Below are 121,896 nucleotides of genomic sequence, written 5' to 3' on the forward strand. Positions count from 1 at the left end.
CGGTGTGCGTAACAGGACCCGAAAGTTCGGAGCGTTAGACATTTGTGATTTGTGGGCCAGCATAAAAATCGAGTGTTACATATTTCATACTTAAATTTATATGAAACCTATTGAATGATGTATAATGCCGATACGCGTCATACTATAAGTCTAAAAATTTAATTGATTCATTTACCTGCATCTTTTTACATAGTTACACTTATTTATTACTTTGCATGTATTTCACCACAGCTAAATTCTCAAGCCTCAAGCTAAATTTTCTAAGTTCATATTTAAAGTTAAAATGCAGCCATTTTTATGAGACTTAATTTTTTGGAGAGGAGATCCATCCATCCAAATATTTCAGAGAGCCGTCGAATTAAGACAGAGCTTGAGATTACGTTAACTCTCTTATGCTATGATCATCTCCCCCTCCCTTCCCACTCTCCTTTCTCCACGCTCCTAACTACTCTTAGGAAGTTCACCAAACTGTTAGAATCTTCCCAAATGCATGCTACTTTTCTCTCCGTATTTTATAAAAAATGATGCCGCTTTTTCTATCAGAGTCTAAATTCCCATTAAAACGTTGACTTCTAATACGTGGGTTCTCGAAGAATTGATGTCGAAGCTGAGTGATGACGACGATGGGAATCGACACATATCTAAACCTTGTCACTTTTTCCCGCTCAATGGTTCACTAAAAATGACGGTTTGGCTGTTTATCATTTCACTAACTTGTTAGTCAAGAAGGAATAAGAATTCATTCCGTAGTCCAGTTATGGAGAAGCGACACCCATGAATGTTCCGAAAACGTGCAAAATTTTACAGATTGCGCATAAACCGTTCAGAAGTAAATCAATTTTTCTATACCCAGTTTTGGTTATTTTCCACCTCATGAGAAGTAATTACGAATGCTAGACAGTCCTAAATGTCTTAATTTTTGTCGCGTTATTACGAACGCTCTGTCAATTTCTTTTTCGGGCAGTGTCAGTTTTGACACTCCAGTGGATAATGATCACCACTGGCTTGTTATAAATCCACCCTTTACACAGGCATATAAAAGGAGTTAAACCCTTTTAGATGTAGCCAAAACGTCGGTGTGTTTAATACCACACCCTTCAACCTGATCAGTTGAAGCAAGGGGCGTGCTAAATTCAAATGTGTCGTTTACAACATTAAAAGTGTAAATATTCAGCACATTTGATAAATGCCGACAGATCGCAACGGCTTAACAATTGAGTAGAGCGTTTTTATCTATAAATTCAAAATAGTCTTATATGCTTTCACCTAGTTTTATTTAATCTCACTCAATTGCTACTGTGTAGAGGCACGATCCACTCCAAGCCCATGGAGTGCCCGGTGGTTACTCAAGTTTTTTTTAATTCGTGTTGATCTCTTTTCTTGTAAACGACAGAACTGCTCTACATTTATGTAGAGTGCAGGTGCGATCGTTATTCGCTTTGTTAAAGTTGAAGGTTTTTTTCCGTGGTTTTGATTTGAAGGTAGGTTTTTACTCCAAAATAGATGATTTATAAATGTAAATTATTTAGAATAAGTTTTATATTTATGAATAGTATATCTAGCTTGAATTTATAAAAAAAAAGAAAAAAAAATGAGTCATCAACCAAATCCTGAAGGTGCAGGAGGTAAATACATTTGTTAAAATGTGTTAACAATTTGTTAAATTTGCATTTATGTTTCCGTAGCGTCCAAGAGGGTAAGTTCTGCGTCGTCCGGGTTGACGCAAGAAGTGAAAAGAGTTAGAATCGGTAGGTTAGGTTCTGCTCCAGCAAAACAAGACATTGCTACAACTGTAAGTGTTATTTAATTGCTTCCATAAAATAAGATCGATGAATTTTTGTCGTAACCTTTTATTCATCATAATTACTCAAATATGGTTAACTTAATTCAATCATGAAAGGGACCAAAAATCGAGTTAGCTAAAACCAACGTTGAGCCGCATTGTTCAAAAAACAGTGGTTAGTGAAATTCATTTAACTCTTTCAAAATAAGACTTTTTTGGGTTGACATGAAGATTATAAATGAATCAGGTGACGATGCCGCTTCGGAAACACAAGACACATTGCCAACATCATTCATTGATAGTAAGGGTGTTCGACGTCAACTATGCGTAACATGCCATAAAACAAGGGTCTCCATTAAGGGGCAAGAATGCGCACAGTGCAAAAAAGGGATGTAAGTATTTTTGTTATTTTTATTCCACCAGTAGATTCTAATATCTCTTCTCGTACCCAGAATATTCAACGTCTTTCCTGAGGAAGCGTCTATTGGAGACATCTGCTTCCCACAACCTGGAAAAAAGTACCTTGCAGTGCCAGCTCCAAAGAAAAAGAAGGATCTTATGTGGTCTCCGATATGCATCGTGGATGGTTGTAAGTCCTTCATACACACAGCCCCTGGTGATATGTGTGGACAATGCATAAAGGGAAAGTATGTTTTCTTATTTTGGGCTAATAGAAATTTTAAATATTAGTATTTAATTTGCTTAAATTTTCAAAGACGTATTAAGCACTTCCCAGAGATTCGAAAAGCTGGCGATGTCTGGGAGGACGAAGATGGCGCATACATAGCAGTATCCACAAATGGAAAACTTCAATTTTTTCCTAAATGCTCATCACAGGATTGTTCAACAAGGGTTGAAAAGGAAGGAAACGCTTGCCGGTGGTGTAAAGGAGGATTGTATGTCGATCTACATTTTTCACATTCAATTTACATTTATAGATGAATTGCTTTTTTCAGGATAAGAATCCATTTCCCACTTGACCCTGTGATAGGACAAATTTATATTGATGAAGAGACACAGACAAGACACATCTACGAGCCCAGTAAACAATGGAATATTCTCTGCGCATTTTGCGATAAATACGGCGTGGTCCAAGGGTTCTGTAGAGGACATGCACACGAAAAGTAAAAGTTCTATTGTTTTTAGCCATCTGTAATTTGACATTAACTGTGTCAACTGAATGCACAGGATATTAGCTCTTAAATTGTATAAGTTCGTGTCAAAATAAATTTTCTATTTACATCTGCAGTGGAATTGGAGTTCTTGAAGATGATGGTGCGGGAGTTTGGATAATGAAATTAATTTCACCGAGAAAGCATGACATAGGTGTATATGGAGGATATTCACAATTGCTAAATGCAAAACAAGCTGCCAAAAATCAAATTTGGCTGGATAAATGCACATCTCGGTAGAGTATAAAATCCCTAGTTTTCTAATTAATACCAAAATAAACTATACTATAAAAAAAACCTTGTTTCTTCCTAATGTAGCCACCTAATTCGTCAAGGCTTTGAACCAGATTTAGATACTGCTTTCTACCTTCATTTTGGTCCCTCAGAAAAAAAGCATCATCGTAAGTTTTATGCAAGAGACAAACTTGGGGCAGTTTGCACTTTCCATCGTCCTTCAAATAACACACTAACCCAAGAGGAGATGGAGGAAATTCATCTTGCCATAGTAAAGCACATGGACAAGCTACCAGACATCACCCTATATGGAATGAAGAAGATGGAATTCTGGAGAAAACGGCAAGATGTAAGTTCATCAATAATGAGATGTGTATTTGTAATATTCAAAGTATGAGAAATGTATGTAAATGTTTTATGTTTTGTTTAAAGTTCAAGGATGCATACATCAAGCGAAATATTCAAATCACTGAGGCCGATTACCAAGCCATAATTAAAGAAGTCGATGACGCTATTCGCAAAGGGGCTTGGGAGGCTATGCTGGAGCACGATCGACATGATGAGGAATTTAATGAAGAATCCCAATAACTCTCCTATTTAAATTAAATTACGGTTTTAAAGCATATGCATCTAATCTATGCGAGGTTTGTAAAGAAAAATGAATTTGTATTTACACAGGTTTTTTATCTCTATATTTTTGTCTCTATTTTTTCTCAATATTTAGTTTTCCTTTGTCCAATATATTGGTCCGACCAGTCTCGTCTACAGGATTGAGTGTTTCAAAAAGAATGTAGTCCGATCACCTTTTTGTTGGTAGGGGTGATTTCAAAAACAATGCCAACAACCAATGGCCCTTTTAAGGGCCACCATATTTTTGGGGGCCTCGAAAGCCGGGTCCGGCAGTAAAAGTATACCATTAAAGTGGTTTGCCACCCAACCCCTGGGTAACGCTAAGAGCTTTCGTGAAACTTTCAGTGGAGGAAGTGAGGGAAGGAGCAGAATAAGTTGTAACGCCCCCAATCTTTTTGTGGGGTTGCGTGTCCCTGAGTCACACCCACTTTCGCGGATGCCCCTTATTTTCTGACTTTTATGCAATAAATCGTAGATTATTTAGTTTAATTTAAAGGAAACTATAGAAATATTTATTTACATCATTACCGACTGATAAATAATGATTTATCTAATGCCTATTTTAATAACTATGTGGGAGAGCTAAACTAATTATATTTATATTTCCTAAAAGATAGTAATGTTCAGAAACTTATCCTATTTCCTAATATCTATCGGGAACCTTGATGGCTGTGAATAAATCCTTACTCCTCGGTGTCTCAACTACTTCTCCTCACGTATTCTCTCTTACACTATTTTATATACTCATAACTAAAATGATGCAATGTAATCCTTATGATGGAGTTACTCCGTCATTCTTAAATACATGTACAATGTTATCCTTATGATGGAGTTACTCGGTCATTCTTAAATGCATGTACAATGTTATCCTTATGATGGAGTTACTCGGTCATTCTTAAATGCATGTACAATGTTATCCTTATGATGGAGTTACTCGGTCATTCTTAAATGCATGTACAATGTTATCCTTATGATGGAGTTACTCGGTCATTCTTAAATGCATGTACAATGTTATCCTTATGATGGAGTTACTCGGTCATTCTTAAATGCATGTACAATGTTATCCTTATGGATAATTAATCACTCATAATTAAATGTATGTAATATGGAAACTACATCTATGTATGAAATTCGAAAACCTTTGTAATATTGATGTACAGGCATCAATGTTACAAAAGGTTGCAAAGTAATATGCTCTGGCTGCATCCTGGCACACAGGGCGACAAGTTTAGACGATCGCCAGCAGAGATGAGGCTGTGTGTCACTTCAAAATGAGGCAGAGTGAGACTTTACGTTCTGCAAGGGCTGGCTGACCCTTCTTGTGACGTTTTTGAAGGGATAGCCGATCAGATGTAAATCATACTACGCATTTTAGTCCTCTATTTGAAGGGGTCACTCACGCTTTCCCTTGAAAGTTACGCAGTCACCTCCTCGTCACAAAGGCAGAATAGTTAACCCTTTTTCAAGCATGCATGCAAGTGTCCCTTCACTTCCTGATTGATCTTTCTTTATGCGATTATCCAGAGATTATCCGATTATCCGATTTTGTGAACGAGAAGATCTACGTCTTCCTCTGGTTCTGGTTTATCATTGTTGCTGCAATTTCTGGAGTGTCTCTCATATATCGGCTGCTGACCGTGTTTGGACCACAGGTACGAATGTATTTGCTCCGCGCAAAGTCTCGACTCTCAGAACCTCGTCAGATTGATGTCATTGCCCAGAAATGCCAGATTGGAGACTGGTTTGTACTTTACCAATTAGGGAAGAATATGGATCCCTTAATTTACCGTGAACTTATTCAAGACCTCGCCCAACGTCTACAAGGGCGTGACACGGTCTAAAAAGATAAAGTGCGTAGTGAGCAAACGTTTAAAGCAATCATCATCACCATCATGCATTCATTTCTCATGTGCCGCGTGCTTTTTCATCCCTGCCAAAAAACTTATTATCTATTCTCTCATGGACATCTTGACCATGGTTAAAATTTCATTCCAGACTAAACAAATTTTATAATTTTAAACTTTTCCCCTTCCCGACCTGTGGTTTTCCACAACAAAATAGCCAAGCCCCATTGATATCATGTTCCGCATTTTCTATTTATGTACACACAAAAGTTTTGTCTTTTCATGAGTCTCTCTCATGATGAAATTCGTCTCCTCTCCGCAGTCTTCTCGATTACAAACTGAGTCTGAGAACGTTTTGATAAGAACCACAGTGTGCAGTAGAATTGACTATTTACAGTGCCTTTAACGTAAATATTGGACTGGACAATGACAAATATTATCATCGACAGCTATGTAGCTACTACACACTTAACTACTTTTGGACATTGCAGCTCGATCGTGTTCAATAACTCGAATAATAATAATAAATATTAATTACTCCACATCACGCATATATTCCAAGCATGTAGTCGTATTTTTATAAAAGCGTCGCTTTTTATGTAAACGGCATTCGTAGAAGGGACCAATTAATAATAATTTAGTAAAATGCAAAAAAATGTGACAACTTGGACTGGGGAAATCTGAAACTTGTAGGTTTATTGTGCATTTATATTATGATGGCATTTGACATTTAACGATACGATAGATGGTAGTTTTAGTCAAGGAGATACTCCAAATCATATTGCTGTGTTTCATACAATAATAATAATTATTATAATTAGCTAAACCTTGTTACTTATTAAATATGTCGTCGTTGTTTGTTGAGTTATTATTTCATTTCTAGCGCATGCCTAGAAATAAGGTTAATCGTGAAGTTTTGTGTATTTAAGTGGTTTTCAAGTAGTGTAGCAGTCGGTGGCTTGGGCTTGGTGTGTGGTATGCAAATGAAACCATTATTTATGAGTAACCTGTTAAAGATATTACGAAAATTGCTGCCTGAATAGAAGTCTGGATTTAAATAGAGTGATTTTCCTTGTTGAAGTAAAAGATTCGATTATATTGAGTTTCAGCTACACATTATATAAATTACATCGTTGTTGCAATAGTTGTACATTATAAAGTATTTTGTTAAACATCATGTGAAAGGTGTTGAATACAATAAAATCAAAAAGTTACTTTCTACATACACCCAACTTTGTTCGACTTACTCAAATCTGTTTGCGTATTGCATCACGCCAAAATTCGGCATATCCATACACACTCATTCATTCAACCTAAATTCTTGGACGTAGACATCACTTGCCTTTCGGTAATTTCCACTTCTTCGCAACGGAATACATACACAAGTACAAATAATGTGAATCAGCAGAATGCTTGGTAATAACCAGTTAGTCACGTGTTGATTTCCACTTGTTGAGCCAGGAAGTGCATTTTTCCATCATTACCTGCATCGTCTACGTCACGTATATACATGATCATTAACTTCCTTTCATCCAGTCATGAAGCTCTTGACTCATATCATATCTCTCCGCAAAAAGGGTGCAGAATTTACTGGACAAAATATATTATCCTCATGACATAATTAAATGACGTCCATCATAAACTAGACAGGCACTCCAAATCTCATTTGCTTGGATGTCTAGTTTTTGCAATTTGTGATACATTTCAGCAGATAGTCACATTCTTACATCATATGCAGATGGCCAAAATGAAGGAGGTTTTGTCTATACATTTTTACATGCATTGCAAAATTCTCAAAAGCTATTTACATTTTCTTGTACAAATGTTGAGGAACAAACAATAAATGTCCTATATCCTGTTCAATAGACTGCATAAACTCTCCACAGTTGTTACACTGACAGCGACAATAATACTCCACAACGTTCGTTCTGTAAAAAATTTTGTTGCACAAAGAAAAACATATGGATACGGAAATATGAAGTATGATGCTTACATTTAGTGTAAAGAGAGATTAGGTTTGCATACTACATATGCTCATGTCATATATAATTCATACTTCTGCATAAATAATCCAACAAAATAACGACTCGAATTTCAAAATGAAAAATGCATACAAGGAAATTTCGGTGCAATAATAACAGTAATGATAGGTTTCAGGGAACACTAAAAGTTTTGCGTCACTGAAATTGAATACTTTTTACGATCTCTCTCTCTAGCTGGAATTAAATATTTATATATAGACAGTGGGGCTAACAATAGTTGGCTGCTTGCATTTATCACTGCCAGAGATTTTATCTCTGTTACACAAAACCTTCAAACTGATCAAGTAATTACAACAATAACCGCTAATTTTTTCACCGCATCCACCGAAATGTATTTATCACGAATCCACTTATTACTCCAACTCGATTTTAACAGCAGATTCATATATACGTTCATGTGACAATGATGTGCAAATTACGGTCGAATGACGAATTCATGTGTGTTTGTATGTAATAAGATGTAAAGTAATAGATAAGGAGGATCCTTTCGATGGCACACGTTGAAAAGATGCTAATGGAGAAGAGTTGGCATGCTCGCCCATTCTATTCTTTTGTAATAATCTAATAATAAATCTGCACGGCAAATTATAATTCAATAACTTGGTGGTTGGTATCCCTCTCTTCCATTTTTTGAAGCTCACTAGATTCTGTGAGCAATAAGTTTGGCTGAAATGGGATCTCGTCTTCTCAATAAAAGTATCTTCTTACATACGTTCAAACGGACTGTATCTCTTTTGCTTGTGTACCCAATTCGAGTAAAGTATTCTTTAAAATTAATATCTGCGCAGAGTGGATCGACTATAAACCAGTCGTAAATTTTTCTATATTCATTCTCTCGATCAATGTGCATACAAGAAAACTTGCTAGGATAATCAACACATCGTTTTATGACCATGCATTTAAATGCAAACCATCATAATTCGCAACTGTCTCGATGAAGTACATATCCTAATAATTATTGGTGCCCCTGTTTTTAAGGATGTTTGTACAGGCTCAAACAATTGGTGGGGTGGAACCATGTCTTTAAATGCTCATCTATCTTGATTATTAGAATGAATATATTATAAAAATGTTCAGTCCAACACTTGGCATTAGTGAACTTGAGTTGGAAAAGAAGATTGAAAAGAAAGGTTTGTGAGCAAAAAGGTTTTATTTTTATGTGTTAGCGAATCATCCTTGTTAATGAGTAGGTGGGGTTGTTCCAGGTCCCAGCCTATCTTCTCTGGCTGAAATGAAATAGTACGAGCGAATGCGTATATGCAAGTATATATATGTATGTATATTCGACTGATGTGTGACTGTCATGACCCGACGAGAGTAATTTATTTGCGTTCAGTTTCACTATTTAACAACGTGAGTGCATATTGCCACGTCTCAAGTCAAACAGAGGTTGACATTTGTCAACTTGACAATTATTAATTGCACTCTTTTCTACAACGTGGAGTTTACATGCATGATGATTGCTATCAACCGATGAGTTTTTTATATTTTGTTAAATTTATTACAAAGTGAAAAGTTATCTTGCCAATAAATACTTGTTGATTTTTAGTCTTTAAGCAGTGATGCAATGAAGGATGAGATAATGCATAATATGTAACTCCGTATATGGAATTAGGGCAGTTTACCACCGATGAAGGTTTAAGTGTATACCTGCGGCAATTGGCGATAATGATGACGAGGTGGTAAGTCTGGAGTATGGATAACTCATCATGAGGTTCATGATAAAGCGGGTAGACATTTTTTTATGCTGGTGGTCACATAATTATTGAGAGTGTGTTGCCGAATTTCACAGGAGACTCACGCACACATGCATTTAAAAAAAATCTTTGACAAACATTAAATCATCCTGCTTGCAATTCAGAACAAGGTAATGCAGCAGCCGAACTGATAAGTTGTGTATAAAGCTTATTGTCAATGCAGGAACTGGAGGATTGACCATCCTTCATCAGTATTCGTAGCATTTATCTGACGAAACTGGGTCCACATAAATCGCTTTGATGATACGTCAATCATGATAAGAACTCATCTAAAGATAATGATGCACCAGCGTACTGACATTTTATTCTTTTCACCCAGCTTCAATTGTGGCGTTTCGGTTGTGCGTGTGTAATACTACTGGCCAAATTCCCTTTTGCATCAGCTTCAAAGCTGTCCTTGCTTCAGAAATAGAAATAAGTGCAATTTTTTGCCGGATACATAATTTGTTAAATAATTCTTAAATCATGTCCACCACCACAGACTTTTTGAAAGTTTTTGACAAAGTCAAACAGTTTAAAATAGATCCAGACAAAATTTATATTGAAGACTCAATTTTTAGACTATTTTCGAAGCTTTCTGTGGCAATCCTTCTCATTGGTGCCAGTTTGGTAACGCTGTCCTCGGTTGTGGGTAAGCCATAAGAAATTAACAGGGTGATGTATGTATATATGCATGCATAACCTCAGACCAAGGGACACGTATCTAGAAATGTAAGTACGTCTAATGTAAAAACCGTTTATGGAAACAGGAGACAAGATTAAGTGCATTCTTCCACCCAAAGAAGATGTCACTTCAAATCCCTTGAATCAATATTGCTTCATCATGAGCACATACACGGTGCCAAGCTTGTGAGTAAAACGCTAATCTCAGGAATTTATTACCAAGTTAATTTGACGACTAACGACTTTCGAATTTATTGATCAATTTGATAGATTTAACGCAACAGTTGGAAAAGACGTTCCTCATTATGGAGGTAAATAAATGATTCCTCATATGCACGTTGTGAAAATATTGGCGACGTCTCATACTAACGTAAATTGTTAACTAAACCCAAAGTTGGACCAGCGAGTTCTGAAGAACCCAAGCACTTTCATCTGTATTACCAATGGGTCCCAATTGCATTGTTCTTCCAAGCATTGTCCTTCCTAATTCCCCATCTTTTGTGGAAAATGTTTGACGGCCAAAAAATTAAGACAATTTGTGACCTGAATGTTGCGTCCAACATCAAATTCAAGGTATTACAAACGACAGGAATTCATATGAAACAGTAAAGCACAGCCGTACGTGTTTTGAATTACAGCAAAGAGGACTCGTTGAGGAAAAGGATACTGATACGAAGCTGAAAGCAATCAATAAGGCTGCAGTTTATTTCGTTGGCCATATTTCATACAACAAATCTTATGCAATTTGGTTCATTGTGTGCGAAGTTCTCAACCTGGTTATGGTCCTTCTCAACTTTTGGTTCACAAATTTTTTTCTTTCCAATCAATTTTACAATTATGGACCCCGGGTGGTTAATTTTTTGAACGGAGATCCAGATTCCGAGCTTAATCCAATGAATCAAGTTTTCCCTAAAGTAGCAAAATGCGACTTTCACAAATACGGGCCTTCAGGAAACCTCATCAGGTATATATGTTTTGCATATGTCGTGAATTCCTAATTTGTGAAAATAAGTCTAAAACTGTGGCTTCCAGATACGACATAATGTGCGTCCTCGCCCTGAATATCATAGCAGAAAAGATTTACTTGTTCTTGTGGTAAGTAATTCTTTCATTTCAGCAATGATGACGATAATATGAATTTTTTATATGGTATCGGGACCTGGCAAACGAGAAGAACAATTCATTAAAATTAATGGAGGGTTGTGACTTGCTCTCGCAACCTTCGTGTGCAGGCGATAGAAATGTTTTAGAAACATTCCTAACTTTAATGTGTCTCACTTTTTGCAAGCATATAACATTCCGTCGTCGCAGTCGTAAGTTGTCGCGGCGGTGCTTGGTGGCATCTTCTTGATGTTCGCCACACTCGTGAACTTGTGTCTCATCGATACTTACCATAAACGTAAATAATTGAAACATAAAGAAGCCAAGAACGGTTCCAGCAGCAACAAAGTCAAACAAATGTTGACAGTTAAAAAAAGAGAATGAGTTGGATCCTCCCCCGCCACTAACATACCGACGACGGAACATATTTCTTCTTTCGGTGCGTACATACGACTTTCCCATTACGGCAAATGTCACCTTCTTCAGCATTTGAGTTCACCAATTCACGAGCACGTCTCAAGATTTCCATTAGCTAGCACAGTCAACACACCAATGTGCATCCCGTTACAGCTCAGATTAGATTGTGGCCACATGGGGATGTCTGATAATTAGAGTGAGAATCTCTAAAAGAAATGCTGCAAAAGTGACAAAATTGGCAGAATTAAAGGTGAAGAGCGCAAATAGACGTATGGAACAAAATGAGACATATTTATTCCTCAGAAACCGTTAAATGCCCTGTGCTAGAGAGACTTTTGTCAAAATGGTATTCTTCCACTCGCTCTGTAGAAATTGCATTAATGTTTTAGAGGATCAATGTAAAAATTAAATGACAAAGTTAAAGGTGATTTTTTAATTATTTCATACAGGTTTTGGTTTGTCATTTTGATCATCATCGGTGGACTGCAGCTTATCTACCGTTTAGTGCTTGTCCTTCTTCCAGGACTTCGAAACAACATTCTCAAGCACAAAGTGGCCAAAAAATATCAGCATTCAATGGTAGAAGTACTTGAACAAACTGGGTACGCAGAATGGTTCCTGCTCAAACTTTTGTCAGTAAACATTGACACTTGGAAATTTGGAGAATTGTGTGAGCACATAAAAACTGTCCTCTACGAGCGCACTCCGAATGGAAGAATTGCCTCTGTGAGTCCAGCCCCAAGCTACAAAAAAAGTGTAAATGGTTCAGATGACGATGAGCCATTCACTACGAAACCGTTGATTAATAGTTAAAAAATTACACTAGAAAACGACACTTACATATTTATCGTACTTAAATGACTACTTTGTACACCATGCTATTATCTACATAAGCTTACACATATGTATTCATTTTGTTCTAGTTATTTTGTCCGAAATAATTGAATTAAACCGTTACAGGAAAATGTGGAAAACCTCCAAAACCACTTTTTTTTACTATTCATGCATGTGCTTCTTCTTTTTTGTGTTAATACTATAGATTATGTACCCAATAAAGCCAATTTGAGTGGTAAACATATTTTAGTAGTTACGTATATACTTACTCGAAATTACATGAAATTTTCAGCTACGAATAAATACAGTTTAGTGCACATTATGAGAGTCCATTAAAATATATCCAACTCATTTGTTTATTTACCATACTGAGCAGATTTTAATGAAAGGCGTTGGAACAACATTAGAAACTAATTAAAACGTCATTATTCCTGGATGTGAAGTGGGCTTGCTTTAAAACTTCAGTAATAATAATACTACTAATCCTGATTAGTGGTGTCATGAGAATGAATTCAGAAGGCTACAAATCTGGACTTGTGTTTCGTATTCAAACCAAAATTGCCTTGAGATTACTTGAGCAAATAACATTCACTGCGTATCCCCGTGATGTGAAGCAAAGTTGAGTGAGGAGATTAATAAAAGAGAGAAATTCCACATGCTGCACATGGCGAAGAGATTCCTCGTCTCACTTTGCTCACTTGTTGCTTCTGTATAAAGTCCGTCTCATTCTCTCCGTGCGTCCTCCTATATCTCATGAGCCACACTTGCCGCACCACCACCACGACCAACTGCTGAATACTGCATCACGAGACGACGGGATTATTACTTCATCTCCAATCTGGGATCTACACTCACTTACACAAGCAATTTAACTACTACTTTATATCAACGTTTACTAGCTACCATTCATTTCATTAACCACATTTGGTTGGTGACTGGGTGAGTCGCTAATAATCTATTTGCACAGACTGAGGGAGACGAGGTCACATTATTATTCATTCTGACACATGGCTTGTTCGGAAAAGTTGTCGAGTTGGATTAAAAGAGGACTTGCATATTATCACTGAAATACTTAACTCGTCTTGTATATTTTTGAGAAATTAATCTTCATCATGCTACCACGCGTATAGTATGTAAGCAGGTACATGGATGAATATACGGTACATATTTACAAATCTATCCAAGATACACATATTCACATTTTTCATGCATTTTTCTCACTCTGGCCGTCTCGCCCTCCTCCCAAAGTATTTGCAATACTCGTCCTTGTTTCGAGAAAATGGAAAGAAAGTTGACAAACTTGATGTGAAGATACAAACAAGTTGTTTACTTAACCAACGTGAACCTTCTTCCAATGAAATATCCATCAGCTCCGTGTCCTAGTACTGCTTTATTTTATGTCGTTTTTACAGCGTTGTTAACCAAACTGCCAACTGCGTGCAATGTAACAGGCAAAATTCAGCAAAATATATTGTCATTATTCCCCCAGGATTTACATAGAGTGATATTTTTCGTAGGTGATAAAAAGGCACTCCAACTCCATGTAATTTAAATAGATGTCTGCAATTTGCACGTGAATATATTAAGCGCTTGCATGAAACAGTTCTTCAAGTTGCTGCCTAGACCAATAATCAATTTATTATCGTAATAATATGATTGAAAAGTGTTGGAAGATACCTTCTCGCCTTGCTCGCTATTCTCGAGACCTTTTGTTGGTAGACAGGGTGCAATTAAACACCTTCTTTAAAATGAAGGCAGTACATCGGGGACCGGCCTACCCATCCTTCTTTATTTAACGACACGATTAAAAAATCAAGCAAATCAGCCTTATCATCATCTTGGATGTGGGAATGACCTGTGCTAGAAGATGGACGAGATTAAAGGTATACCAAGTCCAACTAAATAGCTCCTGTTTGATTCTCATGGAGAGGATGTAGGTAGAGTCACATAGGACGACTCACACTGTAATCGAGACGAGAGGGGATATTTCATCCACACGCCCAACAGTTAACGTCAATGGGAAGAAAGCTCTTAGGATTAGTTTGGCTCTCACCTACGCCAACAATGGGCTTTTCTAACCTGTGGTATGCTTCGTCTACCTGTGCTGTCTCTCGCCGGGATTTAAACTCATGCAGGAAACAGGATTCACTTTATAGAGTGGTGTTAATACATTCAAGCCTTCGTTTTATTAATGTGCTCATCATCCTCATGTATATATTGATGCTCGGGACATTCATACTGCCATTTTACACTAAAATTAAAAATATTTTATGACTGCAATTAAATGGTTTATAAAAATAGCTTTGCAGCCTATTTTAACCACCTAACAGTGACAGGAAGCCAAAGGTTTTCAATCTGAAACGGCTCATATTTGGACCCCCGTGACGTCGTGACATCCAATTTCGTTCCCTCCCTTTCCAGTCACACCAGGATTTCCAGGAAACTGTGCAAGCGTTTCTTAAAGGATGCAGTTATTGTAACGACGAATTGCATTATTCCCATTACCGTCTCCTCAAATACCAGTTTCATAGGTTTCTTGGATTCTCCTGACTCGTCACTTTTCGTACCAAGTAAACTTGGAATACTTTTCCCACACGGTGATACTGCATGTAATCCCGAGTACTACAACGTCTGCGAAGATGCCCGGAGGAGAATTCCATCACCCATGCAAAGGTCTCCCTCACTCCCGGTGCAGAACAACTCTACCCTTCGCACCTCCTACTTATCTTCCCTTCAAAATACCTTCCAAGATGCATTTTGTCCTAGGGGTTGCAACCCTCTCTCATTTCTCCTCCAAAGTCTGGCTACAGCTTGGCTGTGTCGCCTATTTGACAACGTCGGCAACCAACCAACCCTCTCCCACCCCACCAGCAGCAGCCGCATGAAGAGGACCTCCACAGTATACGGATGACATATGCAGCTGCTCTTATATTGCGTCAACCAGCAAAGCTAAATCGCCTGCATTGTAGCTAAAGCACTATAATAATAATAATATGAAACACTCTAGTTAAACATAATGCATAGCAGCATGTTGTGCTTACAGGGGTTGGTTGTCTTTTCCTCTTTCCTTGGTTAAAAGTCTGGCTTGGTGGGTGGAATATAATAGTCGACTACCAGAATTACAGAATTACATGGCAGTACAATATCAAGTTAAGTGCTGGTCCGTCCAATAATATCTCCTTATTACATTTCCACAAGATTCCATCACCACAAACCAGTGCAGTGTCTCTGAGGGAAGGATCGTAGCTCTTAGGCTACATACGTACAGAAGAAGAAGACGTCTCGAGCGAGAGGAGAGAATTTTAATTATTTCTTCTGCTGACAGACGACGACGAATAAAAAGAACAGCGAGGACAATATTGGAGAAAGTGTTTGGTTGGTGAAAGGACGTGGGGTGCGTCGAGACGTTCTTGTTGTGGTCGCGGAGCGGGTGTGAGTGAGAGGAAGGCTCACTTAAAAAAATCATTAATTTTGGGGGACTGATTAAAGTCGCTCTTGCGTTTTTGTGTGTTTATTGTGTTAATTGTTCCCACGTGATCAGTCACCACCGTCAAGATGTATAATTTACTCTCTGGGTTGAAGGACTACTTCAAGCGACAGGAGATTATTATTGACAATCCGATTTTTCGGATTCATTGTACCTTCACCACCGTTTTGCTAATTACATTTTCAATGATCATCACATGGACACAATTTGTTGGACAGCCGATTCGATGCATTGTGGAAGGAGTACCGACTCATGTGGTCAACACATATTGCTGGATTATGACCACGTTCACCATGCCAGGTAAGTTCAGAGCTAGTTTCTTGGAGTGTGTGACAAGAGGGTTGATTTCGGAGTGAGTTTTGTACCCGGATTTTCCTCGGTTCGGTATTTTGCATGAGCATGAAGACAAAGTCTTGAGAATCCGAAAAAAGTACTATAGCTGGCAGGTTATTATGCACTACGTTATTTTCTTGTGCTATTGTAGAATTGGTCCACTTTATTGTTGTCCAAATATTTTTTTTTTGAGAGGGCCTACACAGCCCAATATAAAATGCAATTATACAGCAATAAAAGGGTGAATTTCGTACAGTTAAAAATAAATTGTAATCTTATTTTAGATGCTTTCCAACGACCATTACACAGCGTTGCTCATCCTGGTGTGGCCCAAAACTTTGAAGATGACGAGGGGAAGCAGAAGCACTACACATATTATCAGTGGGTATGTGTGGTGGATAGATTAGGTTTCAAGGGCTAAAACAACAATTAATTGTATTAACAAATACTTAATGTATAGGTGTGTTTCGTCCTGTTTTTCCAAGCGTTACTCTGTTATTTTCCAAAGTGGTTGGTAAGTTTGCCAATACATAACATATTTTGGTTGGGAAGTTTGGGTCAATATAACACAAAATACTGCTTTGGAAACTTGGGAACATCAATTATTTAATTATCAATTAATCCCATTATTTAAATTAGTGGGAAACTTGGGAACATCAATTAATGAGGTGATGTTTTGTTTTGATTAAAATAAGAATTAGTTCAATTTTATTTACTAATTTTTATAACTTACACAGCACGATCGTGTGTGGACTCAACATTGGTCTCCGTTCTGAAGATGAGAAAACTCAAAAGAAATCCATCTTGATCGATTATCTAATCCGTCATTTGAATGTAAGCCAATTTTTAGATAATGGTCCAGTTGATTGTAAATATGTAGTTGTTTTGCTAACATTTCCGTTTATCTTGATTTACAGCAACACAACATGTATGCCTTCCGGTACTGGTTTTGTGAAGTTTTGTGCTTTGTTAATGTAAGTTATCTCAGTTTTCTTTTTTATAATCATTATCATGTAGTAATTAAATTTGTGGATATAGTTATAATATAATTGTGTTATTTATCAGGTCATTTTCCAAATGTTCGTAATGGATTGGTAAGAAAAGATCCTTGATTTGAATCAGACAAGAATATCGTCGTTTGCATATTTACTAGTAAGTAATAACTTGGGTTTCCATAGGTTCTTCAAAGGAGATTTCATGTCGTATGGGTTAAATGTTCTCACATTTGACGATATTGACCAGGATCAACGATATGACCACATGGTGTTCGTGTTTCCACGTGTGACAAAGTGTACCTTCAGAAAGTGAGTTGATTTTGCTTACCTAGCTTGATAACTGTAATATCATATTTTTAATCATTCCTTAAATAGGTACGGTCCTTCTGCAACAATAGAGAAACATGGTAAGTTGTACATTTAAGTGTGTGTAATTGCATATTTACAACACACTAATCATATTTTTTTGTATAGATGCCATCTGTATTTTGCCGCTTAATATTGTCAATGAGAAGACTTACATATTCCTTTGGTTCTGGTTCATAATTCTTGCCATCCTGTGTGCCATCGTCCTTGTGTTCCGATTCATCATGATCATTACTCCGTCACTTCGTCCAAAGCTGATGCACGCACGTAATCGAATGGTACCACAAGAGGCAGTTGAGTCAGTTTCACGCAAAGTGAGCATCGGAGATTGGTGGGTCTTGTACATGTTGGGCCGCAACATTGATCCTCAAATCTATCGCGACGTGATTGTCGAATTTTCAAAAAAGAATGAGACAGCGCACTCCAACAACCCTAAAATACATTAACGGATTGTAGCTTTAGTTCAGTGGTTATCATCATCATCACTGGAACTGATACTCGCTCGTACATGGATACATGGAAAGAAACATCGAGTTTGCATTTCAAGTAGAGTTTGCATTTTTTTGCATCTGAGTTGATGATGTTTTGTTTTTTGTTATATCGTTTGTTGTTAGTAGTAGATTTCTCTCGTGTGTTTATGTTAAAATTGGTTTAATCTTATGCCTCGTAGCGCGTACACCACCACCACTATTATTACTGCATTGTTTAAAGAGTTGTTCATGTTAGTTTATTTTGTTATCTTCTAATTTGTTTGGAAATTTCAATCGCAAGTTCCAGCATAGTGTTCCAGCAAAGGAGTTGTCTGGTCTCCAATGTTCATAAACATAAGTTCTAGTTTAGTTTACTTATTTAAGGTGTGATGGTTTTCCTTGCGTAATATTTATACTCGATAAGTTGTATTTGATACATATTCATTATCTGCATTGTTAGTACATAATAATGAAGTCTGCATTTATGCTGCCACTAAACTGTCAAATATATTATGTATACATATATGTATATATCAGTCTACTTTACAGATTCGAGGTTAAACTGTGTTAATACGTTTTGTTATTATTCGTTACAAAAAAATGGACTAATAGTTAAGTTTAATGATACCGAAAATGCAATATATTTATAAATAATATCAGCGAATGAAATTGTGACTTATTACTCGAAAGATGATAATTTTACGTACATAAGTTTTAAAGGAACATTTTACTAAGGAGAGCAAGCATGTTGCAGACGAATCTGTCTTCCCATAAAAATATCGATATTTTGGGAGTGAATTTCATTACCAAGAAATCTAACTTAATCAACATCTACATATTTGTGTATGCAGCTGATAGTTTTTGTAAAAAGATGTACTAATCAGTAGGATGTTATATATTTAATATACAATCTGAAAACCATTAAAGCTATTTTAAGAAAAAAAAACTACAGTTTCAGTCAATCTATTGAATTTATTCGATTTATCTACAGTAGAAGAACATACGTACAATCTTGCGTTCATTTAGAATTTTAAAAACGTGTCAGAAGATTTCATTTAAACTTTGTCCAAACATTATTTCACAGATAATGAAAAAGAACTGGCTTCTCGTAGACTGAGACGGTGGAATTAGAGTGACAACAACAGTGAAATGCTTGGTGGTAGTTGGATGCACGAACCACGTATTTTTAGACTTTGACGATTTTCACTTGTAAAAATAGGCAAGTCTATACTTCTTTTATAACTCTAGCTACATCAGACACAAAAAAAGATTTACTCTCTCCATCGCACTATATATATTGTTTAACGATCAAAAACAGAAGACAATAAAAATCTTTAATTACATTCACTCTTGAATCTCACTTTGACCTGCCTGTAGCATTTTTTATTTAGACTGGTATTAAAAATCAGACACAATAAGAGACGATAAATGACGAGAAATCCATCAAGTATAGTCAGACTATACATATGTACATCGATATGCACACATTTCCAGCAAATGACTGATTTATTTGCCTGTAATCCCGAAGAGAGTCAATAACAGCTTGTAAAATTTTAGGTTAATTGTTTCCACTTTTGTAATACATTTTTGTTTGTGTAACAAAACCTATTCAACAAGCCATTATACTTCATCTACTGGGCATGGATTTCGCATTTAAGTGTTCTTCTGATTTAAGCAAAATATGCGTATGCATATAGGTGCTCTTCATTCGCTTATTCCTTAGTTCAACTTCACAAGAATCAAGCGTGTATGATAAAATTATAGTTACATGAAATATGACCAAACAATTTTAATACATTTACACACACAAAGTAAGCAGTTAAAATTCACTCTAATCCTAGACCAATTTTCTCTTACGACAAGCAATTAATTATGATACGAACCTCAACTTCCGGTTGTCTCTTCAGATCAGGAAAAGGAATAAAGGTAAATTGTTCCAAGTTGTACTCTGATCTGATCGTCATCTCCTCCAGCTATCACCAGTTGTTTTAAAAGCCGCAAATTATGATGAATGAGTGCACATTTAACAGCTCATGGAGAGATACTTTCCATCACTCCCTTCCACACACCGTGATTCCACCACAACGTGCACATGCAATTTAAATGTACGAATCTCAATCTCTGACAACAATCCCGACAACTCGCTGCGAGAGAGAGTCATGCGAGATTACAGAGATTTGATAACACTTTTACTCTCGTTCGTGTCGCAAGTGATGATGATATTAAATTTGTGTGAGCGGCTGATGAAGTGGATGACTGGTTTGCATTCCTACGATTTAGAAAAATAATTGGACAGAATGGGTTGCTCTGATTTAACAAGGAGAAAAGCCGGAAGAGCTAAAAGGTGAATTAATGAGAGGAAGATCGCTTGACGTTAAAAATGATGAAATATAGCCACACTTGCCTCCTGTTATATTTTATGATGATCTCCTTAAGAAATCAAAGACAAATGTGTGTGTGCATCACAGACTCAATACATCAAGGAATGAAAACATGCACCCATTTCTCATCCTTTGCTTGAAAGGAGAGATTCAGACGATGAGTACAAACATGAGATTTAATAACTCTTATAAAGTTGCATCATTGTTCATATTTAAAAATTTTAGTCGCCTCAAAGACTCAAAGACTATGGGCATTAAAATTAACCAATACAGTAAAATATTAAAAATTAACTCCAACAAATTTAGTTTTAGGAAGCCTAAATTTCACTAATGAACTTTAGCTTTGGATCAACTCGTTTTTTTCGAGGTGATTTTCTATCGAGGCAATTTCCTGTTTGCCAGAGAAATGCAATGAAATCCTAGCTTGCATGGGTTGCATGGCTGATGGTGGTGAAGGTGGCGTGAAGTGGACTAAAACGAAGAAGGATAATGATTGAGCTTGGGAAGTTATATGCGGAAAGATAAACGGTCATAAGAGGAAAGTACGGATAATTTAAGACTATGTGATCTCGTTTTGTTTGCAACAATTTCTGCTGTGTTGGGAATTTACTTTGGCTAATTTGGGATGACAAGAAGCGCATGGATGGTGGTGTGTATAGTTAGTGTGTAGGTTGGCGTGGCGGATAAGTTTCTCTGAACGACGTAACCTCGTTGTGTAGTTTGAAATAGGAGTAGGAGAAACTTGAAAGCTCTTATCACTTTCGTTAAATAATACCCCAAGAATTAGTCGTTGTGCTGGTGGCTCGGAAGGAAGGAGCAGAAGAACGCAACCCAGGGTGAGACCAGATCCCGGGTATCCATCCACTGCTGACTGACTCCGAGAAATGGGCACGCTGCGGATGATCATGAGTCTCTGAGACCAGTCGTCTTCCCAAGCTGGTGGGATTCAAATCCTGTGAAGGAAAAGTGCATCCGCTCAATCTCAGAAGCCGCTTGCTTGCACATAACTCTTTCCGAGCAATAATGCTCTTTTGCTCCTGTTGCATGTGGATCTCAAGTCGCATGGCTAAATAATAAGTCCAAGGAGAAAAGGGGAGACGTCTTTGTTCACATTACACCACTGCCTTTTATCTTGTCACTACTATAAGACTGCTGCCATGTGTTCAACACTTATCGTGACCATTATGTGCCCCTGCACGCTTTCCCCAGAGTTCCACCACTTCCAGTGCCTCTAAACTCCATCCTGATTCATTCATAATGGATGCAAACTGCTCCTGTTTTCTCAAGAAAATTAAAACGCTCTTTACAAAAACTCATGACTCTGTAATCTTTATCATCCCAAAATCCTCTGCTTGGGACCAATTCCATTTTGCAGAAGCAAGGACTCCTGATTGCCTTACTTTCAATCAGACTGATTTAAAAGTTTTGGATTGTGTTCATAAATCCCATGTGTGTTCACCAGATTTAATATCACACTTTCTAAGTTCTCTCAGAAATTCAGATTTTAGTCCGAAGCAAGTTCTTGAGGTGGCAATTCCTATTTTCCAACGGCTACAAGTATTATCGTCGTCTGTATGCATAGCTGTCTCCTATTGTATTTAAATAATTTGAGTGATTAATTTGACGCCGTTTTATATTTCTCATTGAAAAAGTTCTCATTATACATGTGTCGTGACAAAAATAAAATACAAATCAATTAAAATTAGGATAATGGAGGCTGGTGAAAGCACTGGTGCTGTGTCTTTGGTGCGATGATGCGACAGTGCAACACTACTTGCGAGAGCAATTGTTTGACATAGGTCGCTAATATGTGAAAGTGGTAAAATGTTGGATATATTTAGGGGGCTCAAGAACTTGGTGAAGGTAAGAATTTGTCAGCTTTTTTATTAGCTAACTGACGGTTATAATTGAATTCGGCCGTGTCATAGGGCTTGAGATGATTTGATGTCTATGTCAGAATTTTACAGAGCTGCACATTAAAACCTTTATCAATAGAGGTGAAGTCAGTCAAGCCACTTCTATTGATTCTCAGTGCTACTGAACTTTTTTTACCTAATTCTGGGCTTAATACCAGTTGTGATGAAGAATACTTTATACATTATTATATTAATATAGCTTTTCGTGGACTGAATTGAAAGCCAATTTTATTTATTGATGGAAAGATAATTTCGTCTTTCTTCATCACTTGTGATCCGAAGTTATTTTTGAAATTTAAATTAGGTTTAAAACTGGCTAAGTCACACTGCGGTAATGGCCCAATGATTGCTTTAGTGGAACTTTCACCAATAGTACACAAAAAATATTGCAAGTGTTTTTGTGTGGTTTAAAATCTCATTTGAAGAACTGTGACCATTATGGTCGAGGAATTATAATTAAAGACATTTTTGCATAAGAAATGCATGTAAAAATGTTTTTAATTTTAATGCCTCGACCATAATTTAATCCGATCGCACGGTCCTCCACGTACAAGTAGTTTTTTTGTTAAGACATCCCTTTGACAAACCTAGTCTTCATGCATCGGTACGAGTGGTGACGTAATCCCTCACGTCTCAGTCTTTAACTTTATTGGTCGTTTTAGAATAATGCAGTCGTGTGGTGCATATGATTAGATCAGAAATTTTAAATTTCTCTAAACACTTTATGCTTATAAATATTTGCAGGTGAGCCATGTTCGAATTGATTCCTCGATTTTTCGGCTTCATTACAGGTAATGTATAATAATATTGTTTGAAAACGCAAAAATTGACTCTGAGCTAATAACTTTTATTAATTTTTACAGCCTCACTGTGATGATCCTTCTTGCTTTCTCCCTCATTGTCACCACACGACAGTATGTTGGGAACCCAATTGATTGTATCCATACCAAGGTATATCTAATTCTACGGATTTATGTAACTTTATATTTGCATACTTAAGTATATATTTATTCTTTATCCATCCCAAGGATATTCCGGAAGGTAAGTGGAGAAATGTCACATTACGAATACTACGAAAGCTCTTCATCTACATTTATCATCCTAATATATTTCAGATGTTCTCAATACTTACTGCTGGATTATGCATACGTACGTTGCCCAATGATTCTGTTCTTACTTGGCAGAAGCAAGCTTTCAATTTGTTGCATTGGCTTTTGCAGATATCTGGTTAAAAGTGCCTTCCTGAAGAGAGTGGGGAAGGAAGTCATGCACTTTGGCATAGACCAGTCACCTACAGACGAGTCAGATATGAAAGTATACAAATATTATCAGTGGTACGTGTGAGCGTCGTACAAGTACAGTCTACTCTTCTTGTAGGGTTAAACTTATAATTGTATGTCGTGTACTTTTTCAGGGTCTGCTTCTGCTTGTTTTTTCAGGTGAGAATTAATTTCCGTCCTGTAATATCACATCAAAATTTGGCTATGTCGAGCTAAAAATTAACGCTTAATGCCGCATCCAAAAAAATCTTGTGCAAACATTGAATCTTTTAAATCAATTTAAAAATGTGAGGTACATACATACATTGAATTTCTCAGCACCACGCATTCTCATGCACTCTCTTTCGACAACCGACTTCCTGGCGGTGACAAGTCGGAATTTTAATCGAGTGAATTTGAGTGAAAGTTTTTGACCGGCCCCCAACAACGAAATCCAACATCCGGCTGAACTAGTAAAACCAATCTCACTGAGTTATTTTAATTCAGTGATAAAAAACCAGTTGTGAAAACAAAGTCGACGCCATCGTACACTTTGGTTAAACATCAAATTTCACGTAAATGTTACGATTATAACATAATTACAACATCACAAGCCATAAGAACCTCCACATTATTAGATCAGCAATGTCGGTTATTTAGCGTTTTAGTTCAAAGCCAGAGTTCTCATATTCTGCCTCATAGTCTGTGTCAATTGTACATATCAGCATGAGCACGATGAGGTTGTTTATGTGTGTGCAGATTCTGGGAACATTACCAAAACCCATTTAATTCAATGCAGATTGCAACAGCTATAGTGCTATGCAACTCGTGCATTCTCACTCGATTTTGATACTGGATTTTTTAAAGCTTCTGTGCAAAATCCTTGAGCGTATAAAGAATTGAGCAAGATTGATATTACAAAGTTCATATTCCTGTCAATTTAGACTAAAATATATTATAAAAATAAAATACAACTTCCTACAATGAGCGAGTTAGATGCGTTGTGATTGCGACATTCATTTGTGTCGCACATTGGCTAGGTAAAATAAAGTCGTGATATAAAGAGCATCCCTTAGATTTGCCCACTCGTCCCATTCCGTCATGGTTGCATGGGAAATTGGCTGCCGACAGCGGTTTAAATGAACCCAAATAACTTATTAGCAGCAAGATAATGAACTGATTAGGGTTTACAAGAGCTTTTTAGCGAGATGGTTCTTGCATATTTTTTCTGAATGTTCATATTTAGTTTGTATCACTTTTATTTGGGTTTGGCTTTGGCCCCCTTACGTACCACCACCACGCGGACGGAGAGAAAGTCGGCCGAATGGTGATGATGATAAATAAACCTTTTCTTTTAATGACGCACACTCACTCAGTCAGTCAGCCAGTTAGTCAGTGGTGTTATTTTTTCCAGGCCTACTATGTACCAGCCGAATATGTGAACATTGCATAAGTAAAGGAATATCCATACGTTCGAAACCTTGTAGGTCGAGCGGACGAAAGCAGCGACTCATGAGTCTAGCGTTACAGCAGGTTCGCAACTGTTGGTGCTGAGGGGGTGCTTGCTGTTGCTAATTCTAATGTTAAATCGTCCTCTGTATGTGTTTGTGTGTGTAATGATGAGGTATTATAGTTAACGGAGTGAATCAACAGGGCCAAGAACCGGGCATTTGCAGTTTTGCATGTGAGTATAGTTTCTTGGTAACTAATACTCACCCACCACCGGGATAGATTCATAAAACAACGTGCCATGTGGCTGGTCTGAGATGGAAAATAATACAGTGGATTACACGGCGACGACTGCTGGTGTGGCAGTGTATACATTGCAGTCGGTTATTAGGTTAGGTGGATGGAAATGTTTATTCGAAAGGAAAGCTCCTTGAGGTTTCTTTCTCGGTCTGCAAACGAACTCGGCCCAGTAGAATTTATGCATTCACACACATATAGGTCACAAGAGTTGGCTAACCTTAAGTTGGCAACAATCCATTCATATCTCATCTCCCCAGTGCTCACAATGTTGGGGAAAAAGTCTTGTTTTAAACGAGAGGGTATTATCTGTTCTTGAATCTTCGAAGTAAGTGGAACTTTTCAATGCTCAGAAGGATTTATATACCTTGTCGCTTCTTCCTCCTCCAGATATAACGTAACATGTAACACAATAACACAAACACACACACGTACTGATCCTTATGCAGTTAGAGTAATATAATGGCATGAAAATCTTGTTTCTCTCATGGATCCCATGTGTCGCCATCGGAATCTGGGTAAATCTATCGTCCTCTCAACTACTTTTGCTAATAGAATCGAAATCAGTACATAAATTATAATAGGTATGCTATCTGGCCCTCCAACAATTCTGCCATGCACGCCCAACAACAACAAAATCGAACGTTTTAACAATCCGTAGCCTTCTTGTCATTCTGACCAAGATTTTATTTTCATTGCTACAAGTACAATGTATGCATATGTACACATTTACATGCAGGCATGGAAAAGCAGACAAATAAAAATGGAGCTGAGAATACCAGGCTAGAATTACTGGGAAGGAAAGTCAGACTTAAACTTGACACTGCTTGAAACGAGGAAAGAATGTTTCAAGAAAACCATTATGTCTTTCGAAATTCTTTGGGCATCGCCTTATCACCGATTTCGCAAATAATTCAACCGAAACAAGAAATGCCATTTCTTTAATTCTTAACCAAACTACTACGATCGCTGAGTGATGCACATCCATTATTTTCTTTTGTAACCCATCCCAGCAGACTTTACGCTGAACACACCAAAATAATTATAACCAGCAGCAAAACGGAAGGACATGCGACTAACACGTAACACACAAATGTAGTAACCAGAATAAAGGAAGAGGTACGAACGTAGGACAATCCAGCCACCGTGGACAGGGAAGAAAAAGAGATAAATTTTCTCGCTTATCCGTAGCTACATACATAGTGTCATGCAGAGTAAAACTCTGCTTTTAACACGGCTATTAATAAATCAAGTAATTAAAGGGATTTCATGACATTTGCAAAGATACATACATGCACACTAGTGTTTTCTGACAGCGATTTTGCCATATAATCGCACGAAACATCAAAAAACATTGTTTATTCATCCTACAATGGATTACTTACAAAAATGAGCCATCATAAAATGAGCAGTTAGTATGAATGAACACCATTCGTTTAGTTCTGGTGGATCTTTGACGTTCAGGATAATTAAGTTATATCCATCCATCCATCCATCCCTTCATCAATTAATACTAAAGAAGTATGTAGAAGAGATCCAATTCTAGCCAAACTTGATTTATGATTATGCAACCTGCTTCCACACCCACCCCCACCATAAAAATAACATAAGGCGCACACTGTGTATTCACAAAATTCTTGTACCGAATTAACTCTTCAACTATAAATAAATTAACAATGTGTCGAGTGTTAGAAAGGAAACTGCATCGGAACCCAGTTATGATAAAAACATGAGACAAATACCTCGATGGAATTAGAGAGATCACCACGAAGAATGTTTACTTTTTTGTGCATACCTATGTACATACATACGTATATTATGTGTATCTATGTATGTATGTGCATGTATTTTTTCATGGGGGAACACTAGATCTGCGAAATTCTCTACTATTCATTCGCACATGGCAGTCAGACGTGCAGATGGGGTGGAAAAGGTACATGCACATTCACACATGCCGTTTCTTCCTAGTTCCTCCTCTCGACTTTCGGAAATGTAGGATACACGCTGAGACATCAGTCAGACCCAGAGCTTAATGCGGCTTAGTTGTTGTAAGAACCAGACTCAGGAAACTGTGAATATTTCGAACGTTTAAAAGTAAAACAAATGCCAGAACTTGACTGGATTGGATGATTTTCTCTCAGAGTATTAATCTCTTCCTCTTTGACTCAGCAGCAGCAGCTTCATGAATGGCTGCCTCTCATTTTCGATGATGATGATCATCTACTTCTTGACTCAACATTTCTCAGAAATAAATTAACAACTGCATAGCAAATTTGGGCTCTTCTTTCTCTCCCTCTCCTCGCCGATTTTCCGGATTACTTTATGCACGGCACTCTTAAATTTAGAGTGAATGCTGTGAAATCTATATTATATTATGAGGGGGTAATTTGGACTGATGATAATAAGCTTGCAATCATACCTACTTGGGATCACCGGTTGTTATTCTTTTCATTGGTTTGACTATAAGAACCAGTGATGAGTCTATTTTATGCATGTAAATATGTGCAAATATAAGAGACACAACTAAAAATGCGGACTAATTTTGCAGGCGATTCTGTTTTACGTGCCTCGGTGGTTATGGAAGAACTGGGAAGGAGGAAAAATACAAAGCTTAATGATGGATCTGGATATTGGTATGATTACTTTCGGATTATGGGATGATTAACAATAATCAAATCATAAATTACTAATTGATTCCAGGAATAATTCCAGAGATGGAGAAGAAACAAAAGAAAAAACTTCTCGTCGATTATTTATACGACAATCTCAAACAACACAATTGGTGAGCAAATCGAAATTTGTCATTACTGACTACGTTCCATCAACTTTCACTAACTTTTACTTCCCATCGAATATACTACCTTAAAGAGTTAATTGCGCTTGCAAATTTACGTAGGTGGGCTTACAGATATTTTTTCTGTGAAATTCTTGCCTTGGGAAATGTTATCGGTGAGTGAATATGTACATTGCTTATGTAGCATCAGGCCATCGGCAAAAGTGACGTCTCATCTCATTATTAACTGCCACTTTATATCGGTTTATGCATTTGCGCCATTAAGTTAACTTATTACTCCTCTTAATTGTTTACTGTCCACCTAAAAATGTGGTGCATTCATATGCTAATCAAGGTTTCCATTGTTGGTTGAAAATGTTGATTGCCAAGTCATGATTTCGATTGATCCTTTTGTTCATGAGCTGTAATGAAACGAACTTACAGAGTTTTTTAGATGCAGTTTATAATAGTGGACGCTCAGAATGTTTAAGAAATGAGAAATGTGTCTAGCACCATGTATTGAGTAAATACAGAAGTACCTACAAAAATTTTGACTAAAACTAAACTACACACAGGTCAAGCGTTTCTCATGGACAAATTTTTTGACGGCGAATTTCTAACGTTTGGTCTGGAAGTGATGCGTCTTACAGAAGAGGATGAAGATCGGCGGATAGATCCCATGATTAGGATATTTCCTCGAATGACCAAGTGCACTTTCAGAAAAGGGGGGCCATCGTGGGGCTTGGAGACGCACGATGCTCTTTGTACGTTGGAAATTTGAGCAAAATTTAAAGATACCTATGCATGGACCCACTCAGTCAGCATTGCCTTTAAATTGCACATTACAAATCTATAGGTATCCTCCCGATCAATGCAATCAATGAGAAAACGTATATATTTCTATGGTTCTGGTTCGTCATTCTGGGAGTGTTGTCTACGCTTATGATTTTCTACAGAGTGGCCGTCGTGATTTCTCCAAGAATACGAGGATTCCTTCTCGGATCGAGATTTCGTCTCCTCAGCCAAGACGCGATTCAGACGCTTGTTAAAAAATCCAGACTTGGTGACTGGTTCCTTTTCTATTTGCTCGGACAAAATGTGGATTCCATAATTTTTAGGGTATAACTGAGCTTTCACTTTCCATGCACACTTTATATGTAATATACCAAATTGTGACATTTCAGGATATTATGCACGAATTAGCTAGACGATTGGGGCACCCCAAAGATTTTGGTGAACCGTGACATGGAGTAAGTAAAGGAAAATATCAAACTCACCGTTTTCGGCAAATTTCAGATCTCGAAAACATGCAATAAAAGACCTGTACCTATTAATTAACTCTTAAGAATTTTTTATTAAACAACATATGGATAAAAGTAAATATACATGCTCTTAATTGACAACTAGCCTTCACATACATGTTTAGGAGTCAAATAATATTGGTCAACAACATATTTGTTTGCCAGTTTGTCTACTTTACTTCAATTTTACGATAATTAACAAACTGGTTTACGTATGACAACATTTTATAAAATACTTAAAATTCAACGTTAATCTACCACAAATTAATAATCTAGGATAATAAAAAATGTATAGTTATTAAATTGAATATATTTCGTTTTTGTTTCGTCACAGCACCAGACTCAAATATCACTGGATGTACATATTTCGTAGATTGTAAAGAATCTTTCATATTTTGAATCATTTAAAAATAACGAAACAATATCCATTCTGGAAAATAAATAGTATTCGCATTTACAAACAGATCTTTTCAACTGTTTCATCGCATTGCAGTCGGTCGGATTATCAAACTACGTTGATTTTTCTTCAGCTCACATAAGATTCAGAATAAAATCGTAACGGAAACATGGGAGGATGTTAAGACGACATTGGTTATCTTATTTATTTAATTTTTTTAACTAGCAACATATTTTGGACTTGCAACCCTATTATTTCGAAAAATTTAAATTTTGCAATACCCCAAACAGAATTCTTGCAATACATCAAAAATATATAACTTAAAATATCAAATTGACTACTGACTATGAAATTGAATATAAATTAAAATATAAGATATCATATAAGAGATCATTAATGCAATTGTACAAATTGGTGTATATAGTAGAAATGGGAAGGTCAAATCTGTAGGAAAATATAATTATTAATAAAATTATTATTAATTAACAAAATTATTAATATGAAAATAACCGAGTAAAATTCGTGTTTTAGCTAGCTGTATGTACCTTTCATTTAGGGGTATTGACATTTCACTGGTGGGACCAGCGATTTTCTCATTCATCGGCATCTTTATCTTGCTCCATCATCGTTTCCCATGCACTCTCGCGGAGTTTGTCTTCAACTTCTTTCACGACTTTCTGGTATTCCTCCTCCGTGAGTGTAATACGTCGTTTACGATAATGGCCTTGAAACTTTGGAAATAAGCACGAAGTTTTTACTATAGGTTGCGTTGGATAATTTATACACATGTCATCATACCTTTGGTCTATTTTGCCAAAAATCCATTTTGTTCATACCAAACAAAGTGATGTCTGGAATGTTTTGGAGATTGTTCTCAATAGCGACATCAATCTCATCCATTTCTTGTGGAGACAGTACATTTTGTTTTTGGGGTCTGTGAAATGTACATATGGCTCCGAGCTTATCACGGGCATAGAATTTCCTTTGAAATCGGTTTTCTGAAGAACCAACATGGAGAACAAAGGCATTCTCAATGTCTGGTTTAAACCCTTGACGAGTTAAATGCCTTCATAGAAAAAGGGTAATATAAATAGTAGTAGTTTAATACTGAAACAAAAACTAGCGATTTTGAAGTCACCCACCTTGTCGTGCATCCATCTCTAGTAACTTGCTGTTGGGCTGCATGTTTTGGATTTGACAATTTGGAGAATCCTCCATACACGCCAACTTCATATCCACCAGGTGAAATTAAGTTCATAAGCCATACCCCGGTAGCATTCTTTTCGAACACACCGATCCCACTGCAAAGCACAATAGATTTATGAGAAATTTTAATTAATGAATTAAGATGATGTGTAGAATTGACATCGTGATTAAATTAAACATTGTACTTTTCGTGTGCATGTCCTCTACAATACCCTAGGAATACGCTAATGTTGTCACATACTGCACACAACGCATGCCATTGTTCGCCAGGGTCATATCTATATGTGACGCCAGTATCTTCGTCAATGAAGGTCATGCCTATGTACGGATTTTTCGGGTGGATGATTCGTTTCCTAGAAAATGAAATACTTTGTTATAAGATATATCATTAATTAAAACTGGAACGACATACATTCCGCATTTGCACCATCTGCACGCACTTCCTTCTTTAATGACCATTGTTACACAATCGGGGGTTGAACATTTTGGGCGCCATCTAAGTAATCTGTTGTACCAGAATGGAACCCAGAGGACATCATTATTGTCTCGGAAGATATCCCCAATCTCTGCAGTTTTGGGGAAAACTCTCCTACTCCTATAAAGCGAAAGTAAGTTGAATACATGCATGCAATTTTACAACCTAATGAACCCATTAAAATGACATACTTTCCAGAAATGCATGCACACATATCACCAGGGGTTTGAACATGAGTGGTACAATCTAGATTCATGCATATCGGACTCCAATGGATTCCATTACGATTTTTGGCGCTTTTGCATGCAATATATTTTTTTCCATTTTGTGGGATACTTATTGTTCCCACAGGCATTCCCTCAGGGAACACATTGATAATTCTGAAGAATGTGAAAAAATAACAATATAAGTACCTGTTACTAAAGATTTGGTAAAAAAAAATGTACAACTACTTACACGTTTTTCGTACACTGAGCGCAAGTTAATCCTTTAACAGAAACCCTTGTTTTACAGTTTTCTGTAATGCATAACTGACGCCTGCGTCCTTTATCATCAAACTCGAATCTGGATTTCTTTGGGTTATTACAATTGTCGCCTATTTTGTAATAACGATTATCATGTTGGACTAATATCTTATGGTTTAACTAAAAATAATTATGAAAAAGTACGATAATTAGCTGCAACCGGATTACTATCGTTGAAGGCTTCATCGACAACGATATCGTCCACCAACGTATTCTCGTTCGAACTGGATAACGTGATTGTGGCCTTATAATAATAATGGGTTATACCAAAACTCGCATCATAACTTATCATATTAGTGACACAATACTTACAGATTCAGAAGACATATTTGATTTTTTGGTAGTCTGCACATCGAAAAATTCATTGACTTGAACTCTCTTCACCGACTGAGTCAGCCCCGACGAAGACCCCACATCCGAAGACGAACAATTCCTAAGATGTATTTCATTTATATACTTCTACCACTCAAGCAGATTCTTGGATACTTACGAAAGCAAATGTTGAGGAACATAGTAGCTCCCGGGGGGCAATTCTAAACTGTTGTTCCATGGAATATCTTTGTTGTCCTCCTTAGCCCTCGCATAGATGGTTCGGCGGAGTAAAAGTTCTAAAATTTGGTTGGTGGGTAAAGTGGATTTCAAAACTCTTCCATTTACATCAGTTGCCATAAGGTACTCGGCTATTCTGGGCCTCTCATCTGCAATGCTCAACGGGTCGATATCGCGTATGCTCCCACCAGACAATAATTTTTGGAGAACAGCTAATGTGAAATCTCCACATTCAAATCCTTTGTCCTGTTGGGGCAAGGACGTGTCGGGTGAATGGAATGTCCATTTGCCAATTTTCGAGATGATGCTCGGAAACATTCTTCTCAGGATTGCCAGCAAGTGGTTCTGATGGGATTTAATCTCTTCTTGTGTATCTCTTCTTCTCAAACTATCGTAGACGTACATCGATTTATCATTAAGGTCAATATGATGAAGGATCCAATGATTAGTTTCATGTTGAACAGTATATAATTGGCCGTTGCTGGTGTCAAAGTCCACAGGGAGATTAGGTAGGTTGGCTCTGTTCTGCTTAAAGAGAGTGACCGTGTACGTTGGAATCCACGCATGACGTGTCGGCTGATGGCCGGGTGAATTCCGAACAATGTGACTTCCCATAGTGTTCAACACAGCGTCCGTCAAATATTGATTAGGGGCAAGGGAAGCTAGGTCCTTCTCGTAACCATTTTCAAAAACCCGTCCCAGGATTAATGTTTGGCGGGAAGTAAGAGGAAGCCCCGCAATGGACGTCATGGTGTATAAAAATTTTCTACTGAACTCGTCTCGATCAATTGTAGGAGGCAATAAGGAAGGGGAATAAGTATAACCTCCTCACACGCAGTACCAATTAAAAATACTCGTGCCCCTGGTCGGTTTATAGCTTCGACAGTACGACGACACTCAGGGTTAAACTCTACGCAACAAACGAAGACATGAAAGAGAAAAAAAGCAAAAAATAACGGAAACACACGCCACATCCTTGGGCATGGATGCGGACTGTTCCTCTACACAGTTACGGCCGTTGCAGTCTCTCGGCGTTTATTACATTGCTATGAAATTTAGAAATATCTGATCCTTAAGCAAATGCAAACTTAGCACGTCCCTTCTTCCACTGATCAAGTGAAAGGGTGTGATTGAGACGGGCAGGTCAAACAAGTTGAATCAATCAAAGCACACCGACGATTTTGGCCACTCCAAACATACATCTTAAATGCAGTAGGAGCCTGTGTAAAGGTGTGAATTATACCGCGCCCGAATGGTGATCAGCTCCATTCCGATTCCAACAGCATTTGGAATGGCCCATGGCAATTTTTAATGTCGAAAGTATTACTGGTAGAGATTTCAAGGAGGTTAACGGGGAATTGGATTGACGTCATCAATGGGGTTCCCACCATTTCTCCTTTTGCCCCGCTCCATATACTAGCAAAGTTAAATTTCAAAACCAAAGATCTCCGTCAGTTTTTGATGGAATGGAACGTTTTTGGGTTCAATGGATCTCTAAATTCAAATTAAGCTCAGGTTTTATAAACCCCGAATTTAGAGATCCATTGAACCCAAAAACGTTCCATTCCATCAAAAACTGACGGAGATCTTTGGTTTTGAAATTTAACTTTGCTAGTATATGGAGCGGGGCAAAAGGAGAAATGGTGGGAACCCCATTGATGACGTCATCCAATTCCCGCTTAAACTCTAGAATTTTTGAACCAGTAGTTTGATGGAGTTTATAGTCAAGAAGTCGATGAAAATTTTGGAATAGAAGAATCAGGAACCCATGTTGAACTTGTAACTATAGTCGATGGTCAGCGGATGAATTTTTTGGAACAAAAATATTACGCAATGCCACCACTAACCTCAGAATTTAGTGTTTAATGACGAATCATATACTTCCAGATTGACCAAAATACACATAGACGGTGGAACTCGACACAAATTTCATTATTTCACCTGTGCGAAATCATCCTTCCACCGCCATTTCGCCATCCCACCAACTTAAACTCATTCATCTTCCCACCAACTTAAACTCATTCCGCCATTCCACAAACTCAAAATTATCCAACCACTTCCACTCCGCCATTCCACCACTTCGCCCCGTACGTCTGGATCAAAACAAAATATTTACTACCCAACCGAATTCCAATTGTCTCCCCCTTGGCCCCCCTGATGGAAGTTTTTTTCATTTTCACTTCGGAATATTTCATTACAAGCCTTCAGATACATGTGTGCCAAATTTCAGTTTTCTAACCCTATTTTGAAATTTTGGTGCATAATACCCCACCCAGCTAAATAACCCCCACTGGTCAACCACTGGACCGATTTTGCCCATCTTCGAACATAACCCGTAACTTTATCTCATATGCATGTGTGCAAAATTTGAACTCAATCGGTTCAGCCGTTTTGGCCCTATCGTGCCCAGACAGACAGACAGACAGACGGACAGACAGACCGGTTACATAAGCCCTGACTCGGGCTAAAAACCAGTTGTATTAAAATAAAGATATTGCACTTTTTCACAAACAATGTGTTTCCTACGTACAAAATTTCTGCAAAATCGTTACCCAGAAATAAGAGCGTAGAGTACTTCCGCGGGAGATGATCACTTAGTTATTTAGAGTGTAGGAGTACACACGCTCCAAGAAAATAATGAAAAAATCCAACCGTTATAAAATTTAAGAAAAAACGAAGCATTCTATTCGCCAAAACGTATGACGATTCACTAAGAAAATTGGAAAGGTTCAAGCAGGATGTTGGTTGTTGACTAGATTCAATAAAATAAATCAACACCCTACGGAACCCTAGGAGTAGGACTACGATCAATTCCGTATTAAGCCGATGACATGTAAAATTTGTCACAAATTTGTCACAAATGCATTATGACATGGCTGCCATACACACATCCCACCATATGTAGGTATGACTGAATTCCCTGAAAAAAATCAAAACAAAAACATTATTGCATATATCAGATAGTTAAGGTTGTATATAGGATGCAACATAACACAAAATAAACCAAATGTCAATAATTATGCCGGCCCACAAAACACATGTGGCTAACGCACCGAACTCACGGATCTTGTTACGCCCACCGGTTTGTAAGCCTGTTAGTATCAGAGATGAATTAGATGCATACCAAAAAATACACTACACTCACAAATTGTAAAATATTGATGCTGGCCCACAAAGCACAAATTGCCAACGCTCCGAAATTACGAAAACCTGTTGCGCCAACCGGTTTGTGAGCCGTCTATAGGAGATATAACCCATGCAATTCGGCGTTATATTGAAGCAGGGAAAAATTACTTTAAAAGTTTGAAAAGTTTGAAAATTGCCTAAATCGTGAACCCTAAATTCTCTGGGAGTGTCTGCCAGTAAAAGTCCGGTCATTCAGTAAATGACCAGTCGCTCAATCACTGTGTCCCAGGTTTAAAAACCATATTAGCTGTGGCTCAACGGGTAGACATCTAATGCTCTTGCCAACATTGCACAATCCGAAACTCTGCGAGTCGATCGAATTGAAACAACGTGTACTAAATCATTAGACACTTTGTTTCTACCCTAACCAGCAAGCCAAAACTCGACGCAACACAAGGACTATCCATTGGTTGCGGAACCCTCGAAGTCGTCCGCACCCGGTTGGGGAATCCACTGAAATGACAATTGCCCGTTAGCGCTCACCTGACCATGATCTACACATTGTAGGGCCGATGATGTCTTCAGCACCCGGTTGGGGAGGTCACCTGAAAAGACCCTCACCTGGTGACTGCGAAATGTTGGAGCAGTTGAGCAGCTATCCCCGTTGATTCCGTCGTTTATTTCTTCTTATCCAATCGATTCTTTGCGATGCAGGGCGGACTTCTGGTGAATCCCCGGAACTTAAGATTCCACGCCGGCAGGCATCATTTCTATCCAATCAGATGTTGGCACATCGCCCATTCCAGTCACGAGCTAAATTCCGAACTTAATAGATACGATATAGATATATATAGTTAATATATATTTAGATTTTTGGCGAAGGTTTAAATGCGGCTAGTTTAACACAGGCCATTGAATAAAACTCTCCTTCAATTTTTTTGGACTCACCGAGTATATCCAAAGGGCATTAAAATCAAAGATACCCTCAGTCATAAGCTGCCTTCCTTAGTACAACATTGAATAATTGAAATTGAATAAATAACTTACCTCAGCAACCTGATTAGGTCCACCAAGCCCATTAATCAGCTGGTCCAGCGAGTTCTTGGGCAACAAGTTTCCCAGTCCTTCAATCTTTTCTAAAAATTCTTTGCGATCCTGGGCTACTTGCAATAATGACGCCTCGCTTGGCATAAACGGCATATTTAGAGGAGAATGGTCTCAGGTATTCCTTCAAACTGGCTTCTTTCCTAATTTGCGCTTTCGTCCACCTTGGCATCAGGATAAATTACAAATTAAACCATTAAAAATCACGAGTGTTTTATAAGTTTATAAAGTTCATGGCGAGCATACCAACATTGTAGCTTCCAGTGCCCGAACTTGAGGAATCTGAATCATTTTCTGAAACATCTGCTGAAGTATGGAAGAAAACCAGAGCGTTACAGGAAGGTCCGGCCTCGTAATCAGAATCGTCTGAATCATCCAATCTTTCATTTTTTACGTGGTAATTTGTGTTCTCGGTTTTCAGTCGAGGATTGCTCCTGGTGGCTGGTGGAGAGCTGACTTTTCCATGTGGAAATTGTTTCTCCAAAAATTTTGAAGAACTTCCCTAAAAATATTATAAAACCTGAACTTAGTAAATTCATGGAAAACAAAATGTACGTGTACATACTTTGCGGTTGAAATAAAGTCTACCGGTTCTCCTTCCTTTTCGAATTGCTCAGCAGTTCTGGCTTCGCCCGTCGACTGTAGTCCAATTACAACACATTTTCCGTCAATCACGTCTTCCCTATAGGTCATAAACAAATAAATGTAAATAAATAATTTATATTTACATATGTAAATATACGCACAACTCATTCATGTAATTAGCAAAGAAGGCTAAATACTATTGTCATTACTTACTTTGCAATATAGATGGCACGACTAATTTTACCCGCGATACAGAGGTAGCGAAAGTAGCGTTGATGCGACCCCCAAAACTGTGACCAAATTATTTTTATTTCTTGCCCATCAAGTTGAAGCATGTCTATCGCGTCCATGAACTTCCCCATGGCGTGCACCCACTTGAATATATAATTAAAAGTAATTGATATTGACGTTGTTTATAAATTTAAATTTCATGATATAAATAATGAGACTTACCAGATCTACAGATTTATTGTACATGGTAACAAACTCAACTGTAAGCCCGACATCTTCAATTTTAAAGGTAACCCCCTTGAAACTTAGTTGAAGAGCAATATAGTCACCGCGCAGTTTCATATCCATTGCCACTAATTCCATCACCTTGATTCCTCTGCAGTAAGAAAAATAACCAATTTATTAATGAATCAAATGTTGAAATTGCAAATAATGTCAACAATTGTTACCCAGCCGGGAATCGAACCACGGCTCCCTTGATTACGCGTCAAGTGCTCTACCACTGAGCTACCAGGGTAATCTTTGACCTTATATGCAATTTTAACTTATTTAATTTTAATTTTAATAACCCATTTATTTAAAAACAGGTAAGTAACTCGAGTGCAAGTACTTTGACTTGAAAGTATTTAAATATCATAATTCTTATGACTAAATAGTTCTTTTTATTGTTACCTCTTTTCAATAGAATTTATAGAATCTCCAAATGTTTTGAACGGTGTCCCGATCCCCAAATTCCGAGACGCGTCATATAAGCCATATTCTTCGGTTCGCTAGCACCAGTTGCAGATATGCATAAACTATTCGAGCATTGGGAAGATCATTTTGCAGTTTTTCAACAGCAACTCCAGTCTTGGTTGGGTTCTTTGTCTTCACGGGACACAGATTTTTGGCTCGATGGCACTCGTCGAATACAATCTATTAATATTTATCCATTTATATATATAATGATACTCTTATATAAACAATTTATAATTTTATATGAAACTTTGAGGAGAAGAAACTTGCCGCTCCATCAAAATCTTTCCCAAGCCAGTCAATCATTTGAGCCAATCGTGTGTTAAATTTTACTCGCTTGCTGGTTTTGCCAATCAATCCACTATAAGTCATGAACAATACTCCATTCTTGAACTTGTCCTGTTTGATCCTTTCGTATTTGAACTCGTTCAACCCTTTGCCGTTAATTTCTCTCGCCCCGATATCTTTCAAATCTCGGATAGGGTCCTTCTTTAGGTCTGCCGACACGGAGATCCAAACAGCCCTTTTCCGTCCTTTGAGCCAATTCTCGTAAATTATACCAGCAACAGTTCGACCCTTTCCAACACCAGCACCGTCACCTGCAATCAGATATGAAATCATCAAATGTTAGATTGCACGTCATTAACTAGTCTGATTATTATAACTAAACCGCACGAAAAAAGGGTAATAAAACTATTCACGAGACATTTATCATTTAAAAAATCTTACCAATAAGATAACCTGCTCTGTCTCCACCAGCAAGGAAGAATTCATGTTGTTGACAAGCGTACACGATAGCCTCAAGTTGGGGGGCTGACAAAAGACCCTGGTTTATCACTGTTTTCGGAATATTCAAAGCATATCCGGCATCGACACCCCTGACAGGGATGCAGTTTCCACAATAGGGTCGGGGTGTGGTTTTCCTCCTTTCCCTGTTAACAATGAGAAAAATAGTATTTATAAAACACCAACACTAATGACTGAATAAACTAATAAATTCAACCAAAAGATCACACATTTCTGAGGGACATAATCCGCATAAGTCTCAGCCACATATCGAGAGTTTCGTCGTCTTCTTCAGGATCTTCCTCCTTATCCCCGGGTTCTTTACTGTCATTCTGATTCGCTTCCGCCTACTCACCCACAAAACAACAATTATTACGTATTGTCTGTCTACTTGTACGTGTCCCCTCATTTGCATAAATCTCACTATGCCCATTTTCGGCGACGGGGTTTGAATGTTGAGTAAACTCTATGTCTCTCGTGGATGCGTCAAAATATGCAAATGAGTAGACTCGGCTAGATAATTTGAGAATATGTATAATAATAATAATAAATAATTCAGCCAGAATCAAACTAAAATCCACCATCTCAACTCAATTTTAATCTACAACCTAACTAAGACTTTTAAAAATTTATCTCAACTCACCTTGACCTTAGTAGTAGCCCGTCGTTTATTGACCTTCGCCCTTTTACGTGGGGGTGTGAGTTGAACTTTGGAGGAGGAAGGACCAGCAGATGGGCGCGGCGGCGGCAACGGCTCATCATCACGAACGTCAAGAAAGGGGGCAATGTCGTTCTTATTATCCGCAACCTCCTCTCCAGTAAGGCTAAGGATAATAGTTTCCTCGTCGTCGTCGTCAAGAATTTCCTCCACCTCCGTCTTCACCTTGTGTGATGACGTCCAAAGTGGGGGTTGGCATCATGATGGAGCCTGTGGGAAGTGTACGAATAGGAGCGAGGGGGCGCGGAAGGAAACTTGAAAATTTTCAACAAAAATCGACAAGGACCTGAATAATGTTGAGAGTGGATAGTGAGAGATTGAGTGACTGAGAAATAAAAGTGAGCTGCTTCTCGAGCGAGCGACTTCTTCTCTTGGCAGAGACAGAGAAAAGACAAGACCAGGGAGCCGGCAGTAGAAGAAATCCTGACGAATCTTGTTTGCGCTTTCCAGCCCAAGCCCAAACCACCAGAAATAGAATCCCTCTCACTCGAGCAGGCAAGCCGAAGGACTTAGACCGCCACCACCGCACAATGCTAAACGAAATCCGCCGATTATTAATCTTTTCTTCCCGTTTAAATGTGATTAAATGTGACGTTTTTAAACTTCATCCAAACCATTTGAAATTTGGCACATAAATGCACCTATGTATGCTGCATCATATGGTAGCATCAATTCCCGTTAGGTCAACGAAAAAATCTATATATTCCTTTGGTTCTGGTTCGTCATTCTCGGAGTGTTATCTACGCTCACGATTTTCTACAGAGTGGCCGTCGTGATTTCTCCAAGAATACGAGGATTCATTCTCGGATCGAGATTTCGTCTCCTCAGCCAAGACGCGATTCAGACGCTTGTTAAAAAATCCAGACTTGGTGACTGGTTCCTTTTCTATTTGCTCGGACAAAATGTTGATTCCGTAATTTTTAGGGTATAACTGAGCTTTCACTACAGCTTTCTCTTTCCATATATACGTTTTATGCCTAATATACCAATTTGTGGCATTTCAGGAAGTTATGCACGAATTAGCTAGACGATTGGGACATCCCAAAGATTTTGGGGAACCTTGACAGGAGTCATGCAAGGAAAACATTGAAAATAAACGGTAAGAGGATATCAAACTCACCGTTTCCGGCAATTTCAGATCTCGAAAACATGCAATAAAAGACCTGTACCTATTAATTAACAGTTAAGAATTTAATTTGTTTCTTTGTTTCAAACACAAGCATGTCTTCATTCAGTTTAGAACGTATCAGAGAAAAAATTTCCATTTTGTATCTATTTTCACGACTCCCCAGTCTAATTTCCACAACGCATCCAACTATGTATGTTTCTCAGTTCTACTTAAAATATCGTATTTAAACTGCATGGCAATAAGTAAGCAGATTCGATCAAGATAAAACTGCCAGTGAAGTATCAGTTCTTTTTAGCAAATTAAAATATAATGCAAACTGTGACACCTGATATGAGAAGTGTGCCTTTCCCGTGCCATTAAGAAATGATGATTAATAAGTACTTAACGAGTGTCCCTCCGCGATTAAAAAATAATTAGATTATATTATTGTTATACATACATCGTCTTGTACCACTCATGTACCCGTACATACATACGCATCAAAGACACAAATAGTTTTAAAATATATTTAAGGTGACAAAAATATGTACGTCTTCCTATATTGTATTGCCGTGGTGTATGTACTTTGAAAAGCTCTTGTACAAATAAATTATTTTCTGGCATATGGAGATACGTTTTCTCTAAAGACAAACCATTATCCGGTTAAATAAATGACTTCCGCATCCATAATTATTTATTTTAGGAAAAACTTGGTTAATTGAGAAGTTGTATAAGTAACATTACTGCTTCTCAACTTTGTCATGCATCCATCGTTTCACACTTCACTAACAAGACCATCGACAGTTCGACAACCGTCTGACATAATTGAAACAGTAGTCAAAGCACTTTGGCTAAATTATTGGCAAACTTGTGCAACTGGGTCAACATCAAGATGATGATCCGGTATCGCTCATTATACTCACACCACATATTACGGATCACATAATTACTGTCACGAGAAACCCGAATCAAGAAATATTATGCGCCCATACGACCAACATTCCCACCACAGATGACGACGGTTATTGTTTGACAATACGTTATTTGCCACGTGATTTTTTATGTCGTAAGCTTCATGCAATTTTGCAGTTGTGCTGTTTAGAATTGTTTGGTCGTGGTCCCAGGGTCTTGTCTTCACAGCTCACTTGGACCCGACTTGAAAACATTTCGCTCTAATTGAAACCACTTATTTCAACTTTTGTGACACACAGATTCCTCAACTTGTCACATAGGCCCGTCCTCTTCTCTTGTCCATGAAGATGAACTAATTTATTTCGCTGTGTCCATGAGCTGTCATTTAAGATGTAGACGAATGTCTCACGTCTCATCAAAAGCCTCTAACTAATTAGACTTTTTTGCGCGGAATTCCGGCCAAGAATATAAAACTGACTTTGCAACTCGAATCGCTTTGTGTCTAATACACCAAACCGCTCTGCATTAAGAAAACGGGTAACTTAAACTTTCACTAGATCATCTACTACTGCAGAGGTGGCGATTGAGTATGCACAGTAAGGTCTAGTCTCAAGTACAAAATTTTGGGAACTCAGGAAAACTACTTTCCTTGCATTTTTCTTTTATTTAGAAAGTTAGTAGTTAGAAAATTTGAATTAAGATACGAGTAAATTTTCTGCAGATCTGGAAATATGCATGTACTACTTGGCATGAAAGATGTTCATAGCAGTTCCCCTAAATAGATTTATGCGTAGCCTAGGAGGAATTTTTTGTATCAAAACTCCTGATTGACGACGTGTCAATTTATGCCAACCCCAGACAGATTTACTATTATCTTCCCCTCCCATTTAATTAGAGTCATACATACAGGAAAAAATTAGTGACAAGATGCGTAATATCATATCTATACTTATTTATTTATACGTATTTATTTATACGTACTTATTTATACGTATGTAGTAATTTAGAACCATCATCGTACGCTACAATTGTTGATAAAGAAGGATGGATTTTTCAATTTTGCATAATATAGTCGAGATTCGCCAAGACATTAGATCAGATTTTGCACCACGTAAATGCACATTTAACACACTACATATTTTGAGCCTGCGGCTAGGGCTGGTCTCTTGGTAATAAACATGTACTCACATTTAATCTATGCTCTGGTAATACGCTGTCTCTGTGCGCTTGTTATACAGGTATCCAAAACGATTCTAAAGATCTTAGCTCATCCCATTTTCTGCGAGACATTTAATTTAGAAAAGATAAATGGCTGCATTTTCGTTCATGTTCAAGAAAATTTTCTATCGTTTATTCTTGCCAACCTGTAACAGAGAATCAGCGATAAACCCAAAGTCTTCGTATTCAACAATGGAGTATAAAGCAAGTAAGTTTTCCTTCATCCCAACATTTACCAAACTTCTCAACAATGGATTGTTGGGTTTGGAGAGTTCCTCCATCCCCACTATTGCATTATCATTATTGCATCACCACGATGTTACCACTGCTGCCATGTTCTTCTTTCTTATGAGCTCCCACACATGTCTTGTTGCCTTTAGCTCATCATCTGAAGGCAGGGTGCGTAGTCGTATACCAAGCTGTGCTGTTTGGCTAGGGAATGCATTGCACAGGTAAGTCAACGATCAGTAATAATGGCAGCAACCCCTCTGATCCTGTTAACTTCCCCCAACAACGACAAGAGCGGCATTGGACCAACCCTCGGAATTCTCAAAGTTTCAACCCTTCACTTCCCTGATGATAATATACACACGATCCTCATTTTGCACTGTTTGCAGTATTGTTCTTGCAGAGAGGAGAGTGTGGCAGAGTCGCTGCTTCGTTGAAATTCCCTTACAGCAATCTCAATCAGGTTGGTTTGTTATTATTATTATGTGATCAAAGCGTTGCAATTCCCACTGCGCGTCCTTCCCCATTTGTTTCTACATGCAGTAGAATGAATGGCCGATAAAGGCCTGTTGGTGATATTTTCATACTTTTCTGCCAACCAACTGTTGCATTTTTAGCAACAGTTTTCAGGTTTCTTTTTAAAATTTAAATGGTATGCCATTTAAGGGAGAGTATATCCTCCCCTCCGCTTACAGTACACAGTGTTATTAACCACGACTCTATGCAACGTGAAATTCAGAATCAAAAGTATCACCTTATTTCAGGTTTCACCAAATTTTATGTGAGTGTAAAATGTGATTGTGAAATGGAACTCGGAAACTTGGACTGAAGGATTATAAGAAACACCATTATGGCGAGGTAAGATTGTAATTAGTGTTTGTCTAGTGTAGCAGTAGTAGCTGGGCAATTTAACAATCTGTCCTTTCATTGTGCATGGTAGACATCACTCACTCACTTTGACTGGCAAATATGTGGGAAAATTACTTGGCGAGGCGTAATGTGTAAGGTGCATGAATAATCTGATACTTGGGTTAGATGAGACCTTGAGCAGAATTACTGCATGGTAGTTAGCTCTAGTCCTGTAAGAAAGAAATATGTAAGATACACAATATTGTGTAGTACTTTAAAAAATGAACAAGAATTTATACGATACGATGCATTCCTGCGAATTCAGTAGTCTTGATCTGTTTTACTCGCCTTGTTCACGTCGTCATCATAAAGGATGCGAAAAGTGAGATAATATCTTTCCACAATTACGTAAAATTATAAAGGATTCATGGAGTGTGATGCGATCCAAAACCTCGCCAGTCTGGGCATTTTTTGCAAACTTGTAATTTTTTAAACCATCAAGAAGGCAAAACGAAAATTGATACAATTAAGAAATCGTAATAATATAAACTTAGCATTTGTCCTAAAAAGGACAGAGACGGTTCAACGATACCACACACATAAATATACATAATTTCTATAACGAAAGCACACACGTTCCCCTCCTCCTCCTCCTCCTGTAAGCACTGTTCTGTGATGCAATAGGTGACACGATGATAAAAAGTGTTAATCTGTCTCCGCACATTATTCAATGGCTTCGATATGAAAGTAAAGGTATTATAGGCGAATATTTACTTTAATGATTGTGCAATCTTTGCTTCTCAATCATAAGTAGTTATTTACTTGGGTATCTTCCATGCATGCATATTTGTACATGTACCATTATGACAAATTGCAGGTAGTGGTGTTGTTGAAATATTTGCCATGTTCATAAAGGACATCCGTTCTCAAAAGCACCCGTTCAAAAATAAAATCAGGAAATCTGCAAGTTCTGCAATTTATTTATGTTAAAGCTCATTTTATGCTGGGATTAATTTCGCGCATGCATTCGTGACACAATACATTAAATTAAAATAATAGTGTTCGTTTTTTAAAGTATGTAATAAATCATAATTGAAAGATAACTTTTGTATTCATTATTTTATGCAAATCAACTGCATTCTTCTTCAACCTAAAAGCCGCTTGTTTAACTTCGTGTTTATGTACGAATTTTATGTGAGAACGAGTTCATTGAATTCAAAACAATCATGCAGTCCGTTGAAACACTTACATATACTGTTCCTCATTCCAAGAATGACAACAAGTAAATGAGCAAAAGTTCCATATTATTACATGGTTAAAATTTGCTGGATTGCAATTCTACTCCTCCTACACAATTACACGCAGCAAACTAACAATAAGAAGAACTAGAAGGATCAATCGTACAGGTAGAACTAGTCGAGTAACAACAATACAGAATCAACAATACAGGTTCACAGAATACTCATTTTCGCTGCTGATATTTACTGATAGTTGAGTACTACTAAAAAGTGATGGCATGTATACGTAATACCCTTGGTCTATCAATTGGATTTAGCATGGTGCTTACTTACTTATAAGTTATGCATAGTTCACTTTAGTTGGATTTTTTAGACTTGGTAGTATGTAGGCATAGTATATCATATTTGGGATCATGGGGTAGGAATCGTGGAGTCGTTATTAGGAAATCTTTCATGCCATTATGTTATGCTATTGAAACGGAACATTGGGCAAATGCTGTAAAAGGACGGATACCAATGCACTTTCACTTTCAATAAGTTTGAGAAGGAGAGCAGTTGGATTTTGTGGTGTTTTTTCCAATTCAGTCATATGAAATGTATATATGTAACTCGGTTTAGTTTCCAAACTCTACGCAACGCAAGGCAGGTGGGCTTAGCGTTTCCTCGTGTTATTATTCCTGCTCTGTAACTTGGCGAAAAAGCAGAGTCGAATTAGTAATCTTCATTTCATGCACCACGGGCACTTGAACCATTGCTTCAAGCAAGTTACACTGGTTAACATGCGTCTAATGTGGCGAAAAAAGTTTGTATACGTATACACACGATCTGGCTGGCTCGCCCACAAGCCATGGTCTCGCCATAAAGTTTATGGAATTGCATTATTACTCCCGTGCTCACGATCTTTCCTCATCCGATATGACATCATGTGGTCCATCCTGCGAGTTGAAATCTCATGTTCATCATACAGACATTTGAAATTAATATGTTTCACCCCGTCGTCCAATAAAGGCTCCACCATGGAGGCCTAATATTATTGCCTGCCCAGTAAAGATACACTTTTACCAAATGAGAAAATATTTTCACTTTGAAAAAAATACATTCATTTCGTGAGGAAAGGATAATGATGGAAATATCCGTATTCGTAAAATTGAAATCCGTGACAGGCACCCAAAATTTAAGTTTTATGCATGCATTCCAATATCCTTTAGAATCATGTCTCATCAGAAGTAAAGCACATCATTATAAAACTGTGCGCATTACGTGTTTCCATTTTTCAGCAGAAAAGTCTTGAATTTTGTGATACGTATCCTATGAAGCTGTATGTACGTACAGTTTGGGGTTTGAGTCAGACCCAGTAAATTATTTGTCTGGATCAAGTGACGTTGAACCGAAAGGCAGTATCATAAGTTGTCATTAGATTGACATCTCAAAGATCAATGGTTATGATGATGGTGAGATTTGTGAATTCGCGTTTTTAGACACTTGCGAGCTGCAAATGACGCGTTTATGTTAAGTTCATAACACCACGACGAAAGGATGAATGGAAAACTCTCACCCCCTGCAGTCTCATTTTTGTATACTATTTCTGGTTCTGGCTTTTTTGATGACACCTTCATTTTGAGTCGTCGTCGTCGTGAATGAAATAATAAATATCACATTATATTCCGCTATTATTTTGTGCCGACAGGAGACTGGAATTTACAATACGCTGTGAAAGTTTCACGCTATGCTCCCAGTAAACTAGTTTTTAAACAAAAGAGTTCAAATGACACTTCCTGTGATATGTGTCAGTAAGTAAATAACAATAAAGAACGGGTGACAAAGTGAGTGAACGACCGGCCTATCATCGAATATGGTTTCCAGGAAATTGAATTTTTAATCAGCGTCAGACACTCGTTAGTTAAACCGTTATATTTATGTTCGTATGAACATATCTGTACGAAGGGTGAAACGTACATGCGTCAATATTAACGCTAGCAGCAGGTCCAGACAAGTTTTTTAAGACGAATTATCTCGTATAATACTTGGATGAAAATCACATGTGGATTATGTATGCATGTATTGGAACGGAATGCATAAGAACAATAAATCGTGGATAATGCACCATTTGCTCATCTCTCATCTCTCTGAGTGTATGTTGAACTTGTTTGTCCAAGGAAGGTAAACAAGCTCACGGAGTGCAGTTAACTTGTCAAATGTTGCCTATTACCACTTATTTTATACCCAATTTCAGATGAACTCCAATAACCACAAACGAGTGTTCGAGTGAGTGAGCAATGATTTCCATGCACCATCAAATTTTACAACTCGACTCATCTTACTAAGAAAGTAAAAAATAATACGCATTCAAACGAGAGCTACATACAGATGTCCATATTGTACGTACGAGAGAGGTGCATATATGCTGACTGTACCCAATTTGAGGACCGTGGTGTTTTCAAAATATGAACGCATAAATATAAATTTATCTCAAAGTGGATGGCTGAGATTGTGGATGGCAGAGATCCAGAAAAATGTGTACTCGGTTTTTATGACAGATTTTAAGAAAAAAACTCCTATACACCTCTTAACCACGACGTACAATTCGTCTTATCTCTCATCAGTCATCAGTGTTTTGTGACAAGACTAGCGAAATTGTGGAAATAATAAATAGAGACCAGAAAAGTAGACAGTGCAGTGACTTGATTCATTTTGCAGCTATTCATTCCGTCGCGTAGTACACATTTTATGCATGATGAAGATTCAGGAAGTAACTTATCATCAAGCTGAAAAAAGTAACATCATGTTTTGGGTGATACACAAAAAGATAGCTAAACAGTTGTATCACTGAGCATAATAATGACCACTTATTTTCGCACAAAACCTATCGAGTTTTGTGTATGTTTTATGATTTTATTATCAAACTTTTAGTGGGTATATAAATCATAGACGTTGACATAATATTGCAAATGACAGTTTTGACCTGAATCTGGAACAGTTTTTGTCAAAGATAAACTCAGGTTTTTTGTTCTCTACGAAAAAATATTTATCACACCCACCTGCACAGTCTAAGAAATAATCGTAAATTAGACAGATAGAGGAGACTCTTTTCCTCCGATGCATAAAATTATAAGGAAACTGCGTTTCATATCCGATTGAAGAAATGTGAGGAGGACGAGTTCATACAAGAATACTAATATCCATTTAATTAACTTTACAGTTGCACCAATGCAACAATTCTCGCGATTTGTCAATGTGGTGGTGAGCTTTGTTGCGTTTGAGTTCCCTGAAACATATTTTTTTTACTTTGTCACGTCGCGACCAAGTTTCTCACGCATCTTGGTCTTTACAATCTCTTATGCATAAATAAGAGATGGAACCATTGTGCAGCATTACTTAGTACACTTTATCACTAGTTTAGGCATATGCATTTCGAATACTATTGGCAATAGTCTATAGCCAATGTTGCTAAATTGATAGAAAATTAATTAAGAAATTAATAATGAGATCCAGCAAAGTTAATTAGTTTCGTAAGCCTCCACATCCTGAGTCATGCAAATGTATTTCTGTATGCAAAATTATCTAGCTACTACGTACACACATATATGCATGCGTGCAAGTATGAAACAAGTGCAAATTTTCTTCATGGAAAAAATTGCAATCACAAAGGCGAGCTACATAATAGAACGTATTTTTTACCTCTCGAGAGGAGAGCGCTCTTGTCTCCTCGAAGGACTAAATTTTAATTACATCAGGGTAACAGTTATTCTTCCCACAAGCTTTGCCTTATTTCGACATCCATCGTTCGTAGCTTGCATTGTGTTGCATCCTAATCTCACTCACCTCACTCGCTCGAGCTCATAAATACCTCAGAAAACCCAAGTTGGGAGACACGCCACGAATAAAATACCGTCTTCGCACTTTTAACCGATGAACTAACGGATTATCTGTACGATTCAAACTTGACGAAATTTTTTCATTGATCCTGTGACAAAATTTCAGAGTATTATTTGCATCTCGACCTTTTCAAGGTAGTAAACTAATGTGCATAGTGACATTATAAGCAAAGGATAAAATGGAAACTGTATGAACGAGGAATACAGCTCATAGGAAACGAGTCAGTTGAATGCAATTGTCTCAAGTTTCTTGTCTCAAAATGTGTGGGCAGATGAGCAGAATGAATAGCAAGTAAGAGTATAAGGTTGAATTTATTTACGGCAAAGATATTGGCGGAGGCCTTCACTTTTATATTCATTTCACTCGCCCATCAGCCAACAAGAAAGACAGAGCAGAGATTTGAGATGAAGGATCAAAGTTGGCTCATCATTATTATCCATCACCAATTCTACCATGCAGGTGTACAAGGACTTTTCTTTGCCAACTACATTTACCACTATTACCACCACCACCCACCTACATACACATATTTAGATATGTTCATATAGCATGCATTTACTTACCACCTATTCAACATGCAATCTGATTAAATGCAATTTCGTTGATGTCATGGGCGCATACGAAAGCATCAACTTTTTTATTGATACATTATTATATAATTCTATATATTTTTGATTCAAGGAACGTATGTATGAAAGAGAAAAACACTTCTATAAACAAAGGATGGAACAATATAAATACATATGTGTCCTGAGTGTGACTGGAAAAATAGCCCTGGCAAATTCGTTATTACAATATTTGCATCACCTCACAGGTAGTTGGGTGGTGAGAAAAGTAGAGACTGAGATTTTTCCAATCTCACAAAGTCGCGTAATGGGGTGCTTATTATTATTGTTCATGTTTTTAATTGGCCCACAATTTGGAAAATTCATGCCAATGCCTAAGAATAAACAACCTGTATGTTGTATAACTGACAAAGTTTGTTAAGCTACGGATTGTGGACAATGTTTCTGTATTGAGAGAATTCATTTATGGCAAAATAATGTTGGTGTTTCTAGAGAGAGTAGATCAAGGCTAGGGGATTGTGTAAGCCAGTAAAAGTAATTGAATGATGTCGCCCATTTGCAAATATTTGTAACTCATTTTTGCAATTTCATACGACTTGAATGCTATATTGAGTCATATTTTAGTATGCAATTTTTGCACCCTGTTGTCATAAAAGGTGACAGGACAAATAATATAATGTTGCAAATATGACATTACATACAACGTAATTTTTATTGAATCTAGAAGGATGCTTGGGCTGAGCCTGGTTCTGCTGGCCCTGATATCAGCACATCCAACCTCTTCTCAGTCCAACTACGCCCTGCAGGCGATTGATGTGGAATATGGGAACGGGCTGCCCCCAACGGCAACGTTAGACGGAAAGGTGACCGAATTGGACTCCTTGAAACCACAGATCAGTCTCAACCGCACATCTGCAGATTTGAATTGTGCAGCCGGGTCGATGCATGTCCAGCTAAAGTTTAAGCAACCTTTTTACGGGATCGCGTACTCGGACTTTGACAGGTTCTCATACAGGATCATGATTAATTATAAATATTCATTAGCAGTAGCAGTGGCTGTTCGTTAAAATACATATAACAGTACTGTAGACAGGATTGTTATTTAGTAACCCGCTTTTTGCATACAATCCTAAGTACCTGCATTAAATAGAAAGTGGAATCAAGGAGGTCATGGAAAAAAATTGTCATTGACTTCATGGCGTTATGTACGTCATGGAATATAAAACTGTGTCATGTAAGTTTTAGCCTTCAGGGGACAAGCACTTAGTCAAGGTAAGAGAATGAAAGGGGCAGTGACATTATGGTATCTTAGGACAAAAACAATTTAATTCATTTATTCGCACTTCAACATCTCATTAGGAAAGACTATAAAAACAGTAAAACTAATACTCCTATAAAAATTGTCATTAACATAAGCAGCACTACTCATCGGACGCCTTGGGTCCTAGATAAACATCGACTAAAAACTTTTTAATTAAAATTCCATGAACAATTTTCCACGACTTTTTATCTACAAAACTTGCATTGATCTGCCTATTGATACAAAGAGGATGACTATTGTCAGATGAGAAATCGCCTGGGTTGATACAATTTTTTAATCGCAACAGAGATGCTATTAGGGCAGAAATTTGGAGGTGACATTCCCACTTGTACCGCTCCTCTTCAAGCACAAGTCCGACTGGGACCAACTTGTGATCAGGGTGGGTGGAGGGCTTTTTGTTTTTGTAGACGACTATAGGGTCTGCAGTACCTCCCTGTCTATGCACGCTCCTACTCAGTGCTTGTCCAGCATAAATAATGTAGGGATTTGATGCAAAGTATAGTGCAGCAACCTTCTCTTTTCTCTCCTTTCTTCCTCTTGTTAAAAATGCCCCAATATTTTCACCCTCCTCTGCATGTAGAAGAAATGGAATCTTCGCATCCTCCTCCAAATTAATTGCTGTTGCTGCTGCTAATGATAGCTTATCGTGAATCTTCAATTCCACACCATACAGATCCATTTCCTCCAACAACTCCTTATAAGCACCATTTGGAAGGTTAATATGTGAATTCAGGGAGATAATTTTGATTGTAGTATCGGGCCATAAGAGCAGTTGAAAGAGTGTCGTAGTCTAAAAATGGTTGGACAATTCATTGTAGGAGTAAAAGTTACATATTTCGCAGTATTATTATTATTAGTACCTGGCGTGCTGCATAAACTTTCATGAGTTCATCTTCGTCATCAAAGTATAGGCGACGCTCCTCGAGTTCAACTGCTTGAGCGGCTGGTGCTTTGGCAGCCTCACGTTCTTTGGAGTATAACTTAAAAGCCAGAGTGGGCTTATTTATATGCTGAAGCATGATGGCCCGTGTTGCGTTATGAGATTTCCCCTCATCATCCCCATAAATATATGTGAAAGATGCAATGACATGGAGGACGACGTCGTTCTTCTTATTGGCCCCATCTGTAAACTGAGCCAACACGAAACCAATTTGTTCTCCTTTGTGCAGGTAACATTTTGGGATCGGTTCCACAGTTGTTGACCTTGTTTTCACACAATCTGGAAACATGTCACACGTGGAATTAGAGCGTACTACATAATTCATCATATCTATAAAAAATTACTTACTAGGGATCACGGAACAAATATAAGTGTATTTCGTATTTGGGGCTACAATAACTACCAATTCATACTCCCGGTTATTATTTGGTGGTGAGAACGCCACTCTCGACATTGTCCCCGGAACCTCCAATCCTTTTTCTCCCGCTTGCCTAATCTTCGTCTCTGCAATGAATCTCTCTGCAGCAGTAAGAGGGGGATATTTTCCCGTAATTATTGGGGGAGTATTAGGGGTGAGATCAGAAGTGGTCGAAGTTTGTGATCCCATTTCATCGACCTCTCGAGCCAACTTGCAGAAAAACTCTCGCAGTTTATTATCCCCTTCATCTAAAAACAAATACAAACCATGTCATAAATTGTACAATCCCTAATAATATAAAATGTAAAATAAATTTGCTTACCATCAGACTTATCCGACATCTTCTTATTCGTATTCAGGGCTTTGGTGATTTGCCACCAAACAATGTCACGTTTGTCCTCTCGCGGATCAATTTTTCTATTTGCATAACCTCGTTCGGGGGGGCTGGTGGGTGGATCTCTCATGTATCTCGTTCTCCCTTCCACCATTCTCCACTCTTGTTTCGACAACAATTCCTCATCATCATCATCATCCGAGTCCAACGTTAGAAATCTGTTGAAATTATGCATAAAAAGAATCATCTCATATATAAACATGATTTTCATTAGTTGCAAAAGTACTTGAAACTTGGCAATTCTTCCTCCTCAGTGTCATTGTCGTCCCCTTTCTTCCTCTTCGTGGACGTTTCAGCTTTGCTGCTGGTGGGAGTGGCTGCTTTCCGTTTAGAAGACGATGATGACGGTGCTGGTTTTTGAGTATTTGGAAAAGAGGGAGGGTTGACGAAATCGTCATCGTTGGAATAATTGCTCATGATTTACCTACACATCAGTTAAATTTATACGATTAAAGTAAAAACCTTGTCACTCACGCACGAAAATTATCTCAATGAACTAATAACAATACTTATAATTTATGACATGGTAAGTACTTACGTTTAAGTAAGGATGTAGTGGCTGAAATTGTTGGAGAAAAATGGTAATTCACTGACTCAACAAGAAAGATTTCCCGCTATTGCAATTTTGAAGGGACAAAAACATATGACGTCGATGTACATAACTTTTATCATTTTTTTAGTTCAAACAAAGTCTACATAAATTTCTTTCTTTCTCTTTATTCCAGGTACAGTGCCTGCCACACACAAGGAACTGGGGATCTGACGGGAGTGCTTGAACTGCCCTTAAAAGGTTGTGGCACTAAACAGGTATGACGACAACCAGGAGATTTCAACATATTTTCGCATACGTTCGTATCCAGCTAATAAGTATGTAATTGGACACTGTCTCGCTTCACCCTGCTTTGCTCAGCGATGTGAGCTCACCTCGTCGCATTGTTCATCACGGATCAGTGTGAAATCTGCCTATAAATGATTATACAAATACCTGCATGCATACTAATTCCCCGTCACGTCAAACCTATTTGGCATTTGTATCAATTTTTCACTTATAGTCACCTAATTGCAAGACAATTATTTTGTATGCTGCCTGCCAGCTAGCTCCTTATTTGTTTTGCTTGCATGGGTTGATTACAACGAACGAACTGAAAATGGAAGGTTGTTGAAACAGTATATGTGTGCACGTATGTCTGTTTTGTTGGGTAGGGTAATAGAACTTGATGCTGTATTGCCAATTTTGGAGACAGAAAAAGTTGTTTTAAGGTGGCGAAATAAGGATCGACCTTATATGGACCTGTGGCATGACATTAATCTCAATCTAGTTTCTTGGTTCGCCTTCGTGTGTGTATTTTATGTGCATGCAGTATTTTGCTCTCCGGGTTAATTTGTCATTCTCACTTCCCTGTAAATTCTGATTCAACCTTTCTCACCCCAGGCATCCCACTACATGCTTTATATGTGAATCAACCTGAATTCTGATTCGTTTAGGTTTAGGTCAGGGTTTCCTTTCATGCAAAACAAAAATGAATTAGGGATTATACACTTATTGTTCTTCCGCAACATCCCACAACTGGTTGCAGGTTCAATGCTTCGTTTTTATGCATATTTTTCTATTGCAAATTACACCCACACTCTTTCAATCCACCCACCCACGCAAATTAAAATCATAAAATGCAATGTCAATATCTTGTTGATTGCTCTGTTCTTTTCGACTGATTTCCTCGTCGTTCGAGATAAGCTGGTCACTCTGATTAAAGAAATTCAACCAATAATGCTAATGACATGACCTTGTACAGAATTGTCTCACTAAACGACAGCATCATGGTCCTTTCTAAAGACATATACTCAATGTGAAAATATACGAAACATGAAAGGGGTATTGTGCGTGTAGCAAAATATACGTAATCGGACTGGACACTTTTATAAAGCGTTTAATGATGTACGTTTTCAGGATCCGGCCCGTGTTTTCACGAACAATGTTGTCGTACGGTTCCATCCAGGTGAGAACGTGATCACTTTATTCGTTATAGATCAATTAGCGGTCGTGTCAAAAGACCAATAAACAGATTTACTGATTGCGCAATATTCGAAAAACAGGTTTGGAAATGGAGGGAGATGAGGTTATCACTGTTGTATGCCGATATCCACCCCCAATTGTGCCAGCACCCCCAATTCCTCTCATAAAGTATGCGAATGATTGACGGATGTCATATTTACCGCTATGTATATATACAAGCAATTTCTGGAAATATTAAATTGTTTATTGCAGCCTACCCCCACCTGTCCCAACACTAGTACCCAAACCACTAAATGAGCTTGAAGTACTGATGATTATCTGCACTTTACTATTCCTTGGCCTGATGTTACTCGGTCTAGCATGGTACATTTTAAATTTTATTCTCACGAAAAATGATCCCTAATTGAAACAAAATTATCAACACTATTATTTCTGTCCATGAATTGTGTATACATTTCATTTGCAGCTCAACGTACTGCTTGAAACAACGAAACATTCAAGTCATCCGGAAGAGACCGTTCACGTTAGTGCAAGACAAAAATTAAGAAATTGCTTTTTCTGGATAATTAAAAATCATAATAATTTGTTAATTTTGTGAATACAGACCGATCGATGATGAGAGTGAGCAGGTGTCGACAATTGAATCCTTCCAACAGCTTAAAATTCCGAGGGTTCATCCTCCATCCACCAGTTCGTCGGAACCTCCCATGGAACAAAATCTAGCATCAGACTATCCTTCATCTCTGGATGAACCCATACCACGACCTGAAACAGCGTCCTCCGAGTACTCTGACACCCACGTTCAAATTGAGACGGAGACCATTCCAGCAGCAGTCATTTCCAAGCAAAAGTTTGAAGTCAACTTACGAGTAGCACAACAGCCAAGGGAACATATCGCGTACGAGAGGGAAGGGTACGACATTTTTACACATACTCAGATTTAATGGTCACATGAAAGCAGGACCAACCATCAATTATTTTATATTAATATTTCAGATCTATTACATCCATTGAGACGGGTACTACTGCTTCTGAGATCACAGTATCTGACCTCCATCCACCCGCACGGCGAGCTCCACCACCTCCTCCAGTCTTTAGAAAGGTACAAAAACAAAATTTAACATGCATACATTTTAAAGTGCGTATCAATGGGAATATCATTTAAATTTCCAGACTCAAGATATCCATTTGCCACAAAGACATGTGCAAAGCACCGAATACTTGGACCATTTGACAGTGGTGGACAGACAAGAAGTCGACACTGCCACGCACTACACCAAGCCTATTGTCATTGCCAAGAAGCCTGAGGTCTCTGTACACACAGTTGATGATGTCTATCTTCAGGTATAAATTTTCTTTCAGCTAAACTAAAGTTTTATAAAATTGAAACCTCACGTGTGCATATTATCGTTTTTGAACTTTAGACAATTGTTGAACGAAGATTAATTGAAGATGAAGAACGAAAAACAATAGAAGTCACTCAATTCTACAAGAAAGACCAGCCGAAATGGGACGTTGTCATTAAAACTCACCCCACAGATGACGATGACAATTGGGAAAGAGGTAGTACTAAAGTTCTTACAAAATTATTTATTTTGCAATAAGGCGATGCTAAAAAATAATAATTAAATGTATAATATAATGCAATACTATAAATATTTGCTATAGGATCTGAAACCACAGAAGTTTCATCAATTGGATGGTCGGCAGTGGAGGAACCAACGATCCACCCGAATTACACCACAATTAACAGAGACCATCTCATCCGTCGCAACGAAGTTCATCATGAAGAATCCGACCGTGTAACCGTTACCCGAGCTATGCAAAAACTTCGACAAGACGATACACAGATTTGGAACGAAAAGTGGAAAGTTTTACTTCGAGTCTTGGTAAATACAAATACATTTGTAATTCGAGTATTTCATTTTGTGTAGAAATATTATATTTCAAATATAACGATAGTCCGGATCCATTAATTTGTCAACAGTCTACATAATAACTTATAACTTGTGTTAATTTTTATACTCATGTTGTAGGACTCCTCACCCCCACCAGAATTTCGACCTGACACTGATGATGAGTCAGATGTTGCCTCTGTGTTAACCCAAGATGACAGAGATAAATGGCGTCAGATTATAAGCACCGAGTCCACTCTCAGAACTCTTTTAACTGAAGCCACGTACAGAGAGGATTATGAAAGAATCCGAAGGGACACTCGTTACGAGAGACTATTCGAGCCCGAAAAATGGGATGTAAGTCAGAAAATCTCTTACAAATGTCAAGATTCTATGATTTAATAAATTTTCCCACAGGTCATCATTCATGTGTTAGCCCCACCTCATACAACAACGGATACAGAGGACCGGTTTTATTCCGACTCCACGAGTGAAGTGTCGTCCTCTTCAGGCAGTCCCCTAAAGCCCAGTCGAATGTACAGGAAGAAATCTTCCGACACCAACATTACGGAATCCAGATCCATCACCGATGTTCGCTCAATGACCGAAATGACTGTAGACTTTGGCGTTGACGAAAGGATGGGTGACGACTCGTCTTCCGTATCATCCGTTCCAGGGGCTGCCAGGTTTGGTTAAAACAATGATTGTCCAATTTTTATGCCCATTAAACGAGACCTTGTCCTTTTGATAATAAATACTTTATTATACTCTATTCCAGGTCCATTGGCACAGAAATCGTGGAGTTTGCACCCATTGAGATGTCGCAAGGCGGAGGAGGGATGGAAAGCAGCAATACTTTCACCCGAAGAGAGACCCGAGTCACCCAGCAATCCGCAGGGACCTCTTCGTCCACGACCGGCTTTGTCCAACAACAATCGTCATCCAGCAGCACTCTGTACTCCACCCGAACGCAACGTCAATAACTTAAATAATAAAATAAATGAGTGAAGAAGAGGAGGAGAAAGTCGTTTTGTAATGTACGTAACCACGAGGTGCCTCCTTCTAAGATTTTTTTACCAAAAACCAAACATGGTCCACTAACACAGTAACAAATGTTCAAATTTACACGATAACATACAAATCGTAAAATAGTTTTTATCTTAGCTAAGCAAAAAATGAACTAACAGAGCTGCCATAATACATAATTTACCTGTTTCAGTAGCACACTTTTGTCTCTCGTCTTCTTACCGAAAGCTAACAAGGAATGGAGTAAACGCATTTTTAAAGTTCATCGAAAAGAGTCTTCTGGTCTGGTCCAATAACTAAAATACAGTATTCATAATATTTTAACGAGTAATCTGTAATATGAATATATTTAATGTAATAATAAAAGATATAATTTAGTTATTTTGTATCAAGTGGGAGAATTTAACCAACGAGTAAAACGTTTAATGTAGTAAAAAGTTGTGGGACTGCGATTTAACCCGATGCAAAAATAAATATTCAACATTTAAAAGCTGGAACCAAATCCAAATGATGCCTTCATTAAAATTTGCATCTTTTGTATTTTATACCCTTCATTGTACCGATTGAAACACACTTGCACGCATAACACGTGGTTATTTTCATGCACTTAAGGTAACGTGTCAACCAAGTATTTCTGACAAGTAGAAATGGCGAAAGATCGGAGCTTTCCCCATAACGAAGTGGAGAAAGTAAAATTGCATGGAGGGAACAAAGGCAGAACGGCTACGGGGCAGACTGAGCATGTGGTGGCGGATTCCATAATCCTCACGCAACACAACCACGCGAGAGACACGAGCATAATAATTCGCTGCTGTCTATTATTATAAGTTTGCAATTTGTAATTTCGTGTAGCAGGTGAATTTAATAGCATTTTAAAATTCTGCACAATGGGTAGAAAAATACTCGTTGCCAAGAGGGGGTTGGGCAAGAAAGGTCGTGGAGGTGAGGGAGAGGGTTCTAGAGGGTCAAATAACAAGAACAAGAACAGAAACAAAGGTGCAAGATGGGCAAAAGGACACAGTTGTGTTTCCAATCCAAAGGCTACCAAGTATAGGGAACAAGTGTCCTCCACATTCCTCCATCCAGTCAATACAGGTACACCCAGTCGTTTCTTATTCTTTGCGTGTTAGCGCTGAAGTTAATATGCAATTTGTGATATGAATATGTAAATTTCATTATAGGAAATTCCTTGCTCACGGTAAAAAATCTGAATAATCAGCGGCCGCCTAGTGTGGACGATATAGAAGACAACGATAACGACACGGTGTTGTCTTCAGATGTGGCTTCTCTGACTATTTCTGACAATGGGTTGAGCGCTTTAACAACGGCTTCTTCCATCAGAACAATTGCATCTGGGTGGTCGCAAGTTTCACATAATGCGTTTGAAAGGTAGCAAATTTAGTTTGTTGAAATTTTGTTTAAAACGTTATTCGCAATTTATCGCTTCTTTTCAGATTTCTGAGAAAGTTTAAAGGAGACATTGTTGCACACAAAGACATGCTGAGTATTCTTGGAGCAGCGTCTGAAGTAATTGGAGAAGCTGGAGGAAAGAAAAATGAAACTGAATTTTTTGCTACTTTTGTAAGTGTATGCATATATCTACTGCACTCCACAAAATAGTTTAAATTTTGTATATTATAAATTGTGTTTATTATTTAACAGATGAGCCTGCTTAGCAGTTGTCCTCCAGATCAATATCATCCAGTTATGTCGTTGGTTTGCATAATTATTGGAAAGGTCTCCCCTGCTGTTTTGAAGCTTAGGTTTGGAGACATTTATCCTAGAATCGGAACTATTCTTACATATGCGTTAGATAATGATGACGATCTTCTTATCAGAACGGTAAGACAAACTTATTATCTTTTATCTTAAATTTAAAAATAGTTATTCTTATTAGAATATTTGTCTTATTATTGACTGTAGACCCTTGACGCACTTACAAGATTATTTAAAGTTCAAGATACTCTTAACTTTGGAGAGGATACAGTACTTGAAGCTGCCCTTTACAATCTGCTGAAATGTTCACTTCATGATAAGCCCAAAGTTCGTCGGAAAGCTCGCCAGTCAATCAAGTCTCTAATTGCTTCTTTCAATGAGAAAAATTCCACAAATGCTATTCCCAAAATCGTAATGGGTTGGGCATTGGATCAAGTTGCGTGTTATCCCATGTGTGATTCTAAAGTTGTGGCAAATACATTAACATTAATCGCAACATGTTGGAGTGCAATGCAAAAAATTTCATTCGTGGGCGCCAAGAAACTCTTTGAAAATGGTAATTTTACAAAAAATAAATGTTTACTATTTCAGTTGTAAGTAGATTAAAATATAACCTATATAACAGTTTTACGGGTCATGTCCAGCGGTGATGCATCCATTATGAAAATTGGCCTTTCGTATTTCGTCATCGTGTTCCAGAATGATGTCTCCATATATTCAAACAATTTAGAAGATCATTCATTAACCACCAACTTGCTTAAAGCACTCTGGGAACTTGAACCAGATTGGAGAAATATTGATACTTTTGTGATATGGCTAACTTGTATTTTGCTCGGCATTATCAGATCAAACTCTAACGCTACCCATTCGTATCTGCCAATCTTATTTGAAAAGATGAACCCCGTATACCTGACAAACTATGGTAAAAGGACACTCCGCGTCATGCAAGAGTACATACCACACATCATCAATCCTGATATCGAAGAAATTATCATCGAAAAATGTTTTCAAACGTTGGCTAAAAGTTACCTTATTGTCCCACCGAATCCATTTGTCCTCAGTGTTACGGAAACTATGTTGGTACAACTATCAGCTGAAAATTTCACCAAGTCTGCCAAAGAAGTTTTCTTGCAACTGGTACCCCTATCCAAATCACATGGTGTAGCTCAGGTTCTTGGAAAATATGTCAAAGCATTTGGCGTGGAAAACCTTTGGGATGCTGCAAACTCTTTGGAAACTCGGTGGGATCTGATCGTACCATTGTTAAATGAACACTTGAGTGATGGGCACATTTTATTTTGGAAGAAAGAAATGTTGACTCAGATTAACAGGCAGTCTCCCAAAGCCATTTGGGTTGCATTGACTGGGTTCACTAGGAATCCAAAAGATCCGGAGAATTTCCCTGCCGAATTGATTGGAAAAGCAATTAGTGACAAGCCAGAGCTACGGTTACCAGCACTTACAGCCCTTAGACAATTTCTAGAGTGGCCACAATGTAAAGACGTGGCTCTCAAGTACAGCAAAAACTATCTCCCTTTGATATTCAATCTTTACGTTCAAGAAAAAAACAACAAATCTAACCCAGGACATGGCGACGCTATTGGAGTCACTATTCAAAAGTACTTGCCCATTTGCGACGAGCAATTTGTTAATCAACTTATGGAAAAGTAAGTAAAAAAAATGTAAATGTACTATTTTAATATTAGTTTTCGGTTTATAATTTTCATATTTCATGAAAAATTTATTCTTTAGGGCATTTACGAAACTGGAAGCTGCTGAAGAAAATGAAATCAGCCCTATTTGTGATCTAATAGCTTTTCTGAGCTTTAGCTGTACCGATATAAAAGTTCAGGAGAAAGTAATGAACTTAATTACAGCACGTTTCAAGAATGCAGATGAAAAGAAGCGACTGTACAGAATTATGACATTTTTGGCGAAGAATGATAATATCACATCCGATAATCTCAATATGGTGTATAAACAATTATGCGAAGGCAAGGGAGAGACTAAATCAAATGCAGCTGCAGTCAGACTGGAATGTATCATTGTTGCAACAAGCAAGGTAACTTTAATAACTTTTTAAGAAATTTAATAATTCGATAATTGTTTGAAACTCTAAAATTTGTGACCTACCATAATTTCAGAACCCAAGTTGGCAGAAATCTTTCATCTCTGAAATTATTTTGAATCTTTTAAGTGCTAATGCGAAGGCAAAAAAATGCGCTACCCAATACGTCGTCAATTACTGTTCATCTATGAAGGTAAAAAACAATATACTGGAATAATGTCTATTAAGTTATAAACTATTGAGAGTGTTGGCACAATTATCTCACTGGTGTTGTTACAGGAGGAAGGGAAATCAGTCGAAGAAGTTGTCGAAGCTGCAATGCCAGCACTTAGCTCGTCGTCGCCACTGCTGGTTTCATGCACTTCATATTTTTTCTTCCTAGTTTACAAGGAAATGAAACCACCTGCACCCAGCTTTGAAGTTTTAAATATTTTCTTTCATAACTTGAGAACGTCGGAAGATCCAATCGTTTGGAAATATAGTTTAGCTTTCATGAATTTAAATCTGTCATTATATAAGGGCCAGTTAGGACCTTTGGCGACTTCTATTGGCCAAATTGCTGGCAATTCTAAATACCCTCGAAAGGAAATCAATAAGGTATTAGCTCGAATGATCAGAGTTTTTGGTGGTGCTGGCCTTAGAGCTGTTCTCCCAAATGCTGACGAGCCAAAAATGAAAAGTCGGGTAAAGAACCTGTGCAGAAAACTGAAGAAATTGAAGGAAGAGAGAAAGAAAACTCTCAAGGACGAGGAAGCGTCTGATGATGATAATGAGGATGACGAGGACGAGTTTGGCCAACCTAAATCTGATTCTATACCGCTAGTAATTAAGGAAGGCCTTGTAGATTTCTTAAACCCCAGGGAAATTACACAGGCACTTGTCAGTAAGTTTTTTGATCTCATCAAATTTTTATTAAATTTTTATGTTGACGCATCACTGTTTGATTGACATTAACATCATTATGTTCTTATGAACAGACGAACAGCATCCTTCGCAAAAAGAAGAGGTCGAGTTCAAAGAGTCAAAAGATGGGAAGCTAATAATTGGAAACGTTGAGGGAGACTCTGAGGACGACGACGATGATGATGATGCTGACTCAGATGACATGGACACAGACGCAATTCGCTTGCCATTAAAACGGAAATCCTCCGCATCTGTTGCTTCAAGTAGAAGATCTACTCGTACGAGTAAAACCTCATTTTCCTCTAAATCCAACAAAATTCGTAAAACAGGAGCTGCAGGAAATAGTCGTCCTAACATTGCTTCAAAGAAAAAGCGAGGGGGCTCAAAAAGTAGCGTTAAATCTCGCTCTTCTATAGTAAGGTTTAAATAAATGTCTTTTCGTGTCTTATACATGAATATAAATTACACTTAATTGTATAAAGAGACACGTATATGTGTAGGTTTATTTAACGTTTAATGATACTAGTATGCTACACACTAGAGTAAAATTGAGTTTGTATGACAAGATTATCGTGATATGAAAAAATAAACTTACTTGTACAACAAAAGAAAAGTTTCACGTGCTCGGGCAAGTGAAGGTCTTGCTAACCCCTCCTGCCTTATACTTAATATTGAGCAAGGCAAGAAATGTAATTTGTTTTATTCATAAAGTTATAAGTAGGTTTTTTCTTAGTTTCTTCAAAGGAAAGGATAAGGAATTCGTTTATGTCGTGCAATAGCTCAATCGGAATTCCGGAAGTTGGTATACGTCATTCCCAGTAGTGCTGTAGAGCAGAATTGAATGGATAAGCAAGGTCAGTGAAAGTTGGTGTGTAGGTCTATAAAGTTTTTCCATGAAGCAGCAGAGTCCCACTTATGGACAAAAGAGCCTCACACTACAACTCTCTGCTAACGAAAGACACCCAATCACTCTCATTTATGCTTCCCTGTGGGCTCCTTACCATTACCTCCACATTTTTGGTCTAGTTCGTGTGGCTTTGCAAATCAATTATTTGCAGCCTTGGGTTTGTCAAAAAGGCCAAGTAATAATCGTCACATCGTGGAATATGAATGCAAATTGAGCGAGTGTGAAGTGAAGATTGACTGGAAAATTTACCAAATAAGCCATAGTTCGGGCTAAAAAGAGCTCTTTTTGTCATAGCTCATAAAACATATGTGGGTATGCACACGTATACATGTATAAATGTTGGAATCTTGTTGGTTACAATTGATTCCATTAAGACCATTGCGGTTTTCAATTAATTTTCTCCTAGCATTTTGACTGAATGCTGACTCAGGGGAACAGAGGGCGATGGGGCAATAGGTGCAAATGACAAAACACACCTACTGATACATACACCAAGATATTAATATATATTGTGGTGAAAATACCTATCGAGTTGAAATCAGCATGTTGACTCTCGAAACGATTGCATTGCTCAACATTTCTTTCCCCTGTCTGCTGTGCTGGTCTTTTCGCTTTTTGCATGTCACTCATATTTCATCCCAGTGTCTCATTTGCTCCATGAAAGTGATTCCCGTGGTGGTTGGGTGGTGGTGGTGGTGATATGGTGAGGAAGCGAGTAGTAGCGAGTAAGATATTTCTCACTTTCCCAGCATGACCTGGTACAAGCCAAAGCCAGCCTTTTGCTCTCCCCGTGTGCTTGACTGACTTCTTTTTCCTGGAGAGAAAGTTAATATTCCAAAAGGCTTCTGGAAGAGATAAACAGACACGACTAAAGTTCCCTTGCCTCCACTCCATGCACACACAACTTTTTAAATGTTTACATTCTCTCCTTCGCTAAGGTGGCGTATGTACATGGTTCTTGTGAGACAGAATTTGCGTCCCAAGTTTTGCAGACCTTAGCATGCTTTGGAGATGGGAGGGGTATATTTATTGATTTTCCGAGCGTAGGTTTACATTCGGGGGAACATTTTCCCAGGCAGACCAGTCGTGTGCATGGATATATAATGTTCTTCTCATCGCTGCTGCTCTGTGAGTCGTGTGTAGTTGGTTGTCGTTGATGGAGGTGCTACTACTGGTACAGGAGGCTGCCTGGTCATAGTGCGTTGCATTGCATTCCACCGAGCACACCGAGATAAGCATCTTCAAAAAGGTCACGTTTTACTTTGTAATAGCTTTCTCTCAGGCGAGTAGAGTCTCGTCATCGTTTCGCAATTTCTCCAAGTGCACTTGAACCATTTCGTTCCATTTACTCCACAAGAAGCAAGCAGCTCACTAACTCACTCGCTCATTCAATAAGAGGTAAGTAAGCCTGCAATTCATCTCTTAAAATCACGATTGTCATCACCTTGTTGAATGTTTTGTGCTACTTTTCTCCATCTCGTCATCTTGACTCAATTAGCTCATTTTTTTCTGCCTGGAGGTTATCTCACCTGACTCGAGAAAGTCGTACAATCGCTAAGAAAGAGATTCCTTTCGGTTTATTTACATTTTGTGTCATTCACTTTCTTTCCTCTTTTCTTGAGACCACTCTTGCCTCACGACTGGTAAACAAACACTAAACAGTCGGAAAAAACTAGGAGAGTATACACTGGAGGGGCAAGTTGGGAAGTTGAGAAATAAAAGTTTGTTTGCATATGCGAGAGACTGGAAATCATTGGATGTTAGTGGTGAAAGGGATTCCATGCTCCAGGATATTGTCAGAGGATAGACAAGTGTTGCATGTGTGGGTACCTATGCACCTTCATACGTTCACATATGTAATAAGTATGGACCAAGGGAAATAAAAAGTCTGGTATTTTGCGTTGGCGGAGGAAAGTTTGCAGGTCATATGTATGTAATTTATATTACTCGTTGGTATGTGCACACATATGAATTTCGATAAAGTGAATATAAATTCATCCACTGCATACTCACCCCACCAACGGGGTTATAAATATTAGCCCCAAAGTGCAAGGAACACGAATGTGTTTGGTGATATTATATATCTACGATGAAGATCGATTTTAAACAATAGTTCAGCCAACCCACTCGATTGATCTGCCATTTGCTAGATGTATGCATATTGTACTTTCATGCAAATATCAAAAAGCTAACTGTTGTTAAAATTTGACTTGTTTTCATACCAATTTAACTATAAAATGAGTCAATTCAGTCATTATATCGCAGTTAACCTGTTTTTCTCACAAGAGGAAAATTCGGTAGCATGATAAGAGGCAATTTGTCTATCGATTTGATGGGTGGCCATCGGATTTCTTAGATTTAGTCAATTTCATCCCCCCACTCTAATCGTGTCTAAGCGTGCCTACAAGTTTCCTGAATAAACAGAAATGTATAAAATATAGATACGCAGCAGTTTTCCTCCTCTCGAAGACTTTTCCTCCTGAGATTAAAAAAATGGAAGGAGACCCAGACGTCCCTGAAAATGTACTCACTCATTGTTATAATTATACATCTATGTATCCTTGTATGTGTATATGTCATGTCTCATTGTTCAAATTTCACCCATTGTTGAATTGAATTGTTGTTATCCTATAGGCCAAAGAGACGGATAACTTGGTTCCATCAGAGAAGGAAGACGATGAAGGTATTGACGAATTGACGGCCGAGATGACAACTCTTTTGTCAGAAATGCCTGGACACAGCGGAGTATCGTCGTCGTCGACCCGCGGCGACGAGGCTGACTCTCAACCCTCCGAGACCACCAGACCACATCCTCATCCATATCATTTTAAAAACAAATACACCTTCCGGTCCGACTCGGTTTACTCTGACGTTATCCCCATGTCTGCAGCATCCAACCACTCCAACTCCCACAAAACATCGGGTAATAATAATAAGCTCTGAATTTATTTATCATTCACATTGCATCAAATTGACGGTGGGTGTATAATCCGGCTGAGAGAAATAGCAAAGCTCAAATCCGTTTATGTTGATGACCACTTTCACCCTGAGCCCTAGCTTGGACTGATGGACGGAAGCAGAAAGAAAGCAGAGAGGATTGAGGGGATTCATGTGGTGGGTGGTGGGGAATGATGATATTCTTAATTCATAAAACTGCTACTGCGTAAAATCATCTATCTATCAACTGCCCCGCTATGACAGGCACTGTTTCCTGATGAAGGAAATAAACATTAACATCCCATTCACTTCTCATATTGTGGGAGCTTTATCAAGTCCAAAATGTGGTAAAAAATCAGTGACGACGGTACAAACTGCACAACTATCAAGTTCCATGATCATTATGGATTTAAGCTACGCCTCAGATTTCCGCACTATGTATTTAGTACGTTGTATTATATGTACGCCCTCAAGGCCAGACCATGAAGTTGATGAGATTGCTGGAAAAAATTCAGAACTCTGTTCTACGTACTCCTGAGATCCGTAATCGTGGAGAGTGGCCGTGCTGCTGGCGAGCGAGTGAGAGAGGGACTGCTGTTGTAGCTTTAATACGATTATGGGACGGATTACGCTTGGAGTCACACGTGAAAAGCAGGAGAGAAAAATTCCAGATAATAACACTTTCACCGACTGAGGAGAGAATGAGTGAGTTGGAGTGAAAGCAGCTCGAGTTGCTTCTTCATGAGACAAACCAACACCGTGTTGTCGGTTTGGTCCTGCCTCGTGATGCGATTCGCATGGTGATGCGAATTCCTTATTTTAGGCCGTGTTTTATTTGCTGCTGCTGCTAGAACAGAGGTATCTGTAGTGATGAGACGAGACACACCGCAGCCAGCGTCGTCTGACGTTGCTTTCTCATTGGGGAATTGGAAAAACGCCACAATATATCTCCGGTGTATATTCATAAGCTCATTCATCGTTCTGGAAGCAACCACTTCTCTTCCCCTTCTGCTCCAAGTCATTCATCAATTTTACATTTACGGCCAAAAGTCCCTTCAGGTCTCGTTCCCTTATTTCTTTCTTCGTCTTTGAGCCTGTCTCTCCAATGGACCAAACTTTTTGCTCTTTCATCTGCGCTTTCTGCTTCTCCAAGAAAAAAATCTCGTTAGCGGAATGCAACGCTTTGGGAAAACGCGAAGAAGAAGACAAGACGACGTACGTTTCTACGTTTCAGTTGATGAGAATAGTAATAAATTCTGGAATGGGATTAGGTTTTATGACCAACTGTCAGACCTTGAAAGCGACAGGAGCAATACGAGGTTTTCGGTATATACATATGTAAAGATGAAACATGGGCACTTTCACTCATCGCCCGTCAAAGAATGATGTGAAATGTTTACATGTGACAAGGAAATAAAATTGCTCAACCAAAGTGTATTGTACATATACAATTCATTCAGGTGGTCAACAAAAGAACTGACACAATCTGATTAACAAATACATATTGCTGCATATGTATGTTTTCTCAATAAATATTTGCTTGCTCCAAACAATTTGCCACGTCCCATTACGTTTATGTAAATGTCAATATCCAATAATGTGGTAGGAGGCTATATATATATTTCGAAAGAAAGTGGAAAATAGTTTCATCATGATCGAACTTTATGCAATATCAGCAATATAGGCAAAGTGTCATGCATAGCCGTATGTATGTACATACATGTAATCGTCCTAAGATACCCCAGTCGAATAACTTTCACTCTCTCATGATCCTTAAGTTACTGGAAATTCCTTGGCAAGGATTTGCATTAACATGTCAAGTTTATTGTCTCTTATGTATATAGAATGTGACAACTGAATTTTTTTGGCATCATCACATATGCCATTCCTGCAAATAATATCCTTGAATCCTGTAAAAATGCGACTCGCGTATGTAGTTAGGTAAACTCATATCTGTAACACCCGTGATCAACCAGCCGTATGTCTTGCTTGTTGTTTGCTCAATCCATTGTTGATTGTGTTTTGTATGAGGTTTGATAAAAAACTTTCTTTTTCTCTATTGTGTAGAGTCCCGTGAAAAGTCTGGGTCTTTATCATCCCTGAAGGCGAAGGAGTCGAAATGGACGACCCTCAAGAAAAAGTTGGGAAGACTGAATTCTAGCTCCAGTGCAGTGACATCCAATTCTAGCTCAGAAAACCCACCGGAAGAGAACAAGGAAGGCGAAAAACGACGACCTACAAAATCATTAAATGAAAAGAGAAGCTTTTTCCAACGGTAAATGATTTTTTATGCTTTAACCCTTAAAAATAAATGTTAAGTGAGCACGATAAAGATAATAATTCCATAAAGAAAACAAATGAATTCACCATCATTCTGTTGATTTTTTAGCGCTAAAACGATGTCGATCCTCCCAGTTCACAGATCATCCAAGGAAAGAGATGATCCTCCACCGCCCAGACGGGTGATTGAGCCCCCAGAGCTGTTCAATGTGGGTGGGGAGATGAATCTAATTCCTCTCGAATTACTAATTGACGTTAATAGTGTGGGTCTCAAAAGGTAGATTGGAAACGGAGCAGATGGAACATCAAACTTTCTCCTCATCTTCTCTCTCTCCTTCTCTTTACACTTTCCCCTCATTAAAATTAATACTACTGATATCCGAGAATGGCGAAATGGCGGATGGCAAGCTTTCTCCCTACGTAAATTCTCTATTTCAACTCAATCTCAAGTATTCCACTCCTACTTATCATATGAATATGAGGAGAATGAGATGTCCCAGCCAAATTAAGATGCGAGATATTGAGTTGAAGTGGGAGTTGATTCTCGGGAGCTTGAGGGATGACATTTCCTGAGTCAGACACACTCCTCGTCGTACATAGACTTGCACACTCGTCGTCAATCCTTTCTCATTAATACTTGAGTAATTTATACTAGATTGTCAAGCCAAGCCTTTAATATTAATTAATACCTTGTCCCGTTGGCTGGGTTTGGGCCAAAATCATGATTCGCTTGTCTGAGCATTTCCTTCTTACTATTACCACAACCAGTTAACCGTGTCGTAAAATCAAGCCTTGCCTTTCTCGTTAAACTTTCTCCTTGCAGTCTTTCATCCAGATCCAGCATCGGCAAACTGTATTATTACTAAAACCTGCTACCAAGTAGTGTGTAACGTGATATTATGTTATAGACCGACAAGGCCCGAAAAGGTCACTAGTTCATATTCGACTTGAATTTACAACCAGGCCCACATATTTATTCCAAGTGAAATTCAAATTCCTTGCGAAATATGCAACATTCTTACACAAGCCTACATACTTAGGATTAGTTGTTTGAGTAATAATGCCAATGCTGCACAGAATACATAATACTTATGTAAAGACTTCCTTTTGCGTAGGTAACCTGAAATTTCCATATTCTTATGAAACCTGCAACAGTTCTTTTGCACGAGGCTAGAATTGACAACTCTCTTGTTTCACTCACTGTTGCTTTTATTGCTATATTTATATTTCTTGTGTACCAGCAGACATGCATTTACCAGGAAAAGTTGTAAACGGCAAACTATAATCATAGTAATAATGGAATTCTGTAAACAATTCTTACTTGTTTCATTTTGCACAGATTAGACCGAGTGCCATGGTACACGTCCTACACGTTTTTAGGGAACAGACAGATTATTTCGTTTTTATAATAAGGCCTCTATTTCCAAACTCCATTATTTTTCCACGATTGCCATCTCGTTAATATCTCGATATCATACATATATTTGACGACCAGAAAATAACCCTCGAAAAATTCTGCATGCAATTACAGCTTTCGATTCCAACCTATCTGCAATACACACGTATATTCTGAATTTTCTCAATCGTGCTAAATTATTTTTAGGTAAAATTTGAATACCTGAACAGTTCATTATGCAAAGACGAACGTGTATGCATATATGTAGGTATATTGTCGTTAAGGCCTATATTTCATTGTCAGAATATGTACTAGCTATCGGCTATTTATTGTTCCACTCTGCGATTGTTTGTTAAATTTCTCTGCAAATATTGAAAAACACATGAACATACGATCCTATTTGATTGAACCCATTTGACCAATCAACTACCAAGAAGCCTTGACTAACCAACGCATACATAGACATTGAAACTCAAATGCTTTCACCCATCACAATGTACTAGCTTATGCAAATTTGTTATCATTATGTAAGTAGTACCAGCTGCATAATATCTGCAAAACCTGGACTGAAATACGAGTAACACGGAATTCACGAGTTGTACCATATCTAAATATCTCAGTCTTAACAAAGAAAGATCAGAGTCATGCAAAATAATTGATGACAAGAATTTATAAAGACAACTCTTATTTGCTGTAATGTATATTACGAGGGATCTTGAGGATGGCGCCCTATTTATGCGTGGGCCATACAACGATTAATGATTGTTCAAATTAAGGAGACAATTTTCTGAACATGTAATTTTGTCAAGTGACAATTTGTCACTTGCGCTGTTTTTGGATCTCTATTAAACAAATCTAATAGGTAGGAATATCATTCGTTAGACGCAATTGTGCTGTGTAGCAATGCTGGAGTAGTGTAATTACATGACATTAGTGCAAGACATACAATTATTAGCAGACTACGTAGGCAATAGGAATTTATGTATGTACTGTATTGGCCTATTTGGCCTTAAATGTGCACTTCTTGGATTTAACGGACATATTCCCGAAAACAGGTTGAAACTGGACAATTGCGGGCACACACTAAACTGAATTAATGCTTTCAAATAAAAATAGATAATAATTTATGCAGCCTTTATGTATGTTTATGTCTCACGCATGTAGCAGCTCATTTACAGAATACAATTAATTTAAGTATATTTCATCAAATTTTTTTATATCAGATGCATATCCGTGGAAGGAAATATATATTGTGTAATAAATAATGTTATGTGTTATGTTATGCAATAATTTGTTCTATATTGTAATTAAGCCATGTGTATAGTATTCGAATAATTATGTAGCCAATTGTCCAACGCAGCGATTTTACCGAATTGTATACCTACAACATAGTGATGTCTCGACCGACAACGTCTGTATCCCCAAATAAATAATACATACTTTACTACTCATGAAATCCATAATACCAAATATGTAATATATTTTTAATAAATTTAGGAATTTATCCAAAAATAAGAAGTCTTGAACAATTTTGATATTTATTGCGTAATCTATGCTCCCTCGTAAAATAAAACTATATTGGTGTATATACATATTTACGAATCATGTCACTGTTCGTACTCACGATATTTTGTGTCCTTTGGGATACGACTCAATAATGCATTGTAATCGATGGTGTAATTCCGTGGCAGTAGTTACGTCAGCAGTTGATAGCTGCAAGTGACTAGAACTTGTATAGTTGCTCTGGGCTCCTTGAGTGAGAGATACCAAAACTCGGTTTTTTGTTGCATCCAACTTGACGCCGGAAATATGTGAAAATGGGTATGTCTTAATTTTTGCTTGAAATTCAAGTTCCATGCGGTCGCGGTGAATAACTGAAAGTACAAAGGATTCGATTATATTAATTTTCAAACTAACTACCCATATCGTATCAATTTTACTGTAAAAAATCAAGTTTTGTGTTACCGCATAGCGCATTTCGAACCCGGTTAAATCTCCCTGTGACGGTAACTCGAAATAACTCTGAATGTCCTGGCATGTCATTTTCAGGTTTGCTAAAACATTAAATTATCAAGATCAATGATTCCGTAGCATGAATGAAACAAACTTTCGTAGATCAAATTGTTGATAGTGTGTTTTCAATTATTATTACCTTGTAGCATCACTCACTCTGGCTGCTTGGACGCTCTTAGCACCGTTTCTAACTAAACAAAATTCTCGACACTTTGTTTCGCCTATATTCATATTTAAGTCTTTGAAAACTACGGAAGGGTGTCCCAATTTCTCCAAATGATATCCATTAATATCTGATGTATTTCCAGTCAATTTAATCCATCCAGACTTTTGGAAAACAATCTCAAGAGCCTCCTTCATCGTGATAGTTTGAGGATCAGGTAAAGAAACGCGCAGTTCTCCAGCATTAGGAAGTAGAAAAGTGAAAATGTAAGTTAACTTTGGTTGCTCCGCTTGCCCATCCGCCGGGACGAGTGCTAAATGACTAAATGAAAATTTTCCAATAGGTTCATGGTGATCTAATGGGGGGAAATCATTATCCCATTCTCCATCAACGTCGGATATCTGAATACTAAACAAGAAAAAAATGACAACATAACATAACATCAATACAACATTACATTTCATAATGCAAAATAATTATTTGGTAATTGTTTGCGGTCAGTACTTGTATTGGTGGACAGTCTTTAACTTGACATCAGGATAAGTTTTACTGATGACCCAAAGGACAAGGCCAATCAGCTCCAAAACTTTAGCTGTTGCTACCACAGCCACTTTCACGGGATAAGATCTTATTCGAATGGGTAGGAAGGTGACAAAAATGGCAAATTTTCTATATGGAATTGAAGGATGACAACTTGATTCGAACCTAGAATATTTAGAATGGAAAACAATTCTTTAGACTATTGTTGAGCACGAATTATGATACTTTACTTTATGATACTTTACGCAAACTTACGTCGCATAACGCATATAGGGTATGCTGTCCGGATGTGGACCCTTCCTACAAATATTTTCCACTTGGTTAGTACGCCGTCGACCAGTTACCAATAAGCAAGTGATATGTATACATACGTTAGTAATTGTTGGACATGAACTACATGATCCCCTCGGGTCTTTGAATCTTCTTGATAATCCATATTTGGCTCGAATATCAAGTCATTCTTAATGACATCGTTGTCAGTTATTCTTACAAATTGTGTAGCGTTTTGAGCTTTTTTCTGTTTATCTAGTTTCTCCAGTCGAATTGCTGTGTTGGACCTGCGTCGATGCCCCAGATCAGCTCCATCTAAATTAGCTTAATTTGCACTTGCTTTATTTATTCCGAACTTAAATTTTGCGAATTAACCAACCTCTAATATCAAACGAGTCTTCGCTGGATGCAGAGCTTGTGTCTCCTCCCCCTCCTTGTTGGTCGCCCAAGTATGGTTTCTCCTTTAACACCTTCTCGCAAACGCCTAAATCATACAATTTGTAGAAATTAGTCATTAATGGCTTTTTTAAAGCAAAATATATAATGCATGTTAAACAACTCACCTGAATCATCTTCTATGGTGAAAGCTGTTCTTATCAACCGACACAACCACTTTTTGTCATCATAAAGGACCATCCTGATGCTGTATGGTAATATAATCTCAATAATCTGTTCCTAACTACTTAAACTGGAACGCGATATTACTATTAATTTTACCTTTTGGAACAAGCAACAAACTGCTTTCTATTTCTTTATTTAAAAAACAATTGCAACAACATGTAAACAGGCACACAAATGGAAGATCTGCTGCCACTGTATCATTCATGCATGAATAATAAGTCCGAGCACATTCTAATTTTTTTTTGTTATGTTGAAACTCGCGTTTTAAAATGCACGGATAATGTAAATGTCGGAGAGAAAGTTGAATGAAAATAGAAGAATGTTATGATTGAAGAAAGTTGAGTGAGGAGTTTGGTGAGCGGTTTAGTTCACAAGATTTAGGACTTGTTTGGGGCAAGACTGAGCTTTCAGCGTAATAAATGCCCACAAAACTGTACCAAACTTTTCCCAACCCAATTTTTCACCTATTTAACAATGACATTAGACAAATATTTAATGCATAATAATAATTCAAAGTAATTTTTAATGTAATGTAAACCCCTTATAAACGAATGTTGTGTCGTAATAGATTTTAGGTTCTTAATTTTGCAAAGACTGCAGTCTTTGAACAGAGCAGTCGACTGCTCTGTTCATGCTAGACTAGAAAAACATGCAATTTCGGTCATGGTGCCCCAACATTTCCTGTCTCAAATAACATCCAACTGACAAATATTCATAATTAATTTGAACTTTTAATTTTCGATAGTTTATGAAATTAATGCGGAATCGCTGGAACTGGATAGGTTACAAAAATTGTTACCGCAGTGAGAAACAAACCCACGACTCTCTGTTTTCATAACATAATTTTTAAAATTATTCGTTAGCCCAAGTTAATGCATTATATATATGTCTTTTGAAATGATTACCCTACTTTTACTTTTAACGTAGCATTTTTAAGTCATCATTATGAACTAACTGTCTTGCGAATAGAACCGAATTCGCAACTCCTAACGAAACATTTATTGCGTAGTGCATGTGCGCAAATGTTGGCAAAAGTACAGGATGGAAATGCCATTATTGCGTAGTTGTTTGAAAAAAGCATGCAACTAACAACTTGAATTCATGTTTTTCGAACGTTTAAACGTTTACATGCGAAGAATTGGCTTGTTCTGTCTGACTCGTCTCATCAGGGAGATTATAAAATTCTAAAAATGTCCTGTATTTCGTACAATATGTAGTTGAGGAGGAATGGCACGGCGATTTCATTTGCTCATGTTCTACGACGGCTCTACTGTGTATGCACATATATAAATGCTATACAGATGTATGTAACGCATTACGCGAACTGTTGGAAGATTGAGACACGTACTTCTATTTATAAACTCGAATGTCTCATTCATTCATCATTGGCATTCATTGGGCTTTATGCCAACCAACTTTTTTTGTGGATGAGCGACAGAGTCCAAGTTACACATTTTGATATCTGTGACCTACGCTTCGGAGCAAATATTGAACACCGCATGAGGATGTACACTCTTATTAAGTATAGGAAACACAAAATGCGTGTAATGAAGCAAAATTTTAACCCTACCAGTACCACCACTTGTTGGTTCAGCAGCGCTTAATTTTATGAACATGTATATGAGTAGTATTTAATGATGTATGGATGTACAATACTCCTCAGCCATGCTACCATGCCATGTGGCATTCTCTCACAGACAGACATAGTTGGTCATTTGGTGGTATCTCAACAAATTTGCATAATTGCTGCTCAATTTATAACCGGCTCCAGAAAAGCGGATTGACGAACAACTACTGCGTGACAACATTTACTCGATCCGATCCACCCTACAACCATCACACATGCGAATTAATTGTCTGGAGAGAATAAAGTGTGTGTGTGATGTGAATACGCTCCATTCAAAGCTTTCAAATGAGCCGAGAAGCTAGAAACATACATAATTGCCACAAAGATATGCCCCATAAGTGGGAAGACCATGGTGAGGTTGATTGCCAAGGAGCACATTGTATGATGTATCAAGTAATAAGTTACAAGTGTATGTACATTGGATAATTTAACAAATGGAATATTGAGACAACTAATTATTATTCTTCAGAGCATCTATTTTTACATGTATTCCATATCGGGCAAACGTATAAAAGTGTTGTCCAACTCCAGCCAGATAGTAGAAGAGGTACAGTGATCAATGGTTCTGTATCTTATCAGAATTATCATGATAAACTAGGTGCACAGCTTGATAACATTTCATTTTAAAATGTTTGGACATTGATGGTGGCACTTTTCCCGTTTTCATCTCGGAGCAGAATTGCTTCTGCATCTTCTGATCCAGCTTCACGTTAAATGTCCCACAGACCTACATTTCAATTCCAAACTTCCAAAGCGAAACTTGTTAAGCTTACTTATCCTTCCTACGTTTTCTGACTGTGCATACACTTGCATAATGTGATATTTCTCTTAAAAGCAAAGCACATAGCACATACGATTCGATATCTCTTGGTTTTCGTGTAATGAGCTACGGTACAGAAGAAGAGGAATAGAATGGTTTGGCAGCATCATACAAAGTCCAGTCTCGGAGAGGTACATATATACGTAACCCTTTACACACTAATAACACCAAGATACGATAATCATGGTGAAAAAGTGTACATTGGGCTTCTTTCGTACATATATCGCATTTTCTATATCATCCACCTACCACTACATATATGCACAGATAGATATTCACCAATGCCATTACTACTACTTACTACTACCAACCAAATCAACATAAAAGTAATGATGCCTGCAAACATAAAGACCATGCCATTGAAAGTTTGGCGTTTATATGGAGAAGCTGAGCTACACATGCAAAGCCACTCTTCTTGCCTATGCACATGTTGTTGGCTATCCATGTACATACTTATCCATGCACCAAGCCTCCATCATTTACTTCTTTAATAAAACCTTACTCACAAATGTTGTTTTGGACACTACATCCTTGAATTGATAAATCCTACCTATAAACCCACTACACTAGTCTCTCCCCACTGCTATCTCTTTCTTCTTTCCTCAGGCTGCTTCGGTTGGGTAGGCCCAACCACTTATTCCATGGAACTGGCTGGCTTAGGATGAGCATTCTTTATGAAAGTCCCAAGTTTACGTGCGTTTTGCTCTCGTGAAATAAACTGAGAGTGAGTGCATCCATACACGTCTATGCCCCTCCAAAACAGCTCCAACTAAATGGACAGGCCTCGTGTAAAGCCGTGTATGACGACGACGACGATGATGATAATGATGTTGGGCCTGGAGAAAGAGTCGTGTTAAGAGCTACATATATAAGCCATTAGATCATAGAGAATTAAAGCAGCGTTTTAGCTGGTCTGTCTGCATGCATGTATATCCTATAGAATACCCTCCTTCTCCATAAGTAGTTTAGTTGGTTAGCCGTATATACGTAGCTTTTAGTTTGGTTGCATATCGAGGTTTGTACTTGAACTTGTACTACTGCTGCTGCTGGATTCATTGTTGGATGGATCGGATCCCTCCCCCTCTCTCGTCTCTCCCTTTATTAATTATTTAATATAAACTTGGGCTGGAGTGTGAAATAATAAAATAAAATAAAACAGTGCAGTTTATTGTGTCTGCTAGCCACGGGTTGACCGAATTTGTGTGATAAAGAACAGTGCGGCCGACCTGGACAAATTCATATTAACAACAAGTTCCTACTTGCTTGCTATCCCTGCTGAGCTATCCGAATCCGGAGAAAGCAGGCAGAGTGCACGGGCTATAGGGAGAAAGTTCTGGCCGTGTGTAGAGTACGTTGAGGTGGGTAGAGTAGAATCCATAGTGTTGTTTGTTCCGCAACCTCCACTTTGTATATACTCCATTTACTCCGATTCGGAATCCAGGCCAAGTCAACCCATTTCATCTTGAACTTGGGCAGAACGATGGTGTTTTCAAGAGGGACAACCATATAGAACTACGATACACATTGTGCCTCAAGGAAATCGACCATATACATAGTTTGCATCGACGGAAAGTAAAAACTAAACTTGGTGCATAAAATAGGTCGTGGCGTGGTTTATAAAATTGTGTCCCCTCTGCAACTACTCTGTCGCTAATGGTGGAAGAGGAGGAGGAGGAAAATAATAATCACGAGAAAAAGTGGGTTAGTAGTGGCGTGTTGTTGGTGGTGATGGTGGTGGTGGAGCAGTTTTCGGAGTTTTCGGGACCTATTTCGTCTGCGCTGCCCTTGAACTAGAAATCCCCGCAATAGAATTACGACGACGTCTCCTGACCCACTTTCTCCCACCTCCTCCCATTCTCACCACGCTCCTCCAGGTCTCCTTGCGACACACACACCCTCTTCACCTCCTCTTCAGTTACCTCGACTCTTATTGTCCATGCTCCTTAGTCCTCCGACAACAACAATAACATCACCTACGCACAGCCAAAACGGCTGCACCCATAGGTCTCACTTTTTTTAGAGTCAAGGTAATTACACAACAGACTCAAACAACCTGCTACCCGACGCAACCATTCATTAACAACCGTTCCAAGTTTTTCTCTGATAAAAATACCATCTCAAAATATAAGCCTACACATTTCCCTCGCTTTAAATAACCAAAGAAAATAAATCAAGAAACGTAAAACAAATATCTTAATCACCAGAATAAATACGACACCTTTAATACTGCATCACAGAATTCGGTGACTGAATGAGTGGTGTCTGTTTTACTCATTAAAATTGTTTATTTTGACTATCAAAGTAAGTGATTTAGACCTGAATCTAAACGAAATTGAAATTGTGTTAAAAAAATCAATTGTTTATTTTACTGCCGACGACCTGGAAAAAGTTTAATACTAAATATAAGCAGCTCAACGTTATAATAGCATAAAATATGCGACTAACAAAAGTGCGACTTATATAAACTTGCTACAGAATTCATTCTCAAGAATGTGATTTGCAATGTACCTAAATAGCGTAGACTGCAAACATTGGGAAAGTATAGACAAAATATAATAATATCGACTCCTCCAGATCAGAGAGTCATACACATGTATAATTTGAGTTAATAAATACAATTCATTTTAATACTAGTTACTACAACCTTAGCCCCCGGTAATGAACTTTGGATCATGGAATGTGGCTTTAAAATTTGAATCGCCTTAATTTCCCTATCCGTTTCTCTGTTTGCCATCACCAGATATTCTAACGATCTACCTGAACTAAAGACAATCATTGCTTTAAAGGAGAACAAATAATTTGAATATCTCATAGGAATCACACAACTAAATACTAAATATACAATTGTCCCGTCCTGTTCCTAACTCTGATCTGAACCCCTTCATTCCCCAAGCCATCATCCAAGGCAAGTCAATCTATTACTGAAATATATAAATCCCACAAAAAGTGTTCCATCAACGACCACGCCAATATTATTTCACTTTTAAAACTGAGAAACTCTCTGCAAGCTTTAATCTCAACGTAACCGGTGAACACTTTTGCTGCTGCTGCTGTATTACTTATTACCTGTGAAGCTATTCTCCGACCTTGACACACATTTATATTTAGAAGTTGAAAAGTATTGCCAAATCACATAAAACATTGGCAAATCTAAAAATCCTACATCAGGAACATAGTTTACTTACTACTACGAAAAAATCAATCACTGGTTGGAACTAGTAATTACCTTCCCTACTTGCGGTGGTCGGGTTGGGTGATCCTTGACTAGATATGCATAAGCTCATTGGTCTATAGAACTGTATGCAGTTGAATACTTAAAAACGAATAATTTCAACCAACGAGTACCGCATAACACGACAACTAAATACCTGAGACCAATTTCTAATTACAATAAATTAAAAAATAAGCGTTCGTCAAAATGCACGAGGAGGACGAAGCCAGTACGACATCGGTGGAGAAAGTTGTTATCATTGAAATTGGCCCAGAACAAGCCGAGGGTAGCTCCACCTCAGAATCTCATCATGACAATTTGGACAACTCCAACAGCACGACGGCCGAGTCTCCTCCCTTCACGGGTAACCCCACTTTTTTTATTAATACTTCATACATATACGGGCACTGCATTAAAATATCATGCCACACACATTCTTGCCTACACATGCATGTAAGTACTCTAAGTACATATATTCAAGACTCGTTGATTGAGGATTCGATCCGACGTATGTACATATATATGTATTATGCTTGTATTTGTATTACATACAACAACAGGATGGTGGCATAAAACAAATCCTAAAAGGAAACCACAGTATAAAATTGTGGATCTACATGTATGTATTTTATGATGTGTGCTTATTACACACAAATTTGAAGATTGTTGGGTATACCCATTGTACGTCAAGAAAGGGTCCACTTCGGCTGGATGAAAAATATTAGAAAGTGGGAAAGTGAATAAGTTTATATGGAATACACGGTGCATCATACATATTATTATTATGTAGTTCTAATCCATAGTAAATACACCCTTTTGTGTAAAATAATGCCCTCTTCTTTCCTACCTGCTGGTAGGCGCTACCTTACCAGCCAGCATCATCCTCTTATTACACACTTTGTAATGCATGTTATAACCATAGAGCTGTATATAACAACTCACTACTCATTTCCACGCTGGACAACCACTACCTGTCAGGATCATAGTGGACCAACAAGAGGAAGTAGCTGGAGTGACTTCGGTGTCTTTTTAACAGACGGTAGCACCTGCCACTATTACTTCTTCGAGTACTTTTTCTCCCACTTTTGGTAGAGAAAAGTCAGATGCTGGGGGTTGTACGGAAATGCATATGTGTGGTCGTCATGTGTATGTGCCTAATACAGTCATCAGAGCTGAGGGGAATGACGACGAGGAAGTGGATAGACGGGGATCAGTATTTGTGGTGCCCAATCATGTGCTGTTGCTAGCCAAGTAGCCCACTGTTCCAGTTTCTCCTGGAGCAAGGCAACTGGGCTACACCGGGTAGCAGCATTTGAAGTTCGTGCTCCACTTCTTCGGGTATCGATCTGGAGAAAGTGGGTCACTTTCTCTGGTGCTCGCTTTACATAATTCAGCTCAGCACCATGTTGCGGGATTTCAGAGTACCCGTTCTTCTTTCCATGAAATCACATTAATGTAGACCCTCCAGTCTAGTCCATTTTTCAAGTGACCAACGCTGCTTAAACTGTGGATATCAAAGTGAATTGCTTAATGAACCCTGCACCCTACCTCTCATATAAGTACAACTCTGCGATTTCACCAGCCTTTTCCATGATAATGTAGGGAGAAATCCGGTAAAACTGTATCACAGCACGGAAAAATTAAAACTATTTAATTCGATAACAGTTTTACTTGTTATCAATCATGTCACAATCTTATACTATCATGAAGTTTGTGTAATTTACTGTTTGCCTTTGACAATTACTTTATATAATTCACAATTGTACAATTTTAATTTTTAAGTACTCGTTAAATACTATCCAGTGATTGGGGTCGTTAACATAATAATCATTATACGTAGTTAATTGCACATTGTGTGAAGTACTTTTACTGATCTCCAGTAGCTAGTGTATATTATACACTGTATAATGCAAATACCAATAAATCGAACGGAGACACGAGAGTAATGCGATAAAGGGTTCAATAGGTTAGCAGACGATAATTTTGCATGGTCAATACATAAATTCAGTCGCCGTCAATCTTGCATATGACTCATTTTCATTAGAAATTAACTTCAAGTGACAACTCAACATCAAACCTCAGTTAAAGCGGCTTTATCTGTTATTTAATTTTTCTTCTTTAATTGTCATTCCAGAAAATTAGGGCAATCTTCTAATTAGAAGGTCTATTCGAATTCATTCGTATGCACCTATTTCTGACGCTAATTTTTAATGTTTGTGTAAGTGCACTCTAAATCTGTAAGCAATGTCACAAACATAAATATGTATAGGAATGGCAAGCATTTCTCAACTCAAGAAATGGCCAATGTTAGTAGGTCACCTATATGTAACTATATATAGTACGTACGTATTCATTCGTACTCGAACTATTCTGGACCTGACCCGATTAGGATTATCGACTTGTAATACACAAAGTACTGATGTCTGTGCCACTATCACATCGTTTTCTTCAGTTCAATTAAAAGCATCACTATCAGTAAATATTAATTATGTCCTTTATTTATGACATTGTGAATATTTACCTGACGGAAACTTATTACCCATCGAACTAAATACACCTAAAAATACGTATTTAAATATGTCCATCCAATTTCTTTACATACTTTTATAACTTCCTGTGAATTATTTTATTTATGTAGTAGCTAATAATCAACACTTGCGTCACATATAAAAATATGGACAGGTACAGCGACACACGATACTAACGTACATATGTTATGCATGAACGTGGTGTTCCTTAATTTAATGTCGTTTTTGTGTGTATTGCAATAATGTGCCGCGTTCATACAAAGCAACAAAAAGCATGACAGGATGGAACTGAATTGCCTTCGTAAAAGTGAAAGTCCAAACGTCTGAAGGTTTCTGCACTTCGCATTGCATTGCATCTTTATTATCTCACTCAAGAAACTAGACCAGCAGCCAACTGCTTGTACAACAGGCCCACCAACAACAATTAACTCTTTAACCATTGTTTTCTGGTTTTAAGCCTGTTACTCGACTGACTGCGACCTTGAGCCTCATTATTTGGTTCTCAGCATATTTTGAATTTATCATTGTACTTCTTTTTGCAGCATTTTCGCACTCAACTCAATGCCCAGCGTTGCGTGAATTCGAAATAAATGATATTTATGACGAATTATGTCATTTGATGCGAAATGCACCACGGCTGAGATGCGTTCAAAAATATGTGAGAATATGCAATTGTGCGAAAATTGCAAGAAACAATGAAAATGTTCTTAACCTGGTTCTGGTTCCGCAATGTCGTGCGGCATGTTTTAATTCATAAAACGCCATTCTCAACAAATTCTTTGCATGTCTGAAAACAGTAGAACAAACAATTATTTATATTTTTGCGAGTTCTCCTAAAGCCAAAACCTCATTTCAATTCATGTGTCAAGACTGCTTACTAACTAACTAAATGTGTGTGTAAGCAGCAGTCTGCTGCAAACTGCAAATTTAAATTGATGCTGTTAATGAACGGAAACATCATTTATTTATGCATTTCATGTTTACTCTCTTCCATTATTATACCATTATCATATTATTATTATTGAAATGGTGTCAATGTTGACCCATGTTTGTGTGTGCGAAAAGGAAATTTAATGAGATGGGAAAATGTGCAGATCTAAATATGTATTGCATAAATTTACAAAAACTTTATCCCTCCATAAATACTTGTATGCATATAAATAAATAAAAAAAGTTTAGATGTAAAGATTTACAATACTTTACAATATACGTACACGTTTTTTAATTTTCTGGTTTACAGGTTTAGCTGTAAAAGGTTAGTCACGAACTAATAAAATCCAAAGGCAAATAGGTACAAGAATGATCAATATTCTTATTTTAGAAATGTAAAGGAATTGTCCAAGGCAGTTTTTATTATTATTACACAAATTAAGACTCTACACTTCATTAACACATACACATATATCTACTTCTGTACATGTGTCATATCATACGTATTTAATATGTGGGAGCAAATGCAACATTACGAAGTCGATAATTGTATTGTCTCATCAGGGCTTGAAACATAGATATGCAGCGTATTAAATTACATCTCTCTCTATCTCTGAGCTATGATGATGTCAAGTGTCTCTCGTGTATTTTATTTTATTAGCGACCAAAATGAGACAGCTAGAGAGGGTGGAAAATAGTTTTTCAAGATTGATGATGATATATGTCGTTGCTGCTGCTGGTGTGCTTGGTGTGTGTGTGTCGTCGTAGTAAAAGAGAGGAAAACCAACGATGATTTTGGATGTGTGTGGATTTATTTGGCTGATGAAGAGACCTCGACCCGAAAACCTCTCCTTTTTTTCAGGGCATACATTTTATACAATCCATCGCTGCTGCTGAGAGCAACTAGTGTTCTCAATCCAAATCTCATCTTTATACGTACGTACGTATGTACATTATATCTTTTGCACATGAATGCTACACCAAGCCAACACTTCCACATTGCGGTATTGATAACAACTTAACACATTTAGCAAATTCAACCATAAAATAATATCCAAATTATGCAGGGACCTCGCTCAACCATAAAGAGGTCTAGTTTAACAGGCCAGTGGGTCACTACATTCATGGAACATGATTTTATTATTACCTATATAAGCTCGATTTGCACATACGTTCCTAATTGATAACATGCACATCCTATCCATCGATAAGCGCTTATTTTTTTCAATACCTGGATTATTTCGGTTCAGACAATAATTTGCATAAATTCCCATTACCAATAATTACTTGTGAATATATTTACAATGTTTCTGAATTCCACAAACTTTGATAAATAAATAACATGTTTTGTCTACGTTATCAAACGAGTGCTTTATGTGGACTGTTCCATTCACCGAAAGCGCATTGTTGTTCGCTTTATGACAACAATTTGTGACATTTCTTAAAAGAGTGAAGCCACGATGAATTTACAGTAGCGTGACCGTAGGAGTACATTGACTACGGAAAGGACACAACAAATGTCACACGTGCATTGCCAGCATTGGAGTTGAGAGGTTTCGACAATAAAATATATTAATTGTCGTAACTTTAATAAGCATTTTCAATGGTGCACCGACACAATCCATCCCATTTAGTGATTGGCAATTCAACCGTTAAATCTTGATTGTGTTTTGAACAATTTATTAAAAAGCGAAAGTTTTTGCGGTGACAGAATTGAACGAAATCAAACTCGTATACACAACACATTAATCGTTAACCGTTTTTCAAAGGAAATTTTCAACCAATTTTCATACCAATTGGAGGGGTTTGCATTAGTATATGGTTTGTGACAAATATACGAATCGATAAGTCTATGTTTAATAACCTTGAATTACAATGCTGGATCAATAACACATAATGCACATGACGCAAGTAATTGAACCTCTGAATTTCATGACAATTCTTCCTCCAATGCATTTTGTGACCGTTGTTGATCGAGCAAACTTCACAACTGGAAAATGCGTTCCAATCTCTAATTCTCCACTACAAACAAACAGAGGATATTAACTTTGCTAACAAAGAACTTGACAAAATAATGGTATATTCGTATTTTAATCTATTTATATTATCAGGAAATTCAATGATGCTGTAAACAACATACGCACTTTATTATTATGCATTTACTATTATTATTATTATTTTAAGTTTCAAGTTCATTTGATGCGAAGGGAGAAGTGATTATGAATGCAGGTAAATATTTACTAGTGGTTGTGCATGTACATACATATGTTTAATAAATATGTGGCATGGTTATAATTAATAAGGAACCAACAAATCATTTGGTGTAGTTTCTACCATTCAAGTTTAGGGAGAAAAAGATGTGCACAATGTATAGTATAGATATACGTACGTACGTATTCTTGCACTGCTGGTGGATAATAAAGCGCATCTAAATTTATTACGCAATAGATAGAACTTCCACTTGATACATAATAATAAAGTGAGATGATATCATATCCTTTGGCTGCTGCTAGCATGACATGGCATGGTGGTTGAAAGGGAAAGTGTGTCTAGTGCAGTGGGGAAGTAGGTCAGTAGGTCCTCGAGTGTGTCCTATGCCTGCTCTGCCACCTAAATCTCTCGCAATGCCGGCTTTTGTCAATATTTTGGGTTGGGCAAGTTCCAGTTCGGCAGGAGAAGAAGGAGTGGGATTCCTTACTACTAGGTCGGAGTGAGGGATTCCATTTCTCATGCAAGGAGTACGACATGCCGGGTTGAGCCAAGTTTTCTTCTTCTTCTCGTCCTCCATCGCTGCCACTTGGGGGATATCCCAAAAAACCAACCGGGTGAAAAGTGGGTCTCTGCCCCATTTTCACCCGGCCCGAGTTTCCCGGTACCTACCTGCCTGACCCACACCGCCTCCAAGCATGTTTGTCCACGAGGCGCTGAAGGTTGCTCTGTTCTTCCGACACATGAGAACAGCTTGGAAAATGTTTCCTTTCTCCCAACGAGTCTGAAATCCGACTACCCAGATGCACTTTTATACCATGTTTGCTCAGACCTGTTTATTCCCACACGGTTTTTGTGTGCTAAAAGGTTCACAGCTTTTTAGTTGAGCTCTCCTGTTTTATGATTCTGTTCATCCACATCTGAAAAAATGAACCATTTCATATTTACGAGTATGATCATTCTGTCCGAGATCCGAGGTCTAGGGAAAGCCATAAAAAACGTCCATTGTCACTTATATTCCAGTGGTACATACATAGTATTTTTAGGATAGGACTGGTTGAACATGGCAATAAACACGTATTGTAAGACTACGTATAGACAGTGGTGAATGAGTGGATGCGGATTATTTGATAAATGCTAAATAATATGTCAAATTGACTATTGCATGATAAAAATAGGGTATCAGTTCCGATTCTGAATTGGTATTCAGATGACTGACTGGTGGCACAGTTAGATAATACGCGATGCTATGCTTAATGATGGTGCACTTTTGTGTGAAGTGGAATAAAAGATTAAACATGATTTACATGATAAGTAATAATTACTGCGTGAATTCATTGTCTCCAATTAAATCAAGTGTGTTGTGGTGGTGGATGGGCAGATACGACAGGGAAGTGAGTGATTGTATTTGCGAATGTGAATTAAAAATGGTTAATCTTGACACGGATTCCAGTAATTTAACAGAAAGGAAAGGAACTTGTTGGTTGATGAGAACGCATCAATGAGCAAGGAGACTGAAATAAGTTAATTTATTGAACTTGGCTACTTTATGACTCTTCACTCATGTATTTATTTTATGGGAGTAAAATACAAGTGAGAATACTTATCAGGTTGCTCGGGAAGAATTTTCTGAGTGATTGGCCTGTAGGAATTGCATTATAGAGAAATTAATAGGGGAAAAAATCAGGCCAAAAAAAGTCGTCTGTATTTAGAAAGACTTTATTGACAAGTTTTTATTGCTATTACGAGGATTATAGAATGACAACCCGAGGATTTATGTACAGAGTACGCAATGAGTACTACTTATTCCAGCCAGTGCACAAGTCTCGTCGCATGAGTAGTATTAAAGCGGACGGAAATTGAAAGTAGGGCTCTCAGAAATAAATGGAGCAATGTGCATCGGGTAAAAGTGCGATTGTGGTAAAGCACACAAAAGGTACTGGAAGGAAAGTTGATAAATGCGGACAGTGGGCTTTCCTCAAGACATTCTAAATAGATTTTGGTCATTTTACTAATTTTACAATCAAACACTGTCCGATAATGTGTAGCCCGTTTGTCCAGCAATCACTTTCTGCCGTCTAGCAGTTTCTCTGTTTGATTTAATAAGTAGGGACAATACCGGATGTTTCCTATCCAGTAGGAATTGGTAAGGAAAATGCGTTAGTCCACATTAGATTTCTTTCTTGAACGGATGGGGTACAAAATATGGGTATATGATAGCAACAAAGTTCCTTATTATCATTATTTGTTATACGAGTACTATGAAATACACGACAATGTATTAAGCTTTTACTTGCAGCGAGTCATAAAGGTTTAGTTTAGTGGTAGATTTGGCTATTAAGAGGATTTGTAGTTTGTGGCAGTGGATGGAACTCAGCAGCAGCAGCCGAGTAATATGAAGGCGAGGTATAGTTGGCGAAATTGGGTCAGTGGGGCGGCGTATAGCTATAGGAAAAAGTGAGTGGGTGCATGATCCAGGATTGGGTTCAACTTGTTTCAATGCTTTTGGAACGACGACGCACAGCAGAGCAACGCAACTACAGCACAAAATGTGTATGGGAACCACTTTCGAGCTCATCCTCCTCAATTCCAACTACGTGCGAAATGGTCCTCCTTGACGACATGGATTCGTATGATTTCTTGAAGAATGTGTAATAATAATTAGGGGGCCAACATCATCTCCTCCTCCATCTATCTTTGCATACATAACATTTTGAGCCAGCTCTCTTTGTATGGCAGCAGTTACGTTATTAACCAACAGCTAATATTACCTCACCATTGGCCAGTATGCATGCATACTTACCACTCACTTATCCATCAAGTGATATTGAACCTTATTGTGGTGTGCGTATCGTAGTGGGGACAACAAATGAATGCCAGCACAACTGCACTGCTCGAATGTGAAGGTTCTGTATTCTCTCGTTCCTCTATAGCAGTAAGGGATCTCTTATTAAGGGAATGCGATGATAAGTGCATGGGACTCGTGAGCATAGTAGGAATAGGAATTTTGCTGATGGTAATGCTGGTGATGCGAAGCTATCTCTTGGAGTGACAATCAAACTCAGGACGAGTAATAAGGCGAGTATTATACAACAATGTATTATGTAGTCCTTGCGAGGAATTGGGGGTAACCGTGGTGGTGGTGGCAGTATGAAGTCACAGCAAAACGAGTGCATAATGGTTACCATAATAATCGTTGAGCGAGTGTGGTGGCTCAATTCAATGCTATGCAGGCAGAGCGTGGTTGTGTGTGTGGAGTGAGTTGGTGGTGGGGTGTTAGCGCTATAACATAGACATAGATTCGCAAAGTAGGCCGATCCACAAAAACAGAACACTTTCACTCGCATCAATTCCCTGCACTGCATTTGCAACTTGACGAAGGAGCCGACTCGACGTGTTTCAAACTACTACTCGAGACGGCCAGTCTTGTACATTGCCGCACAGAAAGAATAAGCGACACGAGGACACTGAGCATCAACGTCGACGTACAAAACCCCACAGCCAGCTACTCATCCGTGGTGGTTGTTGTAGGATTACTTTGTGCTCTTGGGGGCGACAGCAGTGGTCCACACTCGCATCCCTTTGTGTCCTCCGCACAGTTGTTGTCTATCTATCGGTGGTGGTGCAAGCAAAGTGCATGGATCGGACAAAACACTTTCAGTTTCCTTAAACTCGCCGGTGCTACACACACAGGACGGAAGGGCTTTCCCAGTTTCCTACTAATACTTGGGACACACTTTTGTAACTGAGCTTGAGAGTGGTCTTCTTCTTCTCTGTGATTATGCAAGAATGGGAACGACTTTAGTGACTCAAGATTGGAAAAAGCATATTCGTGATAAGTTGCCTACTTGACTGGACAAGTGTTGGAAAAATTGGTTGACGGAAATCGGCTGGTTGTTCGAGTTTTATAATAATAGTTGAATAATAAGGCATCCTAAGAGCCGGAGGAGTGAGGAGTAGGAGTTGGACGAAAAAGAATAAGGAGCTGAAGATTTCGTGTGCCTTGAATCTATCCAACTCATTCACTCGCTTATTCTGATGCACAACTCTAACTAGCAGTGTGTACAGTTTTTGTAGAGGAAGGCTTATTGCGAAGTATAGTGTGACGTAACATTGCAAATTCACTGTCTGTCTGTGCCACTTTTCGCCGGAGTGAATTCTTGTGCAAATTTTAACTTCATCTCATCCCTCTTAAGACCCTCTCACTCTCGATACCTTACAATGTGCTACCACTGCTCGTACTAAAAACAGAAATTTAACTAAACAAATGGTACCTGCTCCTGTAACGTGTGCGTTTACAAGATTACCTGATTCATGTTTGTGTGCAGAGGTTTTTTTACCCACCGCTCCGTGTGACGACGATAAATAGCATAAGAAAAAAGAGACAGATATTTATTTACCAGAGAATATATTAGAGTTTATTCTTTTGCTAAATACTTGTTGTTGTGAACCCACTCGGGCCTCTGCTGCTGTAAATAGATATATTTGTATATATACACAAATAAGTGCGAGTTTTGTCCGAGTGTGAGATTGTTATCAAAGGAGACGAGCGTGGCAAAATATCTGCGAGTTGATTGAAGTAACTGGACCAATTGACAATTGAGAGACTGTGAGTTAGGAAATCTCATCGTCGTCATCGTCGACTCTTCTGTCGTGTGGCCGAAACCAAAGCAAATTTTGCTCAAACATGGACTTGCCAATGAGTCCTTTTAATTTGAGTCCAACTCTCAGTGGGCATTCACCAACTCCCCCCAATTTAGTTCATCACTCGCACTCATCTTCGAGCATGTGGTCAGATCACTCGTTGCACAATACGAGTATCAATCAACACCATCATGGATTGCTTACCACCGCCTCAAATTCTGGGATTCACTCCATGGATCATGGAGGATACAACATTTACAGCTCGTCAGGTATACACAAATTCTCATCGCAACAGTAACTCTCACTTTCTTTTCTCCACGTCCACCAAATGGCTCATTACTGCATCCACTGGGCTATAGTGCATACATGCGTTTTGTAACTGGGTCACTGGTCGGATGACCCATGTCATACGGCCACATTGTATTGTCGTTTGGTCAGAAGGAGAGGTACCGGAACGGGAAAAGTGAGATGCGCTTGATTCGTCTCACCATCACACTTCCATGAAGATTGACTGATTGATTGATTTATTGCACTCAGAGTGTGGACATCACAGACTGTTTTGTTGTTGAGCTACCTGATTGATTGATAACGCATTTATTTCGTTTAATTTGATCCGTTGCATGTGGCCTTTGTTTTTCCAAGTAGTCGTAGCATCCATCCATCCTCTCGAATGACAATAATATCTCAAGTGGGCGCATTAGAATTTAAAATTGGCCCATCCGAACCTATTCGTGTTCTATTTATTTGGTCATCCATTTATTCATGGATCATGTGGGGAGGAAGATTATACGATACATTCGGGTAGACCATCATAAGCTCACTTCTTATTCTTCTCCATCAGTTGCTGCTTATTCTGCCTCTATTTTCTCACCTCGTGGACGAAAAAGCACATGGGTAGGAAAAATAAATGTTGCATTTGGACAGGGGCAGAATATATCCAAGTCAGTAAAGCAGGATGGAAAAACATTTGAATACATGCATACAATTTATCCTTCCACTGATTTAACTATTTTTATTCCAAGTATTTCACAATCCCGATTGTCATATTGATTGAATAGATCACGACACTTGGCTGGCATGAGTTTTGTTACGGGCATCAAAAGTCATTCGGTGAGTAATAAATAAGTAGTGTACAGAGACGTGATGGTGGATGGATGGAGAGATGTGATACAGATCGGATTATCCACACTGTGTGTACTACCATTACTTTTGGTCCTTTGATTTGCTACACTAACCATTTTTGAGCAGCATATTTCTAGTATGGAATTGCAATTTGCAATGTGATGCCACTGCTACTAAATATTCGCAATGTGTGTGTGGAGTAAGCCGAGTGCCATGTATGGAGTATTTTTATTGTAGTTGGCTGACTGGTAATTTTAGGCAAGTATGTAAGTAACCCAGTTTCAGCGTCCCATTGAGGACGACGACGTTGTTGTCGCTGTAGTATTATGTGTTATTATTGGAGTGCAGAATGATACAGATACGAAAACACTCTTACTTTTCTACTCGCCCTTTGCTACTTATGGATCACATACAGCTCATAATATGCACAAGTGTTATCTAATGTCACTGCAGTTGCCAATACTGACTCACTCGAGAGTGCAGTGCCATATATCGCTATTTGTCATGTCATGTATCAAGTTTATGTCGAATGTGTGAAAATTCTAGTTCTAATTAATGAATGTAAATAGCGCTTATCTCATTGGTCGACGTTATTTAATTCGCGTTGAATACAACAATTTGTCTCAACACCGATTGTCACTCTACCAAATCATACGACATTTGCATCTACCAATTCAAGAAAATAATAAGACAATTGTTCGGAATTTTGCCCAGCTTTGACTAGTATAATGTAACGAAATTTAGTTAGTTTTATGACAAGAATGTGTGTGTGTCATTAATTGAGCACCATTGATTGAGGCTGCGTAAATATTATTGACTTTGAAAGCAAAGAAGGGAAAATGACACATGTCTTGAAATATTTCCAGGGGGTAACCAGTCATCGGGAGCCACCCCCAGTGGGCTGGAGTACACGACGGCTATTTGTCAGGACCAGCCGGATACAAAGGAGGGGATCGAAGAGTTGTGTCCCGTCTGTGGGGACAAAGTGTCCGGCTACCACTACGGCTTGCTCACGTGCGAGTCCTGCAAGGGTTTTTTTAAACGCACTGTCCAGAACAAGAAAGTCTACACCTGCGTCGCCGACAGGTACGTATTTATTAATTAGTGAAAACAATTGGGCATCACTCAGTACTTCCTTGTAAATTGAAACTTCACGTTTCTTCTTACAGAAACTGCCACATTGACAAAACACAACGAAAGAGGTACACACTAGTTTATACAAATATACAAAACAAAAAAATAATAAAAATGTATTTTTATTACAAAATATAACTCTAATCACCTCAAAAAAAATTGGTTTATAATTTTTAGGTGTCCATATTGCAGATTCCAGAAAACTTTGGCTGTTGGTATGAAACTGGAAGGTTAGTAACTAATTTGATGAAAACATGCTTATGCTTATGGCTTAACGTAAATGAAATGCATTTATCATTATATCAATTTCATAACGGCACACATTTACAAATTACATATTTTGTATTTTTGATCTTTTTTATATGTGCACGAATGTACATTGAATTATCGGTAAGCAATAATAATATTAATAGAATTTAGTCAAAAATTCTGATCTAACGTTCAAGCTGTTTAGAAATTTGATTCTACTTAAGTAATAATAATATTAGTGATGATTCGGTGAAATTGAGATTAATGGTGTAATATCGAAGAAGTAATCGCCTAAAATAAAAAAACACAACGACAAAGGTGTTGTGATTAACAAATTGTATAAGCATATTTTTTTCATACCTAAATATGCATGCTTGGATAATTGCTTCCATTAAAGGATCGGGATCAATTCGAAGCATGTTGGACGACGAGGATTTTGAAGTTATTAAACAGAAAGACAAAAAAGATAAAACTAGATCAAATTAGACTTAATCAGACTAAAAGTGAAGAAACGCAGCCTGTGTCGACTTTAAGAAAATAAGTATAACAGTTATGAAAACAAACGTACAAAAGGAAATACAAGAAGAAGTCCATTTCTCTGTCAAATATAAACATTAAAGCCAACATTATCGTGAAGTCAGCACAAAAATCTCAACTTTCTACACTCATTGGTGTCCATTTTCATCCTTGATTCACTCCTTCCTCTTCGTCGAACTTTGTCTCCTCGATCTCCTCTTCATCCATGTTAGTATTCTCCGGGTTTCCTGATTGACTCCGTGCTAGTAGAAGGTGATCATATAGACAGATATCATGTTGAGAGAATTGGGACTTCGTGTTTTGTCAATGAATATGGCTTCGTATGATTTTAAATTTTTCTGCCATGTGTCGTTATCTTGATTTTTGATATGAAGGATGATTTCAATGTTGAAGTACGACAAACAGTCAGCTCCATGTGATCGAAAATGATTGTACAATTTACGGTCAGTTCCATCCAGAACACAAACGAGATGGGAGCGGAGACGCATGCGCAGAGAGTTAGTAGTAAGTCCGACGTAGTGAGCACAACATCCTGGGAAGGAGCAAGTGATTACGTATACTACCCCATTTGTGCTGCAATCAAAGCATCCGTTGGGGACAAACTTCTTCCCATCCAACATGCAGTACGGCCTGGTGATGATGAACTGGCATTGAGGGCATTTTCCACATTTACGAGTCGCGAAATATTTTGTCCTATCTCTTCCAAAATATTTCAGAAGGTCCCCTCCTGATTTTACAGCTTCGTCAATTGCTGCAAAATAGAAAACATCAATTAACTGTTGACACAATTGAGTTGATCAAATTAAATGACAACCATGGTGACTTAGAGTGTGCGAGTCCAAAGCACTCTGAACTGGGAATTGTCGTTGACAATCAGGCCTGTCACATTTAAATGAGAAGTAGTCCGAAGATATTGCATGCAATGCCTGTTGATGTCGAATGAGATCAGCAGAATTCAATGCAATAAAAGGACAAACTAAACAGCGAAGTGTACTGGGTGAGTCAGTGCATCGATCCACATGTTCCTGAAAGTGCCTTCGATTAGAAACCTTGTTGCATTTGAAACAACTGTACGGCAGTCGATGAGTAGCACACAAGGGATCATGTCGAATTACGTCGTCAAGGGTTTCGAAAACATAATTGCATTTCTGACATTTAACTCCTGGTGGATCTACAAAATCATATGGTAAATTAGACTATTGTGCCACCTCTTGAGAGTTACACGTTTGGTATGTCATGTAATAAGGGTTACCTCTTTTGTCGGGGTGAATCATTTGTACGTGCTTAATTACGTTTCGTAATTCCGAGTTTGTATAGTTGCATTTTGAGCATTTTGAGACATTTGAAGGGCGAAACCCATGTGACATTGCCATATGAAATTTCAGTCGGTCTTTGTCGTTAAATACAACTTTGCAATACTGGCATATCTGTGTTATTACTTAATCCTCATTGAGTTATTACTTAATCCTCATTGAGTTAACTTGGTGTTCAGATTTAAAGAGGATCACAAACTCACCCTCAAAGTGTTCAAGATCGAAATGATCTTTAAGATCATTTAGATTCCGAAAATGTATCTCGTGCTGGCGACAAGAGAACCGATGAACCTCGTGATAGTGAGATACTAATGACCTCGTGGAGGTGAATGCTCCTGCGTTAGGTCCCATCATCAGTTGTTTGCACAAGGAACACGAAACGATAGGAGGATTGGCAGTTAATTTGTCTAAAATGTAGAATTTTAGTAAGTGCTTGTCTTTGTTTGAATCTATAAGATTTGTAAATAGTACAAACACCGTTGTGTACTTACCGGAAGCGTTCTTGCAGGGTTTCAAATGAGCAGCAATTCTTGTGGTTCCAAGCCCACAGCTGTGGCACACCGTCAATCCTCCTGGAATTTGAAAATTTTCGGTAGCCCTTCCACTGAGTGGGAAAGCGCATTGATTGTCCTCATGGGCAAACAGACGATTGCTGTTGTTGTAACGGCACCGGAAAGTACTGTTGCAGCCTAATCTGCAGACCCACGTCATATCACGCTCCGACGCTGTTGATTATTACATTAAAATTTTTGCATTCATAAAAGGAACAACCCCAAGTCACAATAATATCGATTAAAACATACGCTTAGGGGTTACACTCGCCGTGTAAAGGTGGTCATCGATGACTCCTTCGGGGTGTAGACTCTCAATATGAGCAAGTACGTTGTTTCTTTCAGACCATGTTTGGTAGCAGATCATGCAGACGAACTGTCGAAATTTATCCGTGCTGATGAACTCTTCAAATTTTGGTTGGTTACCACGTCGAGGGGCTGCCTTCTGCCCCTCCATTTCTAATCACCTCACAGAATTGAGGTTTGTAAACTAACCTGAAAAGAAATGACAAAATATAAGTTTTAGTTGGAAAGGTTAAACAACATGATGAGTTAGTCAACCTCTTTCTAATGCACAAAATTCTAGCAATTAAGGGTGGGTTGTTTTTCTGCACCACGTTCTAAACCCAAACAAATAATTCGAGCAACACAAATAAAACGATTGAAATACAATTTTCGGACTGTGGGTGTGATAGAGAAGGTTACGAAATAATTTCCAACTGTTACTAATTGTAAGCTGTCACTGAGCAAAAAATTACTGTCAAATCCTTAACTTACCATAAAAATGAAGCTTGCAAACGTTGAGTGCGTTCTGCTTGAAATGAGTGAGTGGCAGATGACAGCAAGGAAAACGTAGTAATATCCACTGCTTAAAAAGCCCACCGTCACTCTTTCTCACTTCGCCCCATAAGCTTCGAGAGAGAGCGTGCGAATGGGTTCGTGATGGAAGAAAGAGTAGTGAGTAAATAAAAACGACATTGTCATTAGTGATCGAAATGCTAAATATGAAAAAATAGATCTTAGACCGTAAAATTGTTTCTATTGATCACTAAATTACTTTATATGCACTTTCGACTTAAAAATTGAGCTACATTTATTTTGTATTTGTTCGTAAATCAGCACAAAGTTATTACAAGTATTTGCAGATTTAAGAAATGTTAGGGAATTGGCATGCGTCTAGAACGCTATTAACTAATTTGTTATATGCACATGCCTAATGCAATAATGCTTACAAATTAAATATTTATTATCTGTGCATGAATTTAAGCAATAATAATGTTAATATAATAGGTGCATACTTACGCATATAATAAACGGATATCTTGACACTTGTAAATAAAAATATAAAAACAAAATAAAAATCCAGAACAGGAGATACTAATTTTTAAATAAAAAGGATAATTATAGATTGAAATTAAACGAATTGTCAACTTTTATATATTTTAAAGGCCTAAACTTGAAAAGGTTTAGGATTTCCACCACTGAAATAATGCAATTAATAAGTAATAATCACTAAATAAGAATTTGTAGATGTTGTTCGTTATTTACAAGTTGCAAGGGGGAAAAATGGTATACGATGTCATCCTCTCTAAATTAAACCGGTAACAACAACAATTTGACATCGTTTATTAATTTTATGTATTTCATATAATTTATGTATACCCACCTGCTTTATTTTTGCTCTGTGCCTTCTTCTGCTTCGAAAAAAACGTCGAAGTCGTCTCAGGTCATTTAACATGTCGCGTTTTATATATGGTCACTCGGACAATTTCCTCATATTTTTTCCCATAGAATTTACTATGCACGTATAGCGAATGATGCACAAGTTCAGAGAAATGCACGTATGTAAATTACCATCTCACAAAAGCTGTTAGGAAATCAGCCACAAATTCTTAAAAGTTTTATTCATTCAATTTATTATTAACGAAGAGGTGAATGATACAATCAAGTTGGAAAATTCTAAACTTAGCGTATTTTTCTAATTTTGGGTTGCGGTTTGGCTAAATTAATTTTTGCATGATATTCAGAGCCAAAGAAAGTGTAATAGATAAGTACGTAAGACCCATTGATTTCCAATTAGTTAAATATGATAAGTGGTTCTCATATTTTCGACCACACTATATTCGAGGACAGTGACGATAGTGACGACGACGACAACAACTAAATTCAACGGCTACAGAACTTAACTTTCTTAACGAATGAATAGAACTTTGTTAACGAATGTATTGTAATATCTGATTTATAATTGTGTAACATCCTGTCTGCAGTTTTAACGATACTACTTGTTTCGTTTACTGTATCGTGATCTCTATTTTAGTCATTCCTTATATTTTAATTAGTCTAGTTATTATTATATTATCTTCAATTGTAACGCTATTATTCTTTTGTACATTGTTTTTCGTGATGATCGTTGTTTTGTATTAAAGATGTTGAGAAAAGTATACTGTTAGGTTTCAGGAAAAATATAATTTGTGCTCATTTGCTGTAACATATCTCAATTTTTACTTCGAAAGTGTATATAAAATAATTTAGTATGCATACCTACTCGTAAAAATACACCATTTCGGTACCCGGTTGCGAAAATTCATAAATATTGAGCGTAGTAATTATGTGTTCGTGTGTGCATATGTGTACAACGCACATGTCGCATTATTTGTCGTCGTCTACATCACGTCAATCCCAGCATTAGCTCAAAATGGTTGCATACAACAATAATTATGTTAAGTAAAAGTTAAACAGGGAGCCAAGTAGAATTTAAATAAGCGGCAGGCAAGTGGTGCAGAGATTTATGTAGGCTTGCAGGCCCTAAAAGTTTGCATAATTGCGTAAGTCTCCTTGTGAAGGTAAAGCAGTAAGAGTGGAGGGCTTGAGCATGTAACTTAGGGCCAGGGATGAGTCTGCGAATGTGGAACAAGGGTTGTGTTATGGTTATGCCATGTAATTGGAAGGAAGAGATGCAACGAAGCAATAATAGCGACCACGCTGCTGAATTACAGGAGATGATATTTGATTTTGAAAATGAAAGTTAGTCATGGCTTTGAGGAATTGTTGCACAAGAGCGGATAATGCAATAGGGGGTGAGGAGAGACTGCATAACACGACGCACACGTTTCATTATTTGTCGACGGGGGATGATGACGACGGGAGGAAGTTGGGGGTTGTGTACACGCAGTGCAGGTACAACACTCGCAAATTGAGCTCATGGTCTCCCAATTCTAGACCAGAGTTATATAGCTAGTTAGTTAGTTACTCTTACATTAGAAGCAGCAGCAATACCTAAATACGTAACTTATTTCAACGTAGCAACAATTACGAGATGTGCTATAATATATAGCAAAACACAATACTGAATGGGTCTCAGCAGAGTAAATTATTGCTGATTTATTATTGCAATGTTGAGCGAATTTGGCACAGATTCGACCTATAAACACGATCCTTTTATCATTTAAATGCCTCTGAATTTTAACCTTATTCTGGTTAAAATATGTGGGCTACACTACACTTGAATCCCACCAAACCAAACCATAAACCATACACATGCGTACATACATTTGTACATGTATATATTTGTATACAGCCATGTACTTGGTTATCAGCACTGTCTAGTGTAATTCTGCCTTGTTGGTATTACATGGTTCGTGGCGAGTGAATCCACGAAAATAAAATATCAACCGCGTTATCATGCGCCAATCTTTGTGGCAATTTGTGGTCCATTGATCGAATTAATGGGGCTATCCCATATCAATCAATTGTTGCTTTACAGTTGCTTATAGTCACCGCTCCACCAAAGACTAATTGATTGATTTGGGAATAGTTTTGCCATTATCCAGACTCTACATATGTATTTAGGTCACTCATATTACACCTGCATAGAGGTGCATAACCAGAAAACTGATTTCGGAAATTAATTTTATTATACCAAAGTTCATACTAGTTTGTGAATATGAAAAACATATGCAGTATTGTTGAGTCACAATGTGCATCATATGTTGAAAATCAAGCATCTTGTTATTTGCAAAAGTATTTTGTCTTGTGAATAATGCATCCTTCATACGCTAGCAGTTAGCACCACAAGTTTATTCATTTCCATCGATTGAACGAAAGATTACTCCGCTCGCAGGCATCTCCAAATAAAACGTTCGTTTTGATGATTTGTAGGAATCTGTGTCATGGTCGATTGTATTCAGGCGATACTGACTCGTATTTACTTGGCATGCACAGAGCAAAGCCTCCAAAAACCCTAATACATCATTGCAACTTGCAATAACCACACCACACATCAGGTCTTCGCCGTGGTGCACAAGTCTGGCAATGGGATAGCGTGCATATGTATGTTCATCCCTCTGTACATACCAAGTAGTGCAAAATTTCCCTTTCTTTTGGTTTATGCGTTATACATATATTGAATAATGGACATTGCATTACAACGCATTATTATTATTATTTATTATTATTCATGATGATGATGGATCCATTGTTTAGTTTATTGTACATTGAAATTGAAAGCATATAATGAAGAGCAATGTACTATGTAATGCACCAAAATCGCACTTTTATTGCGTAACGAAACCCTGTACTCATGGTGTCGTTCAAAGTTCGGTGTGCTTATGATTTCCAAAAAGATTTTCAAACTTAACCTCTATCATTGCTTTGCCGCTTTTAAAAACTAATAATATATATAGTACGAATATGACGTAAAATTTCTAACGATGGATAATGCTTATAATTAGCCGTCCGAGCTGACCGAATGCGGGGTGGACGAAACAAATTCGGACCGATGTACAAGAGGGACAGAGCCAGAAAATTACAAATGATGCGTCAACGACAATTAGCTATCCAACAAGCTCGTCAACAAGGTTTAGCCATCGTATCTGACACCCTCCCGTTGTCCTACAGCAATGGATCTCCTTACGGACAAGGCGTCACGATTAAGCAAGAAATTCAAATACCTCAGGTACTGAAAACGACTGCCACTAAGAACGTGTGGTGTGACTAGAAATAATGGTACCAATGTGGTCACTTTTTTTTTTACTCCAGGTGTCTTCATTGACCTCATCCCCCGACTCCTCGCCATCTCCTCTCGCCACCCTGGGCATGGTCAACGGTTCGGGACAATCAAGTATAAACCTGGCAGATCCCAAACTCTGGGGTAAGTAAACCTCCTACTTCATTTTGTATTCGTACTAACTATGCGATGGTGGAAAGTGTAGCACTCCGATTTTGTTGAAATTTGTCAATTATGAAGTTCAAGTCAGTACAACCATCGTTTGTTAAGGCAGTTTGTGCGATGGTTGGAATTTGTCAAAATATTTGAGGTCAAAGTTGTAAAAACTGGCGATTTTTATCTGGCGGAGAAAGCAGACTTTAATTCCATTCTACTCTCCTCACATTAATTTTCACTCTGATTTCTCACTCAGGCATAGGTCTTCATACTCGTATAGCATAATCAGTGATGCAAAATGATCAGAAATTAATTACGGTATAAAACATTTCACAGATTTCATACACGTTTAATTTCCTTAATCACTAGAGATGACACGTTTATTTTTTAATTACTCTAAATTTATATAAGCAATTGGATATGTATAAATTCAGCAAAACAAAAAAATTTAAAAAATAAAAATCAGTACAAATCACGTGATTTGTACTGATTTTTATTTTTTAAACTGCTATAAATTTATATAAAAATTGAATGTATGCATAAATTCAGCAAAAACAAAATATATGGGAAAACTTACATAATTTACTCTGCATTCTAAAAGTGTTGGTCATTTTGATCGCCAATTCGATATATTGGACGGTATACGAATGTATGACATTATTTTATTTTGCGACATACTTATCAGCGCTTTAGAATTGGAAAACAAATTAAGTTTTTCCATTTTATTTTGTTTTGCTGAATTTATACATATCCAATTGCTTATATAAATTTAGAGTAATTAAAAAATAAACGTGTCATCTCTAGTGATTAAGGAAATTAAACGTGTATGAAATCTGTGAAATGTTTTATACCGTAATTAATTTCTGATCATTTTGCATCACTGATTATGCTATACGAGTATGAAGACCTATGCCTGAGTGAGAAATCAGAGTGAAAATTAATGTGAGGAGAGTAGAATGGAATTAAAGTCTGCTTTCTCCGCCAGATAAAAATCGCCAGTTTTTACAACTTTGACCTCAAATATTTTGACAAATTCCAACCATCGCACAAACTGCCTTAACAAACGATGGTTGTACTGACTTGAACTTCATAATTGACAAATTTCAACAAAATCGGAGTGCTACACTTTCCACCATCGCATTATAAGTCTACTGAAGATTATTCGACAACAGTATCTTCTTACTTTTACCCAATTACCTGGCATAAATTTAGTGTAGCACCCATGAACATTATGTTTTTCAGCCACTTCCTCCACGTCCCCAAATTCGTCATCTACAAAGCATTTTGTGTATGATTCCAATAACCCGTCTGCCAATAACTCATCAATTGGAAATCAACATGCTGGAAATGACCCATCCCAGGTGAGCATTTAGCATAGAAATCCTACATTGTCTCTGGGACGAAGTTAATGAAATATGATGAATTTAACAATTTATTCTGCATGTGCGTCGTCTTCTCACCATCGCAATTTATATTCTCACAGGGCCACATTGTGAGCGTTGACCACAATTCTTCGGGACAAAATTCAACATCTAGTTCTAGCGTCGGAAGCAAAATGCCACCCCTGATTAGAGACCTTTTATCGTCATTAGATGACAAGGAGTGGCAACATTCCTTGTTCAATCTTTTGCAGAATCAAACTTATAACCAATGCGAGGTCGATTTGTTTGAGCTGGTAAAGTTATTTAGTATTTCATAAGATTTTAATACAAGTATGCATTTAGAAATTACAAAAAATTATATTGGCTTTTTTACAGCTCTGTAAAGTTCTAGATCAAAACCTCTTTGCACAGGTAATATACATATATGTACATTGGTTTGACATCTAATTCCATGGTTTAGACATATATGCGCATTACATAAGGAGACTTATTGCTGGTGGATAGAACTTTTTTTGTTCCCGGTACCCGAAATTTCAAAATAAATTTCTCAATTTTGTCACCTTTTTGTGCATTTTATCTTCACCCTTCGTATTTTTAAGCGATTTTTCTTCCCCCTCGTAATTTTTTCCCGGTTATTTACGCAGAGAAAGAAAAAATTTGGGGCCGCCTACGGCGGCCCCAAATTTTCCCCGTATCCTTGATACCAGGATACCAAGTTTTTTTTTCACCAGCGTTTATCCTAATTCCACACATTATTTTAAAACATTCCTGTCGTCTCCCTCTGTCTCCGTGTTTTGTACATATTCGTATATAGTTCAATATGTATGAGAAGTATTGTTTCTTTCAATTGACCAAACTATATAATCAATTTTCACGTGTAGGTGGACTGGGCAAGAAACTCCATCTTCTTCAAGGACCTCAAGGTAACTTTGTTATTTTTAAAACTTTTCCATCTCAGCTCTTCCATTCCTCCGTCATATGCCAGCAGGGGTTTCAACTTAAAGTTAAAATCGTACGTGGGAAACCATTCTCATCATCCAATCCAACATTATGCACACATTATTCTTTTCCCAGTCATGCAGTCTTCGTCTCACTGGTACTTTGATCCATTATCCATCAATCAATACATGCAGAATGAGACCAATAGGCAAATGGTTGTAATATCCATACTATACATGTACGTAGGCTTAATATGCCAGAAAAACACCCAAATTCATTTATCCACATTTTCTTGTGGGAATCAACCCTTCACTTTACTGCACACAATGGTACTTATATCAGTAAACAATAAAGCACGACTAAAGGCAGTGCAGTAAAGGCGACACAACAATAATGGTCATTTGGTTCTTGTGCTAGACGTCGATATAAGTTCTAGTGGAGGTAGTTCATAATGATGGCAATATGTTGGAATGCAGTGTGTGGTAGAAAGTAAAAGTGATGAGTGAGTTGGTTGGTGGGTGAATGGGAAGGATTCATTCTGCTGAGAACGGGTGTAGAGTGGAATATAATATACATCGATTGTAAAAATAACATGCTGGCGATGTTGTCATTGACCCAATTACTCTCGGGCAAAGGAAATGTGTCAAGGCAAATGTGGCATAGATTTGGGTCCACCGTCACCACGTATTAGTATTTGCTTGTGGTTCTTGTTTGGCATGCTCAGTTTAGAGATTTTCCTGAGAATAATAATAATGTAATAGTTTCTTGTACTTTTGTGGAAGGAAGGAAGGATGTGATATTATGCGATGCAGTGGGAAGATGAATAGTCAAATATATATTCTGTCAGGAACTCACTCGACTGACATGGCGTCTCTTAAGTATAGTTGTGAAATGATTCATATGTACATGCGTCGTGTATGGTTGGAAGGCTTGTTGCACTTTTCAATTTATACGCAAATGAATGCATACAGGTCAATACTAAAGTAATTTCAGAGCCATAACCTAATTTTACGATGCAAAGTTGTTGGTCATATATACTGATTCCTATTTTTTTCTAAAACAGGTGGACGATCAAATGAAGCGTAAGTAAAATTAATTCTATTAAACCAGATTCATGCTTCGAAAAAATATTAGACCCGTTTCTTCTCATCTTTTCGTCTACAAACAATTGCATGCCAAAAATTTCGCAGGGTGTCTGAAAAACCGAAAAAAATTTGCAATAATATCCTCGTTTAATTCATTATATTGAACTTCACTGCATTATATTACACTTGATGAAACAAGGATGAAAATTTTATAAAACGGTAAATTGTAACACGAGACGCTGCTCCTCATGGCGTGCTAAGATTTCGTTCACAGGGTCTCAGGTATATAACTGAGTACCTGTGTTGTCGAAAAGCTCTATATGACTTAATTTTTATCACACATAAAACTATAAACGAAAAATACTTTTCCCAAATTAATCATCCAAGCCCAAAAACAAACTGAAGTATAAATTTAGATCTTAGTATACTTGATTTTTAATGTTTATTCCCTTCAATATTACTAGTACTTCAATATTCTTGGTCGGATATGCTCGTTCTCGACCACATTCACCACCGTGTACACAATCATTTACCAGGTATTATTTTATTTATACCAAACAGATATAGCGGATGTAAAGAATTATAGTATCAAATAATCATGTAATTCCATTTTAACCAGACGATGCACCCCTTCCCAACGGACAAAAGTTTGATCTGCTGTCCCTCGCCCTATTAGGCGTCCCTGCCTCCATCGATCGCTTCAATGAGGTAAATGCAATTATACCCCTCATTTTTTTAAGAATTGGGGTCGCCCGGAATTACATGCAAATTTCGTGTCTATGTATCAGGTCACCTTAAAGCTCCAGGAAATTAAGTTTGATCAAGCGGATTACATTTGCTTAAAGTTCCTCCTGCTTCTTAATCCAGGTACATAGATCTGCATAGTGCAAATATGAAATGCACCACAACTAAATTCTTATAAATACATTTGTAACTTTGTTGCCTATTTCTTGCAGACGTCAAGTCGTTGATGAGTAGGAAGCATGTTCAGGAAACTCAGTAAGTTCGAACTTTTGTCCTCAAATTAATTAACTTTCAATAAACTAACAATCCTTGTGTCATTCCAATTTTAGTGACCATGTGCAGCAGTCGCTTCTCACCTATTGCATAAACTGCTACCCACAAGTTCAAGTAAGCATTTTCATAAATTAGTTGTATTTTACGCGATTACTAAATATTTTTGTTTAATATGCAACGTAATGATTTATAAATTTTGTCTTCTTTTAGGAAAAGTTCACCAAGCTTCTTACTCTACTGCCAGATATACGGCAAGTAGCATCAAGGTGAGTAAATGAATATAATGATAATATTATAGATACGTATATAATTACGTACACACATAGGTACGCACGGTTGACGGTTGTATGTACACGACTAAAAATAATGGTGACATACAAGATAAGGATAAAATTAAAAAAGTTTTATTAATTTGATTTCTAGGGGTGAAGATTACCTGTACTTTAAGCACATTAACGGAGGTAATAATTTCAACATTAATGATTGAAAAGTCGAGAAAAATTAACTTTTACTCGACATGCAGAATACCTGTTTGGGAGAGAGGGCACTGTGCGGTAACATTTTCTTGTTATTTTTCAGGAGCTCCAACCCAAACCCTTCTTATGGAAATGCTACACGCGAAAAGAAAATAAGCTTCGTCACATAGTCTCCAAAAAGAAAGCTACTACTTTTATTTGCTGACTTATGTAGTTGTATTGGATAATAAAGAAGCTCTAGAGATACTCACTATATATGTAACTATCGATGACCTGTAAATGAATGATGAAACTGTAAATGGTGATGAAATGAAGAAAGAAGAAAAAATTTATTTGTCATATTAACGTGTTTAGTAAAGGACGATAAGAATGAAGAAACTACTGGCTGAGACTAGATTTTGATAGCAAAATATTATATTTTTGAAGGCCGTGTTGTTGTGAAAGAGAATCTTCAGTTACTGGAGATCGAGGAAGGCAAATCTGTGATCTTGATGGTGGTGGTGTTTGTTATTTTTTAAAGATAGTTTCTTAATTTCCCTTTTTCTTTATTCTTGTTGGGAAGAGGAATGATACGGTTTAATTGTAAACTTTCATTGTAAACTCTGGTACCTAATAATCTTAGCTAAATTATACACTAATATTATTACGAAGAGGAATATTCAGAACACAGAGGGACATCATGCATGTTGCCTGCAGAGGGGGTAACCGAGGGGTAAATGTAAAACTGAGGTTATTTGGAGTTAACTGACAATTCATTTGTTGAAGCCGTACAATCTATTTTTCTATGTAGTATTAGTTATTGGTGAGAGGTAGTAGTAATATAAAGCAGTGAATAGTAGCCAAAGCTGTGTGTACATACAATTTTTTCGTAGGGCCTATTTTGGTGTTCTTTCTATTAATATTATTATTATTATTGGGGTGGTTTTGGGTAATTTAAAATGGGTTTTAGCATAGCAGACATATTAATTAATTTAAATGTAACGTTACATAGTCCATGTTGTTTTCACAATTTCGCCAAGTAAAGATGATTTATTGTTTTTTTAGAGAAATATTTCTAAAAATTAATTTTGTCAACTCGTCACTTATGAAACTATACTACACACTACAAACCACAGCGCTCGTTGTTATATGTACTTTATACGTTGCATAGGACGTACAAATTAACGGTAGCTGTAGAATTATATGTTTTTGTAAACAGTTGATGATCCATCACTACTATCTCCTTTTGATTTACATATTATTATCATTCGTACGTAAACGCTACATGGATTGTTTGACTGTGGTGTGAATGTTGTGGTGACGCTGTGGCGAGTGACTTCTGCCCGAGAGTATTGTTACACGACGACGAGTGTACCAAATTGTAACCTCTTATTTATGTTGTTATAATTTACAATGATCTGTAAAACTAGCAGTAAAGTGTTTGATGTTGTCATTATGCTGATGATGAGATTTGTGCGTGCGAACTTGAGGCGAGGGTGCATGAATTAGATGACATTCCATTCTGACAATCGGACAGAAAAAATGTGTTGATAATCATTGTTTCATTTTTACATATATCGAGGAGGGGTATGTAATAAACCACCTGTTTCTGTTGTTTAAGTTAATTTTTCAGTGCTATTAGACCATCATCATCATTTGAATAAGTACTAGTTGATAAAAGAAGAAAAAAAGAGTATAATAATTTTCCTTGTTCTGTTCTGTTAAAAAAATGTAGCTGAAATTATTTGAAAGTATATATGAATGTTTTTGTCACGATGCTTCATAGCCTGTCCAAATTTATAAATAAAACGCTAACTCGTTCATTAAACGTAAAAAGTATACCAATCTATCTTGTTACTACATATGCATCACTCTGCATCATTATCATTCCATTCCAAATTGTGCAGCATTGTCATCTCGTTCTCAGTTGCTCATTTTTTTGTTTCTTTGATTTTTTTCTAAAACTTTATCCTACTCTTTACTACTATCCTGTATATATTTTGATTAAGTACAAATTAGAGTGCAATCAAACCGTGGTTTTTGACTATGTGACATTTTTAATATTCAGTAAGGCCAAAAAGGTACTACACACGCCTATGTAGGTAGACACATACATAGGCAGAAGCAATGATACAATACGATACAATAGTATGATACAATCAAATAAACATATTATTGACATTATTAGATATATATATATATCAATCAACAAATGCGAATTATAAACTCATGAACATGATTATCATTACATTAGATTAAATACAAATGCGAAAATTGCTAGAAAGTATCAGTGGCCTGGCACTCTAAGTATGGCGAAATATATTTTCCCAAATTTTTTATGTTATAGATATTTACAAGTACATAGAACACAAGTTGAATTACCTTTAAAGTCGAAATCCACCAAGTCACGTTGTTTTGGGGGGTCGAAGGTCATAGGTCACCGCGCCCATAAATAGGGAGTCGTTGGAAAGGTCTCAGCGAGTAGATTAAGAATATATATACTTTGTCGAGCCCAGGACCACTCCACCACTGGTGGCCGAGTCCTTTCCAACGACATCCCATTTATGGGACACGGCGATCCCTGACCTTTCGACCTCCAAAACAACATCAGCTAGGTGGATTTTGACTTTAAAGGTAATTCAACTTGTGTTCTACTCGTAAATATCTACAACATATCAAAAACTTGAGAAAATATCACATCATTTCCAATACTGGGAGTGCCATGTCCTTTGATTGATAATCTAATAAGTTTAAAAAAATACTTTGTCTTTAGATACAACCACAATTAAGAATTTATAACGGTGTGCAATAATATAGTAGAATACATAGTAATACGTGGTGGTGATATGTTAATAACATTGATAAGTTGCACATGATACAGTTATTAGTGTAAAATAATTCCAAGCATGACAAAAAAAGGCTGCAATAATAGGGTAGCTGCGGTGTCTCATATCTCATAACTACTCGTACAATGTACTAATTCAATGGTGAATTATGTGTACCAGCATGGCCAAACCATAGGCTGTGACCAGTGGTTCAAACTAGCACCAGTCGTTCATGTAAATAAATTTAAATTACATCAAATGAGAACTCAGATATTCATACTCATGTAATCGAACTCTTTAAACAAGATCTGGTGACTTTCTGTCAAGGGGTATGGCTCCTGAAAAAAACAAGAAAATTATCATTAGATTATTTTATGAAACCAGCCAAAAAGACTCGTGTTCCTGAACTCGGATATTTTAGAACAAAATTTTAAAATCCAAGGATTTTTGGTATTATCCCTATTCATGCACGGACAACAAGGAGCACACCACAGTGACACTTCATTAAACTAATTGTAAGTGTGAGTAATTAAGATTAATAGTCCGAGTTTTATTGAATTTTCTTAATAAATTGTCATATTTTAATTTTGTGTAATCATTACCTTTGGCGGGGTTAAAATTGCTTTTTCTGACGTGAATTCTTCATCAAAATTTGAAACATCTTCCATATTTTTTACAGTTGGAATAAACGGAGGTTTTAATTTTCTTGCTAATAACTCTTCCCACTGAATGTTGCGGAAAAATGCTTGCTTCTTGACATCTTCTGCATCTCTTTCAGAAGAGCCCAATCTTTGAAAAATAAAAAATAAATTATATTTGACAAAGTTTTTGCATTTTTTGCTGTGCTTTTAAGTATGTATTGATGTCAAATAAATTAATACGAAAATAATATCCTTACCTTCGTTCAGGATTCTTTCGCAAAAGTCTTAACAAAAAATAGATGCATATTAAATTGAATTATTTAAATTGAAATGTGGAATCGTTCTGCACATTATTATGATATACCCTTACCTTCTCATTATAGCAATTGCTTCAAGGGACAGCGAACGTGGATATCGGACTTCTTCGTACACTATAGCATCAAATACCTCTTCTTCGTCGTCGCCTGGGACAATGTCATAACAGGAATTGAGCATCTCATCAAAATATTATCATTCAAATGTAACGAAATGGGATTACCTGGAAATGGAGATTCTCCTACTAGCATTTCATAAATTAAAACTCCAAGGCCCCACCAATCCACTGATCGTGTGTATGATGGTTCCGTAAGTACTTCTGGAGAACAAATAACCAAAGACATAACGTTAGCACGTATTCATTTCTTTATCGTTTTGTTAATTTCATGGTTAAATTACCTGGAGCGAGAAATTCTGAAATTGAAAAAAATGTTCAAAATGAAAATTCTGTATATCAATTATTTAATGTAAGGCAATGATTTAATGTTCAGTTATTTACACACCTGGTGTCCCACAAAATGTGTTAGTTCGGTCTCCAAACCCGACTAACAAGAACAATGAGAATATTTTTTGAAAAATGCACTTACTATTAGTTTGCACAAGTAAGAATGTTCGTCGAAAATGTAAAGCGTATAAATAATTAATTTACCTTGTTCCTTGCACAGACCAAAATCCGCCATCTTAACATAACCATCAGTGTCCAATAATAAATTATCTAATTTTAAGTCTCGATAAATTATTTTGTTTTCATGAAGAAATTGCATTCCGAGGGTGACGCAAGCTGCATAGAACACTGCTCTTTCTTCATTAAACACATCAGCGTGAATATGCATCATTAAGTCACCTACGTTATAATGCCAAAATATTATTCACATGCAATCATTCTTATTGATATATTTACATATCAAAACTTACCACCACATGCGTATTCCATCACAAATATCACATGCTGATCTGTTTGAAAACATGCAAACAAGTTGACCAAAAACGGATGGCGAACGGAATTTGCGACTAAAATTGACAATCATAAAGTTAACAGATTACTAGGTAGTACTTTATATCTTGTTAATTAGAATCAATACTAGTACCAACCTTCAAAAATTCGTTTTTCAGCTAACAGGGATTCGACTTCTTCTCTGGAAATGATGTCTCCCTTCTTAAGCGCTGCAATTTTAAATTTATACTGTTAAAATAAATACTTGATTGCTTTAACCCGTTAACTACATTCTAGTCGAGGAATCCCGCTATCTAAGGTCCACCATATTGAATTGATTTTTAAATACATTGTTAACTAGTGCAAGACTTAGCATTGATCAAATTACATGAACTTGTCAAAGTTTGCTAACCTTTTAGAGCAAAATATTCGTTGGTTAGTTTGTATTGTCCAAGTATCACCTAAATTAAAAACAACAAGAGGATTATGGTGATTTATGTAATTGATTCTTATACAATGATCCGCATATGAAAAGGAATTAATTATAAACCTTTCCGAAATGTCCTCGACCAAGTACACTAATTAGTCTAAAATTGTCGAAAGTCATTCCGGTATTACGTCCGGCTGCTGGGATCACCCTTCTGGTTTCAAACATTGGAGGTGGGTCAATTATCATTCTGGGCGGAGGGGGTGGCCTAACCTCTATTTTGGGAGTCTGAATAATAAACAAAATAAAGTACAGATATAAAAAATATTGTATACATACGCATGAGGTGTCATCTAAACACAAAAAAGCAATCAGTGAGTTTCACAATAACAATTTAAGATAAGATTAATAGTTACAAGAAGATGCATAGTTAAAAGTATTGCAGAGATTATAGTCAGGTTAATCAGTATAAAAGTTTTGCTTGAAGCGGAAATGTCTTTACTGTAAATCCCAAGTACTTATATATACAAGTGTTCAAAACCCCTAAGCGTAGTTTATGGAGAAAATGCATTGAACATTAAAATTTGCAATTTAAGCTGTGGTTATACGAAATATAAGATGGATATCATTCAAATATTGTTGTCATTATTCTCAACACGTACATACAAACAAATACAAAAACACCGTAAAGACCAAGAGAAAGTCCCTTTAGTAGTTTTATAAACGTTAGGTACCTCGACCTCAACTTCCTCAGGTTCATCGACATAGGGTTCATCATAAGTGGAAAAATCCCCACCACCATCCACGTCATCATCTCCGTCCACAATTTCACAAACCACAGAACTTTGCCGCAAATTCCATTGTTGGAACACACTCTAAAATCCCATACGAACAATCACATCTAAATTTTTTGTGAGCAACATAGCGATTTTAGAAGAAAATCATATCCAAGATAAGCTTCTTTGATAAAAAAGAAGAGCAAAAGCTTCAGATTTTTGCCCATAAAAGGTCACCGATAATATAATACATGTTTGAGACACATAAAATCTAAAATCTAGCTCGTCAATAATCACGAAATTCTTAAAATGTGATTCTTATCTTTATATGTATTCTGAATTTTAAAAAACTATTAAATTCACTCACACAAACTTCCACTTCTGACGGGGTTGTGACGATTTGCATATATGGAGTGGTTGGAACAGATGTACTTGGTCTGTCTGGTGTGGTAAACGTCCTTAATTCATTAGTCTTTAACTCGAGAATCACATCCGCTCGGGAAGGTATTTGTGAAAGGTCAAGTCGTGGAGGTCGTGGGGGAGCTGCTGATGCATAATTCACAGTTAACGAAATTCACGAATATCATCAAATTGATAATATCAATAATAGAATGGATATTATGAAAAACATATATTGTGTAAATTGTACTTACATTGGGCAGAATTATTGTTGAGTATATTAGACTGTTGTGAACTGATTTGAGAGGAAGCGTTGGGACCAGATATCGACTGATTATGTGTAGGCGTACCAGGAGTATACGGTGGCGGAGGGATTTGATTTGACCGTTTGATAAGTCGACCCCAGGTGGCAACATTGATATTTAATTGAGTTGGTCGTGGAACATTCTTCCCTTGTTGCTTGAATATTTTTCTTTGACGCTGAAGTTTAGGTTTTCTTGATTAAAAAACAAAAATGAATCATCAGTCAAATAATAACACATAATTGATTATTCTAGCAGCTGGATAAAGAATCGTAGTCTTACCTTGAGATCATGGGGTTTAAAAATTTGATCTAAAATTAAAGTGTATTATGGATTTGGTATTATAAATCACATAAAGTAAGCAAAACTTCATAGTAGAATATATCACAACTAGACTTACTTCTGCAAATAGGAGGCCTTGAGGTTCCAATTGAAGTGCCATCCCATGACGAACATCGTCAATGAATTCTTCCAAACGCAGGATTTTAAGGCCACATAGTTGCCTTAAATATAAAAAATAAAAGTCCTCTTTCATACAGATAAGCGGTTCAGGGTAAAAATCCAAACAACAGACACGAAACTATCTAATTTGTCACTCACCTCCAGTCCTTCCAGCAAACGTCAATTTCTAGCTCCCTTGATTTGTCCAAGTCAATACTGAATCGTTGGTCCCAAGCTTGTTGTGAACATGGTTTCCAATGTGTTTGCGCAACGGTTTGATTGTCTAACTTTAAAATTGCCATAATTTCATCTAAAACAAAAAATATTACACCACAAAATTAAATATCAATTACAAATCAAACATAATTTTAATTGCAAATGAACACATAGCTATAAATTTAAAATAAGAGAATCGTAAGAAAACAAAAAGCCAAGGTTATTAAATTAATCCAACATTATTCTAATCAGTTTCATCATTCTCAAGATAAGCACACAAAATAAAGCAGAGAAATCGAAGGCTAATAATGGTTGGTGCGGCCACAAACAGCTAGATATGGTTATCCTTCAAAAATTACTTACTCCTCCGTTCTTCTGGATCAGAAGAAGTGCTGCCACCACCAAAGCATCCAATTCCGATTGCAGAATTTACTGAGAGTAGTTGCAACAGTTACAGAATATCATGTATTTACAAAGGCATTCAAGTCAGTCGAGTAAAAAAGTGTTGGTGAAAGCACCAGAAGTATAATATCACCATTCTCATGCAATTTTGAAACTTAATTTCACTCCAATACACACTATACCATATAGTATAGTTTTCAATAAAGATTAAAATTAATTTCAAACAACTTACTGCTTGTCTCATCCTTGACACTGTATGATTTTGATGAACTTCGACCAGTTACTCCCTTCATGAAGGCTTTAAGATCCGCCGGACTACCGGAATCTCTACTTTTGGAACGTCCTGGGACTTCTTCAAGAAGATCTTGACATCCCATGAGTCGAACTTCTAACTTTCCGGTCACTGCGGCACATTTGCTTAGCGATGTGGTGCTGAGACGGCTGGAAGGTTGATTTAGAGCTTCGAATGAAAACGCTGGATTATGACTGTGCGGAGACAAAGAAGCCAACTCCAACTCGTGTCTCAACTCTTTCGATTTTCTAGAATCCGGTGGCATTTCTGACAACTTTGTCTCAAGGGCGAGTCGTAATAAATCTATTTTTTGTCCAGATTCGTGAAATTTGCTTTGAGCCTGTTAGAATATTAAATGGTATTAGAATATTAAATGCTCATCGCTGCCGGGCATATTTATTTAAAATGAAATATAAAGCATATAAGCGAAAGCATACAAGCAACGTTTATTCAGTGCAATATAACATATGTTTAAATAATACTTATTTCAATAACGCTTAAACTGTCAGATAAGGAACTAACTATTATTATTATACAATTTTGTTGTATAATCTTTCTTCTTGATCATTGGTCAAGAAGAAAGAAACCCAAATATCGGTGTGTTTTTCGGTGAAAATTCGCATGACCTTTATGCGCTATCATAACAATTCGGTTGGTGAGCTTCGATTTGATGAGCGTCGGTTGAAGAGTTTCACGGATGTATGGCGCAGTGATATAATTTTGATTCTCTTTATCTTGAATTGATAAAGTTGATATTGATATTAAGTTGTCTTGCAAAGCACGCCTGCATAAAACTGTCCATGATTAATGTAAGCAGCAAACAGCAAATGTATTGCCAGAGTCACATGAATTTCTGACTAATGCAGTGGTCACAAGTACACCATTGTGGATTTCTTGCTGGCCCAGGGATATGATGACCCGGTTTCTTCAAGCCTTTGACCACAGGACCAAACTTGGTTGCAGTACCCAAATGAGAATAATTATTGTGATTCCCAATAGTGGGTTTCATGAAGGGAGGAGTAAGCTTATTGTTGTCGTGTAAGTTACAGTTTGGAAATGAAAGACGTTTCATCGCCATCAAGTTGGATGATTCTTCCGTGTCGGATTCGAAAGTTTCGTTATTTAACCTCCTATATCGTCGGAGCATAACTTGACTTTCTTCACTTGTTGCCCGACATCCTGTTAACACAAAAATAGATCAAGTTTATTTTGTATGAAATTTGCAAAGAACGTCATAAAAATAAAATGATCGAATGTTTTATTAGCATACCTCTCAATTCGTTGGCAACAAGGTTAACGTACTGATTATGAGCGCCTAATTCAGCACTCGTTCCAGAATCAAATAAGTGACGTGACATCTTTTCGTCATTAGTAATAATTGGTTCTTGTTCCTCCGTATTAAGAACCAAGGAGTCCATCGTTTCCGATCTCCTTGCACATTTCCAAGAAGAATCAACCGTTTCTGTATTTGACCACGCAGATACAAGTGATGAATAAGTAGATTCCCTGGATGGGAATGGGTATGCTGAACTGATTGTGTCTTTAGAATCATCCTTCTGTAGAAAATTCTTGGATTGTAACTTTTGGGTTTGATATGTAGGCGTTGAATTAAACTCTGCCAATTTGTCTTTTTCTAGTTTAAGTGAAGGTCCGTCAAATTCTAATGTTCTATTCATATTATTAGGGTCAATGGCTATTCGGGATCGAATTACTTCTGTATTTGCTGGTTTTGAGGATGGTTTATTGCTAATTTTAAGGCCCTCAAAATGGAATGGCAGCTCGTTTTTCTTTTGCTGATGAAATATTTTATATTGTTTAGAGTCGTAGACCGTTTCTGGAGTTGATGAGGATCCTCCTTCTCCTCTTTCTCCCCCTCCAGTGGAAGATGAATTATCATCCGTGTTGGATGACATTTCCGAACCAGTGCAGTATACATCAATATGTACAGTACGTGGCTGGTGATTTGGTCTAATAAAACAATACATTAATGAATATTTATTTATGATCAAACTAAATCATCCGAATTACGATAGGCGAAGCCTATCAAGAATAGTGATAGTCGGATGTCACTATTATTGAAGATGTACTTACTTTTGATATGACGACCGTACTGGAGGAGAAGATTTAGCTCTTGCCGAACCAGAAGATCGTCGTGTTAAGCTCCTGCTGGAATGTTCCTGGGGGGTTGCATGCTCCGGAGATTTCCTTTGAAAAACCGGACGTTTGCGACGGTCCACATAGTTGCCTCTTCCAATACTATTGTTATTGGAATTAGATCCTTGTGGTCGGGGTGTTAAATATGTATTTCCGACGGGCGAGTCATAATTGTGTGAACCAAGGTCAGTTGAGATTACTCGATTCAATGTCTGGGTTCCTGCATCCTTCTGTTGAATTGATTTATTGGTTTTGGTATTATTGTCAAAAACAATGGGTTGTCTCTCCAATGAACTTGAGCGGGCGGCGTAGCTCGTCGTTGATGATGTAATTTGCGCCGTATCATCAATATTATTCGATAGTATTATTGTGCAAGTGCTCCTACACCTTCGTTCATATGGCTTAATTGGTCTGACGCCTTTAGAGACTGTAGTTGTTGGTAATGTGCTAGTATTTTTGCTTTCAGTGTTATAGCCAGAGTCATGTTGGACTTGTGATGATAATATTCCCGAGCTATTCGATGACCGAGGCCAGCTTTCAAATTTTTGTATTCCTGCAGTTTCAGGTACAATTTGAGTAATTTTTGTTCCGGTATCACTGGTGGTAGTCCAGGAATATTGAAAATGGACATTGCTCCCAGGTTTTATCTGTTTCCCAACCTGATTGACATTTTTATCACTTATTGAAGAGGTATTGCCATTAATAATTGGCACATTCTTGTTTTCAGCAGCAGCAGTAGTGCTAGTATTTCTTGGTGGTTGTACTTGAGGGTGAGATATTGTTAGCTGGGCGTGAATGCACCATTCTTGCCCAACTACACTGTGGTTCACTTGGTGGGATGATGATGATGGCGAATTGCTGCTCGACGAATTCATCAATGCTACGACTCCTGCGACTTGGTTTAACCAACATCGAACAATTAAGAATATCGATAACAATTATTCTTTTCTTGCTTGATTGTATCTCACTTGATTATTATCTCACCAGTAAATGAACTCTACAAACCGAATCACTATACTCTAATGCACCGCAATAGGTTGGTGGCCGCATGCCAAAAATTGCACTACTATACAGTATAAATGCTATTTTTGTCCATCCCTAACCCGAAATCGTCAAAAACGTCAGCATCTGAACAGATGCTGGGATAAAAACATGACAATAACGGATATGTATGAAAGAGACTTAATAAACATTAACCTTGACATAGTTTTCAGTACCGTCCGTCGTCCAATAGGACAAAAAAATTGATTCAATACATAAAACAATCATATGGAAGCAAGAAGCATTGCATGTAATAGAGAATGCTAATTAAGTCATTTGTAATTCAGACGCACCTCTTGAAGAGCCTTTTTGTCACTTCCTTTAGTTGATTGTAGGCTGCGAATTACATTTCGTGCTCCATCCTGTACAGCTTTTTCAATTTTTAGACGATGCTTCAATTCCTCAATTCTTGCTTCCAGTGGTGTTAGTCCATCGTTATTTCGATCTGAGACGAATAGATCATCATGAGTGAAAGTTGCCATGATATATATATATATATATATAACATACCATACATATACATATCATCTCTTACCTCTTCTATGTGAATTTCCAGAACTTGAGCTTGCAACATTATCTGACCTATTGTGTTTGGTTTTGGCTATCCTCATTTTTAAATAATCAATTTTTGCTTTCGAGTCTTGAAGCATTTGTTGAGCATTTTCCAACAATTTCTTATCACGCCCACTGCTTATCTGAATCATATTTTCAGCGCCTTGCTTAACTTTCAATTCGATATTTAACTGCTTTTCAAGGGAAGATATCCTCTCATCAAATGAAGAAAGGTTTGCAGACGATTTTAAAGACTGATTGTCTGCAAATCAAATTTTAACTTTAACTTCAATTTCTTAAAGCATGCATGTAATTAATATACGCCTTACTATGTCCATTGTCCATGCTTGGGAAACCCCCTTGAGTTAAAATTATTTGTGAATCCAGTTCTTGTAATTCTTGCTGCATTTCAGTTAATTTGATGGAGGATTTCTTAACTAAGGCGGTTAATTCTGATAAGCTTTTTCTATCTTTGGAAACATCCCGAAGTTTTTCAGCCCCCTCCTTAATTTTGAGCTCTTTCCTAATTTCTTTTCGTATCAGTTCTTTCAATTCTTCTAGTTTATGGGAAATTCCAATCCCACCATCGCTAGGGTCAGGGTCAAGCCCATATTTATGGCCCAATTCGTATAGGACGGGATGTGCAATGTAGTCCCCCTGAAAATGTATCAAGAAGATATTCTACTAATGAATTGTGCATAATAAATTAAATTGATTTATTTATCGTAATTTGTAATTTCAAACCTGATAATAGCTCGATGCATGTGACATTTTGGACGGTTTAATAAATAATTCGGCGAAATTTTAAAAAGTTTACTCAATATAGTAAGTAATGGCAGTAATGCGCATCTTTAAACTCTTGTCGTAGATTAATACTTGAAAAATGGAGCAGTAATGGTTCGTACAGCTTTTGAACCAATCTTGCACCAACTTTAACTATAACTTGATGGACGGATTGGGTTGCCGGAAGAACAATTGCGGAGAATGGGTCCAAATTTTTCTAACGATTCACCATTTTTCTGCTCCAAACAAATACAAACTTTAATTATTTCTCAGACAAAAACAGTCCGAACGAATTCATAATTTAATAACGTTATAATCTTAATAATCATTGAAATGCTTTTGATTCACATATTAAGAAAGACAGAATTATGAACTGACAAGAAGCAACTGTGTCAACTGACTGATCCTTGTTGCCCTACATTCAAAATTCTTCCACAAATACAAACCACTAAAATATTTTCACCAAAACTCTACAGTTATTAAAAATTTCGGCCGGCATTGTTCAACTAACTCACCTGTAATAAAAATGTGCCTCTTTTTCGGTGATGAAAAATGACCCCGAATTTTGTAAATATTTTTGTCCTCTTGTTTTTGCGAGGCTCTGAATAGGAAAAAGTCGGAGTTTTTAAAAAAAGTGGTGGAAGATTTAAGAAGATGTGGTGGGCACAGTGAGTGTATATATGTTAAAGGATGATGAATTCCGTTAGATCTCATCCACACAACCACCACCACTACTCGAGATATGTGATGATGAATCGTTGAGGAGGATCCATACTAGGTCAATCGAAAAATGGTCATTTACAATTTTACAAATTTTTCAGTTTCCTCTCAAAATGGAGTAAGTAAACAGGTATCAAAATAATTTGTCACAATGCTTGGAACATAATTTGTTGTAGATGAACACTTAACCCTTTTTCTCTCCCTCTCTCTACTACTCTCTACTATCTTTTCGCCGCCGCCGTAACAATATACGTATGACATGCATAATATTATCCATTTGACTTAGGATTGCTTGCTCGTTGTAAAAATTTCAAAGTTGTATTCCATTGTAAACCGAGTGCAGCCTTTTATGTGCAGTGGGAAAATGAGAGAGTGTCATGCATTAGACTTTGCAATTTTTCATGTAGACAAGAATTTTATATGACGATGAGTCGAGAACCGCAAATGATAATAAAGTGATGACGACGACGATGATGATTCGTACTCTTTGCAAAATCATGGCATGCATTGTCAATTGTCGGTGGTGTTGATTCATTCGTCGTCCTTCTTCACTCGCCCCGTCCGTCCGGCATTATCTGCATGCATTATCTTCCTGCCCATTAGAGCAACGGCTTCCTTGACAAAGTAATGAGGAAACGCGTGTTAATTTCATGTTATTGTGTAGACACTTGGTAAAAACCTTTGTCGAAAAGCATAAGGAAAAGAGGATGCAAATGAACTTGTACAAAAATCAATAATTCAATTCAACGACCAGCTAGATAGCTACATATGTATTTACAAACTAAACAGACGGATTGCCTATGTTGTTACTTTTTACCTGAACATGTTCACACACTTTCATCAACCATGAGGTTAATTAATTGTTGTGCTTACTAATTTGCCTGCAAAGGAGAAAAGACGAGGAGAATGTCTTCAAAATACATGCATAACTTAAAACATACTGCACAGAGATAATATTACCAGTGATACCATTGCTAAAGTTCAGTACTTGGCAAGTACTACTTGCATTAATGCGGGTGCACGCAAATGTATAATGTACATAAATACACTCTTAAGAAAATTAAAATTCATATAGAAGACATTGGGAATATTGTGAAAAGCACAATTTATGAATGAATATTAATGTTTATTAGTTTCGCCATACTTAATTTATTTCGGAATTCAATATCACAAAGAAAAACTTATAGGACATGACATACGTACATATCGCGAAACCTTGCTTGCAAACTGAACACAAAGTATGTATGCATTTCTTAATTTTTATAAAATTGAATTTGGAAGCCGTTTGGTACTACCAAACTGGTAGTATAACAATTTTGAAAAAAATTAACAAAAAATGCGGATAGAATATAATACGTTATAGGGACTAATAACAAGACGAGAAATTAAAAATCTGGAACAACTTGGTCGGAAGTGAGTTGTTCAAGTTGCATACATACGGTGGGTATTGGTGGAGGTGTTTGGGTTTTGTTGTCAATACAGGACTCCTTCCCGAGAGGTTTGGTTTCGATGATAAGCATGGATGGAGTAGATACACAATGTTTCGTCAGCCATGGACTTTTTAGAATCTCATTGCATCGGGGTCTCTCAGCAGGAGACTTTAATAGCAGAGTTTTAATAAGAAGTGATACTGATGAAGAGAGGCCAGGTGGAATTGCAAAATTTCCCACACGTATTTTGTGGAGAAGCTTGGATTGATTTTGGTCATTGAAAGGGTATCTGAAAACATATAAAATAAGTAAGTATTCGTACCGATTGTAAAAAAAACGACAAATATAATTTAAATTAACTATGTACCTCCCGGTCAACATGGTGTAAAGAATAACACCTAGACACCACACATCTGACGCTTTTCCAGGGTATCTGAGCTTCGTTTGAAGAGTTTCCGCCTTTTCGGGACTAACGTAATTAGGACATCCATGTTTATCGTCCAATTGATCATTGCATGGATCCACGAGTATCCACGAATCCTCAAGCGACTCTAACTTCACCTTGGTCTTGGATTTGTCTACACAAAGAAAAGATTACCATTCATTAATGTTTTTGCAAACTGTTATAAAACAGAAATATAATAATCCGCATCAATTAAAGATTTAAAAATGTCCATGTAACTGTTACTTACCGACAAAAACAAATTTGCCCATTTTGATATCCCTAAGGACTACGCCTTTAGAATGGCAGTGCTGGACTATTTCCACCATTTGCTTAAAGAGATTTGCTGCCTCTGCCTCTTCGAGGGTTCGTCTTTCCAACAGGTACGAATGGACATTACCATAATGCTTTGGCATGATTAGATAGAGAATTTTGGGTGTCAAGATGGCTTCAATGACTTGGCTCACGAAATCTGTCGAGTCGTCAAGTCGATAATAGGCAGCTAGCATGCTAAGGCCTGCTGGGTTTCTTTGAACAACCTACAATATAATAAATATGCATTCCAAGTTAGTTTTTTTTATTTTTACATTGACGACTTGACAAATTGGGTATATTTGACCCAAAGTTGTCTCCTTATTAACATATTCTTATACTATTATTAGTATTACTTACCTTGCAAGAAAATTGTTCCTTTGTTTGTATATTCAAACAAGTCATTTCAGCCTTAGGAGCGGACCCCACTCTTCTTGGCATTGACCCCACCAAGGGCGCCTCAGGGAAGAGGAGGTACTTTCCAGCGAGGAGGGATACTCCTGGAAACGTTTTGGATTGAACTCCACAATTACCATTGTCCCCAAGCTTTCTGCTATTATTAACGCTATTGAGATCCTGTAGATTATTGTTTCTCCTTTCCACACGTCGCAAGAAACCGTCGCTGGACGACTCGTCCCCCGAGAGAGAAAAGTAGGAATCCTGTCGCGTTTGGGAGTCGGAACGTTTCCCGAGACTATCTCCCCCGACGACGACGTTCGTTCTTCTTGCATTCTGCCAGGAAGTGGGGGTGAAAGAAGTAGGCGAATTTGCATCATTGGTAAAAATACTTGCGGTTGCCATTATAAATGAAGGTCAGATGATGAAATTGGGTTGAAAAGTGATGTATTCAGCGGTTGTGAGAAAAAGGTTCTATTTGACTGGATATATATCGAAAGATGATGCAATAATCTGCGTCGTACTGATGTGATGCCTTGATGAGTATGCAGTGGTTTCTTTTTGGAGGTTGTACTTAACCTGAAATAAAGAAAACGTAGCATTAATATAATTTGCTTTCCATACTAAGTCGAATTTATGAAGAACACGTCACATAAAGTGTAAAGATAATACCACATAATTTACCTAATCAAACTTCACCAAGATGATTCCATGATGAACTATTTTTATTACACTTGATGTTTTAAAAATAAGCAGTGTCGTTTCTAATTGTTATATCAGGTTTTTCAAGGGAATTAATTTATATGCTTTCTGTTTCAAATCCTTGTGTCTTAGTCAGTCTTGTTTACTATTTATCCGCTTGCTCTATCTATCGCCACGTAGATTAGTTCGATTGAGGTTATCGTGATTATCGTGATTTCTAGCAATTACGAGGGGAGGGAAGAGGGTACTCGACCACTGGTCCAGACCTTTATTCGCCACCGTACAAACGCAAAGTGTCCAGGCGTCACCTTAACTATGGGGGTTTTAATGACGAGCAGTAATTTAATTAAATTACGGGAGCAGTAACAGCCGACTAGCTAACCCGAATCGTAGTGAGGTTTATGTTTATGAGAAAAAGAAAGCTCGCTTCGGCTGATGTAAGCAGAGCTCAGATTTCTGTGGAATAGGGAGGGACTGTGCAAAAAGCATGTGATAGATTTGATGGGGGAGGGGTAAGGTCATATCCTTCCCATTTCATAACATGGAGCATATAAGTCACACCTGGGGTAGTGGTCAAAATTCTCCGAAATTGATGAAATGCTTTATGTACGGCCCCTTAGAAGCACACGTTAGCTTAGCATTTCACACTGCCTCTCTGTCGTATTTAGACAGAAGAATCATGATGATGATGCAATAATAATAGTAGTGCCGAATTGGTGTCTGG

At 37.5% G+C, this 121,896-nt stretch overlaps 14 protein-coding genes, 3 long non-coding RNA genes and 1 other non-coding gene across 32 annotated transcripts; 10 read left to right on the forward strand and 8 right to left on the reverse strand.

Annotated features, from left to right (window-relative positions):
• The first annotated feature begins 5,291 nt into the window (after window positions 1–5,291).
• LOC110846971 (innexin inx2) lies at window positions 5,292–5,660 on the forward strand. Its single transcript, XM_022093809.1, has one exon. The coding sequence runs from the start codon at window positions 5,292–5,294 to the stop codon at window positions 5,658–5,660; it is 369 nt and encodes a 122-aa protein (XP_021949501.1).
• A 4,109-nt stretch (window positions 5,661–9,769) lies between these two features.
• On the forward strand, window positions 9,770–12,721 carry LOC110845412 (innexin inx2). Its single transcript, XM_022091803.2, has 7 exons — window positions 9,770–10,093; window positions 10,212–10,311; window positions 10,396–10,436; window positions 10,520–10,698; window positions 10,764–11,089; window positions 11,158–11,220; window positions 12,093–12,721. Exons 1-7 carry the CDS (start codon window positions 9,928–9,930, stop codon window positions 12,454–12,456), a joined length of 1,239 nt encoding a protein of 412 aa, XP_021947495.1. The 5' UTR covers window positions 9,770–9,927; the 3' UTR covers window positions 12,457–12,721.
• LOC118434835 lies at window positions 12,651–15,397 on the reverse strand. Its single transcript, XR_004834286.1, has 2 exons — window positions 14,983–15,397; window positions 12,651–14,920 (listed from the first exon to the last, which is right to left on the reverse strand). It is a non-coding gene; the product is annotated as an uncharacterized LOC118434835 (long non-coding RNA).
• A 258-nt stretch (window positions 15,398–15,655) lies between these two features.
• Window positions 15,656–19,074, forward strand: LOC110845413 (innexin inx1). The gene is made up of 10 exons (XM_022091804.2): window positions 15,656–16,264; window positions 16,582–16,682; window positions 16,758–16,811; window positions 16,937–16,965; window positions 17,035–17,131; window positions 17,215–17,271; window positions 17,363–17,391; window positions 17,476–17,601; window positions 17,668–17,699; window positions 17,767–19,074. The coding sequence occupies exons 1-10, from the start codon at window positions 16,033–16,035 to the stop codon at window positions 18,102–18,104; spliced, it is 1,095 nt and encodes a 364-aa protein (XP_021947496.1). The 5' UTR covers window positions 15,656–16,032; the 3' UTR covers window positions 18,105–19,074.
• Window positions 19,075–21,301: 2,227 nt separating this feature from the next.
• LOC110845414 (innexin shaking-B) lies at window positions 21,302–30,245 on the forward strand. 3 transcript variants are annotated; one of them, XM_022091807.2, is made up of 14 exons: window positions 21,308–22,372; window positions 23,170–23,216; window positions 23,289–23,376; window positions 23,454–23,466; window positions 23,541–23,574; window positions 23,646–23,759; window positions 23,840–23,864; window positions 27,979–28,063; window positions 28,131–28,212; window positions 28,327–28,379; window positions 28,779–28,967; window positions 29,060–29,093; window positions 29,160–29,322; window positions 29,388–30,245. In XM_022091807.2, exons 1-14 carry the CDS (start codon window positions 22,334–22,336, stop codon window positions 29,445–29,447), a joined length of 1,026 nt encoding a protein of 341 aa, XP_021947499.1. In that variant the 5' UTR covers window positions 21,308–22,333; the 3' UTR covers window positions 29,448–30,245. The 3 variants fall into 3 exon arrangements, 2 of the variants coding, with proteins under 2 accessions (XP_021947499.1, XP_021947498.1); XM_022091806.2 differs by having other exon boundaries at window positions 29,060–29,322; XR_004834408.1 differs by lacking the exons at window positions 29,060–29,093; window positions 29,388–30,245 and having other exon boundaries at window positions 21,302–22,372; window positions 28,779–29,059; window positions 29,160–29,296.
• On the reverse strand, window positions 30,233–32,536 carry LOC118434969. Its single transcript, XM_035849815.1, has 8 exons — window positions 32,039–32,536; window positions 31,774–31,962; window positions 31,520–31,702; window positions 31,293–31,460; window positions 31,044–31,202; window positions 30,700–30,967; window positions 30,447–30,632; window positions 30,233–30,345 (listed from the first exon to the last, which is right to left on the reverse strand). The coding sequence occupies exons 2-7, from the start codon at window positions 31,935–31,937 to the stop codon at window positions 30,495–30,497; spliced, it is 1,080 nt and encodes a 359-aa protein (XP_035705708.1). The 5' UTR covers window positions 31,938–31,962; window positions 32,039–32,536; the 3' UTR covers window positions 30,233–30,345; window positions 30,447–30,494.
• A 5,300-nt stretch (window positions 32,537–37,836) lies between these two features.
• LOC118435095 lies at window positions 37,837–41,700 on the forward strand. Its single transcript, XR_004834498.1, has 2 exons — window positions 37,837–40,865; window positions 40,945–41,700. It is a non-coding gene; the product is annotated as an uncharacterized LOC118435095 (long non-coding RNA).
• Trnat-cgu lies at window positions 38,147–38,219 on the reverse strand. The gene has a single exon. It is a non-coding gene; the product is annotated as a tRNA-Thr (tRNA).
• Window positions 41,701–43,777: 2,077 nt separating the features above from the next.
• Window positions 43,778–58,445, forward strand: LOC110845675. 2 transcript variants are annotated; one of them, XM_022092132.2, is made up of 16 exons: window positions 43,778–43,869; window positions 44,171–44,264; window positions 50,660–50,938; window positions 53,734–53,815; window positions 54,957–55,005; window positions 55,103–55,190; window positions 55,275–55,385; window positions 55,489–55,545; window positions 55,627–55,935; window positions 56,019–56,124; window positions 56,196–56,366; window positions 56,447–56,585; window positions 56,691–56,911; window positions 57,059–57,274; window positions 57,335–57,603; window positions 57,696–58,445. In XM_022092132.2, exons 2-16 carry the CDS (start codon window positions 44,257–44,259, stop codon window positions 57,898–57,900), a joined length of 2,310 nt encoding a protein of 769 aa, XP_021947824.1. In that variant the 5' UTR covers window positions 43,778–43,869; window positions 44,171–44,256; the 3' UTR covers window positions 57,901–58,445. The 2 variants fall into 2 exon arrangements, with proteins under 2 accessions (XP_021947824.1, XP_021947825.1); XM_022092133.2 differs by having other exon boundaries at window positions 50,663–50,938.
• Window positions 44,271–45,358, forward strand: LOC118434792. The gene is made up of 2 exons (XR_004834244.1): window positions 44,271–44,412; window positions 45,133–45,358. It is a non-coding gene; the product is annotated as an uncharacterized LOC118434792 (long non-coding RNA).
• On the reverse strand, window positions 51,240–53,740 carry LOC110845676. The gene is made up of 6 exons (XM_022092136.2): window positions 53,547–53,740; window positions 53,235–53,432; window positions 52,937–53,166; window positions 52,545–52,862; window positions 52,117–52,475; window positions 51,240–52,046 (listed from the first exon to the last, which is right to left on the reverse strand). The coding sequence occupies exons 2-6, from the start codon at window positions 53,423–53,425 to the stop codon at window positions 51,357–51,359; spliced, it is 1,788 nt and encodes a 595-aa protein (XP_021947828.1). The 5' UTR covers window positions 53,426–53,432; window positions 53,547–53,740; the 3' UTR covers window positions 51,240–51,356.
• A 272-nt stretch (window positions 58,446–58,717) lies between the features above and the next one.
• LOC110847242 (RRP12-like protein) lies at window positions 58,718–63,243 on the forward strand. The gene is made up of 10 exons (XM_022094144.2): window positions 58,718–59,038; window positions 59,125–59,332; window positions 59,398–59,524; window positions 59,606–59,785; window positions 59,867–60,215; window positions 60,285–61,326; window positions 61,412–61,721; window positions 61,804–61,920; window positions 62,007–62,610; window positions 62,705–63,243. Exons 1-10 carry the CDS (start codon window positions 58,831–58,833, stop codon window positions 63,058–63,060), a joined length of 3,501 nt encoding a protein of 1,166 aa, XP_021949836.1. The 5' UTR covers window positions 58,718–58,830; the 3' UTR covers window positions 63,061–63,243.
• A 1,441-nt stretch (window positions 63,244–64,684) lies between these two features.
• On the forward strand, window positions 64,685–71,668 carry LOC118434884. 2 transcript variants are annotated; one of them, XM_035849426.1, is made up of 5 exons: window positions 64,685–64,935; window positions 65,979–66,060; window positions 66,172–66,460; window positions 68,542–68,749; window positions 68,864–71,668. In XM_035849426.1, exons 2-5 carry the CDS (start codon window positions 66,031–66,033, stop codon window positions 69,033–69,035), a joined length of 699 nt encoding a protein of 232 aa, XP_035705319.1. In that variant the 5' UTR covers window positions 64,685–64,935; window positions 65,979–66,030; the 3' UTR covers window positions 69,036–71,668. The 2 variants fall into 2 exon arrangements, with proteins under 2 accessions (XP_035705319.1, XP_035705320.1); XM_035849427.1 differs by lacking the exon at window positions 65,979–66,060 and having other exon boundaries at window positions 68,864–71,665.
• On the reverse strand, window positions 71,663–74,347 carry LOC110847698 (target of rapamycin complex 2 subunit MAPKAP1). 2 transcript variants are annotated; one of them, XM_022094686.2, is made up of 9 exons: window positions 73,854–74,347; window positions 73,700–73,779; window positions 73,516–73,620; window positions 73,238–73,451; window positions 73,122–73,166; window positions 72,831–73,031; window positions 72,303–72,734; window positions 72,116–72,204; window positions 71,663–72,024 (listed from the first exon to the last, which is right to left on the reverse strand). In XM_022094686.2, exons 2-9 carry the CDS (start codon window positions 73,770–73,772, stop codon window positions 71,771–71,773), a joined length of 1,413 nt encoding a protein of 470 aa, XP_021950378.1. In that variant the 5' UTR covers window positions 73,773–73,779; window positions 73,854–74,347; the 3' UTR covers window positions 71,663–71,770. The 2 variants fall into 2 exon arrangements, with proteins under 2 accessions (XP_021950378.1, XP_021950376.1); XM_022094684.2 differs by having other exon boundaries at window positions 73,238–73,460.
• Window positions 74,348–77,268: 2,921 nt separating this feature from the next.
• On the forward strand, window positions 77,269–106,498 carry LOC110847831 (nuclear hormone receptor FTZ-F1). Of its 3 annotated transcripts, none has more exons than XM_035849425.1 (19): window positions 77,269–79,779; window positions 91,714–91,933; window positions 92,017–92,049; window positions 92,159–92,211; window positions 99,362–99,585; window positions 99,669–99,780; window positions 101,035–101,153; window positions 101,276–101,467; window positions 101,550–101,585; window positions 102,056–102,097; window positions 103,177–103,195; window positions 103,663–103,734; window positions 103,818–103,906; window positions 103,987–104,065; window positions 104,155–104,197; window positions 104,272–104,329; window positions 104,426–104,481; window positions 104,639–104,676; window positions 104,795–106,498. In XM_035849425.1, the coding sequence occupies exons 1-19, from the start codon at window positions 79,623–79,625 to the stop codon at window positions 104,845–104,847; spliced, it is 1,695 nt and encodes a 564-aa protein (XP_035705318.1). In that variant the 5' UTR covers window positions 77,269–79,622; the 3' UTR covers window positions 104,848–106,498. The 3 variants fall into 3 exon arrangements, with proteins under 3 accessions (XP_035705318.1, XP_035705317.1, XP_021950536.1); XM_035849424.1 differs by lacking the exon at window positions 77,269–79,779 and adding an exon at window positions 88,377–89,994 and having other exon boundaries at window positions 92,174–92,211; XM_022094844.2 differs by lacking the exon at window positions 77,269–79,779 and adding an exon at window positions 88,382–89,994.
• A 209-nt stretch (window positions 106,499–106,707) lies between these two features.
• On the reverse strand, window positions 106,708–117,896 carry LOC110845712 (serine/threonine-protein kinase N). 8 transcript variants are annotated; one of them, XR_004834339.1, is made up of 26 exons: window positions 117,686–117,894; window positions 117,132–117,406; window positions 116,717–117,044; window positions 116,371–116,649; window positions 116,129–116,280; window positions 112,581–112,980; window positions 112,310–112,378; window positions 111,890–112,040; window positions 111,690–111,792; window positions 111,572–111,600; window positions 111,242–111,483; window positions 110,956–111,134; window positions 110,547–110,687; window positions 109,936–110,100; window positions 109,798–109,846; window positions 109,544–109,615; window positions 109,367–109,462; window positions 109,101–109,295; window positions 108,955–108,996; window positions 108,851–108,865; window positions 108,675–108,770; window positions 108,507–108,600; window positions 108,394–108,420; window positions 108,098–108,284; window positions 107,369–107,833; window positions 106,708–106,965 (listed from the first exon to the last, which is right to left on the reverse strand). XR_004834339.1 is itself a non-coding variant. In XM_035849422.1 (25 exons), the coding sequence occupies exons 2-25, from the start codon at window positions 117,156–117,158 to the stop codon at window positions 107,762–107,764; spliced, it is 3,210 nt and encodes a 1,069-aa protein (XP_035705315.1). In that variant the 5' UTR covers window positions 117,159–117,406; window positions 117,686–117,896; the 3' UTR covers window positions 106,708–107,761. The 8 variants fall into 8 exon arrangements, 6 of the variants coding, with proteins under 6 accessions (XP_035705315.1, XP_035705314.1, XP_021947881.1 ...); XR_004834338.1 differs by having other exon boundaries at window positions 106,708–106,973; XM_035849422.1 differs by having other exon boundaries at window positions 106,708–107,833; window positions 108,675–108,776; window positions 108,857–108,865; window positions 117,686–117,896.
• LOC118434883 lies at window positions 113,063–116,103 on the reverse strand. The gene is made up of 3 exons (XM_035849423.1): window positions 114,732–116,103; window positions 113,911–114,608; window positions 113,063–113,819 (listed from the first exon to the last, which is right to left on the reverse strand). Exons 1-3 carry the CDS (start codon window positions 115,667–115,669, stop codon window positions 113,482–113,484), a joined length of 1,974 nt encoding a protein of 657 aa, XP_035705316.1. The 5' UTR covers window positions 115,670–116,103; the 3' UTR covers window positions 113,063–113,481.
• A 1,099-nt stretch (window positions 117,897–118,995) lies between the features above and the next one.
• Window positions 118,996–121,585, reverse strand: LOC110847304 (tribbles homolog 2). Its single transcript, XM_022094229.2, has 5 exons — window positions 121,155–121,585; window positions 120,435–121,049; window positions 120,013–120,301; window positions 119,688–119,898; window positions 118,996–119,609 (listed from the first exon to the last, which is right to left on the reverse strand). The coding sequence occupies exons 2-5, from the start codon at window positions 120,873–120,875 to the stop codon at window positions 119,276–119,278; spliced, it is 1,275 nt and encodes a 424-aa protein (XP_021949921.1). The 5' UTR covers window positions 120,876–121,049; window positions 121,155–121,585; the 3' UTR covers window positions 118,996–119,275.
• Window positions 121,586–121,896: the final 311 nt, after the last annotated feature.

Source organism: Folsomia candida, unplaced genomic scaffold (assembly GCF_002217175.1).
Source record: "Folsomia candida strain VU population unplaced genomic scaffold, ASM221717v1 Fcan01_Sc003, whole genome shotgun sequence".
Classification (NCBI taxonomy): Eukaryota; Metazoa; Arthropoda; class Collembola; order Entomobryomorpha; family Isotomidae; genus Folsomia; species Folsomia candida.

Coding starts and splice junctions, on each gene's coding strand:
- LOC110847242 (XM_022094144.2), top strand. CDS start 58,831: ATGGGTAGAAAAATACTCGTTGCCAAGAGGGGGTTGGGCAAGAAAGGT. Junction 59,039..59,124: donor CCTCCATCCAGTCAATACAG/GTACACCCAGTC, acceptor ATTTCATTATAG/GAAATTCCTTGCTCACGGTA. Junction 61,921..62,006: donor ATTACTGTTCATCTATGAAG/GTAAAAAACAAT, acceptor GTGTTGTTACAG/GAGGAAGGGAAATCAGTCGA.
- LOC110845414 (XM_022091806.2), top strand. CDS start 22,334: ATGTTGGATATATTTAGGGGGCTCAAGAACTTGGTGAAG. Junction 23,575..23,645: donor TACTGCTGGATTATGCATAC/GTACGTTGCCCA, acceptor TGGCTTTTGCAG/ATATCTGGTTAAAAGTGCCT. Junction 28,380..28,778: donor TGCCTTGGGAAATGTTATCG/GTGAGTGAATAT, acceptor AACTACACACAG/GTCAAGCGTTTCTCATGGAC.
- LOC110845675 (XM_022092132.2), top strand. Junction 55,546..55,626: donor ATCCGGAAGAGACCGTTCAC/GTTAGTGCAAGA, acceptor TTGTGAATACAG/ACCGATCGATGATGAGAGTG. Junction 55,936..56,018: donor ATCGCGTACGAGAGGGAAGG/GTACGACATTTT, acceptor TTAATATTTCAG/ATCTATTACATCCATTGAGA.
- LOC110846971 (XM_022093809.1), top strand. CDS start 5,292: ATGCAAGTGTCCCTTCACTTCCTGATTGATCTTTCTTTATGCGATTAT.
- LOC110845676 (XM_022092136.2), bottom strand. CDS start 53,425: ATGAGCAATTATTCCAACGATGACGATTTCGTCAACCCTCCCTCTTTT. Junction 52,863..52,936: donor GATGTCGGATAAGTCTGATG/GTAAGCAAATTT, acceptor ATTTGTTTTTAG/ATGAAGGGGATAATAAACTG. Junction 52,047..52,116: donor AAGTTTATGCAGCACGCCAG/GTACTAATAATA, acceptor AACCATTTTTAG/ACTACGACACTCTTTCAACT.
- LOC110845712 (XM_035849422.1), bottom strand. CDS start 117,158: ATGTCACATGCATCGAGCTATTATCAG. Junction 111,793..111,889: donor GTTTGCTGGAAGGACTGGAG/GTGAGTGACAAA, acceptor TTTATATTTAAG/GCAACTATGTGGCCTTAAAA. Junction 110,688..110,955: donor CGTCAGAAGTGGAAGTTTGT/GTGAGTGAATTT, acceptor ATGGGATTTTAG/AGTGTGTTCCAACAATGGAA.
- LOC118434884 (XM_035849426.1), top strand. CDS start 66,031: ATGGAAGGAGACCCAGACGTCCCTGAAAAT. Junction 66,461..68,541: donor CAACTCCCACAAAACATCGG/GTAATAATAATA, acceptor TCTATTGTGTAG/AGTCCCGTGAAAAGTCTGGG. Junction 68,750..68,863: donor AAGAGAAGCTTTTTCCAACG/GTAAATGATTTT, acceptor TTGATTTTTTAG/CGCTAAAACGATGTCGATCC.
- LOC110845412 (XM_022091803.2), top strand. CDS start 9,928: ATGTCCACCACCACAGACTTTTTGAAAGTTTTTGACAAAGTCAAACAG. Junction 10,437..10,519: donor AGACGTTCCTCATTATGGAG/GTAAATAAATGA, acceptor CTAAACCCAAAG/TTGGACCAGCGAGTTCTGAA. Junction 10,699..10,763: donor CGTCCAACATCAAATTCAAG/GTATTACAAACG, acceptor TTTGAATTACAG/CAAAGAGGACTCGTTGAGGA.
- LOC110847831 (XM_022094844.2), top strand. CDS start 89,769: ATGGACTTGCCAATGAGTCCTTTTAATTTGAGTCCAACTCTCAGTGGG. Junction 99,586..99,668: donor AAGAAATTCAAATACCTCAG/GTACTGAAAACG, acceptor TTTTTACTCCAG/GTGTCTTCATTGACCTCATC. Junction 104,330..104,425: donor ACTGCTACCCACAAGTTCAA/GTAAGCATTTTC, acceptor GTCTTCTTTTAG/GAAAAGTTCACCAAGCTTCT.
- LOC110847698 (XM_022094684.2), bottom strand. CDS start 73,772: ATGGTCCTTTATGATGACAAAAAGTGGTTGTGTCGGTTGATAAGAACA. Junction 73,167..73,237: donor CATGTCCAACAATTACTAAC/GTATGTATACAT, acceptor AAATATTTGTAG/GAAGGGTCCACATCCGGACA. Junction 72,205..72,302: donor AGAGTGAGTGATGCTACAAG/GTAATAATAATT, acceptor TTAATGTTTTAG/CAAACCTGAAAATGACATGC.
- LOC118434883 (XM_035849423.1), bottom strand. CDS start 115,669: ATGAATTCGTCGAGCAGCAATTCGCCATCATCATCATCCCACCAAGTG. Junction 114,609..114,731: donor GTACGGTCGTCATATCAAAA/GTAAGTACATCT, acceptor TTGTTTTATTAG/ACCAAATCACCAGCCACGTA. Junction 113,820..113,910: donor TGTTGCCAACGAATTGAGAG/GTATGCTAATAA, acceptor TTGTGTTAACAG/GATGTCGGGCAACAAGTGAA.
- LOC110845413 (XM_022091804.2), top strand. CDS start 16,033: ATGTATAATTTACTCTCTGGGTTGAAGGACTACTTCAAGCGACAGGAG. Junction 16,683..16,757: donor ACTACACATATTATCAGTGG/GTATGTGTGGTG, acceptor CTTAATGTATAG/GTGTGTTTCGTCCTGTTTTT. Junction 17,272..17,362: donor AAGTTTTGTGCTTTGTTAAT/GTAAGTTATCTC, acceptor GTTATTTATCAG/GTCATTTTCCAAATGTTCGT.
- LOC118434969 (XM_035849815.1), bottom strand. CDS start 31,937: ATGCCTGTGGGAACAATAAGTATCCCACAAAATGGAAAAAAATATATT. Junction 30,968..31,043: donor AGAGATGGATGCACGACAAG/GTGGGTGACTTC, acceptor TTTTCTATGAAG/GCATTTAACTCGTCAAGGGT. Junction 30,633..30,699: donor TTTGGCAAAATAGACCAAAG/GTATGATGACAT, acceptor TTATTTCCAAAG/TTTCAAGGCCATTATCGTAA.
- LOC110847304 (XM_022094229.2), bottom strand. CDS start 120,875: ATGGCAACCGCAAGTATTTTTACCAATGATGCAAATTCGCCTACTTCT. Junction 120,302..120,434: donor AGGAACAATTTTCTTGCAAG/GTAAGTAATACT, acceptor ATTATATTGTAG/GTTGTTCAAAGAAACCCAGC. Junction 119,899..120,012: donor GGGCAAATTTGTTTTTGTCG/GTAAGTAACAGT, acceptor TTCTTTGTGTAG/ACAAATCCAAGACCAAGGTG.